The following is a 144,179-nucleotide window of genomic DNA, read 5'->3' as shown; positions in this document are numbered from 1 at the left end:
CTGTTTCTTAGCTGCAGCACGTGGGATCCTTAGTTGCGGCATGAGGGATCTAGTTCTCTGACCAAGGACCAGGCCCCTGCATCAGGAGCTCCAAGTCTCAACCACTGGACCACCAAGCAAGTCCCTCACCCTCTGCTTTAAACCTCTGTCATGTTTGCTGAATGAACCGATGAAATACCAAGTAGATGGCTGGTTGGCTGGCTAGTGGGATGGAAGTAACGTGTGTGCACATGTTGGAAGGAGCCAGGGAAAGGTCCAAGGGGAGAAGAGATGACCAAGGGCAGAGTGGAGACACTGATCTCACCTCTTAAGCAGCCGCCCGCTTACTCTGGTTCAGCCCTCAGTCTACCTTCCTGGCTCTTTGGTTGCCTGGAGACCTAGCAAATGGTCTGAAGCAAGCGTCATAAATCTCCCCAAGTGCTCTACTCCTTGAGGGCAAAAAAATCCCCTTCTCTTCAAACCCCACGGTTGCATCCCCCATTCTAGGCCACAGGATTTCCACCTCCCTAGATTTCCACTCCAGCCCTGGCGGTGTTAGGAGAACCCAGGAAGAAAGAAGGGAGGTGCAGGCTGGCTGAGACACCAGGTCAGGGTTCCCTGTGGGGCCAGAGACAAAGATGGAAGCAGAATCCACCCCTACCCAAACCACAAGGCTGGTCCTCGGATTCCCAAGGCCCCTCCATCCTGCAGTCCATGGGGTCGCAGAGTCGGACACAACTGAGCGATGAACAACCACCACTCCCTGCACGCTGGTGGGTGCCATCACGGTGACAGGTGGTGCCAAAGCTTGCTGACCATGCCACTGTCCCCCACCACCCAGGGAATCCAGGCCATCCACGCCTGCAGTGTGTGAGGCTGCTGCCTCCCCCAGCAGCTACTTTCAATGCTTTGGTCTGAATCCTGTGTCAGATCACCGATCCCCTTCCTGGGCACAGAGCCTCCAGACAGAGAAACAAGCTCCATGTGCCGGCTTAGGGGACCAAGAGATGCAAAAGAAAATGCCGCCACCTTAGTGTGGGGTCACCCCACTTGGGAAATCTGGCTTTCCAGATTCTGAGGGGGAGCCCTACTTTTGTTAGCAAAAAGACAGACAGAGGAGGGAGGGAGCCAGGGAGAACACCAGGGCCAAAGTATTCAGCAAGGTCTGCTTTTGTCCTCCTGCGAGGGGTCCAGAGGGAAGGAAACGCTTTCCCTGTGGTCTAAGAACAGGAGGTTTCTTTGCCCCGGCACTTGATCACTTGATCCCTGGACACCGTGGCACGTGAACACTTACCATCCCATAGACAGCTTCCAGCAACAGAACCTCCCTGGCTGGCTCCACTCCCACCTCTAAGGGAGGTGACTGTATCCCCACGCCATCCTGCACCTGCCCCCCAAACCACCCGGGGCCAGGACAGTCAGCCTGGCAGAACAGGAAGGGCCTGAGGCAAAGGATGCCAATGGGGGCCACTGTCTGAGGCCACCCAGGCTTCCTGTCCAGAACTGCCCTCCCTGGGGCCCCTGGGCTCCACAAATGCCCCAGACAGACCACGGTCCTCTCCTCCAGCAGGCAGATGAATTCACATGAAGACAGACCCAGGGCTGGGGGAGAACACTCTGAAGGATGCTGGTAAGCACAATAGTTAATAACAGATTTCCTAAGTCACTGTAGGCAATTTGTGATAAATAAATATAAAATACTCCCTTAAAATGGACAGGTTCTCTGAATAAGCATTTCCACTTCTAAGAATCCACCCCCTAAAGCTAAGCCAGGAACATGGCAAACAGAAAAAATGGCAAACAACCTAAGTGCCCAATCACAGGGGACTGAATGGTGTCTTGTACTTTGAGACAACAGTTACAGACCCCTAGCAAACGTAACATTTGAGTACACACTCTAATAAATGAGTATTTATTTATAATAAGTTGTATACAAGTACTATGGAACTAAACATGCTATGTGCATTTAAAAACACATAATATGGGCATTTTAAGCAGTATTTAAATTTTTTAATTTTTATTTTATTCATTAATAGCACAGCAACATTTAGGCTTCAAGAGAGTAATGTGACTTTTTGGACATGCTTGGTTATTTCTTTTTGCATTTTCATACTGTTCATGGGGTTCTCCTGAAGGAAAATAACGCTGAATATTCATTGGAAGGACTGATGCTGAAGCTGAAGCTCCAACACTTCGGCCACCTGATGCAAAGAGCTGACTCCCTGGAAAAGACCCCGATGCTGGGAAAGACTGAAGGCAGGAGGAGAAGGGGACAACAGAGGATGAGATGGTTGGATGGCATCACCGACTCGATGGACATGAGTCTGAACAAACTCCAGTAGATGGTGAAGGACAGGGAGGCCTGACATGCTGCAGTCCATGGGGTTTTGCGAAGAGTCGAACATGACTGAGTGACTGAACAACAACAAATTATTTCTTAAACTGTTGAAAATTCAATATATTTCTCTGCTTGGTTAGAAAACTGCCATAATTGAAAATAATCTTTTGTGAAGGCAGATACAAATAGGAGAAAGCCATACCTGGGCACACAATAAATCAAATTAATTTTTCATTCTCATATACATGCTTAGTATATGAGATTTGTACTGGAACTGAGCTAAGTAAATTTTCCACTTCTATGATGTCAATTAATCTGTCCTACATTTTTCTATATTTTTAACGAATGAACCCAAAATACTAAAAATTTCATGGGAAGATCTTTAAACAAGTTAGAAAACTCTTTTCCACATTTTAAAGTGAGTAAATATGACAGTGTGTATATATAACTGCACTTTTCCAGCAATGAAATAGCATAACTTTGGAAATCAAAATGTTCTCACTACTTCACTCAAAAAGCACTACTTTTCATTGTTAAAATGTCACCAAAACCTGAAGGGAAGATCCTGTGTATTTGTTTTGAAAGTTAAGTGACACAGTATGAGAAGCCACCAAATTCCTATATTTATTAGCTTTTTAAAGTAATTTGCTGCATGATACACATCCAACCTTGTGTACATAAAAGACTTTTTTTGGTCATTCCCTATGTCCTTAAAAATTATTGTAGAGATTCTGCTATATATTTAAAGCTTTGTTTTATAAATGGAACCAGGCAAGAATACTGGAGTGGGTTGCCATTTCCTGTTCCAGGAGATCTTCCAGAACCAGATATCAAACCCACATCTCCTGGGTACACTGCATTGCAGGCAGATTCTTTACCCACTGAGCCATCAGGGAAGTCCATATAAATGGAGCCACATCCCTGATATTCAGTGTAGAACTTTGCATTCCAGTTTCAAATTCCTTGCTATAATAATTTGTTCATAAATAAACTTCAAGCATGGTATAAATTATCGGCTATTTGTGGAACACTTACTAGGGGTCAGGCATAGTTTAAGCACTTTACACACATTAGCTCATTTAACTTTTGCAAGTATGTCTCATGCGGGTACAACTATTATCCTCATTTTACAGGTGAGGAACCTGAGGCCCAGAGAGGTCAAGTAACTTGCTCAAGTCACACAGAAGCACTGGAATTTGAATCATGATGGTCCAGTTGCAAGGACAATGTTCTTCCCCACTGGGTAGACCACTATCTATGTATCTATGTCTATCTACTGAAGTTCAAGAATCTTCTGGTTAAAGCATGCCTTCTATTTTCTACCTGCTCTTATACCTACATCTTGTTATTGCTGTTTTTAACCATTATTGAAAGCATTATTTAATACTCAGAATATAAATCCTTCAATTATCCTTCCTGAAGTGACTTAGGAAAACATAATTCATGTGTTTTGTTTTTGAAACAGAACTCAGCAAATGCTGTAACCAGGTGGCTCAGTGGTAAAGAATCCACCTGCCAATGCAGGAGACAAGGGTTGGATCCCAGATCCTGTATTGCCAGGGCAACTAAACCTGTGCACCACAACTATTGAGCCCACATGCCTCACCTTCTGAAGCCTCCACGCCCTAGAGCCCGTGCTCCACAAGAGAAGCCATAGCAATGAGAAGCCTGCACACTGCAGCTAAAGAGGAACCCCTGCTTGCCACAAGAGAAAAGCCCATGCGCAGCAACGAAGACCCAGTACAGCCAAAAATAAAATAAATTATTTACATCACACCAATGGCACAATATCATACAATGTTTTCTTAGACCAGTCTGCCAAGGAAATAGAAATAAAAGCAAAAATAAACAAATGAGACCTAATCAAACTTATAGGCTTTTGCACATTCAAGGAAACCACAAAGAAAGCTAAAAGACAACCTACTGACTGGGAGAAAAGACAACCTACTGACTGGGAGAAAATGATACAACCAACAAGGGTTTAGTTTTCAAAATACACAAACAGCTCATACAACTCAAAAACAAGAAAACAAACAATCCGCTCAAAAGAACCAGCAAAAGACCTAGATAGACATTTCTCCAAAGAAGACACAGAGATGGCCAAAGACCCATGAAAAGATGCTCAACATTTCTAATCATCAGAGAAATGCAAATCAAAGTCACAGTGAGGTATCACCTCACACTGGTCAAAATGGTCATCAGCAAAAAGTCTACAAACAATAAATGCCAGAGAGGGTGCTGAGAAAAGGGAATCCTCCTACACCGTCGGTGGGAATGTAAACTGGTGCAGGCACTATGGAAAGCAGTATGAAAGTTCCTTAAAAACCTAATAATAGAGCTATCATATGGTCCAGCAATCTCACTCCTGGGCATATATCCAGAAAAGGGGAAAACTCCAATTTGGAAAGCTACATGCACCCCAATGTTCATAGTAGCAGTATTTACAATAGCCAAGACATGGAAGCAACCTAAATGTTCAATGACTGATGAATGGATAAAGAAGATGCGGTGTGTATATATACAATGGAATACTACATAGCAATTAAAAAGAATAAAATAATGCCATTTACATCAACATAGATGAACCTAGAGATTATCATACTAAGTGAAGTAAGTCAGAAAGAGGAGGTCAAATACCATATGATATCACTTATATGTGGAATCTAAAATATGACACAATGAAATTATCTATGAAAGAGATTCACACAGAGAACAGACTTGTGGTTGCCAAGGGGGAGGGGGAGCAGAGAAGGACAGAGTGGGAATTTGGGGTTAGCAGATGCAAACTATTATATACGGAATGGATAAATAACAATGTCTAACCCTAGAGCACAGGGAACTATATTCAATAACCTGTAATAAACTATAATGAAAAAGACTATAAAAAAGAATCTAATATTATAAGTAAATCACTTTGCTGTACACCAGAAACAAACACAACACTCTAAATCAACTGTACTTCAATAAAATAAATTTAAAAAGAAAAAGGTGTATACATGCATGTGACACTTATTACATAAACGGCAGGGGGCAAAAGCTTCATGCCGTCATCAGCCGTGCGGACCCGCACCCTTTGGGCTAAGTGGGTGTGCGCTGCACACGTCTTCCTGGAAAGGAGAGAGTGAACACAGCAGCAGAGCTGAGCCTCTGTGCGTCGGGTGTCGATTCGGAATGGGGGTGGAGGGTGAGCCAGGAGATGCCCGAAGCCTGGTCGGTCCCAGATGCTTGGGCCAGGGGACCAAGGGGCGGCGGCCCATTTCCCAGTTTTCAGCCCTGTTCCTGGCAGAAGACTGCCTGTCAGCTTGGTCTCAGCAATGACCGGTTATTATTCTAACGCTATTTTTCCAAAGGGTCCTTACCAGACTTCAAGTCCTGGGCTCACGTGTCCAACAACGTTTGGGTCCTGGGTCCGAAGAGAGTAGTCTTCCCCAGTGACACAGACGTGAGGCATCAGAAACAGGAAGCCCGTGGTCCGAGGCTGGAGACCGCACTCCCTGCTGCCCCGGGCCTGCTCGGCCTTCGGTCTGGGTACCGCGGCCTCCACTCCAGATGGGCCTCAGCCCCCACGTCCCCCACGTCCCCCACGTCCCCCACGTCTCTCCCCGCCCCCACGCACGTCTCTCCCCGCCCCCACGCACACCTCTCGCCCCACCCCCCACACACATCTCTCCCAGCCCTCTTGCATGCCCCCCGCCAGGCAACGCGGGGGTTCCTTTGGCCTCAGGCCCAGGCTGATCTGGCACAGTTGATGGGGGCACCCAGCCTTCGCTCTGACCACTACTTTGGGAAGCCGCCCAGACCCGGCAGGAGCCCAGCGCAGATCCCTGGGGTGACCTGGGACTGACCGCCCATCCCTGGCCGGAGGGGATGAGCCGGGGGTCCTGAGTCAGCTTCACCCCGCAGGGCCTGGGCGTCCTCCCTCGCAGACACTCGTCTGAAAGATGAGGCTCCCACCAGCTCGGCTGCTCAGCCAGCCCTGGGCGCGGCAGCGTGTGGGGCCGTCAGGTGCCTCCTGTACCCGGATCTAAGCCTCAAGCCGGAGAGAGAAGTTGAAGACGAGATTTCTTGCACCTGCCGTGTACTGAGCCCCAGACCACGGACCGTTTGCACACGTGCTGTCTTTAATCCCATCAACAGCCCTGGGATGGTCGGCTCCTTCATCTTCAGCCTTACAGATGAGGAAACAGGCTCGGAGAAGTTGAATAAATAAATTGACCAACATCTCGCAGACCGAAAGCGGGAAGCTGGACCTGTGAGCCCGGGAGTGCGTCTGGGGACCCTTCAGTCCGTCCTGGGGACAGCACTGAGCAGTCTGACCAGTCAGCAGGTCCCTCGGAGCCCTGTGGTGAACCCTGTCCCAAGGTCCGCTATGGTTCCCACCTAGGACAGGGCAGACCAGCTGGCTGGCATGTGGCCCCCAAGGCAGCAGTGGGCACGAGCTCTCAGACAGCCCCTCCCACTCCTTGGAACTTCACTCCCCAGCTCCGCAAAAGTCCCTGGACCAGGCCTTCCCAAACCGTACCAGCTCTTCTCTGAGAAGTGGAGGGGACAGAACTGAGATCTGACAGAAGGGTGGCTGGGATGAGGGGCAGCCAAGGTCTGGATGGAATTACAGCTGAGTCTGCAGTGAGCCTGTATGGCAGATTATCCAGCTTCCTGGGGCCCCAGCTCAGCCCACTGAGATGCATGTGAGGGCGTGTGTGCTTGTGTGGGTGTGAGCACATGCCCAGTGTGTGTGTGCGTGCATGTGTGCATGAGTTCATGTCCACGTGTGTGTGGGTGCATGTTCAGTGTGTGTGCATGTGTGTGCATGTATGTGTGTGTGAGCACATGTCCAGGCGTGTGTTGAGGAGGACACAGATTCTCACCAGCCGGGGTCGGGGAGGTACTTTAGTTTGAGGCGCCAGAACCCACATGTGCTCCCTCTCTCACCGGCTCCGACCTCCTCCTATTTTATGGGGGGGAAGGAAAGCCCCAGGCAAGTTGAAGAGGCCACCAGGAGAGCCGATTATGATGTTTAACAGCCAATGCTACCACCCACGACTCTGTGTTTATGAAGGACCTTTGCTCACCGTCACTCTCATAAACTGTGTGCAGGGCGAGCACTTGGGGGGCAGGGCCATCAGCCCTCATCCCAGCAGAGGAGAGGGGCCCCTGCTTCTGGGTGGGTGAGAGCACAGACAGAGGCCAGGAGGCAGCCACTCTGGCCCGCTGCCTGGCCCCGGCCCAGTGGCCAACTACGGAAGGTGACAGATCCCGCTAAGGGATGCCACCTGGTACACACAGGGGGGCCATTCCCATAAATCAACAGTGGGCCCACATCTCAGGAAGGCTCCTGCAAGCCTCCTGCCTGGGAAAAGAGGAAGAAAAAAATGAAGAAGGGGTCAGTGGCTGTCCTCCATGACTGAGAACAGGGCCCTAAGGGCAGAGTTAGGGCAAGAACCTCAGGGATTCCTAAACTCCGTAATTCTCCCAGGAGAATCCCAGGGCTCTGAACCAAAACCAGATTCCCTTAAACCCAGTTCCTCTGCCGAGTTTGTGATTACTCTCTCTATCCAAAACTTTATTCCCTTTCTTGCCCTATACCCGTTCTGCTCAAGATGAAGGAGTGTCAAAGGAAAGAGGGGACTGAGACCAAGAAGGACCCTGTGGGGCCCTCCTGGTACAAAAGCCCCTGTTTCTTGTTTGTAGAAAAAGGCTTTAGTCTCCTAGGTCTTGCCTGAATTCCGAAGAGCAGACTTTGTCTCTGTGTGTGTGTGTGCTCAGTCGCGTCTGACTCTTGGTGACCCTATGGACTGTGGCCCGCCAGGCTCCTCTGTCCACAGGATTTTCCCAGCAAGAATACTGGAGTGGTTGCCATTTCCTCCTCTAGAGGATCCTCCTGACTCAGGGATTGAACCTGAGTCTCTTGTGTCTCCTGCATTGGCAGGCAGATTCTTTACCACTATGCCACCAGACCAGACTTAAGCAGTTGCTAATTTAGGGAATTTAGGGGACACAGAAACAAAGAAAATGCAGTTAAACAAGAAAAAATAATGACACTGTTTTAGGAATAAAACAGAGTCCTAGTTCAGAATTCCCTGGTAGTCCAGTGATTAACACTCCACTGCAGGGGGCTCAGATCTGATCCCTGGTTGGGAAACTAAGATTCTTCATGCCATGTGTGGTGTGGCCAAAAATAAAACACAGTGTCCTGGTTCCTCCTTCAGGGATAGGCAGAGTGATCTAATGGGTATCTCTGATGGGTATCTAATGGGTATCTTTAGGAACTAAGGACACCCTGCCCCCCAGGTGGAGGATGCTGACCACATGCTGACCACAAGCACTAGACCCAACTCGTTGGAACTGGAAGTTGATGGTTGAGATTCCTGCAACATCACCCTGTTACTGCATCATCAACCAATCAGAAGAAAGTCATGCATCCTTCAGCCCTCCCCACAAATGTGGCCTTTAAATTGCTCCCCTGAAAATCATCAGGGTCTTTTGATCATGAGTTGCCTGGTCTCCTTGTTTGGCATCTGCAATAAATGCTGTAACTTCCTCCATCACAGCCCAGGGTCAGTAAGTTGGCTTTGCTGCTCTGAGGGCAAGTGAACTTATGTTTGGTTCTGTAACAGAACCCCCAGGGTGGCTGACTTGGTCAGTGCTGCCCAGCCCAGAGCAGACAACCTTGTAGTCGCTGAGGAGATGCTGGTTCCCTTGGGAGGATTTGCTTCCACTCCTGCGTCTAACGCAGCTCCAAGGTGCTCTCCCCGAGAAACACAATGATCTCTTCTGCAAAGTGGGTGCAGGGTTAGTTCCTTCTGATCCTTCCAGCTCCTCCCATTCTGAGTCTATGACTGGGCAGAAACTCCCACTGAAGGTGGGAAGGAAGATGGTCCTAGCACCTCTGAGAGGGGAGAGATCCCAGCAGGCATGGAGCCCACCTCCTGCGCTTTGCAGATGAGGAGACCCGAGCTGCAGAGATATCACAAACAGGCCCAAGGGTAAGGGTGAAGCTGAGGGCAGGACCCATGCTCCTCAGTAGCCCGAGGCAACAAAGCTCCGCTTTGTGGCTGCTTGATTTCTGAAATGGCACTTGTGCTCAGAAACAGTGACACTGAAACAAAAGCTAACAGGTTTCTAGCTTAAAATAGTGATTGGTAAAAATAAGAAAGCCTTCTGCTCCAGCTCTTTAGTGTCCCCACCCCCCACCCCCATCACCTCCTGCAGACAAAGGCGGGAATTAATCACTACTGTTCACAGAGCAGCACTGTTCATGCAGCCTCTCAAAGATGTTGAAGCCTTGGGAGGGGGTGAACATCGACTTCCAATACTGTGCAAACAAAGAGGGGGTGGAGGAGAAGGAGAGGCAGGATGGGGTGATAGGAGTCCGGGGAGAGGCCCCGTTCTTGGTCCACAGGGCCTCTTCACCAGCCCAGGGCCAGCCTGGCCATATGGACTTGTTTGTAACTCTGTGCGAATTCAGAAGAACCACACATGCTGGGGGGCACCCACCTCCCTCAGGCAAAACCCTTTGCATTTAGAAAGGCAAAACCTCTTTTGAACACAAATCTTTCTAAAATGGGTGGGAAAGTTGCATGACACTGTGAGTGTGCTAACACCACTGAACTGACATTTATTTAATATATAGGGTTAAAATGGTAGATTGTATGTTACATGTATTTTACCATAGTTTTCTAAATGGGGACATCTCCTAATGGGAATAAAAAAAGACTGGTCCACGTTTTCAGATCTGGCCTCTAGAGAGATGGCACAAGCCCTTGTGCTCCCAGGAGCCTGGAACAGCATTGAGCCCAGAGGGCTGGCCCAGGCGAGCTCCCAGCCCCAGCAACAAGTGGTGCCTGGCACAGGCACCCTGCTACACCCTCTACCTGCACCCTTGGGAGCTAGGGCAGATCCAAGGCTGCTGTGTCCCTGAGGCCAGAGTCCGGGCAGGGCTGAGCTCAGAGCATTCAGACCAGGCTGTACCTGCACTAAGTCTAATTAATGGGGAAACAGTTCTCAGAAGCCATGTTCCAAGGTCACAGTCGCTGAAAGGGAAACAATCAAAGAGAACTGATTCAGCTTGCCAGAACCCACGACTAGTACACACAGACCTCGCCCTGCCAGATCCCCCAGGAGACGCACCTAAGTCTTGTCTGTATGGTCACAGTGCCGGGGTGGGGGTTACAGGAGCACGCAGGCAGGACGCTGTCGTAGACAGGATCGGATTTGAGGACTTTGCCGGGAGGGGCCGAGGGCATAAAGTTCATGTCACAAAAACTGACTTCAAGAAATACATGATCTGAATTCCCTGGTGCTTCAGTGGTTAGGACTCCTTGCCTTCACTGCCAAGGGCGGGGCTCAATCCATAGTCAGGGACCCAAGATCCCACAAGTCACGCAGTGCAGCCAAAAGAAAAAGAAAAAAAGAAACACATGATTCGATTCACAATAAACAAAAAAGACCTAGAAACAAACAAAATGTCCATCAACAAATGAATGAATAAAGAAGATGTAGTACATATATACAATGGAATACTACTCAGCCACAAAAAAGAATAAAATAATGCCATTTGCAGCATCATGGATGGACCTAGAGATTACCATACTAAGCAAAGTAAGTCAGACAGAGAAACACAAATATCACATGATATCATTTACATGTGGAAATCTAAAAGAATAGTACAAGTGAACTTATTTACAAAACAGACAGACTCACAGGTATAGAAAACACACTTATGGTTGCCAAAGGGGAGAAGAGAATGATAAATTGGGAGCTTGGGGTTAACAGATGCACACTACCATATATAAAATAGATAACTAATAAGGGCCTACTGTATAGCACAGGGAACTATATTCAGTATCTTGCATTATTATTTAATATGAGAATTATTTAAAAGACTATAGATATAGACATATATTAAATATATGTGTGTGTGTAACCAAGTCATTCTGCTGTGCACCTGGAATTAACACAGTATTGTAAATCAACTATACTTTAATTTTTTAATCAGCTCCTCAAAAAGTTAACATAAAATTACTTTATGACCCAGGAATTCCACTCCCAGGCATGTGTGCAAAAGAATTGAAGGCGAGGACTCAAACAGATACCTGTACACTCATGATCACAGCAGCATTACTCACAACAGTCAAAAGGAGGACACAATTCAAGTGTCTATCAATGGGAGAGTGAATGAACAACAGATGGCGTATACCCAGTGGAATATCATTCAGCCATAAAAAGGAAGTAAATTCTGACACATCCCACAACACCGATGAATCTTGAGGATGTTATGCTAAATGAAATAAGCCAGTCACAAAAGGACAAACATCATATGATTCCACTCATATGAGGCACCGAGAGCAATGACATTCATAGAGGCAGGAAGGAGATGAAGGGTTACTAGGGACTGGAGAAGGGGGAATAGGGAGTCAGTGTTTCATGGAGACAGAGTTTCTATTTGGGATTATGAAAAGTTCCAGAAATGAATAGTGGTGATGGTTGCACAACCTTGTAAATATACTTCAGTTCAGTTCAGTTGCTCAGTCATGTCCAACTCTTTGCGACCCCATGAATCGCAGCACACCAGGCCTCCCTGTCCGTCACCAACTCCCAGAGTTCACCCAAATTCATGTCCATCAAGTCGGTGATGCTATCCAACCATCTCATCCTCTGTCGTCCCCTTCTCTTCCTATCTTCAATTTTTCCCAGCACCAGGGTCTTTTCAAATGAGTCAGCTCTTCGCATCAGGCGGCCAAAGTACTGGAGTTTCAGCTTCAACATCAGTCCTTCCAGTGAAAACCCAGGACTGATCTTTAGGATGGAACTGGTTGGATCTCCTTACAGTCCAAGGGACTCTCAAGAGTCTTCTCCAACACCACAGTTCAAGAGCATCAATTCTTCTACACTCAGCTTTCTTTATAGTCCAACTCTCACATCCATACATGACCACTGGAAAAACTACAGCCTTGACTAGACGGACCTTTGTTGACAAAGTAATGTCTCTGCTTTTTAGTATGCTCTCTAGGTTGGTCATAACTTTACTTCCAAGGAGTAAGCGTCTTTTAATATCATGGCTGCAATCACCATCTGCAATGATTTTGGAGCCCCCCCCAAAATAAAGTCAGCCACTGTTTCCACTGTTTCCCCATCTATTTGCCATGAAGTGATGGGATCGGATGCCATGATCTTAGTTTTCTGAATGAATATATTTAGTGCCACTGAATTGTATACTTAAAACCATCAATTTCATGTTATGTATATTTTACTACAATCAAAAGCAATCCTTCAGTTACTTAACTCCTCAGCAGAAAAACCCACTTCATTCCAGGTTTGCCTCAGGCCGCCACAGGCTGGGAGAAGCAGCAAGCAAGAGCGTTGGATGGACTTCTGATTCCTGCAGAGGCACACCAGATTTCCAGATCACATTGTCCACTGGAGAAACAATTACATCCTGGAGACAACAGAAACACCATCAAGCTGACCAGAGAGAGAGGTAACAAAACATTTGAGCATCTCAGCTGCTCAACCGTCGTTAAAATGGGCAGACTGATGGGTTTTAGCTTTAACAGCCTCTTGAGGCAAAGAGACAGGAACAAAGGCCTGCCTCCACAACCACCACTGGCGATAGGCGCCCAACAGGAGACCCTGCCTGCAGGGATGCCCGCCCGTGGGGCCACACTCCCTCTCTGCCCGGAAGCACACACAGCACATGTGACAATGACTGTGGCGGCGGGCAGGCAGGGCAGGCGCACAGCCCAGCCTGGCCTCTGGTCCCGGACTGGACTCGCAGCCTCGACTCCCAGGGAGACAGGCCGAGCCTGTGGCGCCGGGCGGTCCCAGACGCGCCCACCTGCCCCTCGGCACAGGTAAACGGATGCCGGCAGCCACTCTCACCGCTGTGACCCCCTCCCCATCTCCCCTCCACCCCGCTGCCTCCAGTCCTGTTCCCTCCACAGCTCTGCCTCCTTCCCATTTCCTCCGCTCTCCTGCCCCAGCCCCCCATGGGCTGGACATTCTCTGTGCGACCAGCTAACCCTTCCCACCTCAGCCCCAGAGGCATTTCCTCGGGGAAGCTTGCTCTGACCCCAAATCTAACCCAGGCCCTTCTGTAATTACCCTTTTATAAACCTGGTTCCTGGCTTTCAGAGCACTTAAATTGCCGGTTTTGAATTATACATTTATTAGTGGGATGATTTGAATAATATCTCTATCCCTCACTAGACAATAAACACCCGGACAGCAGGAAACACATCTGGTAATATTCATCATAATCCCAGCATCTCATACATTGGAAGGACTCGAAATTGTTTTTGAACTAATAGCTTAGAAGACTTGGGGTTTGTCTCAATTTTGCCCCTTGTTCTGTGCCCCTTGTCAGTCACTTATCTTGCTGAAATTTAGCTTTTGTAACAAAGCAACTTGTACCCTTTTAACATTTAAAACTGAGTAGCATCTTTCCTTTCCAGTGAAACAAAAAGAAAATTGAAAAATAACCAAGAACAAAATTACAATAGAGAGTGTCAATTGCAAATAAGATCCTACAGGTCCTGCTGCTTCTCCCATCGAGTGGCTGGGCTCAAGCTATCATTAGGAGAGAATTTTATTTTAAAAGTGTCATCTGAAACTGCAAGGATGTCTGTTAAACATCACAATTCCCAGGGCTCTTAAAAGGACCAAATAAAATCAATATATGGTACTTCCCTGACAGTCCAGTGGTGAGGACTCTATGCTTCCACTGCAGGGGACACGGGTTCCATAGCTGGTGGGGGAACTAAGATCCTGTGTGCCACGAGGTGTGACCAAACATATAGATAGATAGATAGATAGATAGATTAGATAGATAGATCGATCAATCGATCGATCGATCCCCTGGAGGAGAGCATGGCAACCCCCTCCAGTATTCTTGCCTGGAGAATCCCATGGACACAGGAGCCTGGCAGGTTATAGTCCATAGAGTTGCAGAGTCGGACACAACTGAAGTGACTTAGCATGCACATACACATGCACATACACACACACACAAATGATTAGGTACTTACTGTAAACCAGGTACCACGCAAGGTGCTCCCAAGACATTCTCTCATTTAATCCTTGTCTTAGGACTGAAAAGAAGGTATAATTGTCTGAATTTTACATTTGAAGAAATTGAAGTCCTTAAAAGTTCAAGAAATTTGCTTCAACTCCAGTTGAGAAATACAAGATTGGAACTCAGGTCTCTCTGACCCCAGCGCCCATATTCTCTTGACCCCGAGACTCCAGGTCTTCCCAGGGTGCACCTCACCCAGCACTGCCCTGGAACTGACCAGCTGCTGGCCATCTAGAATCCAGGAGGGAATGTAGAGGGTCTCTGCTTTCCACGTCCTTCCCAAACTCACTAGAAGTCTGGAATGCAGAGCACCACATTCCCTAGTATAAGGGCAGCTGAGCAAGGACCCAGATCTCCTAGGGAAACCCAGTTCTGCAGAGCATCCCAACTCCGCCACTCTGCAAGCATCTCCCTGACTCCAGTGAAGGGGCCATCGCCTCATGTCACCAAGATCTGCTTCAGTTCGCATTCCCTTACCCTGCCCTCCACTCCCTGGTGTGAGGTTCAAACAGCCCTCAAGTGTCTATAAGATCACGCAGTGAGAGGTTGACACTAAAGGAAGCCCTCTTTTAATTTACAAATGGTTTTTTAAAAGTGATCTTTCAACCTAAGACAAAATCCAGCTTTGAATTTTTTGCCACTGTCTCCAGATCCAAAAGTACTGTTTCCTAAGTGTTTGAATAGAACCGCACTTCGTCCACTTTGGAATAGATGTACAGTTTCCATTCTGCTCTTTGGAAGGCCTTCCTCTGTTTATGGCAAGTTGTTTTCAATGTCAGTCACAGAAGGAGCAGGAAGACCCTCTGCGTTCAGTGCACTGTCTGGTGGTGTGTGCAGGTATGTCTTTAAAATACCTCTCGGGAGTAGCGATGAAGAGTGACAGCCAGGGGCTTCCCTGGTTGCTCAGTGGATGAAAATCCACTGAGCCAATGCAGGAGACACAGGTTCAATCCCTGGTCCAGGAAGATCCCACAGGCCTCGGAGCAGCTAACCCCATGTACTATAACTTGTAAACCGGTGCTCAAGGGCGTGTGAGCTGCAACCACTGAGCCTGTGTGCCACAACTACTGAAGCCCGTCAACAAGAGAAACCATGGCCATAAAGAAGCCCTTTGTTGTTCAGTCACTCGGTTGTGTCAGACTCTCTGCAACCCCATGGACTGCAGCATGCCAGGCTTCCCTGTCCTTCACCATCTCCCAAAGCTTGTTCAAACTCAGGTCCATTGTGTTGGTGATGCTATCCAACTATCTCATCATCTGTCATCCCATTCTCCTGTCTTCTATCTTTCCCAGCACCAGCATCTTTTCTAATGAGTCAACTCTTTGCATCAGGTGGCCAAAGTATTGGAGTTTCAGCTTCAGTACCAATCCTTCCAATGAATATTCAGGGTTGATTTCCTTTAAGACTGACTGATTTGATTTCTCTGCAGTCCAAGGGACTCTCAAGAGTCTTCTCCAATACCACAGTTCAAACAATTCTTTGGTGCTCAGCTTTATGGTCCAACTCTCACATCCATACATGACTACTGGAAAACCCACAGCTTTGACTGTAGAGACCTTTGTTGGCAAAGAGATGTCTCTGCTTTTTAATATGCTGTCTAGGTTTGTCATAGCTTTTCTTCCAAGGAGCAAGTGTCTTTTAATTTCATGGCTGCAGTCACTGTCCAAGTGATTTTGGAGTCCAAGAAGGTCTGTCACTGTTTCCACTGTTTCCCCCATCTATTTGACCTGAAGTGATGGGACTGGATGCCATGATCTTCGTTTTTTGAATGCTGAGTTTTAAGCCAGCTTTTTCACTCTCGTCTTTCACTTTCATCAAGAGGTTCTTTAGTTCCCCTTTGCTTTCTGCCATAACGGTGGTGTCATCTGCGTATCTGAGGTTACTGATATTTCTCCCGGCAGTCTTGATTCCAGCTTGTGCTTTATCCAGCCTGGCATTTCGCATGATATTCTTCGCATATAAGTTGCACTGCAATGAAGAGTAGCCCCAGCTCACCACAAACAGAGAAAGCCCACACGCAGCAATGAAGACCCAGCGCAAGCAAAAATAAATAAGATATTAATTGAAAAAAAATTGACAACCAGAAAAAAATAAAACTGAAAAACAAGTTTTTTTAAGTGACAACCAGGAGAGGTTGACAACCAGGACCCTAAGATTAATTACTCTAAACAAAAAATACCCCAAAAAAGGTCAAAATAGTAAGAGCTTGATGATTATGTTTTGAATGTCTAACCAGGTTGTGAGTGGGTAGCTATTTTAACTATACACATACTAAGTTTACTTTCTGCAAAGAGACATTTCCAACTCCTACTCCAAGCTCAAGGAAAATTAAAACACCACACACACAGACACTTGTCTCATCCGTATTTTCACCAAAGATAATGAACAGAGTAGACAAATCAAGCTGACAGGTAATTTACCATTAATGGTTTGATTTCATCAGTCTAGCCACAATGCATTATGAACCAGGAAAATTAGACAAGTCAAGAGGCTGATAGTATCAGTGTTTAATGTTTATTTTCCATTACCTGGCAGCACAATTATTCTCAGTAAAATATAACCATTCTCTAAGAGAAAAACTTTAAGCAGTTTGGTTAATAAAATAGTACTATTACAATTTCAAGCAAACTCAGCTACTTGGAGAAAGAGTCCATGTGCCTTTTATTGATGACCGTGGTGACAGCTGGAAAACCAGGCAGATTTATCACTCTGTTTAGGTGAAATGAAGGGAAACAGGACATTCTCCACACAAATAACGTCCACATCCACTAAATGAGAGCTGCTTTTCTCTTTCCCTTTTGAATGTCATGCAGAATATCATCATTTTTAAACGAGTTGACAGCTCTGTGCAGGTTATCACATCCCAAAGCAACAAAGAACAAAGTTGTTAAAAATCTTACATCAATATGTGACTTATAAAAAATGTCACACTTACTCTGGTGCCCTAAGCCCAGGTATAAACTCATCCAAAAATGATGGCAGCTTCCCCTGCCTATCCGACTTTTCAGAAATTGAGTTTTCAAGAATTGTTGAATTGTTTGAGATGAGCTTCACACACAAACATTCTTGTCATAAGGGGAAATTATTCTTCCCAATGCTCTGTTTTGAAAAAACAATGGAATGGAATACAACTTTGAAAAAAAAGGTAGATTCCTTGCTCTTCAAATGTAATGTCAATGTTCCTAATTTTACCATTGTGGCCCTTATGACCAGCTACCAAACAAAGCAGCTGAGAATCCAAGAAAAGCTTCAGTTTCAAGATAATGTCTTCTTAGAAGCAGAAAGATAATAATTTCAAGAGCATCAATGCCAAGAGAGGGAAAAGGCAGTTTCTAAGGCTTAATAAGATCCATCCTAACTCCGTTTACCACAGACATGCTGAGGGCTGATAGGAGAAGGCAGGGAGGGAGGAATAATAATAATAATAAAGCTTAGCAAGAGCTTCAGTGTACAGAAAACACAGCATCTGCAGTGTGGGGACGACTGAAACAAGAGGGAGGAACACGTGTCATTTCTCATTCGCCCTTCACTCGCTAGTTGAGCATCCACTGATTCTTACATGAAACACATCACTTCATGGTTGCTCTTGTCTTTACTCCTTTATGCATTTTTCTCCTGAATTATTGGTCTTTTCCTTCTTTCTAACAGATCTTTAAATATTAGGGAGATCAGCCCTTCATCTATAACAGATTGTGGTAATCATGAAAGAAGAGTAAAAGAATATACAGCTAATAGCTATAGTAAGAGAAGTGAAATATTGAAAACTACTAGAGACAAAAGACAAAAGAAGGAGGGGAAGAAACACCATTCCATGTTTATGGCTGTGAAGAACTTTTAGGAACTGAGGACAAGAGATCAAATGTTATGACAAAAGTTGTTGACTACTTCACCAACACGATAATTGAAAACATTAACAACTTTGGCATACTTTCTGCTCATTCTCTGTAACAGTGGCATTAAATTTTCACTTGCAGGGTGCATGTAGTCATTAAGGACTATATACCCTCCTGTTGGCCCTCGAGAGTCTTATTCCTATGAGCAATTAAATATTTAATACACAACTAGTCCTTATGCTAAGGTTTCCGAGACATTTTGGTAGCCTGAAACTGTAATCTAAACTGTAATTGATCCTAAAAGATGGGATCATGAGAAGAGTCTTGAATTCTTAAATGCAGATGACAATGTGTGCCTTTTCTACTTCAAAGCTGGATAGAAAAATCCCTTGACTTTCTTTCCTTGAGAATCTTAAATACATTGCTTCCATTTGCATCTGATATAATGCGTTACTTTGAAAATTCTGATAATCTAATAATTTCCTTTACAAGTCACATGTCATTTCAAACAGATGCCCCAAAGATTTGCTTTTCCTTATAGTCCAGTAATTCCATTCGAATGTCTTATTGATGGTTATCTTAGATTATTAGTTATATTGATATTAGTTTTATATTAGCTATATTAATATTAGTTATTTGGTGTGCTCTAATTTCTTTTCTAACTTAATTAAGTACTCCTGAAACATTTTTAATGTCTTTTACTTGCCCTTGGTTTTCGTATGAGCTCCTATTGATTCTGTATTTGACCTTTTTATCTATCTCCATTGTCACTTTTTATTTAAAATTTTTTTTACATCTTTTAAGGCATTATGTTTTATTTATCTGCTCTTATGTTTCTATTTACAATTCTGAAACATTTTAATTCTGTCCTGAATTCTGTCATCTTAGTTCCCGTAATTCTGATTTGATGTTGTTCTTTCATGTCTTATACTATTCCTTAAAAATCTTGAGTTCATTTTGAAATAAAAGATTACAGTTTTCTTTATGGGCATGTTTAAGGAATGTGTTTCTGGAATGCTCCCACTTCCATAGAGATGTTAACTATACTAATTCTTTTTTTCCTCAAATTTCATATGAGATTTGGCTTTGATGCTATTTTTTGCTCATTTTAAGGTAAAAGTAATCTTCCTGAACTTTTGGACTAAGGATTCAAGAAAGGTTCATTACCTTATCAGATTCATTCAGGTGTTGTTTCTGAGCTGTGTTAAACATTATGGCAGCTTAGAAGAGCAGGAGAGGGAGCTGTGTGCTGAATTTTGGAGGGGGCTAGGCTCCTTCAACCAGCAGCTGGCTGAGGAGCAAAAAGCTCAGCCGAATTACCTGAGTTCAGTTATCTACACCAATCAACCTACAGCCCAATGTTACCTGCAGTTCAACACCAGCAGCTGCTGAGCTCAGGATGGTCGTGTCTCCCTCCTCCACCGTCAAGCTCACAGAGGCTAAGAGTCAGAGAGGAAAAAGCTGCAGACCCCCTCCACCAATCCATGTCCTGGAGAGTGCTGAGCCAGCACCCACCTTTGACCCTAGGTAATAAAGTTATTCACTAAAGAAAAAAAAACAAAACAAAAAGCATGGCAGTTTGATTTCTGGGACTTGCTGCCCTGCCCACCCTGACCTAGACAATCTTCTTGATCCACTGTCGCTATCCTGCCCAATTTTGATTCCACTCCCAGCAACCCTTCTTCAATGAGAGGCCTTGCCCTGGAAGGGACCTCTAACAAGTTGGTTTTGAGAACTCCTAGTGGAGAGTGACTCAGCCCTCCAGTCCTGGTGGTTTTACTGTGGTTCTCCTGTCCTCTGGCCTGTCAGATGCTACCCACCCTGTGGTCTCTTTCTTGCTCCTCTCACAGACACCGTATCCTTGCAGATCTTGGAGCTGGTGGAGCTTTATCCACACTCGCTTGTCTATTGGGGGTTGTGAGGGTATGTTACCTAGTTTTGCTGTCAATGTCATCATGTTGTTGTTTTAATATGAGAACTGAAAAACTATGCTGTAACCAGCATCTTCCCAGAATCCTTTCCATGTGTCTTCACACAGGAGGGATGATGTGGATTACTTATGTGACTGCTAACAATGTTGTTAAATCCACGATTTTCCTGAAACTTTAGCTAATGTTCCACTCCACATTTTATTGCTTCCCACCACAATGATCCATCTGCTGTTTAAAACCAGGCCTCATCCACTGAAACAATGCTTCATCAAAGCTGTCAATATTTCCTGTATTTATCTGACAAACTTGCCTAACTTCAACTCGATAAGTACTCGAATTACATATGTCATTCTCAACTCAAGCTACCCAATCACATAGCAATAAATCTCAGCTCAGTCTCAGCAAGCTGGCCCGACCACAACACTAGCAGCTGACTGGAAGGCATATTCATAATTTATAATAAAACTACTGAGACTGATCATTTCAGTTCACCTACTCAGTAAGGGTTTTATGTCAGAACTAAATATACACCAGTTGTCATAATACCAATCTCAAAAACATAAACACAAAAGCAGGGACTCTTGTTTTGTTCACTACCATATCCCCAAAGGTTAAAGCTCTGCGTCATCAAAACATATTCATATTTATCAAACAAAGTCAATGAATTTGTTGAATAAATGGGATCTTAGAAGACTGTTTATATTCAAGTGCCTTCCCAACCTCCTATGCAGTGGGAGATGTTTCAGAGCTGTCTGTTATCTGAAACAATGATTTCATATCATCTGACGCTGGCTTTGTGGAACTACTGATGCCAACTGAATATGCTCCAGCTGCTTCCAAAAGTAGTTAGACGGGTTAGAAGTTTCAGCTGTTGGTACTGGCCATGCTCAGAATCAATTTAGCTAACGTAACAGGTCAGGAGGCAGAGCCATAATCAGAGGGCATCGCAAGGTGCAGCCAGGTGTCAGGAATGACATCTGATCTGGTTTCCAACGTAAGTGTTGAATTCAGGGAACCTCATAGAACTAAAAATATTGGGACCCCCCCTCTATAAAAGGGGGACCACATACTTGTGCTGGCTTCCACAGAGGGCCTTGATTCCTCTTCAAGTCTACCCCCTCCAGGAAATCTGGACACCGTGGACACAAGGGCCTCAAGAAGCCCCAACACAAGCTGTGTGAGCAGGCACTCATCTGACAGTCCAAGGCAAACAGCAACTGCTGAGAGAGGCTGTGTGCATAGTCACCAGAATGCACATACCACATAAAAAAGAAGTTTCAATATGTCCCATAAATAAAAACGAACTTAGCTTGAAAACAGATGTCCACAACAGGTAGACAAGCTGTTTCTTCATCAAACAATATGTGAACATGCCAGAATATGCTTTACTTAAATGCATCACAAAGTTTAAACAGAAATAACATAACTAATTAAGATTTTTCTTCCCTTAGACTCATCCTTCTGAGCTACTGACCAGCCATCACTCTGTAGGCATGCACACACATTCTGGGCCTCCATAACCTAAGACTGTGAATGTGAGGTCCCAGTAGGTCTGTCCTGCTTGATCCATCGATGAGACTCAGTTTTACTTACGTGTTAAGACACCCATTTCTCTTGACCAAATATATACACAATCTCTCAGAAGATCCAGGAGGCCCTTAATACCAGGCTGAGTCTCCACTAGTCATGACCCTGACCTGACAGCTGTTCTGACTTCTACTTACGCACAGGCCTTGTTGATAGTTTCCACAGCGTCACATCTCATTCTGATGTCAGTACAGATTTCATCAACATCACAGGTTCACAACAACTTGCAGGTTTCACTGCTACTTGCACTGTGAGCCACAACAATTAGAACTACCTAGGGAATTCCCCGGAGAAGGCAATGGCACCCCACTCCAGTACTCTTGCCTGGAAAATCCCACGGACAGAGGAGTCTGGTTGGCCGCAGTTCATGGGGTTGCTAAGAGTCAGACACGACTGAGCGACTTCACTTCACTTTTCATTTTCATGCATTGGAGAAGGAAATGGCAACCCACTTCAGTGTCCTTGCCTGGAGAATCCCAGGGACGGGGGAGCCTGGTGGGCTGCCGTCTATGGGGTCACACAGAGTCAAACACGACTGAAGTGACTTAGCAGCAGCAGCAGGGAATTCCCTGGTGGTCCAGAGGCTGAGATCCATACTTTCACTGCATGGAGCATGGATTCGATCCCTGGCTAGGGAACTAAGATTCCACATGCCTCAATTAAAAGTTCCCACATGCAGCAACTAAGACCCCTGCACAACCAAATAAATACATTTTTAAAAATATTAAAAGCAAAAACAAGCAAACAAAACAAAACAAAAAGAACTACCTAGAAGATCTGGCTCCCGGTTAAAATCTTTACCAAAGGCTGTTCTTCTGAAAACATTGGGAGAGGAAGTAAAATGAAGGGAAGGGCGGGTTGATGAGAAAAATTAAGAAACCAAACTTTTCTGGATTCATATTGTGGTGCTGTGTTAAACAGGTACCTTGTTCTCGATGTGCTCTGTTTATGAGTACCATGAAAGTGCTTTCTGCGTTTTTTCTTTTTTTTCCCTGAGAAGGGAAGCAATGAAGGAAATGAAAGAGTTCATTTAAGTGCCACAGTCACATAAGGCTAATCTGTAAAAGCTCAATCCAGCTGAATACACTTACAGCCACCCCTGGTCCACAAAACTTCAGTTGAGAAGCCTAATTGAGATTCTTCAGGAGAACTCCCTGCCTTCCGTAGCTACAGAAGGCCTTATTAGCATTCTGGACATCCCGTTCTCTGCAAGGCCTAGGGCTGACTTTGTCAGGCCTGGGCTCCAGGCTTGTGAATTTTCAACAGATTCTAATCACCATCATTGTAAGGCTGCTGATCTTGTTTTGCAGCCCCTTTGCCTTTTTTTTCTTTTTTGGTTTCAAACTGAAGTTGCATGTAACATGACTGTATTAGTTATACTGGAATACCGTTTAAAAACAAAAACAGAAACGATGCCCACCTCAAGGACTGTAACAAACATGCTAAACTCGCTAATTAAAACACGTTGGTCTCAAACTAGGCATGCTTTCTATAAAAGAGGACCGTTAGTGCAGACTGAGTTGAGACCAGGAAACTTAATGCCATCTTATTTTCTACCCATTTTCAACTCTATATGGTTGCAATATTGTAGTTGACTTTATGAGAGGATGACACCCATCTGACTATTCTTATTTTTTTTTTCACTAAAGACATGTTGTAGGTTCCTCTGTGTATTTCTTCTAAATGCTGAAAGATGTTGGAGAAATCAGTGTTGTGAAAAATGGCATGTTTAAACATTTAATCAGAAGCCTCTCCCATGAACTGATAAAAAAAATCTCAGGGCACAATTATGGAATAACCTTTTTTGCCCTCTCTGCTATCTTAATATTTAATATTACAAAGAACCATGGGATAAAATTAAAATAGTACAAAGGTCTCCAGGTATCTACCATTATTATTATTATTATTATTGATGAGTTTTCATTTGTATGTAAGCAATGACACATTCAGGCTTCCCTGGTGGCTCAATGGCAAAGGATCCACCTGCCAATGCATGACACATGGGTTTGATCCCTGGGTCAGGAAGATCCAAGGAGAAGGAAATGGCAACTCACTCCAGTATTCTTGCCTGGGAAATCCCATGAACACAGGAGCCTGGCGTGATGCAGTCCACTGGGTGGCAAAAAGTTGGACAGGACTTAGCAACTGAACAATATACATACACATATCTGTGTGTGTGTGCGTATATAACACAACTGTCTATGCCCAAAGTTTGGCTGAATTATTCCATTTGTGCTTTTCACATAAGAAAAAAAAAAATCTATCGGTTTGCCTCTACCTAAAAGGTAACAATGCTTTTTTTTTAAATTAACTTTTTCTAAAGTAAAAGGCAAAATTTCTTACGGCAGTAAAATTTAAATAGTGTTTTCTTGTATTGAAATAGAACAACATACTTGAATAAACTTTTTTCTTTCCATTTCCAACTTTTTTAATGACACTCTGAAGGAAAGTCTATTAGTAGATGAAATTTCACTGACAATTTATTTCAGCCTTTAATGTATTTTCTACTAAAAATCAAGCTGTCAAGACAGGAAAAATTACTGGTTTTGTTATGACAAAAGAAGTGAGAATTTTTAATTCACAGAGGATGAAAACACAAGACATTGATCTCATTGTACATACAATATTACAATAAGCTGATGAGCCATGGACTATTAAAACATTTAAGACTTCACATACACACGTGTACTTTGAAACAAGAAACACAGGAAAATTTTATTCTTTGATATGTTGTAACTACCAAGAGAAAGAACATCACTGATTTGCATCTAATTGTTTTCCTGGCATACAATCACTACACAGGCCAGGCCTAGGGCATACTGTATATGATTATGGACATCTTTAGGCAAATATAAACATTCTCATCTGGGGGATTTTTCTCCCTGCCCAAGATAATCTGCTTTCCCACTGCTGTCAAATAGCTTAGTTTGTTATCAATTTAATAAGATCACAACCACAAACAATACTTTTACCACAAAACTCAGGCGAGAGGTTTTTAGGCAGGTCATACAAAAAATATTTGTTCCCAAGAAAACGAATCTGTGAATTGTAAATGTGATCCTAAAAAAACAGTCTTGGTTGCAAATCATTCACTTTCAAATACTGATGAAGAAACAGAGTTGGAGGGGGTGGGGGCGCGGGTGGGGTGGGGAGGGCACTAGTGGAGGGGGGGCGGAGCAGAAAAGGTGTGAAATGAGGGAGACATATTTGCCACAAGAAATATCGGATTCACTTGATTTTTTTTAAATGAGGTATTATAAAAGTGTGCCAGTAAATGCAAAAACAAAACAAAATTAAAAACCAAAATGCACATTTCCAACAGAAAAAAATCTCTAAACCTCTTATAGTTTTCTTTATTCGGATTAGACATTTCATTTACAGCAGTTAATCTAGAAAAATACATTTTAAAAAAATCTTCAGCAGACCATGCTCTCTGTAACAAAACCTTCCAAACCCTGTTTTATTATACAAACCAATCTACATTAGTAATGTAAAAAGAAATTCTCAGATTTAGCAATGTCATTTCTGATCTGACCTCTATCTAATTTACATATGGGTTTCCACTATTCATACTGCAGAGTTAGAATTCTGTAATAAATTTTTTTCTAATGTATTCTGTACATATTAAATAATCTAAAAGGTTCCTCTTGTAGTGCATTTACCATTTAGCAAGTCTATTCAGCATTTTTCCAGTACCATTTGCATTACAGTGATTTGCTGTAAATGTAATTAAATCTAAAAGTGCACACAGTTAACTTCCTCAAATAACGGCCTGTTTCTGGAGGAAACCTAATATTCATGGAGAAAAATTACCAGTATCGTGATTAGAAACAAGGGGTTAGAATGTACTCTGAGACTATACAACACAATTATATACATGAGCTAAAGGACAGTCTTCAGCCTGAACTTAACATCAAAGAAAGTTGGTTTCTCCACAGGGTCATACCAAGAACTCAATATGGCACTAGAGAATTAGGATTGTTAGCTACAAGTCAGCCATAGTATAGACAGCCCCAAAATACCCTGAACTGGCTTATGCTAAATTCAACTCTAGTATATCACAGTGTTTTAAGTACTATTAGTGTGCTGCTGTGTTACACAGTGAAGACAGCCAGCCTTCATCAAGGCCTGGTGTCTGGGCTGTAATGAGTCCCAGCACTCAGACTGCCACTGCATGCAGAAACCCTGGAAAAGAAACACACAGGTTTCGAAACAGACATACTTCACTTTGTTTTAAATGCCCAGGAGCGTTTTCAAAATAACTGATTGTAAGTGTTGTTCTATCAAGTAATGAACCTATCAAATCATGAGAAGAAATTCTACGTTATCCAGTTTAAGGAGAAAAAAAAAATGTATTCTTACCAAATTATCCAGTGTATATGACTGGTTAGAATCGCAAGTTTTGATTTTTTTTTTTTAACTGAAATTCAGAGTGTGAAATGCAAACATTCAGGATAAAATTAATTCAAAGGTACACACAGGTTTATCAACTTGCAACAAAGCAGCAAATATGAGGGCCTAACACATATCTGGACTCTTCCGTTCCCTTCTGATCCCTCAGAAAAGTGCAAAATCAAAGAGTCACTGCTTGGTCCAAACATAAGATACGTCAGGTGTAAGGATCTGGAATCTGATGAAATTCAGCTTCTATTCCACAGGTTGTCTTCAGTAAGTGTCAGCGTCCAAAGATGGAATTTATCTCGAGAAGAATTAATTCTACGATCTGATTCTGGTAGACGGTATGGACCGCTATGTTACCAGTTTCCTTCTCTGGCTTGAGCAGAGTGGGACCAAAAACAATCGCTATGCTCTGATACGTCATTCGGTTTTTTTCTCCATTTTCTATAACTCTAAGAGGAAAACAAAATTGGTAAAAAAGAAAATTTAAAAATCAGGGAAATTCTTCAGCGTTATAAACAGTTTGCACTCAGCAAAGAAAAATAATGCTCGTTTCCCTAAGGTAAATACAAACTATTTAACCAAAGAGAATTCAGTCTGAATAATATGGAAAGTTTTCTTTTGGATAAACTTAGGTGACAGGTATAATTGAACACCTGCTATAATTCAGATAACAATGATTCCCCCACTAAAGTGACGGGGAAATCTCATTAGAGCACAGAGAATAAACTTGGAATTTTACTCATTTTATGCTATTTAAAAAAAAAAATCTCATGCTATGATCCCTTATTTTAATAAACTGGTGTCCTTCCTATCAGAAGTTTCACAGTAGCTATATGGTAATTTAGACCTAATTACCCTGACTTTAAGGTAACTGAATATTCCTCACTTAATAACCAGTCTCATCTCCATAACAATTAACTTGAGCAACTATTTCTGAACACTTACTATATGCTAGGCATTATATATTAATAAAAGTTTCACATATAAAATTGACCTTAATGTATTCTTTATACCAAACCATGTTACCTACGAGGAACTGGGGCTCAGAGACATTATCTTTCTTATGTTACAAAGACAGTGGAACAGCACAGCTGGGCTCTGAACCTGGGTCTGGTCGCCTGGCCCTGAGGGTCCCACACCACATATCATACCTGTGCACTTCTCTGACCTTCTTTTTCCCCCAATTACTCCTTCTCTCCTGCCGTGAGATTCTTACCTTTTGAGATGTCTGAACAGAATCTGCATTGTGTCCTGATTTGGCTTTGGCAACTGTTTGATCAGGTCCTTCACAGCAGAGACACGCTGTCGTGGTTCTTGTTCTGAAAAAAGACAACAAATGGAGAGTCTGCATGAAACTGAAAGTGGTGGCAGGGTTTTGGAAGCTGGTATTTGGTGATACACAGTGACACCTGGTGGTCTCATTTAAAATTTCTGGACTGAAGAGATTCTTTGAAAAAAACTTGTTTCAAGTAAGATCAAAAGGAATTGCAGTAGCTTAATCTGTATGAACAGAGGGTTTTCAACATCTGGGGGGGAAATTGAGTGCAACTACATTACTTACTAATTGCATTAACAAAATCATTAAAATGATTAAATGTAAAGAGAGGTTCCGGTAATTCTCGAAAAAACATTTTGAGGGCTCCAGTGATGACATGAATATCTTCCCATTTACTATCCTTCAAGTCCAATTTCTCATCTGCAAAACAGAAGGAATAGGAAATTCTTGGAAATTATCTTAAACCAATTCTAACAGTATGAGTGATTCTTCTGTATATAACAACAGGGAATATGACCTCACCGTGATTGACTGCAAACCTCAGCTTCTGGATCACTGCAAGGTTGCCACTAACTCTGTAAATCCCATCAACATCCAGCCCTAGGAGACAAATGACAATAATTCAAGATTGACGTTCTTGTGGGCCTCATCTACAGATGCTTTCATGTCTTAGAATTCTTATTTATTAACATTTAGCCTAAAATAAAATTTCTCTTTTCCTCTCAATGGCTTTTTATAGCTACTTGGCAGGGAAATGGGTGGAGATTCACTCTCAATTGTTTGGTAAACAGCAACAAATCTACTTTATCAAGCAGACTGTGTATCGCCTCACAGAAATCATCTCAACCTTGAAATACTAACAATTTATGATAAACTTCAGCAAACACTTGAGGATAAATCAAACAGTAAAGAAAACTGGTAGAAAAAATCAGCCTACCCATTTCTTTGTATGTCATTTGATTGTGTAAATGTACATATTAAGGCACCCTCTGAAAAATGTTTGTCAAATTACTGTTGTTCTTCAGTTGCTAAGTCGAGTCCAACTCTTTGTGACCCCTTGGACTGCAACACACCAGCCTTCCTTGTCCATCACTGTCTCACAGAATTTGCCCAAATTCATGTCCATTGAGTCGGTGATGCTATCTAACCACCTCATCCTCTGCTGCGTTCCTCTTCTACTGCCCTCAACCTTTCCCAGCAATTATGGTCTTTTCCAACAAGTAGCTCTTCGCATCAGGTGGCCAAAGTATTGGAGCTTCAACATTAGTCCTTCCAATGAATATTTAGGGTTGATTTCCTTTAGGACTGACTGGTTTGACCTCCTTGCAGTCCAAGGGACTCTCAACAGTCAGTGTTTATAATAAACTTAATATGAAGTGAAAGTGTTACTCGCTTAGTCGTGTCCTACTGTTTGTGACTTCCATGGACTGTAACCCACGAGGCTCCTCTGTCCATGGAATTCTCCAGGCAAGAACACTGGAGTGGGTAGCCACTCCCTTCTCCAGGGGATCTTCCCGACCCAGGAATCAAACCTGGGTCTCCTGCATTGCAGGCAGATTCTTTACCATCTGAGCCACCAAGGAAGCCCAATAAACTTAATACAAGCCAGCAACTAAAATGATGGTTGTCTAAGAAGAAGTGATAATTTGAGATAGCTATTAATTTCTTTTATTATGTGGAATAGAATCATTTGAAATTCACACAATGAAATCCCCCAAAGTTCAAATATTCAATAAATGATGATGCACATATTAACATTATCTAATGTGCTTATTAATCACTTAACTTCCAGTAAAGGTAAGGACCATGGCTTCTCTATTGTCAGGCTGATAAAGATCAGACAAGAGATCCGTAAGCAGCAGTAATTACATTTTATGCAAACATTTTCATTACACAAGATTTTTTGGATGACATACTGATGTAAGTTAATGTGACTGCAGTCAAGATACTGCTATTTTAAAAGCTAGTATAAATAACACTAATAAATAACATGCTAAAATTAACCAAAATAGAAATTAATTTAAGTCTTCTTTTACAAGAAATGATATAAAAAGGATTTGTCTACTTGGACACTTTATAGTTGACGTAGCGGTTTTGGAAGGTCATCTCATTTTTATTATAAACAGAAGAAACTTTCTCTTGGTAAGTAAACACCATCTCCAATACTGTCCAATCATTTCTTAATAAACACAGTTTCACAATCACCACTTTCATTTTAAGCAAATGTCAACTCCAAATGTCTTCAAGGAATACCATATCCTTAATCAACCCTAAGTACTGAACAATCAGCAGATGACTGCAAAGGTCTTAATTTGAAACAGTACAAAAGAGTAAGTTTTTTCTTTTTTGCAAAACAGATGCTTTTCTTGACAACTTACAACTAAAAAGAACTTCTGGTTGCAAAACTCAGAATAAAAAATCCTAGGGGTTTTAATGGCAAAACAGTGGGCTGGCGTGCTTAACATTTAAAAAAAATTTTTTTTTCTTACCATATTGCTCGACATGCTCAATGCATAACTTCACAAATTTTGGCACTGTGCTATTCTCTCTCTGACACAGATTAGAAAGATTGGCTCCAAATACCTGATCTGGAAGAGATTTTAAGAAATAACAGTTCACAAAGTGGCTAAACCACTGTGAGCACAACAGGAGGTATCCTTGCAAGTGTGCACTTCACCACGACACATGCCTGTCTGATCTGTACTTTGCTGACTGCTTCCGATTGTATTTCACAAACACAGTTTTCCTTCTTCATGAAGTCCCAGGAACACCTTCCCTCACTCCTGCCTGGCTCCTCTGCTCTTGTTTTTGGTGGCCACACCTCGCAGCTTGCAGGATCTTGGTTCCCTGACGAGGGACTGACCCTGCACTTGGCAGTTGAAAGCACAAAGTCCTAAGAACTGGACCATCAGGGAAGTCCCTGGCTCCCTTCTTACTTTCTCATCCTGTGCAGAGGACAGGATCAATCTTCCCTCCCAAATGGAGCTCCTTCTCATCACTTCTGGTCTCAGCTAATATGTCACCTCCTTAGAAGAACCTTCTTTGGGACTTTCCTGGAGATCCAGTGGCTAAGACTCTATGCTTCCAATGCAGGGGGCCCAAGTTCAATCCCTGGCTGGGGAACTAGATCCCACATACTGCAACTAAAACTTGCCATGCTGCAGCTAAGAGTTCACATGTTGCAACTGAAGATCCCGTGTGCCACAACTAAGTCCCAGTGCAGCCAAATAAATAAATGTTAGGGGAAAAAAAACCCTCTGACTATGCTACCTAAGGTAACCCAATTCTAGTCACTCTATTTTATCACTGTGTTCAATTCTTCATGGAACTCATCACTATTTTAAATTATCTTGTCTGTATCTCTTCTTTATAGAAGTTTCTTTTATTCCCCAGCAAATGCTTTGCTTTTAAACATTTTCACTGGACTGTAGTTGATTTACAAGGTTGTGTTAATTTCAGGCGTACAGCAAAATGACACAGTTACACATACATACATTCACTCTTTTTAAAATTATTTTCCCCTATAGGCCACTAGAGAGCATTGAGTAGAGTTCCCTGTGCTATACAGTAGTTTCTCTTTAGTTATCCATTTTACACACAGTAGTGTTTACTGAAACTTATTTGTATATTTTAGTTTAGATGCTTTGCAAACAGATGTCCCAACAACAGTCTTTGTTAGAATCTTCACAAAAGACAGGCATAATATACATATTATGCTACCTTTTATTATATTTTTTACTGATGAACAAATGTCTTTTGAGTTATGTATTAGAAAATTTTACCTTTGAAATGAACACACTTTTAAGAATTAAAGGTATATACACAGAACATGTAATTTTAAAGAATATTAAAAGATCTTATTAGTGAATTGTGACTCTTACACTTGAAAAAAATATAAAAATTATTTAGGAAAAAACACTTTATACTAATTTTGTAATTACCTTAAATGAGAACTGGAGGCAAACAATCAAGAATAAAATTGTTCATTATCTTTCTTCTTTTTTTCTACTGTTAGTGACTATTCAATATTTCTTCTGATCTGTGCAACTCAAAACTAAAAATCTTTATTGTCATTCTGAAAGTTTGCCACCCAACCCATCACATCTGTGTAGTTCCTCTGGTGCAGGGTTTCTAAAAACTGAATTTGGTATTTATATCTGTTCAATGCTTTAAACTCACATGCATTTAAAAATCAATTTTAATTACTCAAATTTATTGTAATCACTGAACTGATAACTTAATGAATAAGGAATGAAAACATTTTTACTGTTTTGAAATTACTCAGCCATAAATGTAAAATGTCTTATTTCTGATTCTGGCCAAAGTTCATTGCTATAAACATCACTTCTACCTACCTTTAATATAACCTTTTTCACGAACAGCTTGCAAAGTGGGGCGTCGTGTAAGAAACTTCTTCAAGTTTTTCTTGGTTTTTTTCTGTTCTGAAGAATCTATGCTAGATACTTTCGTGGCTTAAGACAGATAGATATTAAGCATTTCATAAGATAAAGGCTTTTTTGATAAAAATTTTTCCACCTAGCATTCAAAATATATTAATCTCATACATAAAAATTACAGTAAATCAATTATTCTAACTGTAATATGGTTTAAGAGTAACTCATGAAGAATTAAATTAACACAGACCCAATTTCAAAGTAATACAACACACAAAACATTCCATTTCTATCACTAAACACTGACCACAAACAGTGCCTTCTTTAGAATGTGTGCCATGACATTTGTAAGTTATTCTATTATATACTCATTATTTAATAAATGATACTATGTATAATCTTAGACTATCCCCCAGTTTTAGAGCATAAAATGAAGAGCAAAAAGTAAAGAAACCATCCTATAAAACATAAACAAAACCTCCACCCTTCCCTATCCTTACTGAACTGGGAGCTGGGGGTTGTATATGTATACATATATATTAAGATGTACTCATATGTACACACACATATGCACACATATCCATCACCAGTATTTGTGCTTCAAGCTGAACTCAGACTCATCATAAGTATCCCTACCCTGACCTAAGGATGGGATCACCTGGAAAATGGTCTACATTTCTTGTAGTCCTGATTTCTTTTTTGATTACCATAACACAAATTTGAAAAGTAAATTTCTTGAAAATAACCATATGTGAAGAAAGTTGAGAGCACAAACAATATGTGAGGAAAGAATTAAAACAATAAAATTTTCATGTGTTTACACTGTTACACAGTGACAGTGTCAGTAATAGGCCTGAACAATTAGAATGCGAGAGAACAAATGAACTGATTTTTCTACTCCTTCAGTTCCTGTGAAGACCAAAAAGTTCTGAGTTAAATGTGGATTTGTTCAAATAGATTTAACAAAGTTCAGAGTCATGGCTAATGGCCTGTTTAAACTATGCAATTTACAAGAGGCCTGCTTTAGAAAATGCAATCCCTAACACTGCTGGCTCACTCTGGCCCTGTACGTATTATGTCATCTGGAGGTTAAATTCATGCAGCTACCTGCACAGACATCTGTGAGTCAGAGGCGGCTGCCTGGTGTTCGGTTTGGAACTACGGTACATATCCCCTAACTTCTGACTTCTCAACGTGTAAGGATCTTAAACAGTAATTATCCATTTTTCAGTTCATAAAATTCAGCTTCCTAGAGACCTCAACATAACTGCATTCTGTTGTGTCCTTTTTTTCTCTTGAAAAGAATGCAATATATGGTGCCATCGGGGTGCATACGATTAGGGTGAAAAATTACAGTGAGTAAATGAAGACAGAGAACACTGAAACGCTGAGGCTGCAACTACTGAATCTTACAACTCTTGTAACAGTGGTGATTCTACTCAGCATTTACAGATTTACTTTAAAACTTTGAAGAGCTAAGAGAATAATAAGCTCACTCAAACCACTAGCAAAACTGGGAAAGAAAAACTTACAACGCAATTTCTTCGGCTCCTTCTGGTCCTTTTCTTTATCGTGCTTTTCTATTCCTGGTGAATCTGGTATCTCCTCTTCAATTGCTTCATCGGGTTCTACTGTCTGTTGGGTAGAGATTTTCCAAACACGTATTACTTTTACGATTACTTTAGATGCAATTTTCAGAATGACCAGTGATCAATTCTTCCAAATGACTTTAAGGAATGAATTAGTATACAGAAGCCATGATTTAGATATTTGATAAACATTATAAAAAATACTCTTTTTCTCCTCCATTGATGGCATTAATTCTGAATTTCAATAAAGAAAAAAATTACTGATAATTCACAAGGATAATGGGTTTGTACCAATAGTGACACTATCTTGCCTCAAGTGACAGTAATAATCGTTTGATCAAGTGACAGTAATAACTGTTAGAAGGTCAGGCTATAACCTGTGGTGACAGATTAGGATGAGGCTACATTGTTGATAACAGGACAGGCAAAGCTGACCTGCAGGGGCACCTTAACTGTTTCACAGCAACAGTCTTTTAAAACTGCACCTTGTGTCAACAGTTCATCATTACTGCCAGGCCCATGGATGTCAGGAATTGAAAGAAGTCCTAGAACTGATTTAAGCCTAACGGGGCTTCCCTGGTGGCTCAGACGGTAAAGCGTTTGCCTGCAATGTGGGAGACCCGGGTTTGATTGCTGGGTCGGGAAGATCCCCTGGAGAAGGAAATGGCAACCTACTCTAGTACTCTTGCCTGGAAAATCCCATGGACAGAGGAGCCTGGTAGGTTATGGTCCATGGGGTCGCAAAGAGTCGGACACGACTGAGTGACTTCACTCACAATGTCACTTTTACAGTTAAAAAGCAGATTGAATTCTCAAAGCTGAAAACACTGCTCTGCCTTTCACTCCACCAAGAATTTACTTTTGTGCACAGAATAAGCAAAAGCTCCGACTTCTCCTTGGACCTCCAGCTGACCCAGCACATGCCCTGTCCTGGCACACTGTCCAAATGTATGTGGGTCTGTCTCCAGGTTCTTTATTCTGTTCCACGGGTCTGTGTATCTGTCCCATTATGGACAGGTAGCTTTATCAGGGCCTGATGAACGAAACAGCAAGTCTTCTTCAAGGGTGTCTTGCATATCCTTAGCCCTTTGCATTTCTAAATGAATTTGAGAACAAGCTTGTCAAGTTCTACCAGAAAACCTACTGGGATTCTGAAGGAGATCCAAATACCTCAAACCTAAACATTTATAGATCATTTGGAAGAATATTATATCTTTATATAACTGAATCTTTTAATCCATGAACACAATATACTTCTCATTTAATTAAGATGTGTCAATGTCTCTCAGTGAAGTTTTGTATTTTTCCCTGAAGAAGTTTTGCCCATCTCTTGCCTTCAGTATCTTTTGCTACTCTGCAAACAGTATACATTTAAAATTTTTATAGTCAATAATATAGTCCTCCCTTTTCAGCTGGCTTATTCCTTGAACCTGGATGCCTTAATTTAAAAAACAGCTTTCTCTGCAAGGCCTCCCTTGATCCCTCCACCAGTGTTAGCCTCTACAAAATCGGAATCTTTATACATTCACTATATTAACTGTTCAGCTGTCTGTCTTCAGTAATCTTCTGCCTTTGACTGTAAGCTCTATGCGTCTGGCGGCATGCTGCTACATCCCAGGGTATAAGACACCCACATGTCTGGTAAATGAACAGCAGCATCCTTGCTTTCAAAGGATAGTGAATGGATTGCTGTGACTAGAGCTGAAAGCCCATTCTGGGTAGAGTAAAAGGAATATCTGGACAGATAGACTGGGCTCAGGCTGTTGAACTTTAATACGAATCATATCAGGTTTCTGAGCAGGAGAGGATTATAAAAGTGACTTAGGAAGTTTCATACTGTAGTGGATTTAAGAATGGATTGGTGTGGGATGGTGTGAGATGAAATAACGAAAACTGTTCAGGGGGTTACTCTTACTATAAACATTTAAAGACCTGTCCATGGTTTCAGAAATAAATGAAAAGGGACAAGGTTCAGAAATTTCATACAGACTGCAAAGGAAGAATTCACAGCTAGACTGGTGAATAATTTACTTGAAGAATAAAAGCTGGAGGTGGAAGAGTTAAAAAAAAAATTCAGGTTGCAAATCTGGGTGTTCTAAATTAAGTGAATCACAAAATCTGGGAGCATAAAAGGATACTTGGAGACAATCCAGTCCAATCTTTTTTTTTTTTTTTCAGTAGAAAAACTGAGACCCACAGAAAGAGAACACTTGGATATGATCACAAACCTTGTTAATAATGAAGCATTACCTACAAAGTCTCTGAGAGACATCTCAGTCTCTCCTAAAGCCAGTAATTCCCCAACTTTCTTCTGTCCCCATTTAGTTTAAAATCATTATACTCCTAAGTATCTGCTTTCCTTTCACTTCTGTCACTGACACATGATCCTTAATCAGGAGCCATGTCCCCATATGCTGAGGGGGCAGGAATACAGTCTAAGAAATTGCAGCTTCAAGTTGTTTATTACTGCTCTTACCAACTCAGCTTCAGAATATAAATATGAAGTTCTTTTGGGTATAATACATACGAGAAGAAATTTACCAGGAACACAAGGGTACTGTAAGTAGAAAAGTTTCTAGGAAAGAGAAAGTGCGAATGACCAGACGACAGCTTCATTCATCTCACCAATTTGCTCAGTACCAGTTTCCACCAAACGGTATAATTTCCAGCACATCCAGCTGATGACAAGACGACAACAGAGTGGACTAGGCATAGTGGCTGGCCCTGCCTCTGGAGCTAATTTCTTTTTGAACCAATGCCTCATGTGAGAGTTACGTGAAATCTACTGGTGGCAAACATCCTAAAAATGCGAATGTTAAATCACTCATCAGCCTCTAGTGGGCTTATGGCTCAGTCATGTCCAACTCTTTGCAACCCCATGGACTGCAGCCCGTCAGGCTCCTCTGTCCACAGGATTTCCCGCCAAGAACACTGGAGCAGGTTGCCATGCCCTCCTCCAGGGGAGCTTCCTGACCCAGCAATCGAACCCGCATCTCTTACATCTCCTGCACTGCAAACGGATTCTTTACCGCTGAGCCAACGGGGAAGCCCCATCAGGCAGTGGGAATTGCTAAACTGATCACTATCAAATATGCATTTTCAAAAAATATTTTTTCACACATAAATTGGAAACTAGATATACAATAAATAGCCAAAAAAAAGGAAGAAAGATTAAACAGCTCTAAGGTAAAAAAAAAAAACAAAAAAACCCTAAGTCAAACACATACCTGATTACTGATTGTACTACTGAGAACTTTAAACCAATCATTGATAACAGTGTCATTGTCAGACTGAATCAGCAATTCGGTTCCTTGACGGGTTTTCAGCTTTAAAGACGGAAAAAATATACATATATATATGAGTGCTTTCAATCAAGTAAATGGATTTAATTCAGTCTACTAAACCACCAGCAGAAGATGAGATGCCATATATTATATTAATGGTGATGTAAGATTACAGATTCCACAGTGATGCCATTATCCTTTTAGTATAAAATAATACTGAATTATTTTACAAAACATGATGTTTTTCCCACAATAGATTCCCAATGAAAAGCTAATAATTTAGGATACCAAACTATCATACAAACACCACAAAATCTGCTGAAATCTTATATATGTCATCATTAAAAACAAGTTCAAGTATCTAGGCTATGCATTTTAAATGAGAATTGAAATATAATTTGTAAAGAAATAAAACCTATGATAGTTTTAAATAAACTTGAGAAATTTTTTCTCTCTGGTTAAAAAAAATAGATGTAGACAGAGAATATAGAAGGGTTGGACTTTCAATATTTCCTACTTAGTATGAAAATATAATGACTTAGTACAAAGAGAGGGCACAGACAATAATTTTCACATCCCCTTTAGACAGAAACATTACTGAGCTATCATACCATGAACTAACTAAAGTAAGGATACTATGTATGATTCCATATGAATGTGATAACAAATTTACATATGACATCCTTGGTTCAACTGAAGAAGGATTTTTAATTAGCCATAGAGAGCATTCCTTCTATTTTCTGGCTGGTGAATGTTTGATTTCCTTTTTTCCCAGAGGAACATATGGTAATGCTTCTCAAACAACATTCTGAGATATATTCCTCCTGTAATAATGTTTTAAAAGGTATCCCTCAAAAAATAAGCAAAGGATTCATTATGTGATGTTAATTTAGAAAATACTGGATTGAGGAGATTTGAATAAGACTCTATCCTTTCAGACTTCTTGGAGTTTCGTTACTCCAGGGTGCACTGTGGTTTTCTAACAGAGGAATAAAATACACACTATTTCCCAAATTTATTTGGCCTCTTCATTCTGGAATGAAACAAGGCTACCCCAGGAAACAGTGACTTCCTTCCCTGAATTTCTTCCTAGAGAGCAGGCCAAGCAACCAATCAATAGTGAATATTCACCACATGCAAGATACTCTGTTCTGTTAGAGGTTCTCACTTAAAAGTAAGAATAGCATTGAAACATGTATACTACCATATGTGAAATACATCGCTAGTCCAGGTTTGATGCCTGAAACAGGGCGCTCAGGGCTGGTGCACTGGGACAACCCTGAGGGATTAGACGGGGAGGGAGGTGGCAGGGGGGTTCAGGATGGGGCACACATGCACACCCACGGCTGATTCATGTGAATGTATGGCAAAAACCACTACTGTAAAGTAATTAGCCTCCAATTAAAATAAATAATTTAATTTTTTAAAAAATGAATGAAATAAAAGTTTTTGATACATGCTAAAAAAAATAAAAATAAGAAAAAAATGTAGTCTCTGCTTGAAAAATTTTTCTTCTTTTTGGATAATCTAGTGGGGAAATAATTTACAGAAGATGTTAACTCTAGCTACATGAAAACGAGTGCTATTTTAAATGCATAAACTTGCAACATCTCTATTGTGGTTTCTCATGAGTCTTGGAAGAGAGGAAACATTTGACAAGCAGAGACTAGCAGCCCTTGATACTGAAGGTAGATTGATCAGGAGTAAAAATCAACAGGACAGAAACTTAGGTTCCACTTGGGAAATGTCAACTCTTCCAATCCCCCTGAACAACAGGAGGAAAGGCCTGAGACAGGAGGCTCTAAAGAAAGGCTATTTGCAAAGCTGGTCTGAACACCCCCTGCTCTCCACACACGCAGTGTGACCATGGCTCCTCCACCAGCAGGTGGACCCTGAATTTTTGGCCAGCCGCCTGGCTCGCTTTAAGACGCAGGACACACTGGTGTTTGACTCTTCATCCAGATCTCAAGAAGCCCTGGGGCTCCCACTCTGGCCCTCTGGGAACCCTGAACGTGAAGAAGCCCAGAGTCGCTCCACTGAACAAGGAAAGAGCCGGTGAGGAGCAGCCCGGCCAGCAGCGAGCACCGAGCCCGGACAGGGGAACTCGGCTGTTCAGCCCCACGCAAGCTGCTGGACGACTGAAGTCTGGTGACCAGACCCGGGTGAGGTCAGCACCACCATTCAGCTCCGGGCATCGGAACCACCACTCGGCTCTGTGCAGGCCTAACTGAGCAAACAACGTGCGTCTTTTCTTGGGCTACTGAGTTTGGGGTGGTCTGTTAGGCAGCAATAAGTATGTGTTACTGTGGGGAGCTTTTTGTGACACTGGGAAGGCTTTAACTTACTTTTTAATATTGGATTTTGCGGGTAAAGGGAACCACACCTTTTATTGTTGTTGGGGAAATGCAAGACCTGGAACAAAGGCTTGTAATATAAAGTCTGAGATCTAATCACTCACGCAAATGAAGCTAGATCTTTACACCAGCTTTTTTGACTTAAAAGTCAAATACAAACTGACTTAATAACTAACTCTGCCTTAACTAGTCACACTGAAAGACAATTTCCCCAATAACTCAAACAGAACATAAAATTACTAAGGTTAAGAATGAGGATTATACTTAGACAATAATTTATTACCTCAAATACATTCTTTTTGCTGGATTTATCCTTTGAAGCCATCTCAATGGTCGCTCCCTTAAGGTCCACCGTGAACTCTGGTTTGGACTGATTACTCCCAAACTTTGTTTCGGAAAAAAAGGAAAAACCTTTGTTATATTCATGTACATACATGTATCCAAGAAGAATTAAGACCAATTTTGTATTATTAACAATAAACGAAACAGAGGGTTACCTCAAATTCTTCTCTTTTTATATCATAAAATAACAATTCCTACTTGAAATTGAAAAACGTTTGTAAGACATGATTACATATAGTTCACTGAAAAGGAAACAAAATGGCTCAACCTCCATCATTATAAGGAAAATACAAAGTAAAGCCACGCTAAAATCTTTTTTCACCCATTAGTATAAAAACAACATCAAAAAGTTTGATGAAAAACTACATTGGTGAGGCTAGAGAGTAATAGGCCCTCATTTGCAAGTGGGCTATAAACCAGAATTCCTGGAGAGGAAAAATTGCTAATACTATATTTTCAAATTTATAAACTCGTGTATACTGTGGCTGAGCAATTCTATTTTTTGGAATTCATTCTAAACTATCCATAATTATGTAAAATGACATGTTCAAAAGGTCTATTCTTATATACATATAAATAACATCTGGCAGATAACCAAGTTCTTTTCCACTGAAAAAACATTCTCTAAACCTGATTCTGTACTTTCAAAGGTTATTTCCTTATCGACTCTTTATGTTGTCAACAACTAACAATAACTTGTAAAGACAAAATCCTGAGCCCCATGTTCTTTTATTCAGCCTTTGTTGGAAATAAAAGCTGGAGCCAGATGCTCTAAAGCCTCAGCAATTGAAAGAGGAACGGTGAACAGATCAGGAAGACAGTGGACATGGGTGGTTTGAGAAGAAGCAGCATTTAGTTGGCTATTATATTTTGTTAACCAGATGAGGAAAAGGTTAGTAAGCAGCAGAAAAATGTATGTTAAATATAGACCTACTCTATATATTGCCATCATTAACTTAAATTTCTGTTTCATCTATTAACTAAGAATAGAAAATAGCATTCCTATGTTACTGTAGGATTTGGGGGTTTAAAAAATCCTTACAGGCTGATGAATTGTAATCTTCAAGTTCATAAAGATTTGTTATAGAAACTCTCACTTGCTAAAATATTATCAAATTCTATTTGTCACTGGAAATGACTCTTACCCACCAATCTTGTGATAACTTACTCACTATTCGTAACGTCAATGACAACATTTGTAATTTCACTTTTAATAAATGCTTCAACTTCATCTGTTCCCTTTTACTACGTCTTTTCAGTTGGTCTTAAATACTATAGGTGACATAACTAAACAAAACTCAAGGTATTATATGGGATTTACTAGTGGAATCAAAACAAAATTCACACTATTTCATGGAAATAGTGGAACAATTGAAAAATCACAAAACAAATTTTAACAATTCCACAGAGCCTCTGCCTTCTTTATACCTTTTGTCATTCAAAAAACATTAAAATTAATTCACATTGTAATTTAAAAATCACTGCAATTAAATTACAAAGCTATGATGGGCAGAGATAACTTTCTGAGCAAATCTGATATATTTCGAAAGTTATAAAACTTAAATGGATACATTTAACAAAATGATGAAAATTAAATATAGTTTAACTTGTCATCATGACATACTTGGTAGATAATGAGTTATAAGCCAAGATATAAATAACCAACCAAATAAGTTATAGTAACCAAATACAATGACATGACAAGGAATGCTATAAAAATGATCTACTGTGAAAAAAAAATGCTCTACTGTGGTCAGCAAAATTTTATGTTTGCTATCCATTATTTCTCAAAATCCAGTCCTGCTTTTCTCTACTGTAATCATCGCCCCAATGCATTCATGGAAAAGAAAACAGAACTACTGTGGCAAGGGACATGCAACAAGAACACATACAGTGACAGCGGAAACAGGATCAGATTTTACATATGCGACAGCAGGCCGGCGGCGGACAGAGATTTTCCAGGAAGAAAGCAGCGAGAGCAGGAGCTCAGAGACTGAGCCCTGCTGGCAGAATGACTTGATGGGAAAAGGGAAGAAAATGACGATGTCATTACAGTGCACAATGGCAAAATGACATACAAGAGAAAACCATAATGGAACCAGGCAGGACAAAAATACAACTCTGCAAGCAGACACAACACAGGCAAAGCTACATCTCCAAAATATTTTCCAAAAGCCCTAGAATTTATCTCAGGGTATTTTCTGACTTTGTTCTTCTATCAATTCATGCTTATCTTTGAGATGAATGCTTTTTTACAACTTACTTTGAACAGACTTGTCCTCCCTTATATTCACAAGGGAAGACTCAGTGGGTAATAGAGAGGAGTCGCACAGCCCCTCCTCACAAAGCCTTGCGCCTCCTCCCTGGGGCCGGCGGGGTCACGTACTCTGGTTCCTGTCTAAGCTCTCTCTGAGGAGAGGCCCTGCCCTCCAGCTCGCCTCCCCTTACTCAGGGACTGTGGCTCTCCACCAGAGGCAAGGCTGTCACCCAGGGACACCTGGTGAGTTCTGGAGGCGGAGGTGTTGCCATCACCCGCTGAACAAATAAGGTGAAAGGAGGTAAGAAAAGGGCAAGTATAACTTAAGTTACTGATCTAACAACTCCGGGGACAACTAATACTTTCCAGGAAACAAGTGACGTCTACCCATTCCAAAGGAGAAGGAGAGGCTGGCTGGATTCTGGATGATGAGGCACTGGTGTAAAATTATCTTACAGACAGCATGTGCACATTTCATTTGCTCCATCTTAACTACCCATGAAATTACAAATAAATATAAAGCATGAAAGGTTTTCTTAAAAACAGAGGTTCAAATAGTATGGATGGTTTTGCTCAGCATCCCATCCATGCGTATATGCCCAGGAGTGAGTGTAAGATCTGAATTGGCTATTCCTTCCAGGGGATCTCAGTAGAGGTTTTTGCACTTAGTGTGAAACTAATCTGTAAAGAATCATGTGTTTCCAACATAGCCCTGGAACAAACCATTTGATGCCAACTGAAGGAAAAATGATGTCTTCCAACAGCAAAGGGAAAAAACTGACTCTGCCAGAGACTGACTCCTGACAGCATCTTTCTAAGTTACACTCAAAGGAAATTTTCACTGGAGGTGATTCTTGTCTTTTTGGCTTACATGCCAGCCTCAGGTAAGACGTGATTTCACTGTATAAACAGGACACATTTTACTTGTGATAGATCTAGCTGGTGACTGAGTAGAGAAACAAAGCTAGGAGTCTTTCAAATCCTTTGTGAACAATCCTAATTACAGAGTTAATTAAAAAGCATCTTGCATATTTCATCAATTTTTAATATTCATGAGTGTTATATATACCAAAATATATTACATATACTTACACTTTTTTTATTTGAATAATCTTATTTCCTTTTATTTAGGCTTAAATTAGTTTCAATTCCCTTATTATGTGTTACATATGGGAAGAAAAAGCAAGGTGGTTTGAGGTTTTTTAGTTAGCCATACAATAAAAATTAAGAATTGACTGCATAATCAAGCATTTTATCATATCCCACATGTTTAGTTTTTAAGACTATAAAACACAGTGTGATGACTATGTTTTGTCAAATTATACCAATCTGAAATGATTATCATAATGTATTACTGACAATATATTAATAAAATTTCATTTAAAGGCAAAAACTCAAATAGTGAATCTCTAAAGTTAAAACACTATTAAGAATTTCACAATTTCAAAATTGGTGAGCTCAGTGAATTTTAAGCAAGGTTTCTGCTATTACCACATGGTAATGCAGTAACCCAACTTGAGATGATGAACAGAAATACCCTATGCCCTCCGCTGGCATTAGTTTTAATTATGAGTTCTGATTTATGTAAAGTCTTCAAGAGACCTTCTTAAAATGCAACCATTAGTCTATACTAATCGTTCTGTGCTGGCGTATTCACTTAACATCCCTTAATTAGAAAAAAAATTCACTTTCTTTAAGTCACAGTGGCACCAGTGGTAAAGAAACTGCCTGCCAATGCAGGAGACATAAGAGACATGGGTTCGATCCCTGTGTAGGGAAGATCTCCTGGAGAAGGAAATGGCTACCCACTCCAATACGCTTACCTAGAGAATCCCATGGACAGAGGAGTTTGGCGGGCTACAGTCCATAGGGTTGCAAAGAGTCTGACACAACTGAAGCAACTTAGCAACATGGACATATCTGCCTACCTCAATGATGCCTCACTTACCAGTGATCTAGGTACTTGTTTTATTTGTATATACTACAACCTGCAATCTTTAAGGATTGATAACTATCAAATAAATGATCATTATCCAACTTTCTTCAGTAACTTTTTTATTACTTTAATCTCTAATTGCTTCTCCATTGCTTTCATTCACTTCCTTCACTCAATTTCAAATAAAAGTTGAGCCACAAGTAGAAAGAATAAATAACTACATCATCTTCTAGAAATGCGTGAATATAACAGAAAAGTACCACATGCTTCACCTCAGGTGACAAAGGAAAAATAATTATCAATTTACTTTAAGACAAGTCAAACAAAAATTTCAATCTTTTAATGTGGATAAGCAATCACAGATCAGTTTCACTGTACTGGCAGACCAGAGAGCAAATCAAAGCAAAAGAGAAGAAATATTGCAGACAGCTCCTATCTGCACTCAATCCAACAGTTTTGGAGGTTACTGCATCACAGTGTTTGAGGACTCGCATGCTCTGTGACACTCCTGGCTCTGAACAATGTTACATGACTGTAAAGGTATGTGACTAAAATTTGCTTTGATTTTACAAATGGATTTCTCTTTTATCAAAGGTAAGGCCAACAGGTCCTAGTCATTTTAAAGCAACTCAGTAATTTTAAGAAATACTCATTAAGGTAGAATATAAAGCAGACAAAAGACAATAGCTTAATTTCATTTTTAAATCTTTCCGGAAATACCCAGAGCATGGACTCTGGAGCCAAAATGATACCCAGATCTGCCATTCTAAGACTCTGAGCGAGTCACTGACTTAAGCTCTAAGACTTTAGCTCTAAGACTTTGAACAAGTCACTGAACTGTTTCACACCTCATTTTCTCATCTCCAACAGGGGGGAGGGGATGACAAACAGCACTCTCCCAGAGTTAAGAGAATAATACATATATTTTTATATATATATATATATATATACACATATATACACACACACACAACACACACACACCCCCCATCCTCTATACTTAGAACAGTATCTCATACATTTTCAGCATTTAAAAAATGTTAACCTATTATGATATGTCACAAATTATAATTTTTGGTATTTATATTATAAATAACTGAGAATTAACAGTAGTAAATACTCAAATATACAAACAGCTTCAAAGTCCCACAAGTAATGGTGACATTTTGTTTTCTTCTGAAAGCTGGCTCATATCATATATAGACACTGAAATCTGACTAGTATCCAAGGGTCAGGTCACAAATCAAGGTGGGGCTTGCCACCTGACTGCTTATTTTCTGACTAAATAAATACCTGAAAGAGTAAAGTCAGGATTTTAATAATATGAGTCAACTTTTCTAAGTGGCCCTTTTCTTTCTCTTATGAGTCAAAATGCATCTTTAACTAAGAAAGCCTCATTTATTTGCACAGGAGCGGTAGTTAGAAGGACTCTGAAATACCTTATGAAATTCAAGTGCAATACCGTCCATATAATTTAAATGTGTAAAGCCTCCAAAGAAAAGAAATACTTACCCAACTTGTGCTACTTCCTTGGGTTTTGGTGAAGAGTAAAGATGAACCCTGCAAAACGGCCCAGGAAGACAACCAGTTCTTTCTGCAATGAAAAGATGGCCAATAAGAACTGCATATCCTGCTTTTCCAATCAAACTTAAAAAATTAAAATCTACTTCACTGATATTACTGTGGTCCACGATTTATACTCATTACTGACATTCTTACTGTTTTTATTGAGGATATAATTCAAATGGAAACTACAATCCTTTTATATCCCCAAAGCAAATGAAGTAAATTAGAGATACAGATTATCAGAATAACTACCCATCTAATCATGTTCACATGAGAGTAATCTAGCAAGCACATCTGTGACCAAGGACACTAATCAAAATCATATGAACAGAATGCTACATTTGGCAAGAATTCTTATTCACAATCAAACAGTAGACAAACAGGATTATCTTAACCTGACTCACTGTAGATTGTTTTCTATGTCTTAGTTATCATCCTTCCCCTAATGAGGCTGCACTAGGTAAGCACTAGACAGTAAGTAGGTACATTCTAAATTCCATGCTGAATGATCATCACTAAGGTTACTAAAGTGAGACATTCAAGAACTTTTCTAAATTACAAAATCAACACACATACGCTATCAAAATTCTGAGCACAGAAATGTATAAAGGAAAGGCCTCATTTCTTCTCTTTCAATCCCTACACTAGAGGTAAAAATGTTTACCTTTTAGGCGACTTAATTGCTAGCAGGCTAAAATGAACATCAAATATATCTTCCACAGGAATTTAAGGCTTGCCTTATAGCCAAACATATGGTATGTTTTGTGAAAACGTTATAGACACTCCTAAGGAGGTTTATTCTCCATTTGCAGAATGTAGAATTTAGAATCTATCAATTAGACCTACTTTATTATTTTACAACTTTTTACATCTACCTGACCTTGAAAAGTAAAATAAAAGTTTACTCCCACAGAGTCTCTATTTTTCCTTTTCTTTCCTGTTTTGCTAATAGTCATTATGCTACTTACTTGGACTATTTCTAATTAGGTTTTCACTGTGAGTTGATCCATAGGGCTTTATCATTTTAAAGATGTTAGTGATTCCCCTTAGTTGAAACGATCTACTTTCTCTATGGAAAGGGATATTCTCATATTCCTCTGATACGCCTTTGTGCTTAATTTTCTAAACCATTTCTCAGATGTCTCTTTTAAGAATGCGCTGGATTTTGCTTTGTGCTTCACTCAGCACGTTTTTCTTTCAATGAGCAACATATTTTGGAAGGATTTATTTTCATTTCTAAATTTATTTTATACTCAATCTTATATTTCTTTAGATAGTATCTACTAACCTCTCTGAAAAATGCTAAAATATATTTCCACTTCAAATATACTTCTACTTTAAATAAGCTTTTTGAGTTAATTTTCAAAATCAGAAAAACTGTGGAATGTATCAGTTCAGTTCAGTTCAGTCGCTCAGTTGTGTCCGACGCTTTGCGACCCCATGAATCGCAGCACGCCAGGCCTCCCTGTCCATCACAAACTCCAGAAGTTTACCCAAACTCATGTCCATCGAGTCGGTGATGCCATCCAGCCATCTCATCCTCTGTTGTCCCCTTCTCCTCCGCCCCCAGTCCCTCCCAGCATGAGGGTGTTTTCCAATGAGTTAAGCCTTTGCATGTGGTGGCCAAACTATTGGAGTTTCAGCTTCAGCATCAGTCCTTCCAATGAACACCCAGGACTGATCTCCTTTAGGATGGACTGGTTGGATCTCCTTGCGGTCCAAGGGACTCTCAAGAGTCTTCTCCAACACCACAGTTCAAAAGCATCAATTCTTCGGTGCTCAGCTTTCTTCACAGTCCAACTCTCACATCCATACATGACCACTGGAAAAACCATAGCCTTGACTAGATGGACCTTTGTTGGCAAAGTAATGTCTCTGCTTTTTAATATGCTATCTAGGTTGTATATCTCAGGATAAATAATGAATATTTGAATACTGAGTGAATGATAGTTCCCTTGAGGTCTGTGTGACTGAACTGCAGGCAGAAATTAGTCATGTTTTCTTCATGGAACCAATTTTTTTCCCCTAAAAAAACAACTTTCTGTGATACACTGTGATTATTTAAACTTGACTATTTGGCAGGTAGACATTATCTCAAAAATGGATGAAGTGAGTCTGTCATTTCAAGGAAAATAAATGATAGTATATGTTGACAATAACAAATTAAAGCTGTCAAACAGAAAGCAGAATTTTGGAAAACTCAGCACTTGTGCCACGTTAACGTTGACAATATTCCAAAACGTAGTGACTTTGACAATGATAATACTGATTTGTGATTCTTTGATATCATAAAATAAAATGTGCCAACATTTGAAAAATCAGCAACCTTCATAAACTGGTATTTTCCAAATGACCTACAAGATGCTACAAAATTATGCACAGGTAAAAGATTCATGCAAAATGCAACACAGACCCATGGATTTTAACATAACTGAGTATGAAAAAGTCAGTCTCTCCCAAAAGGAAGTTTCCATAAGCCTCTGATCCTTATCCATCAGAGAGCAGACAGAATGAAAACCACAGTCACAGAAAACTAACCAAACTGACCAAATGGACCACGGCCTTGTCTAACTCAATGAAACTATGAGCCATGCCGTATAGGGCCACCCAAGACAGAAAGGTCATGGTGGAGAATTCTGACAAAACATGGTCCACTGGAGAAGGAAATGGCAAACCACTTCAGTATTCTTGCCTTGAGAACCCCATGAACAGTATGGAAAGGCAAAAAGGATACGACACTGAAAGATGAATTTCCCAGGTCGGTAGGTGCCCAATATGCTACTGGAGAAGAGTGGAGAAATAACTCCAGAAAGAATAACAGATGTAACCAAAGCAAAAACAGTGCCCAGTTCTGGATGTGACTGGTGATGGAAGTAAAGTACGAAGCTGTAAAGAATAATACTGCACAGGAACCAGGAATGTTAGGTCCATGAATCAAGGTAAATTAGAAGTGGTCAAACAGGAGATGGCAAGAGTGAACATCGACATTTTAGGAATCAGTGAACTAAAATGGACTGGAATGGACAAATTTAATTCAGATGACCATTATATCTATTACTCTGGGTAAGAATTCCTTAGAAGAGATGGAGAAGCCATCAAAGTCAACAAAAGAGTCCAAAATGCAGTATCAAGGTGCAATTTGAATAATGACAGAATGACCTCTGTTCTTTTCCAAGGCAAACAATTCAATATCACAGTAATCCGAGTCTATGCCCCAACCAGTAACGCTGAAGAAGCTGAAGTTGAATGGTTCTATGAGGACCCACAAGAACTTCTAGAACTAACTCCGAAAAAAGATGGCCTTTTCATCATAGTAGACTGGAATGCAAAAGTGGGAAGTCAAGAGATACCTGGAGTAACAGGTAAATTTGGCCTTGGAGTACAAAATGAAGCAGGGCAAAGGCTAACAGAGTTTTGCCAAGAGAATGCACTGGTAGCAAACACCCTCCTCCAACAACACAAGACTCTACACATGGACATCACCAGATGGTCAATACCGAAATCAGATTGATTATATTTGCAGCCACAGATGGAGAAGTTCTACACAGTCAGCAAAAAAAAAGACTGGGAACTGACTGTGGCTGAGATCATGAACTGCTTATTCCCAAATTCAGACTTAAATTAAAGTAGGGAAAACCACTAGACCATTCAGATATGGCCTAAATCAAATGCCTTATGATTATACAGTGGAAATGACAAATAGATTCAAGAGATTAGATCTGATAGACAGAGTGCCTGAAGAACTATGGACGGAGGTTCGTGACACCGTACAGGAGGCAGGGATCAAAACCATCTCTAAGAAAAAAAATGCAAAAAGGCAAAATGGTTGTCTGAGGAGGCCTTACAAATAGCTGGAAAAAGAAGGGAAGCTACAGGCAAAGGATAAAAGGAAAGACATACGCATTTAAATGCAGAGTTCCAAAGAATAGCAGAGAGAGATAAGAAAGCCTTCCTCAGTGATCAATGCAAAGAAATGGAGGAAAACAGTAGAATGGGAAAGACTGGAGATCTCTTCAAGAAAATCAGAGATACCAAGGGAACATTTCATGCAAAGATGGGAACAATAAAGAACAGAAACAGTATGCTGTTAAAGTGCTGCACTCAATATGCTAGCCAATTTGGAAAACTCAGCAGCGGCCACAGGACTGGAAAAGGTCAGTTTTCATTCCAATCCCAAAGAAAGACAATGCCAAAGAATGTTCAACTACCACACAGTTGCACTCATCTCACACACTAGCAAATTAATGCTCGAAATTCTCCAAGGCAGGCTTTAACAGTACACGAATCGTGAACTTCCATATGTTCAAGTTGGATTTAGAAAAGGCAGAGGAACCAGAGACCAAATTGCCAACATCCGTTGGATCATAGAAAAAGCAAGAGACTTCCGAAAAAAAAAAAAAATCTACTTCTGTTTTATTGATTATGCCAAAGCCTTTGACTGTGTAGATCACAATAAATTGTGGAAGATTCTTCAAGAGATGGGAATACCAGACCACCTGACCTGCCTCCTGAGAAATCTGTATGCAGGTCAAGAAGCAACAGTTAAAATCGAAGATGGAAAAACAGACTGGTTCCAAACTGGGAAAGGAGTACGTCAAGGCTGTATACTGTCACCCTGCTTATTTAACTTCTATGCAGAGTACATCATGCGAAATGCTGAGCTGGAGGAAGCACAAGCTGGAATCAAGATTGCTGGGAGAAATATCAATAACCTCAGATACACTGATGACACAACCTTTATGGCAGAAAGCAAAGAAGAACTAAAGAACCTCTTGATGAACATGAAAGAGGAGTGAAAAAGCTGGCTTAAAGCTCAACATTCAGAAAACAAAGATCATGGCATCCAATCCCATCATTTCATGGCAATTACATGGGGAAACAATGGAAACAGTGAGAGACGTTAATTTGGGGGGCTACAAAAGCACTGCAGATGGTCACTGCAGCCATGAAATTAAGACATTTGCTCCTTGTAAGAAAAGCTATGAGCAACCTAGACAACATATTAAAAAGCAGACACATTACTTTGCTGACAAAGATTCATCTAGTCAAAGCTATGGTTTTTCCAGGAGTCATGTACGGATGTGAGAGTTGGACTATAAAGAAAGCTGAGCACCGAAGAATTGACGCTTTTGAACTGCAGTGTTGGAGAAGACTCTTGAGAGTCCCTTGGACTGCAAGGAGATCCAACCAGTCAGTCCTAAAGGAAATCAGTTCTGAATATTCATTGGAGGGACTAATGCTGAAGCTGAAACTCTTATACTTTGGCCACCTGATGCGAAGAACTGACTCCTTGGAAAAGACCCCGATGCTGGGAAAGATTGAAGGCAGGAGGAGAAGGGGACGACAGAGGATGAGATGGTTGGATGGCATCACTGACTCAATGGACATGAGCCTGAGCAAGCTCCGGGAGTTGGTGACGGACAGGGCATGCTGCAGTCCATGGGGTCACAAAGAGTCAAGACACAACTGAACGACTGAACAACAAAATATGATTAAATTTGAATATAATGAAATAGATGTACTCTTAGGAAAAGTATTCTAAAAGAAGTAGAAAATCCAAAAGACTATCATGAGAAAAATGACAACAAAAACAGAGAAAGTGGCCAAAGACCTACTTGCACTACTTATTTCCGAAAGGAAAAAAGATCCAATTCACCAACTTCCACCAAGGAACAGCTTAAGGAATAGACAACTGCAGTACTTGTAAAAGTTATTTCAGAGTACTGAAGAAACAAACTTCCAAGTACAAAAATCTGACAAAGACAGTTCAATTAAAGCAAATCTAAAAACCCTGACTACAGTTTTTTTTTTACATGTAAATTTTAAACTCTTTCTTAAACAGACTGACACTTTGGCTATAAAACCACAGCATTTCAACAGTTTTTTTTTTAATCGGAGAAAGTGTAACTTAAAAAAAGCTAATTTCCTAAATTCATTACCCAAAAAATCAACAACCCAGACTTTCCCAGTGGTACAATAGATAAAAATCTGCCTGCCAATGCAGAGGACACAGGTTCGATCCCTGGCCTGTGAAGATTCCACAGCAGCGGAGCAACTAAGCTCATGTGCCACAACTACTGAGCCTTCGCTCCACAATTAGAGAAGCCATTGCCATGAGAAGCTTGCTCACTGCAACCAGACAGCAGTTCCCTCTTGCTGCAGCTAGAGAAAGCCTGCACAGCAACAAAGACCCAGTGCAGCCAAAATTAATTAATTAAAAAAAAAAACCAACAACCCAAGAGAAAAAGAGTCAAAGAGTATAAACTGATAATTCAACAACAAAGAAATACATATGGTTTGTGACACTCTACCCCACTAAAAGAAATGCAAATAAAAATACAATTTCTCTCTAATCTCCAGGAGCAAAGATCAAAGAGTCTGACAACATATTGAACTGGCAAAGGTGCAGAGAAAACCCAGGCTCCTGGAGTTGGGACTGACTGAGGACCTTGAGGCATAATCTGAAATTGTATCATCGTGACCACTGCATATGGCTTAGCAACTCCACTTCTATAAAATTTATTCTACAGGCATATCTACATACTCACAAAATGAGCTGTGCAAGACACTGAGTGTAATACTGTTTTTAATAGCAAAAGATGCAAAAGTCCTGTCTACCGCCATACCACCCTGAACGCCCCTGATCTTGGCTGATCTCGGAAGCTAAGCAGGGTCGGGCCTGGTTAGTACTTGGATGGGAGATGTAAAAGTCCTAAATGTTTACCAATAGACAGGCATATACTTACAAATAACAATTAAATAAACTATGATGCAGCCATATAACATGTAACTAACTATGGGCTTTCCAGGTGGCTCCGGGGAAACAAAGAATCTGCCTGCCAATGCAGGAGTTCCATCCGTGGGGCGGGAAGAGCCCCTGGAGGAAAAAAAGGCAACCCAACCCAGTATTCTTGCCTGACAAATCCATGGACAGAGGAGCCTGGCAGGCTACAGTCCACAGGGTTGCAAAAGAGTCAGAGACAACTGAGCAACTAAACATCAACATGCAGCAGTTAAGAACAACGTACCAATTGCACACACAATGAAACAGAACCATCTCCAAGATAAACTGTTAAAAGACTGTTAAAAGTAATCTATGCATATATAAATATATCTATTTTCTTTCTATGGAGGAAAACAGTACATCTCACTAGACCTAACTGGTTGCCTCTGGGAAAGGAAAACTGATGGCTGGTGACTGGCTTTTGACTATTCTGTGTATCTTTGTATTTTGCCATGTGCATTTATTACTTATTGAAAAAAAAATTTTAATAGAGCTAATGGTTGCTCAGAATCGTCTGCCTTATCACCTCTGAATTTAACCTTACCCTAAGAAACGTGTCAAGATAAAGAAAATTTTTGCTACACTTCCTAACAATCTTTTATATATATATATATATATGTATATAAAAAATTAGAAAATACATTTGAATTGCTCTGAAACTGTTAATCACTTCTACTAGAATATAATTTATATACAGTTTTTATTTATATCAGTCAGATAAAACATCATTAATGATTTGTGTACTTACCGAACCTTTTTTCCATTTTCAGTAATTTTTGTTACATTTAATAATCCATATTTCTCTTGACCCTATGGTATGGAACAGAGGTATTACTGTTTATACATCATTCATATAGGCAATGAGGTCTAAATTCTTACATACAACTGAATCAAAATGATCTGGTACTCTAATATTAGCTTAAAAGAAAAGATTAGTCAGTAGTAATATGTTTAGTTGTACAATGTGTTAAAAATACAATTTTCTAATACTTCTGTAAAGTTATTTTCAGTTAAAAAAGTTATTTTCAGTTGTTTTTATAATTAAGCACTTGGTCTTCTCAAGTAACAGCAGTCATAAGGTAAAGTCAAACTAGATCTCCATATGAACGCTACAAGTCAGCACTGGAAAAGTGATTTATGACTTTCTGTTCAAAGCAAAGGATACAATGCTATAAGGATAAATATCACAGAAAAAGAATTATTTATTTTGCTGTCACTGTACAACAGTATAGTCTAAAAATTATTTAAGATACCCACTTTGTCAGAATGTAAAAATAACCAGGTGGAACAAATGCAGTGACTATATTTAATAAATTGCTTAAAGTAACTGGTACTCTGCATAGAACCGGCCTTAATGTGGCATAAAGAATTCACTACATGCTTCATTAAACATATGGTGAACTGGGCTCGAGACTAACTACATCTATTAGTCAGCGGATGTAAAAACCAGTTACACAGCTTTACCATCACACCCTAGGAAGGCAAAAGCCGCTGTGCTCAAGTTAAATGTTATCTTAACATCCTTCCAGGTGGGACTGAAGAAGCGCTTCTCACTCCTCTAGCCGTCTATATTCAAATCATTTAACCAAAATGAGTGAATGCCTACAGCAATCATCAGCATTAGTGAGCACTGTTAAGCACAAGACAAAGCAGTCAATTTCATTTCAACTAAAACATACACACAATATACACACGCAGGGAAAAGACTCCCGATTCAGAATTTATTTCTAACTATTTAACTCACACCTCAGCTATGTTCTCAATGTACTTTATTTAGGAAAAACAACCACATTTTTCTTGTACAGGATATAAATACCGAATATTTTCTCACTAATGTCTAAAAGATAATGCCTGCCTGGTCTAATAAGAAAAACTCAAATCTATAGACAAAGCTGACAAACTGTTCTGTTATTCACTTTTGGTAACTGCGAACTTGGGAAATATCCATACTGTTGCAATTTTTTTTCACAAAGCATAAGGTTGGCTCGCCTTAGATATGCAAGTCTGATCCTTTTCCTTAAGAACTCTCTGTTGCCTCTCAATAAAAACCTCAATTACACAGTTAAAAACATGCACAGGACATTAAGAACATTCCCAATTTACTATCAAAAGCAGAGAAGAGGGGGGGAACCTTTCAATGATCCAGAAACTAAGTAACGTTTATCTGAAAGGAAGGGCCCTGGTTGTGTAAGCACAGGAGCAGGAATAAGCCTACTAAAAACACCAAAGCTGGGACAGAGTGGGAGAAAAAGCAGAGACAGGACGGAAATGCCAGCATCAATAAGGGAAGAGAAATGGAAGGGACAGCAGCAGTGACAGATGGCCAGAGCCTGAGGGATGAAAAGACACTCTGGATCAGGGATTCTCACCTGAGCTGTGAATGGACCGATACTGCACAAAACCATGCATGTACAGACATCGTTCAAGGGCAGGGCCCAGAGTACCCAGGAAATTCTCACAGGGACCAAGACCCAAGCACTAACGCTCTAAGGAGCAAGCACTCCAACGTGAACCTAAGAACAAAATCTGCCACATTCAAAGCGTAGAGGTGCAAAGCAATGACCACAGCAATGAGAAGTGCAGTGAGAAAGGCACATCTAACTCCACCTGTGAGGAAGGAAGGGCGTCAGAGTCGCTTCCTAGAGACTGAGGACCAGGAGGAGCCGGAGGGAAACAAGGGCTGGGGATGACAGACGAGTGAGCGCACTGAGGCCGAAGGAGCATCAGCTGCAAGAGCCTTAAGTTCCCTCAACATACTGAGGTGGAGAAGCAGCAGGAAACAAAGGCCATGGGGAGAATGGAGGAGAGGCAGGTGACAACGGACTCAAGTGGAACACTCCTAGTTACTACCGTAAGTGATGCTGCAGGCCTGGACCAGGGCAGTAGCTGTGAGAGAGTGAAAGTGAAAGTCGCTCAGTTGTGTCTGACTCTTTGCGACCCCATGGACTGTAGCCCATCAGGCTCCTCTGTCCATGGAATTCTCCAGGCAAGAATACTGGAGTGGGTTGCCATTCCCTTCTCCAGTGAGGGAGTGAAGAGGGGCCAAATATGAGAGTGATTCAGAAGACAGAGTTGACAGGGATAGGAAGAGGGAAGAGCTGGGAATCTCCCAAGCTTGAGCAGCTAGCTAGGTAGAGGGGGGTCCCCTCAGCGGCAAGAACACTCTTTGTTTTTTGGTATTTTTTTTCACTTTTTGGCAGCAACAAGCAGCATGTGGGATTTTAATTCCCCGACCAAGGACTGAATCTGTCCCTCCTGCACTGGATGCATGGGGTCTTAACCACCGGACCACCAGGCACTCTCTAGAGGAGCTTTCCCAACCCCTCAAGCAGGAGCACCTCCACCTTCCGACCTATGACTACGGCCCCTAGTTCGCCTACTGTGTTGCACTTACCGCAAAGCACTATTACATATAATTTCCTCACCTTCTATCAGGCTGTACGCTGGAACTAGATCGGCTGTGCTCAGCGCTGTATGACAGCACCCAGCACAGTGGCCAGCAGGAACCTGGGGCTCAATATATATTTACTGAAGTAATTAACCCACAAAGTAGCTATGTGCTGCGGCCAAAAAATAAAATTAAATTTAATAAAAGAGGGCATTAAGAAAACAAATATAAGAGAAGGTCAGTGATGGAAGGTCAGTAATTAACCAACGAAGTAGCTGTGCTATCACACTGCTAAGAAATGTAAGAGAGGGACTTCCCTGAGTCCAGCGGTTAAGAATTCGCCTGCCAACTCAGGGCACACAGGTTAGACTCCTGGTCCAGGAAGACCCCCACATGCCACAGAGCAATCAGGAAAGATCCCACATGCCGAAATGCAGATCCCACATGCCGCGACGGTAGGAGCCAGTACACCTAGAGCCTGTGCTCCGAAACAAGAGAAGCCACCACAATGGGAAGCTGGTGCACCGCAACTAGAGAAAACCCATGCAGAGCAACAAAGACCCAGGGCAGCTAAAAACAAACAAGTAATTCCCCTCTTCCACTGCAGGGGGTGTGGGTTTGATCCCTGGTCAGGAAGTTAAGATCCTGCATGCAGTGTGGTACAGCCAAAAAATAAAATTAAATAAATAAAAGAAGGCATTAAAAAAAGAAATATAAGAGAAGGTCAGTGATGGAGAAAATAAAGCTTTAGCTCTTAAACACTGAAGTTCTACATCTGACATAAAAGTGATGGGCAGGAGGATACAGGTTTGACTATTCAGGTGTGAGCTTCGGGGGAAGGAATTCAGACAGATTTTTACTTCATACTATTTGGTGTACTTTTCTCCACTTAGGATCAAAGTCCATCAATGTTTTTGTGTAGCTTACTAAAATAACTTCATAAAAACTTTGCTAAGTCCTCTAAAAACTGTCCATACTCACACACGAATATTTCTTAGTCTGAATATGCTGACACTCCAAAGGAAATTTCAAGTTGAAAATAAGCAGGAATGTTTTAATAAAAACTAGCAAAATTGGTTAAGGTTGAACTAAAAAGACTGTAATAAGATTTTCTTATCCTAATAAGGCAAGAAAACAATAAAATATTTGTTCCACTGAGTAATCCGGGAAAACTTCCACAGGTTCGTAACCACTTTGCAGGCTCCAGAATTTCTAACTGATTTTTGCATTCATTTAGTTAAGTAAGCATTTCCCAATTTTGGGTAATAACTGTTAATATCAAAATCAATACCTCCCAATAAAACTTTTATCTTCAGTTAATCATCTTATAATAATGTAATAAAAAGATTCTTTCTACACAGAGGAAGAATATAATGTCGAAAAAGAATCACTGTGATGAAACTTCCAGGACAGGTAAATTCATACAGATCTTCAAACTAGAGCTTACTGGGGGGAGGGGAGAAGGGGCAGGGAAATGTACAGTGACTGCTTGATGGGTAGGGATCTCCTGATGAAAGCGTCCTAAAACTAGGAGCATATTGTAAATACACTAAAGCCACTGAATTACAAACTTTAAAATAGCTAATGACTAATTTTATGTTAAGTAAGTTTCACCTCGATTAAAAAAATGTTTAAAGAACCAGTTTTATTAAAAAAAATTAATGTCTAAATCATGTTCAATGGAAAAAAACTAGACAATTTGTCCACTAAACACTCTTGTTAAAGAACGTGTTGAAATGTCCTTTGCTCCAAAGTGGGTAAAGCACTTTAATACCATTATTTGAAAACATAAGGTCAAAGCTCAAGTTTACAAATTATATATTTAAAATTGTATTCACTATTCAGTAACTGAAAACTTTAAAATGCATATTCTCATAGGCACATTGGGACAAATAGAGATTAGGTCCTTAGATCAGCCTACAAAATCCTACTGAATCCATGCTCTAGTCATACTGTAGAGAAACATTATCAATTTTTTAAAAGATGTATACACTACTTATTTCTAAAAAGGACTTCAAGTGACTATGAAAAATAATGTATTTGAAAACTGGAGAGAAAACAAGAAAAAAATGAACATGTTTAAAATTTATATTAAGGGATGAAATTTTAATCTGCTTTGATTAGAAGAGACTGAATGAAGACATCATATGCAAGTGAACAAAGCTTGTGAAAAAAGGCCATGTATTATATGATTCTACTCATACAAAAGGACCAGAACAGGCAAATCCAGTGAGATAGAAAGTAATTACTGGCTGCTTAGGGCTTGATGGGTGTGGAGGCAGAGGGGGTCATGACAGATGAGTGCTTCTTTTCGACATGATGAAGATATTCTAAAATGAGGGTAACAACAGTTGCATTAATACTAACCACCACCAAACTGTACAGTTTAAATGGGTGAACAGTACAGTGTATTAGTTATATTTCTTTTTTTTTATTGTAGTGGTTTTTGTCATACATTGACATGAATCAGCCAATACAGTTTTAATTTAAAAAAAAAAAAAGATCTGAGAGGTAGCTGGGCAATTTGCAGAGATTTAAAGATGGTATCGGGTAACTAATACTGATTATATTGTCAGTTTCATTTCTACATTTGTAGCTTCCTTTTTCTTACCACTAAGGCTTTTTTATGCCAACCACATTTTAACTCAAAGTACTAAGAAAATATTTGCTCATATTAACTGGGTAAGAGTGGGAAAGACAGGCAAAAGACTCAGTTCAAACAGGGCAAGTGGCTGACAGGAAGCAGAGGCTGAGGGAGGAGGAAGACATTCAGGGGACAGAAGCCTCTGGGGGCAGGGAGCTGAACTGGGGGATGGGGGGAAGGACACTCTACACTTATGAGAAAACAGAATAGCCTTAGGCAGAATTAACAGAATTATTCCTTTTTTTTTTTCCACCTGCAAGAAAACAAAGAATGAAACAGAATCCTGGTGAGGTAGTTCCCTGCCACGGCCATCAGAGGGGACCCTGAGTCCAGGACAGTCAGGGTGCTGGCAAACCCTTGAGAAAGGATAACTGCCTGGGGGAATAATCTGCAAACAGTCCTTTGTAACCTACGTGGGACATTTATAAACTCATGTTTCTAGGATTACCTAGAAATTCCCTTTTACCAAAATATAAATAATTTATAAAAGGTCTTCTTAGAAGTTATATATTACCCATACCTAAAGTAAGTTTAAAAAGGTTTCCTTCTTTTTCTAGATAGATGGATAAATTAAGCGTACTGTAGTAACAGTACTTTAGATTCATAGAATAATTCTTAACAAAACCACTAAAATCACATTCACTTTTATCTTTATTTGATGTTTATGTACCCAGGACTGTGTTAAATAATATAAAAGAAAAAAGAAGAAAGCAGCCCCTATGAGTCCCTTTGGAGTTTAAACTCTCAGCAGGGAGATGGGAGAACAACAAGGTAACTTTCACTCCACAGATGCTGTCAATGACTTGGAGCTCAGAGAAAAAGAAGATATATTGTTATGCTGAGGTTAGTGGGGGCAGGACCTAGAGAGTCCTCCTACAAATCAGCTCAGGATTAACTGTAGGTGCAGAGAAGCCAAGGAGCAGGGTAGGCAGTGAAACCCTCTGAGCAACATCAGAAGGACAGGTGGACAACATGTTAGATGAATCAAAAGACCAGACTTGCTCAGGGAAGGGAGGAAGAGCCTGTAAAAGGAAAGCACCATCTGTGAAAATCTGTGCTCTTGGGAAATTAGAAGTATCCTAATAAAGTTACTCCTTAAAATTAAGGAAATAACAATAAAAGTTTGTTTTTTAAAAAAAGTTTACAAATTTCATTTCTTTATTCAGCAAAACTCCCTGGAACAGCAAAACTCTACAGCACTGAGTACTCTGGTTCCGCTCTAAGGAAGCTTTCCTTTGTCTAGTGGGGAAGACATTAACTAAGGGTTGGAAGCTCCTACAAGAAATAAGAAATGAAAAGCGTTGCTCTATTTTATGGAATCAAATAACATATACTTAAATGCTATAAAGAAGACTACAGGGAAAGTATGAAAGTGAAAATGATAGTCGCTCTGTCGGGTCTGACTTTTTTCGACTCCATGGACTGTTGCCCACCAGGCTCCTCTGTCCATGGAATTTCCCAGGCAAGAATACTGGAGTGGGTAGCCATTCCCTTCTCCAGGAGATCTTCCCAACCCAGGGATTGAACCCAGGTCTCCTGCATTACAGGCAGATTCTTTACTGAGCCACCAGGGAAACCCACTACAGGGAAATCTGACCAAATCTAGAGGATTAGAATAAAATTCTGAGTCTGAACTGAGCTCTAAAGAATGACCTAGAAGTTGACTGGACAAAGATGTGAGAGGCACGGGTTTCAGTACATGAAGACCCTGGAGCTGAAGAGTCAGAGGGCAGTGAGAACAAGTGAGGGGGGCTGAGGGCCCAGGACAGGCACAGTCTCGAAGACCTCAACACGAAGTTTAGTCCCCCTTTCTGAAAGGAAATGGAGCCACTGAAGGGGAAGAAGAGGAGCAGCAAATTACAGGAAGACTTGGGGGAGGGGGGGTCCTACAAACATTGAGGTCAAGTAGAATTTCTCCAACATTAAGGCTGAAGAGAAGTCACTGGAGGTTTTCCAAGCTTAGGAGAAACCTGAAGTTGAGTTAGGTACGGCCAATATCACCTGGCATAGGCTGGGTGATGCATCTGACAGTTTAGAGAGGAAAAGGGCATCTAAGCTCGTTAATAAGGAGGAGGGTGCTTCTTACCTTTGGACTGCTGGCCTGAGGAAGAAAGGGTAATGTGTAAACTTGATAGTATTCTCCAGGGACTTTAACATTTATGTTCAAAAGCCAAACATAAATTCATCCCTTATAAATATGGTATACAAGTTGATCACGAAGGTACCATATTTTGCACAAAGAGGGGAATTTTTAAATCAATAAAATCTGATTTTTATTTTAAACCTATTATCTGATTATTTTTTGAGAGACCGATGAAATGTGATAGAAGCCCAAGAGATATTTAAACATTACACTTGAGAAAATTAATTTGCTGAAACTGATTGAAATAATTGGACTATATTTTCTACTTGCTGCTATCATACTAACTGTATCTTGGTGCTTTGGTGAAGAGGGAGAAGACTCATGTTCAGGATAGCAGGGTTTTGAGGCAGATGGAGATTCCTACAAAAAATAAGTAATGAAAAATGTTACTCTATTTCATATAATTGTATTTCTCCCTCTACTCATAAAGGGAGAGCTTAATAAGGGAGGTTGAGAAAAATTTTTTCCTACTTCCCTTCTATATTCAGCTATGAAACTAATATGGTACAGATGTGAAAACTATAGATGTCATAAAGTTTATAAAAGATGGCATATCTTGTACCAATTATTATAAACTTAAATATCATATAAAGGATTACGCAAAAGAAATGAGGCATGCTGCCTTAAAATCATGATGCTGCATCAGCTTAAATTAACCATATTTAAAATAAGCAAAATCTGCACACTTGTGGATAAAAATGTTAACAGTCAACATATTAATTTGCTCTTGGTGTGAATTCTGGTAGGATTCGGCACAGAACACTCACAGGAACTACTTGGCAACTGCCAGAATAAGAACTTGTATTTAATTAAATTGCTATTAGTATTTAATATAATTTATAGCTAACCTCAGTTATTAGAAACAAAGAATTTTTTTAGTATGCAAAGAAAAAACCTCAGATTTACAGATTAACAACTCACCAGAAAAAAAAAAGGAATATTTTAAAGTCTAAGCCTACAAGAATATAATAGAAGCAAGCCAATAATGTGCATTTTCAAAGAAATTCTGCTTTGTCAATATTAGAATGGTATGTGACTTCTACCTCAGGTACTTGTAACACTATTCATGGAGGATAAAACCAAAGAATCATTATATTGGTACCAACAGCCAAGTTCGATTTAAATGTTCTCTGTTCTCCTAGAAGCTTTGAATGATTTCAGGAAAAGAGAATTAGGAAAATCATATGCCAACATCTATTATTAACTTTCCTATAAAGCCAGATAATTTCTCTGGACATTCATCTTCACATCTGTATCATCTACTTTTCTATACTTATGAAACTGGATTAAAAACTGGTGACGAGCCTGGGAATTTTTATTAAATCACAATACAAAACCGTTAATTTAACATCCATTTACTTGGAAAAAAGTCTTCAGGTTCATAACCTATACAATTTATAAATACAGAAACTAGGCAGCAGTGAAATTTTACAGGAAAAATTCTTGAAGGGACAACCTTAAAAGCAAACATCCAAGGCCTACATACAAATAGAGAAAACATTAAAATCATGTCAAATATTTCTTTATAAAAAGAAATTACATTTAATGTCCAAATGTCAGTTTAGCCTCATTTAAGTAATTTTTCCGACAGCTTCAGAAGTTTTGCTTTTCCATTTCTTGACTTCTCAAAGAGTGCCTAATATTAAAACAGTGTGAGAAAAACAGGAAAGATCTGATGACCCATAAACTAGAAAATAAGTAACTGAATAAAATGAGTGGTAACTACATACCCTCACCTACCTCCTTCAAGGTTGTCTGGCAACTGAATTAGGACCTATAGCATTGTAACAACATTTGCTATACAGTATTAGGTTTCTGTGATTACTTTTCAAGTTATACAGGTTTTACCCCTTGTATGAGTCCACCAGCTTTGTTCTGGTATAGTCCCTCTTTTATAATCTTAAATCTTAAAAACATACATACTAGAAGATGATGATAAGTAAAAGAATTTATCTGATGAAATAATTATCTGTGATTCCATTTATAAAGGTAGAGGGGAAAACGCCATTTCTACAAAAATAAGCTCTAGTCTCAAGAAAATCACGTTATCACATTCTGAAACAATTAGATGAAACAGGATATGAAATAAGAATCCCACATGTTATTCTAATAATATACTGAAAATGAATCTCATGAAAGATTATAAAGAGGTAAGAAATGTTAAGTCTACATCAGCAAAATAAACATCCTTTTTATTCTAGAGTCCACTGGATGATGCAATAGACTTGGTTCAACCATAGCTTAGGCACTACAGCGTTCATCACATTTAGTACAGTTTTTTGTATACAGTGAAGTGTAATCTGGTTCTTATAGTTAAATGAATTTTTTTACTATTAATAAAATCTCTAGGACTCTTACCTACACAGGTTAACTTCAATGCTAATATATTTCCAAGCCTTCAATAGCACAGACTCCAGAATTTCATTCTTTTAATATGCCCTCTACATTCCACCACCTAATATCCTTACAAATAGAAATTAGAAGTACTTGTTTGAGCGACTGATAGAGATAATTTAAAAATGAATTTAGGACTGAAAGTATCCAAACACAGAGAAATATGCCTCTGGAGAGGGCCTCCTGCTTTCACGAACACGCCTGCAAATGCAGAAACCTATTAACTATGCCGAAAGAGAATCTTGTTGGTGAAATAGAGTCCCCAGTGACAAGTATTTCAATGTTAGGGTGTTATTGCCACTCTCACATCATCACCACCACTTTAACATCAGTATGTCTGATGTCTACAAATCTGTAGTAATTTCCTATTCTATCACCAGACTTGAGGTCACAAGGTAAAGATGTAACTCACAAGGAAGTTAAAAATTCTACCGCTTTTCCAATCTCATTGTTTGCATCAAAATCCACTCCCTAGTTCAAACAGAGAACATGACTTCTCAGGAGCACTTTGAACAGAGAGCTGTTAGGGAAACAGGAGGAGCAGGCTTTCAATCTTCCCTGGGATGGGAAAGTTAATTAAATGTCTTTACCATTAAATCTCTTAGAAACTGAAGACAAACAATAATGATTTGTGATTAAAATGGGATTATGAAAAAAACCTATCACCCACCAGGCCCAAATGTACCATGTATACATACATCATTACGCCATAGGTCAAAAACCAGAAAACTTCAAAACCAATCCCCACTCTGGGACAAACAGATACGGCATGCAATAAAACAGTCACCACCAAGGTATGAGACGTAACAAAGAAGAAAATAAAACATAAAGAACTTGCCCGAGTTCTCAACAGATTTATTTTCTCAGAAAATCCTACCTTGTCATTGGCATCCAGCACAATGGTGCTATGTCTCCACTTTGACAATACTATTGGTTCTTGCAGCCGCCTGTCCAGACTCCTACTTTTAATAATTTCTCTTTGCTGCTGAGATGAAGCATTGTACTAAAGAAAACAAATTACACCTCATAAATAATAGAAACAGAAGTGGAATCTAAACATGCTGGCTCCAAGTGACACATGGCATCAGGCAAAGCTCGCCATGTGACACTAGTAGGAGTTCACTCATCTCTGACCAGCACTTGGCACAAGTTCACACACTTGGGTGTTGGAGAGACTGAGCTCATGTTATTTTTGGCAAATCACTTAATATCCCCAAGTCTAAACTGTACTCACTGTAAAACAGATTCAACAGAAATAGGGGAATAAATAGCATATAAAAAGTGCCAAATGTTGCCCTGATAGGGTCTCAATAAATATTAGTTATTATGATTTGTAACATGAGGTCATCAGACCAATTAATTTTTTAAAGTTCCTTCTACTTTGAAAATCCACATGAATTCAGTTATCGGCTTATGTTTTTAAATGTTTTTAAAATCATGCTTTCATACACAACAGTATATTCACATTTAAAGGGCTTTTTGTTTTTACTTTTACTTTCCATTCATAGGTCAAGCACACTACTCTTTATTTCTCTGAAGTGGTAAAATGTAACCAAGTCAAACAGTAGTGCCCATACTAGTTCAGACACCAATCGTGAACATATCAGTTGTGTACAAAGGATAAGTGCTGTGCTTAGAGGCTCAGCTGCGTCCCACACTTGGCGACCCCACGACTGAAGCCCATCAGGCTCCTCTGTCCATGGGGATTCTCTGCTGCAGTGGGTTGTCACGCCCCCCTGACAAAGGGTAGTAGTAAATGCCAAGCAAAAATTACATATAAAATTAAGAACACATTATTAACAAGATACTAAGCCTTGCAATGTTTGAAATGTCAAGTAGACCACCAGGCATAAACATTTGAGAAATGTGAGGTTTAAGAGTTATGCAGCTTCATACAGGCAGTTTTAATATATTATAAATAAATTATAATAAAATGACAAAAGAAAATTCATCTATTTTTAAGGGATACATTCTTCTCCTGAAACCAAAGTATTCCTAATACCTACTTCTCAAAAAACCCCAGTAAATCTTAAATTTTAATAACTCATTGTATTTTCAGTGAAGTTAAATTATTTTATCTTATTATTAAATTTCAATAATACATTATTTATACTGTTTATATTATTTTAAAAAACCTTCCAACATTTTTGTCCACAGTATGTCATTTCTTCACTTTCCAAAATGAGTCCATACAGGCCCTCCAAACTGTTTCCCAAAGCTGTTACTTCATTTTTCACATCAGAATTTGCCAAAGCCAGGCAGTCACATGGGTGTATGTTTTTCACCCACTGTTGCCTAACAAATAGCAATCTTAAAATTTGTCACACAAGTTCACAAAAGGATCATTTATAGAATGAACAAAGATGAAGATTAAAGGCTTCCCCCCAAAAAATTCTGTGAAATAAATTTCTTAAGTGCAGAGACCCAGTAGAGTTGTATTATCACTTCAATACAATCACTGTCAGGAACAATTAAAATGTGCAATTGTGTGTAAGCTTGTGTATGAACTTTAATGGATATTTACCCTAGCTTTTGAACTTTATAATTACCACAACTGTTTAGAAATCCTTTTCGCAGGGCAACAAAAATAATGTAAAATTAAACTGGGTAATAATCACCATTTTAAAGGTGTTGACAGTTTTACTCAGCAACAGTATATTCATAAAAGCAAATAAAGCATAAATAAAATGTGATATAAAATCTAATGTAGACAGAAGACAAAAATAAAGTGTCACGTAATTACAGAAAAAAAAAATAAGAAGACACCATAGTTAAAATACACACACACAAACACAATCTAGTTGAACAAGATGGCTAAAACTTAACATTTAAAAAAACTTCTTAAAAACACCTCTTTTAAGAATTTTAATTGCATTTTTATTTGAATAATTTCAAACATACAAAAGAATAGCAATTATAGTAAAAACCCACCACTGAGCTCCAACATACCTAAGACAGGTAACTTTCTGATTTCTAAAGAAATAAAATATGAGGGTTCTCTGAGCACATCTTTTAGATTCCATTCCTCCTCCCCTCCCCAGCAAGGGCTTCCCTTGTGGCTCAGACAGTAAAGAATCTGCCTTGCAACACGGGACACCTTGGATCGATTCCGGGGTCTGGAAGATCCCCTGCAGAAGGAAACAGCAACCCACTCCAGTATTTCTACCTGGAGAATTCCACGAACAGAGGAGCCTGACAGGCTACAGTCCATAAGGTGGCAGAGTACTGGACACGACTGAGCGACTCACACACACATTAACCCCTGCCTGGCAGTACCATATAACTCAGTGCTCACCATTCTCAGAACTTTACACTTCAGTACATATATATGTATCTATAACTACATATTACCTGTGGGCTTTTAAATTTTATATAAATGGAATCATATCACACATATCAATCTTCAATTTGGTTTTTCATTCAATAATGTTTTTATTAAAAAACAGCAATTAAAAAAAACTACATCCATGTTGGTAAGTTTTCAGCTCAAACTCATTTATATTTCACTTCCTCATAATACTACCTTATATGTGGATGATAGGGGTAGAGTAGGATAATCAAATAGCTCAGAAATACCATTTGAGGACTTAGATAGGGAGGAACTTTAGAGGGCTTTGGGAGACCACAATACATTAATGATCACTGAAGAAAGCAGGCTTGCTTAACCACAAAACCAAGAAGGCTTGCTTAGCAGCAAAACCCATGCAAACAAAGCATGAGACATGCCCCCCAAACAATAAAAAATGGTGGCATGAGACCCACATCCTGCCCAGAGACTCAGTAAGTTAATGATACCTAGGACATGCTCTCTGCATGCACAAAGAAAATAGTAATTTATGGAAAGGTGACACTTCAAAGTGAAAGACCCTCATTGTACTGAGACCTGAAATAATTTTTCCATAGTGGCATGACAGCCCTGGCTTGACCAGGCAGGGATAAGAAAACTCTCCTGCCCAACCTGGAGGAGGAGCTGATGATGAAAGCGTGATGTCTACTCAAGAATGAGAAAAATGATCTTTTGCCCTTCCCTACTTTTCCTTTGATTATAAAACTGCAACCCAATAAGTTCTCAGCACTTGCCACTCTCTCACCCACCCACTTGTAAGCCCCACAACTGTCCTATTCTAATAGTCACATCTTATCTATTACTTTGCCTCTGCTGAATTCTTTTTGCGCTGAGATACAAAGGACCAGAGCTCTCTGGAGCCCAGCGAAACGCCACCTAGCAGTTTCATAGTGAAAGTGAAGTCGCGTCACTCAGTCGTGTCTGACTCTTTGCGACCCATGGACTATAGCCCACCAGGCTCCTCTGTCCATGGGATTCTCCAGGCAAGAATACTGGAGTGGGTTGCCATTTCCTTCTCCAGCAGTTCCATAGACAGCACTAAATATAATTTAACCTTCTGTTTCAGGTGGACATCCCCAAGGTGGGGTACTAACAGCACTCCAACTTGCAGAACATAATGCTCTCTACTGCCATACTTGATACTGTTGAATTTATACACATTTGTGTATAGAAAATAAATGTATATACATATGTATAATGTTACTTCACTGCTTTCATTTTCCTGGTGACTTGGAAATTCTTTTCAAATACTTATTTCATGAATTCCTTTCCTCCATATGGCTTAGTCATGTTAAGTAGTTGTAATAGGAAAAAGGAGTCCAGAATGGCAGTGGCTAAAAGACAAGGAAGGGAAAAGCCGGCGAAAATAGAACAAAGGAAGGTCCGAGGACCAGAGTGAGGACCTCAGGTAGAACAAACAGCACTCCTGGCTAGCCCAATTTACATAGGGCAGGCCCAGGGGGAGGAAAAAAACATACAAAAAGAGGAGCCAAAGGGCCCAGGGTGTCTCTCTCCTCTGCAGGTGCTCTCTGTCTCTCTTTCTTTCTCTCTCTCTCTCCCCCTCCTCTTTGTGTCTTTTGGGTCAGCATGCCCTCATGCCTGGAGGATGTATTTCCTTTATTTATTTTCTAAATAAAACTGAGCTGTAACACGGAGCTGTAACACTGCCCGAGAGCTGTGATACACCGAGGGCTTTAAGGTCCGTCGCTTCAAATTTTTTTTGTGATGAGACAGAACCAAGGAAATTACCCGCTCCCCTGACAGTCATTTTGCTTATTTTCAATTAGGTTCTCTCTCTCACTAGTGTGTACATAAAGAACCAGGAAGTTCTTTATACATTTTGGCTTCTAAGCCTTTGTAGGCTTTGCGAATTGAATGTAGCTTTTCTGAGCCCAAAGCTCATCTCTTCCCCTTTGTGTATGGTATCTTTAATATTAAAAGGTGTTCTGCTGGATTGTATGTAGTCACAACTGCCCACCTTTTCCTTTATAGTTTTTCCTTACATAGTCTTATTGAAAAAATGCTTCCTACTCTGAAGTCAAAGACATTCTCTGATCCAGCCTTCTATAGCCTTTAAAGTTTTGCTTATTACATTTAGAGCTGTCATCTACCTGGAATTAATCATTAGGTGAGATGTCAAGATCTATGTTTACTTCATCCCCCGCCCCAGAGAATAACCAATAAATCTTCGGAATATTTATTGTACAGTCTATGCTTTACCCAGGGATTTGTGATGCTACCTCTGAGGTTCCTATTCTGTTCTGCTGGTCTATTTCTCTGCACATGTGCCCACAACTTAATCACTAGAGCAGGAACCCCACCCCTCTCCTATTCTTGAGTAGACATTCTCCCTACTCAGGAATATTTTGGTTCTTCACAGACCTTTGCTGGCAAGTAAAATTTAGCATCAATTCAAAAAAACAAAAAAGGTGGAGACAAGAATAGTAAATGGAAATGCTGTGAATTTACAGATCAATGGGGACACTGTTTCAACGTTAAGCATCCCAACCCAAGATCATAATGGTATATCCCATCATTTCAGGTCATCTTTTATGTCCCTCAATTCTGCTCTGAAATTTTCTTAAGATCTTACAAACTTTCTATAGGTATAATCTTAGGATTCTTCTTGGCATTGTTGCTGCTGTTGCTAATATAAAAAATAACTTTATTCCTATCATATTTTCAAATTAACTTTTTAATTAGAAAATTGGGTAGTTTTTAGGTTGATTTTATGTCCAGCAAACTTACTGAACTATTAACAGTTCTGAGTTTGCCAAATCTCCTGATTTTCTAATAAAAGGAACAACTGCCATCTCTTAATTCTTTTTTTTTTTTAATTGTTGAATAGAAGCATTGACAGGAAAGTTATAGTCTAAGACCTAATTTTAATGGCAAAGCTTCTGCAATGGCATCATGAAGTGTGAGATTTACTATAAACTATATGATAAGTAATCTTCAGCATGAAGTAATACATCATTACATTTGAAGTGATCTTTTTGTAGAAACATATAATCGGGTCATGGTTTTTATCATTTCCAAAAATATTCAATAGCTGTGTTTAAACCATTTACATTTAATGTAATTTATTTATGTGTTAGGATTAAGTCTGCTGCTTTGTTTTATATTCTATCATGCCTGTTTCTCCTTTCCTGCCTTCCTATGGACTATCTTGAGTTTTTACTAACGTAGTTTAGTTTATCTATAGCTCTTTGAGTCTATTTCTCATTACAGTTTTTTAGTGCTTACTCTGCTGCTGCTAAGTCACTTCAGTCGTGTCCAGCTCTGTGCGACCCCATAGACGTCAGTCCACCAGGCTCCCCCATCCCTGGGATTCTCCAGGCAAGAACAATGGAGTGGCCTCCCACTTCCTTCTCCAAGTGTTTAGTCTAGGTATTACAAATTATGTATTTAATTCCTCACAGTCTATCAATATCAGCATTTTACTATTTCAAGTGAAATGTAGAAACCTTACCAACAATTATGTCACACTACTCTCCCCTCTTCACAACGTAGTTGTCCTAGATAACATCTCCACCTTCAGAAATGTTCTAATTTTTTTAAAGGTCAAACATAATTTTTTGATTTCCTCTTTGATTTCCTAAGTGATCAATTGGTTTTCTAGTAGCATATAGTTTAGTCTCCACGTGTTTGTGTTTTTTACAGTTTTTTTTCCTTGCAGGTGATTCCTAATCTCAAAGCACTGTGACTGGAAAAGATGCCTGACATGATTTCAATTTTCTTGAATTTACTGAGGCAACACTTTGTGGCTTAGCATGTGATCAATCCTGGAGAATGTTCCATGTGCATTTGAGAAGAGTGTGTACTCTGCTGCTGTTGGATGGAATGCTCTATAAATATTGATTAAATCCATCTAGCCTAAGGTGTCATTTAAAGCCTATGTTTTCTTATTCATCTTCTGTCTGTCTGTCTGCCTGTCTGTTGATCAAAGTGGGATGTTCAAGTCCCCCACTACTGTTATGTTACTGGTGATTTCTCCTTTTATGGCTGTTCACATTTGCCTTATTTATTGAGATATTCCTATGCTGGGTATGTATATATTTACGATTGTTATATCTTTTTCTTGGATTGATCCTTTGATCTTTACGTAGTGTCCTTTGTCTCTCGTAACTGTCTTTATTTTAAAGCCTATTTTGTCTGATATGAATACTGTTATTGCAGCTTTCTTTTGATTTCCATTTGCATAGAATATCTTCTTATATCCCCTTAAAACTCAAGACAAATGTCTCTTCTGATATTCACCCTTCCCGTTATACTCTGTTCATTTTTAATGTTCCAAGTTTTCTTCATTTATTTCTCTTCTGTTTTAAGGATTTCTTATAGCAATTCTTTGAGAACAAGACTGTTGGTAATAAATCTCTGGGTTTACTTTCATCTGAAAATGTCTTTATTTTACTTTCATGACTGAAGGATATTTTTGTTGGATATACAATCATGAGTTTTTTCTCTGTGCATTTGTAAAGTATAGCACCACTTCCTTCTGGCTTCATGGTTTCTAATAAGACATCCTCTGCTATTCAAATCATTATTACCCCACAAAGTACTGTGTTGTTTCACTGAGCTGCTTTCAAGATATTTCTTGAAGGGGGGGGGAGGCGAAGGGAAGTCTTTAGTTTTCAGAAATTTGATTACAATGTGTCTGGATGTGGATTTCTTTGAGTCCATACTGTTTGGTATTTACTCAGCTTCTTGAATCTGGTGGTTTGTCTTTTATCAAATCTGAGATGCTTTCAAACATTGTTTCTGCAAATATTGTTCAGCCTCACACTCTTTCTTCACTCCTTCTGGAATTCTCGAGAAATGAATGTTAGGTCTTTTGTATGGTCCCAACAGATCTCTGAGACTCTTCATTTTCTTAAAATGTATTTATTTACTCTACCTAGGACCATACATTCCTCTCACAGCAGAGGTAGAGGTGGAAAAGCAAGCCCTGATGTACAAGCCCTTTACAATACCATGTTTATGACACATTTGCTCACATCCCATCAGTAGAAGCAAGTCACATGTCTAGACTAGATTCAGTCATGGTAACAGCAGGACAATATGCCCCATCCACAGCAAGAGGTCACTACAAAGGCACACAGCAAAAAGCACTGATCTGGGAGTGGGCGAGGAACGGATCAAATGATGCAAACTGCCACCACAGGCAATCTTCCTTTTTACCCTCTGATGGCTTTTAAGATTGTCTCCCTCTACTGAAGTTCCACAGGTTCAGTAAAATTTGTCAATATGTGTATTTTTTCTCCTGTGTTCTGGTCAGTATTGAAGGCTCCAGTTGAAGACTCATGCCTTCCTTTAGTTTCAGAAAATTCCAAGAAATTATATTTCCAAAATACTATTTCTCTACCAGTTCTTCCATTTTCTTCTTCGAGAATTCCTCATTTGTGAATACAGGAAAATTTCCACCCATCTTCCATCTCCTTTAACCATGTTTTAATATTTGTTATCTTCTTGTCCCTCTGACTATAGTTTATTCTATCCATTGTACTATTTTTTTAATGATTTTTTTTCTATATCCATGTATCTCTAAACTAGTAATATTTTTCTTTAAATTGACTTACTTTGGGAAAAAGAAAAATTTCTTTATAAACTAAAGTCTATCTGATAATTGACACTACAGATACATCTGCTACTTATAGGTGTTTTCTAAAATGTTAACATAAGGTACCGATTAAAATTTAAATGTTTGCTCAGATATCATTAATATTTATATATATTTATATCTTAATACTAACAGTGGTAACTACACAACCATTTTGAAACCTACTGCTTTAGATAAACTCAGCCCTCGTGCATTTATCTTTAGAGAGCCAGTGAGACCCTGGAAGGTCTCATTACTACATGCTGCTAATGACTGACTCAACTATAATACACATCTACATACAAGAATAAACTTAAATACTGAGTTGCTTTTCTTTCTTTTAAAAATATAAGTTTAACACCAACTTCATGCAGAAAACTCAACAAATTTAAGAGAACTCTTTGCATTACTGCCACTTAAAGGGGATCTTGGATCCAGGAACAATGAAAAACTGAATCAAAGAAATTTTAAATAGGGATTATCAATATTATATAGCTATAAGATAATGTATGTCACAGAATAATTGAGACAAAGGATTCCCAATGAATTATGGAAAAACCAGTCTTGCTGCTTTTTCAGAGCTGAATAAAAATTTAAAAATAAACCTGTTGTAACCATTTTCAGGTATTATTTACTTCATCCACTATTTTTACACAGAAACTCAGTGTTAAGGTTTATTACCTTTGGCAACTCCCACTCTGAGCGAGATCCATCTGCACTGTAGTAATATTGTCTACCTTGATCGTCAACATGCTTGAGCCACTATAAAAACAAAACAGGTGTTATATTTTAAATGCAAATAAAATTGAGCTTAAGCTTATAAAATCATAGGTATTAGGTAATATTCTTAAGAATTTTATTCTGTTTGCTCAAAAACATTCCAAAAGAAATATAACAAACTTATACTAACAGACTTGCATTTTAAGTTCGATAAAAATAAGTAACTAAATATTAAATGCAAATTTCTCTCTTTCATCCAGTGTCAAGCTAGTGATCCAAGCACCATTTAACAACACAACAAGAAATGGATAACGTAAAGATACAAAGATACATATATCGACATCATATATACGTATGTATGTGGACACAAGGACACACACCCTGAAATCAGGGTTGACAAATTAACAAAAGGGAATTTTTCTTCAATCTTTAAGGGTGAAACTACTAAACGATTTAATCCCAACTTCATACAAACCCTTAGGAATTACCTGCTGTAGCCAACACAGCTTATTCATACAATTTAAGTAACACCAACAACAAAACTTCATATAATACAGGAAATATGAAGAAGTAAAGACTAAAACATGTGATCTTGATTGTGAAATGAAAATTATTGTTTTCATGTGTTCTAGTGTTAAATAATTAAAAAACACTGTGGAGTGAAAAAACCTATCTCCATTTATTCCCAAGGCTTTTATTCTTTAAACTAGCACAACTAACCATTACCTTCTCTGATGATAAACACATAAAATTACAACAAGTATTCTCACACTAATTAATTAATCATAAAGCACTAGATTCATGGTTTTTGTTTTACATAACTTGGTCATAAAAGAAAAAGCAGTGTAGGACGTGAGGTGGATTATTACGACACGTTGAGAAAACTATTACCAAAAAAACTATTTGCCAAGAAAAGCACAAAGAAATGTTTACTGAAGAGGCATAAACAGAATGACACTCAACGGGTCTACTCTTAAAAAGGTTCTGTCTTAAACAGGTTGATACCACAAAAATTATGATAACTGGAAGCAGCTTAAAACCATGAATCAGTAGTTACATTGAGTTTTCGAACTGTCAGTTGACATGACTACAGAATTACAAGAAAATATTTCCATGAGTTTTTAAAATACTACTAGAGCTTCCGTACACAATGATTTTATGAGAGGAATCTGCCAAGAAAACTAGATGAGAAAAAAAGAATGTACCTTTTCATTAGTATAGTCACTGGTATATAAGGTATGCCCACGTTCATCCAACTCTTCTGACCAACCCCTTGGAGGAGAACCACACTGACTATCTGACTGGCTGTGACAAATGCTGTGGTAGTTTTCTTCTGATGAAAGCAGCTACAAATAGTCAGAAACATAAGGATTGTTCTTCTTTGAATATACATATACAGCAGTTGAAAATCTAAGCAATTGACTTTATTTGGCTATACATACTAAGAGATCTTGAATATATTCAAATATTTAATTTTCATAACAAATTGTTTAGTCTTTTTAATGGTGTACTGTAAGTGGTGCGGGGAAATTAATAAGTTATTATATTGCATTAATGCAAGCCTAGAAATATTCACTATAAAGAAACTGAGAACAATGTTTTCAGACTGAGAGATAAAAATGCTGCCTTCTATGCTGTGCTACTTATAACTGAAATCAGGTTAAAAAATGATGGGGATAGGGCAAATGTATGTATGCACATCTATGTCTAAGCAAAGTAGGAGGTGAGGGCACATCATTAGACTGAGATTCTTGAAAATTTCACCTATTAATCGCAAGTTCCTAGCCAAACACCCAGCAAAAAAGTGCTTAATAAATATACCTTGAGCTAATTTTTTTAAAGTGTGTGGGATGGGAGAGGGGAGGAAAAGACACTAGCTCTGTAACACTATATTTTATTTTCTAATTGATAATCAAGTTTTCCTGACTCACTCAACACAAATGCTTGTTAAAAACTATTCAAAACTCTACTTTAAAAGAAGGAAAAAATAATATTGAATGAATTCAAGCATAATACAGAAAGATTAAGAAATTCAGTGTAATATTTACTGGGCTAATTCTGCAAATGACCCTTCCAGGGTCACGTTCAGGTAAAACAGTTTCTACAATTACATCTACTCAATAGATCAAATTTTCTACCACCATATTTGGTCTGAAACACTCAGATGTGTAGATTTTCAATGTTGTGTGAGTAACAAACATCCTAATGTCAGTAACATGTTCATAAAAACTGACAAAGTCAACTTTATAGAAGTCTTGAATGGAGTGAGCTGTACATGCTTTGTAATAGCAATGGTTTAAAAAAATGGAAAGCCTAACTGAAAAATCAGGATTATTTTAATCTAATTGAGATCACTTAAAACATAAGCTAATATCAGAGAGGTACAATAAGAATCTTTTAGAAACAGAATAAATGGCAATCTGTACAGAGAATATTATTCAGCCATTAAAAAAAAACAGAAATTTAGTCACTTGTGACAACATGGATAGATTTTGAGGGAAGTATGCTAAATGAAATAACTTGCAGAAGAAAGACAAATACCCAGTGATCTCACTCACATGTGGAACGTGAAAACAAACCAAACAAACAAGCTCATAGGTACAGAGAACAGACTGGTGGTTGACAGAGATGTAGGGAATGGGTGAAGAGGGTCAGAAGGTACAGACTCCTAGTGACAAAATAAATTAAGTCCTGAGGATGGAATCTACAGCATAGTTACAGAGTTAATAATACAACACTGCACATTCAAAATTTGCTAAAAGAGTAGATCTTAAAAGTTCTCATTCCCAGAAAAAAATATTCTGTATAACTATGTACGGTGACAGATATTAACTATGTTTATTGTGATCATTTTGGCAATATATACAAATGTCACATCATATTACACCACAATTTTTTATAAACCCATCAAGGAGCAAGAGGTTAAGAAATACTCAGGAATAAAACTTACTGGAAGCAAGAATCTAGATCGGTAAGGAGAATAAAAAGGCAGCTTTCTCCAAGAAGGCATTTGCCAAACCTTGAGCTAAAACATTAGTTTTCAAGACCATGCAGACGTTTTGGGGATCAGGACTCCGGACAACCTAAGACAGGGAGTCCCACAATAAAGACAGGGAACCCCAAAGAATTATACCTGCAGTTATAGGGTAAACCAGAAACAAACCTTGTCCCTCTAGTGCACACTAGGAAAATCACAAGACTAATGGGGGGAAGTTAGGGGAGAACCCAACAAGCCAGTCTTTATGCATTCACATTACTACTACCTAGGGGGCCTAGGGAAACTAAGACTGAAAATTCAGTTTCAAATGTCCACAGGATACTAGTTTCCCCAGAACCTGAGAGAAACAAGGAAAACCTCTCTGAAGGAAGAAACTTTCAACATTAGCATTAAAGATTTGTTATCTATGATCTCCAACAACTATCATCTCACATTAAAACACACACACACGACATGAAACAAACAGCATGAGTGCGAGTCAGCAGAAAAACAGCATATTCAGACTCTTAAAGACTTTATATACGGAAATTATAAAAAAGGAAGTAGAAAATAAGATCTAAGAAAAATATGACAAATAAATGCAACATATGATCATTCACTGGATCCTTTACTGCAGGAATAGAAAACATAAAGGATATTAACTGACCAGTGAGAAACACTGAATATTAATTTTGTATTAAATAACATTCAGATATTAATTTTTTTGGATGTGATAAATGCATTTTTCAATATGTTTTCAATTTGTTTTGCTGGAAAAAGTCCTTACACTTAGAGAATAAAACATTACATTGTCTGCACAAATGATTCAGAATAAAACAACTAGTGGAGATAGAAGGGTGAAAGGAGAGAGAAAGAAATGTGTGCAACTTCTGAAGTCCATGCGCCTGACAGCCCAAGCTCTGCAACAAGAGAAGCCACCGCTCTGCAGAAGAGAAGCAGTAAGAAGCCTGCGCATCGCAACTAGAGAGTAGCCCCTGCTCACCGCAACTAGAGAAAGCCCACGTGCAGCAACGAAGACCCAGTCCAGTCGAAGAATAAAGAAATAAAGAAACAAGGCAAATGTGGTGAAGTGGTAACAACTTGTACATCCAGATGAAGGGTGCCTAGCATACAGGAGCTCAATGTGCTATTCTTTCCACTTTTCTGTATGTTTCACGCTTTTCAAACTAGTAACATGGGTAGCTCCCCCAAACAAATTAAAAATAACACATTTTTTAAGTTCAAGGGTTGGTTTAATATCAAATAAACACACATGATGAAGAAACAGCAAACAGGAGCCTAACTTGAAAATGACTGAGGACAAAGCTCAGAGAGGTGCAGCAATAAAGTGTTAAGTGTAACAGGAATCAAGAAACACGGCTAATGGAGCAAGCAGAGTACACATGTACCTAATCACAGTCCCAAAGGAGAGGAAAGAGAAAATGAGACAGGAGCTGTATATAGATAATGTATGTAGATACACAGGAATTTTCCAGAACTAATCAAAGATAGAAACTCCTCAAATTTGGGATTCCCAACAAAGCCTGGGCGGGAAATAAAAAAAGATAACTTCACCTAATCACATCACAGTGAAATTACAGGCACAAGGTCCTCAAAGCCTCCTGTAAGAAGAGACCTACAGACTGAATTGTGCATATTAACAACAGAAGCCTGAAAACATGAGAGTAAGTCTCAAGGAACTGGGAAAAAACAAAAGCAAACAATCACCTTAGAACTGTGTACCAGGTAAAGATAGTCTTGAAAAATAATGAAAAATAAATTTCCAGGCAAATGAAAACCAAGACTCTATCAATAATGGAGGCTCACTAAGGAAATTTAAAGGTATGGGTATGTACTTAGGGCAGTAAAAAAATAATTCAAGATAATGTAATCTGCCTAAGAAATCTGAAAAAGAAAGTGGTAAATATGAGGACTAATTTTAAGAGTCACCATGTACAACAGTGGGGTTTCCCTGGTGGCTCAGTGGTGAAGAACCCATCTGCCAAGCAGGAGGCACAGGTTCAATCCCTGGGCTGGGAAGATCCCCTGGAGAAGGAAATGGCAACCCACTCCAGTATTCTTGCCAAGAGAAAAACCATGGACAGAGGAGCTTGGTGGGCTACTGTCCATGGGCTCACAAGAGTCGGACATGAATTAGTCACTAAACAACAAATGTACAACAGTCACAGGGGTGGGATGGGGGGCTAGAAAATAGAAATAAACAACAAAAGGCCCCATAGCACTTAAAGAGTTCTTGGAGGGTTTCAAGGAGCAAGAAGATGCTGATTAATTGTAGACTTTGACACATACGCCGGTTACAACTTCTAAGGTAGCATTTCTTAGCAGCAGCATCACGGACAGTTAGGGCCAGATTATTCCTCGTGGTGAGAGCTGTCATGTGAATCACAAGATGCGCGACAGCTTGTCTGGTCTCTACCCATGAGACGCTGGTAACCCATCCTGAGCTGTAACAACCCAAAACATCCCCAGACATTGCCTAATGTCCCCTGGAGACAAAACGGCCCTAGGCGAGAACCACTGTTCCGGGGTAAGCACTAAAATAACAAGCTTCTGAGTTAGAATGAAAGAGAAGTTTGCTCCCACTTGAACCCCAATAAGATAACAGTACTGAAATAAGCTCAAAAAGATCTGAACCCCTAAGAACAGGGAGAACACAGAAAGACACAAGAGCCACAGAACTCTGGAGGCTGAGAAGCAGACGAACAAAAACCTAAATTACCCACAAAGCAAGCAGAATCTAAACGGGTGGGGGTTGGGGCGGCACTGAAGAGGAAAGATGAAATCCAACAAGTGTACACTTGGCAACAGGTTCCTCCTGGAACCGAGGTACGAAACTGAGGACTGAGATCACCAGGATTCCCTTCTCATGCCTGGCCACCAGTGCGCACCCTCCCTTCCTGCAGCAGCAGCACAGGGGCTGACTCCCTCTCAAGAGGAATTCTGAGCTGGGAAACAACAGGCACAACTAGAACATGGCTACCAAACAGAAAGAGGGGAAACTAAGGGGCTGTGTGTGAAATAAATGCTGCTACCAACTTACTGGCCAGCGTTCTGACTTCTGCAGAGACTGGTCAGTCTGAAAGGGAAGACCTCACGGTTCCAACACTGGAGACATCCAACATGCAGCTGACCCAGATCACCATAAAGTCAAGTTCAAAATGCTTCACAATTGTGAGGAAAAATGATCTCCAACCTAGAATTCTGCACTCAGGCACACTCTCAATTAAATATGAGAGTACAGTGTCAACATTTTCACACACATGGTCTCAATTTTACCTCCATACACAACCTTTCTCAAGAAGTTACTGGAAGATGTGACCCGGCCACTCTGGAAACACCTATTTTTACACAATATGTGCAGAGAGTAGAGGTGTGAGCTCAGACTGCGATTTACAGATCACTCCCATCTAGTCTCTGAAGTGTAACAGAAACCTAAGAAAGGTTACTCAAGTTTCCGTGCGTACTTTAAATCCCTTTATTCTATAATTTAGCCCTTTCCCTAATTCTTCCAAATGATAAGACTTTACTTTATCATGGACACACAGGACAACTTACTTTCAAATCTTTTGAGACACACAAATTCAAATCGCTTCCCTAACACTTCTCTTATTATAGTAACACAGGAACAATTTCTCACTAACCCTCCACCTCATTCCCCAACTCTCAGTATTAATACAAGCTACCACCAAAGCATAGCTATAAATAACCAACTGAAAAATAGGACAGGAGGAGGGGTTATTAACCATACCAAGCTCTTAGACTCCACTAAACACAGGATGTATTACCTGATTTCTCCAGCTCCTACCTAGCTAGAGTTCTGCTGTGCAAGTCAGCTGCTCTAAGAGCAGGTGTCCTGTGTGAGTGCAGGGGCCGCTGTCTACCGAACAGCAGGCTGTAACTCCTTCCGTCCATCCTACCCAGGCTTCTCTGCACATCTGCACAGTCCCAGGGCATCTCTCCAGGCCTCAGAGATGAGTGCTTCTCAAAGCACTACTGGCCCATTCATCGCACTGCACCCCAGGGGGTGCGTGTGTCTGTGTCTGAGTGTGTGGGGGGGGGGGGGGGGCGGCACGTAGGGATGTGTCTGTGTCTGTGTGTGTGGGGGAAGGGGGGTAGGGATGTGTGTGTGTCTGTGTCTGAGTGTGGGGGGGGTAGGGATGTGTGTGTGTCTGTGGGGGGGGGGGGTAGGGATGTGTGTGTGTCTATGTCTGTGGGGGGGGGGTAGGGATGTGTGTGTCTGTGTCTGTGGGGGGGGTGGTAGGGATGTGTGTGTGTCTGTGTCTGTGTGTGTTGGGGGGGGGTAGGGATGTGTCTGTGTCTGAGTGTGGGGGGGGGGCGGCACGTAGGGATGTGTCTGTGTCTGTGTGTGTGGGGGGAGGGGGGTAGGGATGTGTGTGTGTCTGTGTCTGAGTGTGGGGGGGGTAGGGATGTGTGTGTGTCTGTGGGGGGGGGGGGTAGGGATGTGTGTGTGTCTATGTCTGTGGGGGGGGGGGTAGGGATGTGTGTGTCTGTGTCTGTGGGGGGGGTGGTAGGGATGTGTGTGTGTCTGTGTCTGTGTGTGTTGGGGGGGGGTAGGGATGTGTCTGTGTCTGAGTGTGGGGGGGGGCGGCACGTAGGGATGTGTCTGTGTCTGTGTGTGTGGGGGGAGGGGGGTAGGGATGTGTGTGTGTCTGTGTCTGACTGTGGGGGGGTAGGGATGTGTGTGTGTCTGTGTGGGGGGGGTAGGGATGTGTGTGTGTCTATGTCTGTGTGGGGGGGGGGGTAGGGATGTGTGTGTCTGTGTCTGTGTCTGTGGGGGGGTGGTAGGGGTGTGTGTGTGTGTGTCTGTGTGTGTTGGGGGGGGGGTAGGGATGTGTATGTGTCTGTGTGTGGGGGTGGGGGGGTAGGGGTGTCTGTGTCTATGTCTGTGTGTGTTGGGGGGGTAGGGATGTGTGTGTGTCTGTGTGTGTTGGGGGGGGTAGGGATGTGTGTGTGTCTGTGTCTGTGTGTGTGGGGGGGGTAGGGATGTGTGTGTGTCTGTGTCTGTGTGTGAGGGGGTAGGGATGTATGTGTGTGTATGTTGCACCACCCTCCAGGGGTGGGTGTGTGTGTCTGTGTGTGTGGGGGGGGGGGGGGGGGGTAGGGATGTGTATGTGTGTGTATGTTGCACCGCCCTCCAGGTGTGTGTGTGTGTGTTGCACAGGGTATGTGTGTCTGTTTGTGTATGTCTGTGTGTCTGTGAAACCAAGGTGAGTGGGGAAATGGTATGGACACCTGTTAGAGAAACTAATTTTAGGGACTTCCCTGGTAGTTCAGTGGTTAAGATTCACACTTCCACTGCAGGTGCACAGATTCAATCCCTGGCAGGAGAACTAAGATCCTGCAAGCTACGTGGCATGGCCAAAAAAAACAGAAGACAACCAGGCAATCAAGAAATGTTTTTAGAGTAAACTGTCAGATTTAGAGGGTGTTCGGCTTGTAGCAAAGGACTTACATTATACTTATTTCCCCTACACAGACATAAAAAGTAAACTTGTACCTCTAACAAAAACTGAGAAGTATCTTGCCAGTCCCATCAAATCATAAAGAAAAGCATCAAATAACTGGGTTTTTGTTTGGCTAAATCACATCACATATTTTCTTCCCTTCTTTTTCTAAAAAATGTAACTGCTTTGGCAATAATGATGACTGGATTAGTATCTTCTAGCATGTGAGGGAAACCATGGGCAACAGGCAACATTAATGCAGTGAACTCTAGACATGTAAGCATGCCACAGGGCTAGCTGCTGTCTACTAGTTACACACTAGGAAGCAATAAACAGTGATATGATAAAACTTGGAAAGAAGATTTAGTATCTTAGAGATTTCAAAGGTTAGAAGCAAACCTATTTACTTCTCTGAGGAACGAAGAGAGAAAAAGCTCTGTAACTCACTGGTTGACCCCCTAGCTCCTCATACCTCTTGATCCCCTGGACTCTGGGAATCTCCTTTGCTTGTGTTCGTATCTCGAGTCCAACGAGGGGGTTTCCAAGTTCTTTCCTGTGTACCTCTGTTATAGTAATAACAACGCCCTGAACTATCTTTATGAGTTTCCCATTCTCCATTAATCTGAATTGCTGGGCTTCCGGGGAGCGGGGGAAGAGCCGACTGGGATATCTTCAGTTCCTGCAGGTTAGCGTAGACGGGAGAATCAGGCCGCCCTTGATTTGGAGGTGTCGTTGCCTATGAGAGATTTGAAATATCCATGTTTACACGTGCATAACGCTTATAAATAAAAATTAAACATGAGATTTATAAACATAAATACAAATTCATTTTAAAACATATATGGAGGTGTGTATATATATTCTTTTAAAGGAAATGAGAATTTAACAGTTTTAATGTTCATAGTTTGAAAAAATAAGAATTTAACAGTTTTAATATCCATAGTTTGAAAAACAAACATAAAAGCTTTCAGAAGAACCCAGAGCACACAATCACTTCCCCTCCCGCTGAGAGCACACTCAACTAGAAGTCGGAACAGTGGACTCCAGTTTAAGATCTGGCCTGACAAGCTGCAAAACCACAGACTAGATCGCTTCATCTCTATGAAATAGAACGGTTTAATCTCTGTAAGTGAAGAAATTGGATTAAACCACTTAGGTCGCCATTGGCTCTAAAATGCCACAATTTTTAAGCAATTTTTAAAATATAAAACGTCTTCCAACAGAAGTCAGCATTACTCAGAAAACTATGAAAAAATTTTATATCCTAAGCTCTAATATTAAATCAAGAATATAAGTAAAAGATAAAGGAGATATAGTAGTACTTCAGCTCAGAATTTACCACATACTACTCCTTCTCAGTTATAATTTCTCAGTGTGTGTGTGTGCGTGTGTGTGCTCAGTCAATCAGTCGTGCCCGGCTCTTTTCGACCTTATGGATTGTAGCTTGCCAGGCTCCTCTGTCCATGGGATTTTTCAGGCAAAAATACTGGACTGGGTTGCTATTTCCTTTTTCCAACGAATGTTCCCAACTCAGGGACCCAACCTGCGTCTCTTGTGTCTCCTGCATTGGCAGGCGGATTCTTTACCACTGAGCCACCTGGGAAGCCTGTTTCTCAGTAGCCCTAAACAAATCTTTACTCTCTTCTTAGATTATTTATGTGTTAAATTCATAAGAGCAGAAAAAACAACTAGCTATAACTCTGATTTACATGCTTATTTAATTTCAACTTTCAGTTTTACATTTATTTGTTAATGTCTCACTAGATGTCAGTCAAGAGCAGAATACTCTTTACACATTTTGCATGAGGACCTTGTAAATTGTACTAAGTTAGAGTTATAGTTGCTGAAAGAATAAGCACACATCTAAGAACACATTTTTATGTTGGGTGTTTGTGCTTTTATGTTGGGTTGGGTGCTTTCCTTTTACAACAGTTTCTCAGCCTTGGCATCACTAATATTTGGGGACAGATCCTTTTTTATAGGGGGCTATCCTGTGCAGTACATTATGTCCACTAGCACCTCTGGCTTCCACCTACTCAATGGCAGTGGTTTCCTCCCACTGTGACAATTAAAGAGTCTCCAGATGCAGCCAAATGTTCTGTGGGGACATCACTGCCCCTGGCTGAGAACCACTGCTTTGCCATATTAATCTGAGAACCACTCAGATGTCCCATTACTTCTACAATATACCAGAGTTTTATGACTATCTGAAAACACTGAATTTTTTAAAAGGGGGAAATGTGAATGTATACACCAAATCGATTTTATTGAAATTAAAGCTCTTTAACTTCTAAAATATCATTTACTTATAAATTATTTATAATGACTCTAAATCACAGAATAAGCTTTAAAAAAAAGAAAATAGTAAAATAACTCAAGACATGAATACATTTATAAAATGGTTACCTTTGGTCTTTTGACACATGGTAATTATGCAAATACTCTACTGAGTGATACTAATGAGACCACTTCCCTATAAAGGTTAGCTCTGAATTTAGACTATCACCAAACAGCATCTTTCTACGAAGAAAATCTATCCATGAAGACAGATTTCCATGTATTTCATATTCAGACTAATTCCATATCCTGTTGAATTAGCCAGGGTAACAATGCTTCTCTGACTAAAACAAACTCTGTTAATATAACAAACAATTCTACATAGTAAATCATTTCCTAGGAACTTATCTAGAGAATTCAACAAGAGCTAAAGAAGCTCTTTGCCCCTGGTACTTTACTAGACTTGGGGAAATAAAGAGGCCAAGAAATAGCTATTTTTGAAATGATTTTATGACACATTCTACTAGAGCTTTAAGAAATAACTAATTAACTAATTTCTGTTGTTTAGATGATTCAGTTTTTCCAATTTAAAAAAAGTGAAATGCTTTAACAAGTTCATAATGCTAGCATAATTCTGAAATAAAAGCAGAGAACTAAGTGAAATAAAAGTATAAACCAATCTTACTTACAAATGGAAATGAAAATATACTCAATAAACCATTAGCACTCAAATCTAGCACTGTATTAAATAAATCAGGAAAAAGCAGAAATGTTGAGGATCTGTCTTCAGGAAATCTCTTACTATAATCCTTTACATTAATATATTAACTTGATCATCACCGACACCAACCAAGTTACAGATAAAATTCAATATGGATTAAGGGTAAAACTTAGCAAGAGAATAGGTGATGCTTTCTTAAAACGACTTTACAAATTATTCAAAATAAACATCATACTCAGCAAGGTACTGCTAAGAAAGCAGCATTTTCATTAAAGTCCAGAACAATTCCAGGATGCCAAATATCACTGTTTTTATTCAACAAATATCCTAAGATAGGAAATATACTAAAACACAAAAAAATAAGTGAACTAAGTAATTGAAGGAAAACAACCGTGGTATTTGTCATTGATGTAACCAATATTTGAAAACCTAAGCCTATGAAAAGTGCTAAGAAGTTTAATAAGTTGGCCAGATAAGATGATCATTTGCTCAGTTCCCAACAGATGAGCAATGACAAATTAGAAAATACAACAGAATTTTAAAAATCTCATCTACACTAAAAGAACTGTTAAAACACTTACAAGTAAGCTTTAAAAAAAACAAAGAGGAATATTTAAAAAACTTTCCTCAGGTACCCAAAACTATATAATACTTACATGTTACTCCTCCAAAAATTAATCTATAAATTCTACAAATTCAATGCAATGTTTGGCATGCATTATAGTTAGTTCACGGTCTTACAGGCAGTAGCCCTGAGGGAAATTTATTGAATGAACAAGCGAAAAAACAAATGAACAAAAGAATGCAAACACATATACCCCCAGTAAAAGCAAAACTGAAAAACTCAGAGCTGGTTACACGTGATAAAGATAGGTGACCAGGAAAACACCCACATTTTTATTTGGGAACAAGGATGGACAATTGTGTCGTCATTTAAGACAGGAACTATCTAAAAGTGAACTGACAGTCAAGCATTCAGCAGTGCAAAGGTTACAAATATGAGTTTTAAAATGTCTTGTCTTCTAGGATCTCTAATATAGTAAAAGAAAGTGAAACAAAGATCCTTTAAATGCATAACAGACATACTGTTAGACCTACACGTGGGAGAGTATGGGAACAAAAAATGAAGAGGCCTGGAAACAAGGGAATAAGCCTCAAAAATGAACATGGAAGTATTAGCCAAGTCAAAGCTGTGGATACAGGGAGCCACAAGAACAAACATTTGAAAAAAGCATGGTGTGGTCGGGGAGGATGCCGACTGAGAGGGCAGGTGATAGGAGCAGCACAAGAAAGATGTAAAGAGAAGCAAATGCCTGAACAAGGAGATCTGTGTGTCGTGTTCAAAAGCATATGTTGCCCAGCAGCATTTAAGGAAATACTGGACAAGTTAAGCCAGGAAGCACATTCTATTTAAAATTTAGAAATACTGCAGATTTTAGATGAACACAACTAGAGGCAGCGATCAGTTAGGAGGTCAATAACAGACCAAAGATGAGAGCTGCAACTAGACATGGAGAGTAGGAATGGAGAAAGCAGGGCTAGATGCAAGAAGAGATTAGAAAGTCAAATTAACATGCAGAGTGTATGTCTGTTCTTGGGAAGCTTGTTTTTTGGTGTGTGTTTAACCATGGGTTAAACAACATTGAGATGAAGAATAGGACACAGAAAGACAGAGGAGTTTCCACCTACACTGCAGTAGGTCAGTACTCCTTTTAAAAGTCCAGGTGGAAAAGCTCAGACTATCAGGTAGACAGATTGAGAGCTCAGTATAGAAATCACTGCTAAAAATACAAAAGTCATCAGCAAACAGATGGGGCCCAAAACTTGAGAATACACAGAAGGAAAGAAGGGGTAACACAGACCCCTAGAGAATACTAAACAGTTGCTTTAAGAATTAAAATGAGAAAACAGGTATCAAGTTAGCATGGGGTCTGGCAAGGGTGACTTATGGTGGTAATATTACAATTATTGATGCAATTAATAAGGTACCAAGCAAAGTAGGAGGATCCAGTAAAGGAAACAGAAAGTCAGAAGTAGGCAGCCTCACAGGAAAAGATGGTATTTAAAAAGAAAAGGAACTAACTTCCCTCTGAAGACTTCAATACAAGGGCCATGAAGCAATCACTAGATTCAGGAGTTAAGAAGCCATTAAAAGACTCCAGCTTCTAGCCAGGAGGATCCAAAATCATGTTCCTACCATGAACAACTAGAAAAGTAAATAAAATACAGGAAACGAGTATTTTCAGGCCTTATACCACAAAACAAGCAGCTCAGAACTACAATCTACAAGAGAAGAAATGAAGGGCAAGCACTAACCACCCCCCAGCACTTCCACTTGGAGGCAGTTTCCAGAACTCAGCAGCAAGGGGAAACCCAGAGTCTAGGAATCTTAGAGATACAGATTCACAACAGGCTCACAACTACCACTTAAGGTAACAAAGGAAATAATATAAGAAATGAAAACATATAAATTGGGGTCCCCTGGTAGTTCAGTGGTACTCTGCACTCCCAATGCAGGGGGTCTGGGTTCAAATCCTGGTCAGGGAACTAGATGCCACATGCAGCAACTGAAGAGTTCACACGCCACAACTAAAAGACTCCACATGCCACAATTAAGACCCAGCACAGCCAAATAAATAATAATTAAACAAAAATATTTTTTTAAAAAAAGAAATAAAATACATAAATATCAAACACTGAGGAGAAAGGAAATGGAGAAAAGAATAGACCCTAATTTTTTTAAATCAGAGAATCTTCAAAACTGATAAACCAAGAAACAGAGACAAGAGTTATGTCTGAAATCAAGAGATGTAACAGCAATCTAAGTAGATCACACAATTAGAAGAGGTTTACTGACAATGGATGAATGGTAAAACTTCAGTATTTCACACTCTAATTTACCACTAAATGTTTCGACAGATGTTCATTTGAAATGTTGTTCATTTGCTGTTACAAATAGTTTCAGCAGAAATAAGAACTTTGTTTTTCTAACAAACTAACTCCAAGCTTAGATCTGAAGAAGGAAATGGCAACCCACTCTAGTAGTCTTGCCTGCAAAATCCCACTGACAGGGGAGCCTGGTGGACTACGGCCCACAGGGTCGCAAAGTGTTGGACACGACTGAACGATTGAGTACAAACTTAAAATCAACTTAAACCCTTCAATTTCCAAAGTGTATAGAAAGAGAACAGAAGAGGGCTCAGTATTTTTAATATTCCGGTAGTGGCAAAAAGACACTGTCCCTGTTTATTACCAACTGTTTAAACAACAGAAAAATTCAAGGGAACTACCACTCATTGATCACTAATAAGTTTCCTCAAGAACTCTTGAAAATTTAAATTCTTGGTAGAAAAAATACTTAGAATGAAGTACCAAATTTATGCTTACATGTACACAAAACACGTACTGACTACAACAAGGGATGGTTCCATAATTACACACCATTTTTTCCTGGTGAACCAAAACTACGGGTTTTTAAATGAATATAATGCTGGTGAAGATGAATGTTAACTCCAGTTTATTGCTGGTGATTTTAGCCAGCTGAACCCTTTTGGAAAACACTTTGACAGTATGTTTCAAAAGCTTTTAAAAATAATTTCAGGAAAAAGGGGAGACAAAAAAATCTATACACAGAAAAAAAATTTCCTACAAAGATGTTCATTCCAATGTTATTTATAAAAATAAATGAGACACAATCTAAATGTCCAACAACAGAAGAATAGTTAAGTAAATAATGATCTAATATATGAGGCAATACTGTAAAAGCAATGAAATGTTAATGGGTTCTGAACACGATAAAAAAATTTTATGAGGTGAATGAGAAAAGCAAAATAGAAAAGTGCATTTCACTTCCAACTTAAAATTTTAAAGTATGAAGGAAAAAAAGCTCATAAACATTATGGGTCCCTGACAAGGCTTTCACTCAGATCTAATGGAGAGATAGAAAGTTTTACAGACAAGCAAAAGGTAGTTCAGTACCAAATCAGCTTTACAATAAATGTTAAAGGGACTTCTCTTAAGCAAAAAAGGTCACAACTAGAAACATGAAAATTACGAAAGGTAAAGGCAAATATACAGGAAAGGAAGTAAATCAACCTCATATAAAGCTAGCAGGAAAGTTAAAAGACAAAAGTAGTAAAATCATCTATATTCACAGTAAGTGATACAAAACAGGAAAAGGTGTAAAATATGATGTCAAAAACAGTAAACGTGGGAGAGGGGAGTAAAAATGCAGGGTTGTTAAAATGCGTTTAGAGATCAGCAACTTGAAATAATCATTTACAGACAAATAGACAGATATAAACTTCATGGTAATCACAAAACCAAAAATCTACAATAGTACACACAGAAAAGAGAAAAGAATTCAAACACAGCAATAAAGACAGTCATGAAGTCGCAAGGAAAGAAAAGATAGGAATACTGAGGCAATATGTTGTGTAACAGGACCTAATGAACTGTTGTGGGTCAATTACACTTCAAACAAACTCACTGAAAGAGGTCAGCTCTGTGGTTGCCAGAGGCAGGGGAAACTGAATGCAGGTGGTCAAAAGCTGTAAGATAAAGGAGTACTAGAAATGCAGTGTACAACATGATAAACATAATTAATAGTGCTGCATGTTATATATGAAAGTTAAGAGAGTAAATCCTAAATTCTCATCACAAAAAAACAATTTTTTTCTATTTCTTTAATTTTGTATCTGTATGAGAAGATGGATGTTCACTAAACTTACTGTGATAATCACCTCATGATGTATGTCAACCAAATCATTATAATGTATACCCTTAAACATATACAATACCATATGTCAATAAAATCTCAATAAAATCGAAGGAAAAAATTCAAAAATTACTATTTAAAAAAATCAGTTTTCTTTAGAATTCCCTGGTGGTCCAGGGGTTAAGACTCCATCCTTCCAATGCAGGGGCACGGGTTCCATCTCTGATTAGGGAACTAAAATTCCACATGCCAAGCAGCAGGGCCAAAAAAAGTTATAGTGAGTTTATACACAGACTCATCACATCAGCTCCAAACACATGGTAGTGACAGGCAAAAGAAAAATCTGAGAAGGAAGGGAAAGAAAAAAAAAGGGGGGGGGGGGGTGGGGAGAAACTGTATTTTTAAGTATACTTTGTGATTTTTATGTGAACTATTGTTCAGAAGATACTCAATCTGTCTAAATGGACTTATGGCAAACCACTTCCCTGGTCCAATATGCTTGAACTATGAAAAAAGTGAAAGTGTTAGTCGCTCTATTGTGTCCAACTCTCTGCGACCCAGTGGACTGTATGTAGCCCACCTGGATCCTCTGTCCATGGAATTCTCTGGGTAAGAATACTGAAGTGGGTTGCCATTCCCTTCTCCAGGGGATCTTCCCAACCCAGGGATCAAACCCAGGTCTCCCGCATTAGAGGCAGATTCTTTACTGTCTGGGCCATCAAAAAAAAAAAAAACTTAAAAGACAATTCTTAAGTCTATACCACCAATAACTTCTTACTCAGCAGATAATTCGAAGGAAGAAAACTTATAAGAATAAGCAATAAGAAGTACTTCCAATATATGAATCAAAATTCAGTTTTCACAAATATAACTTATTATACACTTAAACTGGACAAACATGAACTGTTCATGAATTGCCACCAACAAAAATAAGTAGATTTTTCATACAAAAAAAAAAAACCTCTTCAAAAAGAGAACAAAGAAACAAAGCTAATTTTATGGGTCATACCTGTCATTAATTAACAACTGAACTGGGACCAGTATCTCTGCACATGACCCAATTTGGTATTTAAAAAAAGATCTGGCCTGTTCCACTTTTATCCATACACAGATGAAAACAGTCTTCCCACTATCCACAGAAAGGAAAAATTGGGGAACCACACACAAAGAAGGTAACTTTAAACTTCAGTTGTACCTGAATCCTTACTTTAATACCAAAAATACTGAGAGTTATCCTCTTTATTTTGACATTAGTTCAATAATTGCTTCTAAAATAAATTTTGGACAACAACAGAATACATATTAGCTCTACCTCTTGTTTCTTAACTATTAAGAGCTAAGCTACTCTGTACTACTACTGCAGTATTAAGTATTATATCTACCTTACCATAAATGCTGAATTATATTACTGAATAATCAGTATAAGTCCCTGCAACCTATAATCATACCTTTATATTTAGATTTATGGGGGTAAAAACACATTTATCAAAGCATCAGACTCCAAAATGGAATTTTAATTACTTTTTAAATTCTGTTTAATTCATGTGGAAAAAGACATTTACTGCCTTTGGTAATTTACCTGTTTAAACTCTGCTTTACCATAATTGCTAATTATAATAACATTAGGGCCAGTTAGCAGAATGAGGACAAAAAGAAAAAAAAATTGTCAACAAGCCAATATTGAGTTAAAATAGCACTGAAATTTTAGTTTCACAACTGAAAACTGCACATCAATTTTAAACTGAAAAATCTGCTTTTCAAAAGACAATCTTCTCACTTAAAAGTCAAATTTGGGGGGGGGGGAATATATTACCCTTTAACAATTTTTAACACAAAAACTTCCAAGTTGAAGAGACGAAAGCATGTCAGCATTGAGATCTCATGCTCTAAACAGTATACTGATATTTTCTGTGACTCACTTATTTAACCATCACTTAAAAATGAATAATGAGCCAGATGGCTCAGCAGATAAAGAATCTACCTGGTAATGCAGAAGACACAAGAGATACAGGTTCAATCTCTGGGTCAGGAAGATCCCCTGGAGAAGGAAACGGCAACCCACTCCAGTATTCTCCCTTGGGAAATCCCATGGACTAGGGAGCCTGGCGGGTCACGGTCCATGAGGTTGCAAAGAGTCGGGCACGACTTAGCGACTCAACAACAACATGAGCCAGGCAGGAGGTGAACATGAGGCAGCCTTTCAGGGCCAGCAGCTGAGTGAAGAGGAGAGACCGGCAGGAAAGGCCTCCAGTGGCAGGAGGTGAGCACAGCACTGTTTAGAGAAGAGGGTAAGACATGGTGGTCAGGAAAAGGCTTCCAGCAGGCGTTAACTGCATCCTTAAGGAAAGCAGAAGGAAGCTGGGGACTCCATGAAGTGGGGAGGGACCTTAACAAGTACACAGTCTTATGTTTTTAAACTGACATAACCCAAGGAAATGAAACGCAGTCTTTCAATGACACGTAACTGGTAGCTAAGTGAGTTCAGTGCTGTGGAAAGCTTTTGCAGATGTTATTTTCATGGTAGATGATTTTTTTTTTCGTACTGGTTCTCCAGCTATTGCAACTCAAGGCCGCTCAACTTCTCTAGGACTTGCTGCCTGACACTCATCTACTGCAGGGTCTCACTTTCACCTGGCTCTGTCCTCCCCCATTCTGATCACTGTGCCAACACCCTGAAACCCCTTTCACGTATCGCAGGTCTGTCACCTCCGCCTCCTTCCGGATAGACATAAACAAGGCAGGTGCCGAGCAGGAAAGCGGGGAGGCCTGACAGATGCTGGTTTCTGGGAACCACACAAACACACTGATGGAGTCATTCCTCTGCCACCAAACCTGCAGAAACCACGGCCAACAAAAATCACTGTGACTCACAACTCTGAACCTACCAGGGGGTGAACAGGATCTGACAGATACCACAGTGAAGAGCCTGGGGTCCCAAGGACCACACATACACAGTCACGAGGGGGTGTGTGCACAGTTGGGGGGTTTATCATATGTAAGGGATTTGCCAAAAAGAAACAAATAACAAATTTCCCCTTGGAGATCAAGCCCACCCCTCTCCAACATCAGCTCCTGTTGGCCTCACGTGCGTCCTCCCTGGGCCTTACTGCTCAGCAGCTTGTTGCGGAACTCACAACACCGCACTGTCATCCCAGAGGTACGTGTGTCTTTCTCTCTGGAGCCAGATCACCTTCCAGCACAAAAGTCTGCCCAGTTTCTCTCTTCATCTTCAGCACCGAGCACAGCATCCGCATGCAGCAAGCCCTCAGGATGCGCCTGAAGGGAAATCCCTTTGACGGAACTAAAGAAGACGTCATGAAATCCATGCACTGAAGTTAATTTCCGACTCCTGTGTTTACAGCCTCCCCGGGACATCTTAACTGACAGCAATGCTTCAGTAAAACCAAACTCTTGCTCAAACACCCACCTCCTTCCCCTGGACAGCAGACATGGTGCCTGAGACCAGCATGGCTCCTCCACAGACGCCCACACTCATCACCTCCTCGGCCGCAACCTCTGCCCACAACACACTGTCCCCCTGTCTTCACAAGTCCACACGACAGTATCATGAGCGCCTCATGGGGAGATCTCAGAGTCACCCCACCTCTTCTCTCTACCTCCATGAGCTTCCACCAACTCTTTCTCCTACTCTAACTTGAATTCCTTCCCCTCTTATCCTGAGACAACCAACTCAGTCTGGGTTCTCTCCATCATTTGGCTGAATGACTACAAGTCCCATTTCTTCATCTTTTCCAAATGGTCCTCCAGTCCCACGAGTCCTTCTCCAAAAACCAATCTGATTTTATTACTCACCTACTTTAAAAACATCAAAAAGGAGCTTCCCTGGTGGTTCAGGGGTAAAGAATCCACCTGTCAATACAGGAGACATGGGTTCGAGCCCTGATTCAGGAAGATCCCATACACCAAGGAGCAACTAACCTGTGCACCACAACTTCTTAGCCTGTGCTCCAGAGCCTGGGAGCTGCAACTACAGAGCCCACCTGCCACAATTACTGAAGCCCACACACCGTGCTCTGCAACGAAAAGCCACTGCTAACAGAAACCTGTGCACCACACCTGGAGAGTAGCCCCTGCTTGCCACAACTAGAGAAAAGCCCAAGCAGCAACGAAGACCCAGTCCAGTGATAAATAAATTTATACATATATATATAATTAACAAACATTTCAATGATTGTAGAAGTTCAGATTTCACAGCAGAGAATTTAAGGTTCCTAAAAACTTTAAAACATTATCCCTCTATCTATGATAAACTGTCCCCAATCCAGGAACCACATACAAAGCAACAAGAGCTGGTTCAAGGGCATTTTCTCTTTGAGATACTCCTCTATTCATCAGGGGCAGAATTTGCAGGCTTCCTGTGCGTCTACAGCAGCACTAACACAAATACCATGTGAGCCAGATGATTTAAAATTTTCCAATGGCCACATTAAAAAGGTAAAAATAAAGAGGTGAACTGAATTCTAATAATGTATGTTTAAGCCAATATGTAAAATATTAGTATTCTACTGTATCATCAATGTCAAAAGTGAACTCTTTTTTTTAATTAAGTCTTCAAAACCAGCGTGTATTTTACAGTACTTTTCAGTTCAGATCTTAAAGCTTTCATCAAGAATACTTCATGTGTATTTGCATTTCATAAAATTTACAGCTGAAAAGTAGATTCACAGATTCAAATTATTCCAAACCATCTTAAAAGCTTTTCCAATTCATGAATCAAGTACCAGTTTTAAAATTTTAACTTGGAGTTAACTAAAGTAAGCTCAGTTCCTTGGTCTTACTGGCCACATTCAAAGTGTTCGACAACCACACTTGGCCAGTGGCTGCCAGGCTGCAGCACTTCATACTCAAAATGTACTAACTGTCCCCAGCACATCACATAGTAATTAGTTGTCATTCAGGCTCCTGGTAAACTGTAAGCCCCTGAAGAGCTCAGAGCAAGACCATATCTTAATTATCACAGGCTTTCAAGGTCTAGAACTGAAGATCCCTCAAGTCCCGACTCAACAGTCTAATGATTTCTGCTTTCCCAGTCCACAGAATGTTTAAGGTAGAAAGGTAAAGGAGATAGCCACTAGAAACTAATATTTATTGATGAAATCTCATTATTAATCTGTGTTGAAAGTACTCAGCAGAGATGCTTGCCTTTGGTGGGTTAAGCAAACAAAATTCCTCCAAAGGACATTCTGCTGAGATAATGAGACTTAGTTACTATTTTATGCTGATGAAGCCATGGTGCAACCAACAGCCTAGTCTGATGCCATTCACATTACAAATCTCCCTCCCCAGGGACATGAATGGTAACTCTACACTCAGCATCCAGGGGATGACCAAAGAATACTCTGTTGCTGAAATTTCCAGAGGGTAAAAGTTTAGGGTACAATTACAAAGGGGAAAAAAATGCATCTGCTTAATTATTGAAAGTATGCACCACATGTACAAATGTAATCTTAGAAGCCAAGGTTTCCAGCAAGAACAAAAAATATAAAAATTTCAAAAGGATACGAAATTAATCCACAGTAATATGGGACACATTTAAAGAGTTGACACACTATCTTTTCTCTCATTTTCTGAAAAGATGATTTTTTTCTTTTAATTTAATTGGTGGAAAATTGCTTTACAATGTCCCTCTTGGCAGAAGTGAAGAGGAACTAAATAGCCTCTTGATGAAAGTGAAAGAGGAGAGTGAACAAGTTGGCTTAAAACTCAACATTCAGAAAACTAAGATAATGGCATCTGGTCCCATCACTTCATGGGAAATAGATGGGGAAACAGTGGAAACAGTGTCAGACTTTATTTTTTGGGGCTCCAAAATCACTGCAGATGGTGACTGCAGCCATGAAATTAAAAGACGCTTACTCCTTGGAAGGAAAGTTATGACCTACCTAGACAGCATATTAAAAAGCAGAGACATTATTTTGCCAACAAAGGTCCATCTAGTCAAGGCTATGGTTTTTCCAGTAGTCATGTATGGATGTGAGAGTTGGACCCTAAAGAAAACTGAGTGTCGAAGAATGGATGCTTTTGAACTGTGGTGTTGGAGAAGACTCTTGAGAGTCCCTTGGACTACAAGGAGATCCAACCAGCCCATCCTAAAGGAGATCAGTCCTGGATGTTCACTGGAAGCACTGATGCTGAAGCTGAAACTACAATACTTTGGCCACCTCATGCAAAAAGTTGACTCATTGGAAAAGACCCTAATGCTGGGAAGGACTGGGGGCAGGAGGAGAAGGAGACGACAGAGAATGAGATGGCTCGATGGCATCACCGACTCGATGGACGTGAGTTTGGGTAGACTCCGGCAGTTGGTGATGGACAGAGAGGCCTGGCGTGCTGCGTGCGATTCATGGGGTCGCAAAGTCGGACACAGCTGAGCGACTGAACTAACAACTGACTGTCCCTCTTGAGCCTCCCTCCCCTCCCCAATCCTATCCCTCTAGGTCCTCAACAGAACACCAGGCTGGGCTCCCTGTGTTATATAGCAATGTCTTCCCAGCTATCATTTTACACATGTCTATGCTACTTTCTCCATTCGTCCCACTCTCTCCTTTCCCAACTGTGTCCACAAGTCTGTTCTCTATGTCTCCATTCCTTTTCTGCAAATAGGTTCATCAGTACCATTTTTCTAGACTCCATATATATGTGTTAATATATAATTATTTTTCTCTTCCTGATTTACTTCACTCTGTATAACAGGTTCTAGGTTCATTCACCTCACTAGAACTGACTCAAATTCATTCTCTTTTACGGCTGAGTAATATTCCATTGTATATATGTACCACATTTTCTCTATCCATTCATCTATTGATGCACATCTAGGTTGCTTTCATGTCCTGGCTACTGTAAACAGTGCTGCAATGAACACTGGGGTACATGTGTCTTTTTCAATTGGTCTTCTCAGGGTATATGTCCAGTAGTGGAATTACCAGGTTGTATGGGAGTTTCATTTCTAGTTTTTAAAAGAATCATCATACTGTTCTTCACAGTGGCTGTTATCAATTTACATTCCCACCAAACTATTCTCTGATGTTTTTTCAAAAAATAAAGATTCCGGAAATAAAATATTTTGAAAAATTTTCATTATCCAAGGAAAAAGATTTATAAACTGTTACTCTGAATAAATACAACTAAATAAATGTGCTTCTAACTTACCACACGTCCTAATTCATTAACAAGTCTGCATAAGAACACTGTAATACAGCTCCTTGGATAATCTATTATTATATTAATTTCAAACTGAGTGTTAGTTTCAAGCTTTGAAGCATTACCTCCTTCAAGTTATATTGAAAACCTTTTAAGTATCCAAAGTAAATAAAAAAATAGATGATTTTCCACCATTTTGATTGCCTAGCGAGAAATGCTAAAACCCTGAATTCCCTTAAAAATACTCAAAATAGGTATTTAAATACATAGTAGTATGAATCTAAATATAAAAATATGTATACTCTCACACACATATATACATGTACAAAAGAAGATCAAGAGACCATGTAAGCTTTTGCAATTTATTTCATGGAATTATGGCTGGTTTTGTTTATCTGTATTTTTTAATTTATTCTTCAAGGAGCACATTTATTTTGAAGATTAAAAATCTGTGGGGAAAAAAGGGCCATTAGTTTTAAAACCATTCTGGAATGACCTTTAAGAAGTTCTGTAGCCTAAGCTACAAAGGTAAGAACATTTATGATATCCATGAAGGTCAACAGTCAAAGCTTCAAGTTTACCCAGAAAATCTAGAGCAGGCAAGGAAGGAAGTGCTTCATTTTGATTATACGTATTCTGGGTTCATTCTAAACCAAAAGTGTAGTCACTGAACTTAGAATTATGATCCTCACCGTAAGTCACAATGAGAATACAGCTCCCTTTAGCAAGTTCTACAAGTAGCTAATGGATAAAGTTGGAGAAGGAAATGGCAACCCACTCCAGTATTCTTGCCTGGAAAATCCCATGGATGGAGGAGTCTGGTAGGCTACAGTCCACGGGGTCGCAAAGAGTTGGACACGACTGAGCAACTTCACACATCACACAATGGATAAAACAGGGCAGGTGGAATGAGACTGTCCTGTAATGACAGTGGTCAAAAGTCGAGCACTTCTTTGAGCCATTCATCCTAGTTGCACAAGTTGAGGCATGTCTAGACATTAGGTAATCATTCTGAGTCCTTCTTTCTTAGGAACCATCACCACTATCCATCTCCAGAACTTTTCATCTTGCAAAACTGAAACTCTGTACCCATTACACAATACCCTCCAGCCCCCTCTACCTCAGCCCCGGGCAACCAACATTCTACTTTCTGTCTCTATGAAGCTGACTACTCTAGGTGCTTCAGATAAGTGGAATCATATAATACATGTCCTTCTGTAACTGCAGATAAGTGGAATCATATAATACTTGTCCTTCTGTAACTGGCCTATTTCATAACAGCCTCAAGTTCCATCCATGATGTAGCATATGTCAGAATTTACTTCTTTTTAAGGCTGAATAACATCCCATTCTAGGTATGCACATCCAACATTTTGCTTATGTATGCATCTGTTGATGGAACTTAGGGTGCTTCCACCTCTTGGCTATCATGAATAATGCCATGAATATGGGCACACAAGCATCTGTTGTAGCCCCTGCTTTCAATTCCTTTGGGTCCTGTGATGACTGACTATATATGCTCATTTGACTGGGCTAAGGAGATGCTCAGATAGACAGTAAAACATTACTTTTGCGTGTGTGTCTGTAAGGGCATCGTCAGAAGAGATTAGGGATGCATCAGCAGACTGCATCAAGAAGACTGTCCTCACGAGTGGGGTCAAGCATCACCCAATAGTTCAGGATCTCAGCTGAACAGAAAGGCAGAGGGAGAGCAAATTTATTCCCAGCTTGAGCTGAGATGCCCACATCTCCTGTTCTAAGGACTTTGGCTCTCGTGGTTTCTTGGGCCTTGGACCACCACCTCCACCCTCCACCCAGGTTTCAGCATATCTGACTCAGACTGAATCACGCACTGGCTTTCCGGGATCTCCAGTTTGCAGACAGCAGTTCAGATTGTGGGACTTCTCAGTCTCTAGAACAGCATGAGCCGATTCCTATAAAACATCTGCTCTGATATGAATCTATATATATATACCCTATGGGTTTTGTCTCTTGGGAGAACCGTGACTGGTAGAGATTTATACTCAGAGCCCTTTTCTCTTGAAACTCCTTTAGACTCACTGCTACCTTCAGAGGGCATTATGAAAAAATAAGACTGATGCTTCACATGTTTTCTGCTTCCCAACATCTTACACACAAGCTAAAGAACATTAATCCAAAAGAAAGGGAAAATCAGTCAGCAGCTAAGTTTAAAAGCAATTTGTTTTTGCTCCTCTCGACCACCTCATACAGTTGCATTCCCTGGGAGAAAAACATAAGACATTCTACTTATATTTCAAAGTGCAGAAAACAATATCTACCTAACAAATGTACTCCAGGTCTACAGAGAGTTAATGCTACTCAAAGCTGCAGCTTGTTTTCCAAGATCCTTCATATCCTTTTAGGGTCCTGCTGACCTCTCTTCATCAAAACTAGCTCTCAGTTCAGAATTTTCAGAAAAGACTCCTAAATACAAGACATAGTTCCCTTAACCCCAATCGTCATGTAAAGACACACTATTGCTCTGTTCGAAGGCTCACTTGAGACATGGCAGCTCCCTATATGTCTGTTCCTTTATATTAGGTATCTGAACATTCACAGGACAAATAAAAAGGTTTCCATTCAGGATTCAGAAGTCTCTCCATATAAAAGCAGACAAATAAGAAGATTTGTGACAAAGACCTACATTCAGCTAAGATTTACCAACTTCTTGCCTAGTTTGTCATTTTGGGGCACAGTTGGCTCTTCAGAATGAGACATATTGAAAGTGGCATCAAGATGCTTGGTTCCTTTTAATAGAAGAAAAAGCTAGTCATAGGACGGAACAGTCTTCTCAGGCTCCATATTCTATTTTGGTGAATGCACTAACATAAAATCTATGGCACGTATGTTATCAGAACAAGTAACTATATTAAGAGTATGGCAGAAAGTGAAGAACTAAAGAGCCTCTTGATGAAAGTGAAAGAGGAGAGTGAACAAGTTGGCTTAAAACTTAACATTCAGAAAACTAAGATCATGGCATCTGGTCCCATCACTTCATGGGAAATAGATGGGGAAACAGTGGAAACAGTGGCTGACTTTATTTTTGGGGGCTCCAAGATCACTGCAGATGGTGACTGCAGCCATGAAATTAAAAGACGCTTACTCCTTGGAAGGAAAGTTATGACCAACCTAGACAGCATATTAAAAAGCAGAGACATTACTTTGCCAACAAAGGTCCGTCTAGTCAAGGCTATGGTTTTTCCAGTAGTCATGTATGGATGTGAGAGTTGGACTATAAAGAAAGCTTACCACAGAAGAATGGATGTTTTTGAACTGTGGTGTTGGAAAAGACTCTTGAGAGTCCCTTGGACTACAAGGAGATCCAACCAGTCCATCCTAAAGGAGATCAGTCCTGAATGTTCATTGGAAGGACTGATGTTGAAGCTGAAACTCCAATAGTTTGGCCACCTGATGCAAAGAGCTGACTCATTTGAAAAGACCCTGATGCTGGGCAAGATTGAGGGCAGGAGGAGAAGGGGACGACAGAGGATGAGATGGCTGGATGGCATCACTGACTCAATGGACATGGGTTTGGGTGGACTCCGGGAGATGGTGATGGACAGAGAGGCCTGGCATGCTGCGGTTCATGGTGTCACAGAGTCAGACACAACTGAGCGACTGAACTGAACTATACCATTTTTCTTATTACCCTACATTTTGTTTTTAGAGGAACACTGAGATTTATTAATTCCTACTTAAATATTTAAAGCTGTAGCTGAAAAGATAAAAAGACCACATTCCTCCCCACTTGATTATATCAAGAGTTCTTGAACAGCTGGTTGTTAAGTTATTGTGGGCTTCCCAGGTGGTGTAGTCTCCTGCAAGCGATTGGGATTGATTCCTGGGTCAGGAAAATCTGCTGGAGAAGGAAATGGCAACCCATTCCAGTATTCTTGCCTGGAAAATTCCATGGACAAAGGAGTCTCATGGGCTAGTCAATGGGGTCTCAAAGAGTCGGGACATGACTAAGTGACTGAGCACACACACATTAAAAGTTACTGTAATTGATGAAAAAACATTTTTCTCCATAATCTCATTTAAATTACAGTAACAAAATTGTCAATGAGAAAAATTACTTTAACTGAAACATGAAAGAGATGGTTTTTCTATAAAAAGTTTTTATCTCTACATATGTTACATTACTTGAATATTTAGCAATAACATCCACATGACACAGAAATGAGATAAAAGAAAATCAACATACTCAAGGGAAATATTCAGCACATAACTGATAAATTTATTTATTTATTTATTTATTTCTGGTCACACCACACACATGCAAGATCTTATTCCCCAACCAGGAATGGAACCCATACTCCCTACAGTGGAAGCACAGAGTCTTAACCACTGGACTGTCAGAGAAGTCCCATAACTGAAAAAATATTAAAACCACACTTTGCTGGCCAGAAAAGTATCATATTAATAAGCTGCACAAAATGTTAGATCTTAATTATAAAGAAATCTACCTCCCTTTTTTAAAAAACTGGACAATGGAGAAAATAATTAAAAAGAAAAAACCTCCAAAAAATTGATTCCTCAAGTATAACAAATTGATGTTCCCAATGAAGTTGTAACTATAATAGGTGCATGCTGTGAACTTTTGCTTAAAATGTTTAATTTTTAAACATCCTGCACTTCCATAATTTCAAAATGAAAATCCTGTTTCCTTTAATACATAAAAATATCAACTGTCTTATGCCAGCTGATGAACTTTTTCAACAATAAACAATTCTGTTTCAGAAGTCTCAAACGTTATCTGTATAGCAATGCATCTGCAGTTTTGTATTTGAATATTTTATTGTATTTTATACCTTTTAAAATGAAATATGAAAAGTGAAAAAAAATACTGCAGCTTTTCCCTATTTCCTTATAGTACGGGGACAGGCAAACTACAGAAAAAATCCAGTCTGCGGCTAGTTTTTGTAAATGAAGCTTGACTGACGCACAGCCATGCTCCTTTGTCCCCACTGTGTCTGGCTGCTTTATTTCACAACAGCAGAGCTGAATGCTTGTGACTAAGGCCATACAGCTCACAAAACCCAAAATATTTGCTATCTGGCTCTTCAGAGAAAGTCTGCCAACTCCTGTGTCAACACCCTCCCCCCACTGTAAGCTAGATTTTATTAAAACCAAGTGCACAAAACTTAGACGAATATGCACCATACTGCATTATTCCCAAGTAATTACTTCAAATAACTACAAAATTTACATTCCTTCAAGGTTGACATTCTCCTTCCATAAAAACCTCAGAAAGGATGAAGAGAAAATGCAATCTTCAACTATGTAAAAGTGTTACCTTCCTGTTAACAGTGAGCTTCAACTCATTTTTTTAATTCACACGGTAGTTTTAACACCTATTTCAAAGACAAAATTTCCCTTGTTTAACTATGAAAATAGACAGTTATCACAAAGAACTTCAGTGGTTTCCTTTAAAGAAAGGAAAATCTTATTTAAAACATTTAACTTTATTAGAACCTAGACTAAGTCAAATAGTTACAGAAATTAAGTGCAGAATCTCTAGCTTTCTTATTTATTGTTTAACTTATTTAACTTATCCTTCCCTATAAACTTTTCCTTTGACCTCCTATCTTGTAGCACCCAGTTCATTGCCTTATCCTACTAGCATCCCCACAAATCACCTAACATGCTTACATTTGGCTCCGGCTTAAAACAAAAGTCAACAGAGACTGACATGAGGCTGGCAGTTTTTGTAACAAATAATTTCCTCAACTAAAATCGCTACCACCTACACTACCAGAGTCATCTTACAGTCTCCTACATGGTTCCTTCACGTTACAGTAATGGCCCCCACACATTTCTGCAAGGTTTCAGGCAGTTCTCTTCTTTACCAATGCCTGGAGGTCAGGGAACGTCCAATTAAAATTTTCTTATGGGAGGGAAGAAGGAAGCAATAGAGATGATCTACCATTCTACACAGGTTTCCAGTATTCATTTAAAGCAGAGCTCTATTAAAAGATATGCTCTGTGCTCACCATCAAACACCCACAACCTTGTACAATTCAAGATACACAGCTGGTGCTCAACAAACATTTAAGGAATGCATGTATGACTTTATTATTCCAGTACATCTAAAGTCATGATTTCTGTTTTATTCTTTTCCATCAGTGTTTTCCTTTCCAAATTAAAAAAATGATTAAAATATTAAACAAATATGTATGAAAAAAATCTAACAGTTCTATTAAAAGTCAACTGTTCTCAGTGGGTATCAAAAAACTATTGTTTAGTGGTGATCATTCTGTACAGTATCTCTATGTTGTGCACAAGGAACTAACAGTACTGTAGGTCAATCATGCTTCAAAACACAACTCATGGGAAGAGATCAGGTTTGTGGTTACCAAAGGCAGAAGGGGAATGCTGGGGGGAAGATGAGCTGGATAAGGTGGTCAAAAGGTACAAATTTACAGTTATAAGATAAATAAGCAGTAGAAATGTAATGTACAACATGATTAATTAATATAATTAATGCTGTTGTATGTTATATATGAAAGTTAAGAGTAAATCCTAAAAGTTCTCATCAAACTCTTTTTCTTTAACCTTGAATCTACATAAGATGATGGATGTTCACTAAATTTATTGTGATCACTCATTTCATTATGTATGTAATCATTTCATACTTACAGAGTAAGTATGAAACTTACAGAGTAAGTTTACATAAGATACAGTATCTTACAGTAAGATACAGTAAGTGTCAAACTTACAGAGTACTGTATGTCAAAAATATATCTTGATAAAATTGGAAAAGAAAAAATTACTGCTTAATTTGATGTGCCCAAACTTCTCTGAATTACAGGGAAGACACTGCAGATTCTGTTTTCAATATTCTGCCTTGTTATGCTCTCAGAAAATTATTTATCTAGAAAACATAGCCTTACATCGCTTCATAGAAAATAATCAAATATAGACATACACATGTAAGTATCTACATCAAATTACCCCAGAAATTAAGTTCCACCTTTAATATTTTGATCAGATAATTGTATTTCTAAGATTTGTCTTCATCCATTCACTTGCTAAATAAATTTTATAACCTGCATAATAAAACTAGGTTTTTGTTATTTTTCTATTTTTAATTAAAAAGTCAAAAATATATAGTTCTATCTGCATGTTTGAGATCAAAGTACTAAGAGCTCACCTAAGAAAGGACTTACATAGTTTGTGGACCAGGCAGTACTCTAAGAGCTTAAATAAATTCAACTCATCTTCATAAAAACCCCATGACAGAGGTACTATGGTAAGTCCCATTTTACAGAGGGGGAAATAGTTCCAGAAAAATTCAAGTACTTGTCCAGATTTAGACAACTAAAATGTGATCAACCTGAACATTGAACGCAGGCAACCTGGCTCTTTGCCTGTCTTATACTATACTGCCGCTATCCTTCATTGATGGGTAAAAATTTTATTAAAGTTATAAATATAATAATGAATTTTTAGAAAAGGTTAACAGTTACGAGCTATAAAAAACTTGTGTACTACAAGCACACAAAAACTAGTCTTTGGAAGTATATTACAGGCTAAAACTAGAAAAACAAGAATAAGACTTTGGCCTGTGAATAAGATTTCTGTTTGACAACACATCCGTTAATTATGAAAGAGAACTGAGAAGTCATCCTTCTTCATGTCTTTTGATTTAACTAGTCTTTCATGCTCTCCTTCATTCCCTTAGTGCTAGTCGCTCAGCCGTGTCTGACTCTTGGCCACTCTACGGACTGCAGCCCGCCAGGCTCCTCTGACCGTGGATTTCTCCAGGCATGAACACTGGAGTGGGTAGCCATTCCCTTCTCCAGGGGATCTTCACTACCCAGGGATCGAACCCAGGTCTCCTGCACTGCAGGCGGATTCTTTACCATCTGAGCCACCAGGGAATGTCTTTTGATTTAACTGGTCTTTCGTGCTCGCCTTCATTTGTTTATTCATTCAAGAAATGTTCAATACATCCTGACTGACAGGACAGAAAAGAGTTCCTGACCTTGGGAAAAAAAATAAAATAAAAATGTGCCTAAGACAATCACATTATCCCTCACAGGAATAGATGTCCTGGGCCCACAGATACATGTAAGAGGCCCAATACAGTATACAAAATACACAAAGCACATTCCAAAGAGATTCTAAACCAATGTGCCAATCACGTGTTTTTTTAAAAAACTGGCATGCCTCCTTAAAAGTTAGAAAATCTTTTTTGAAGATTCTCAAATAGAAATCCAGAGTTTTGAACTGTCTTTTTTTTTTTTCAATAAAAGTTTCCTTTTGCAATAACAACAAAAAGAAAATACAGAGACATGACTATTTACTAAGCATAAACTCTGAGGCACTTGACTTACTCATCTCATTAATGTTCTCAGCACCCAGGAGTTTCATAATTGCTCCTCATGAGGAAGTTGCTGAACTAAGATTTAAAACTAGGTCTGTTTGATTTCAAAGTCCAGGCTATTACTCACTACCTGTACTGTCCCAACCAATTTCTTAAGAGCTGTGTTTAATGAATGCTTTTGTTACTACAGCGTAAAATATTTTGAAATTTAAGAACTGGCACATTCTCTCTCCCTAAAGTTACAAACAGAAAAACACTAAGAAATATTAAATGCTAAGTTATTTCACTTTAATTTCATTTTGCCTATCTTTTAGTAAAAGATTTGAGAATACTGTTTTATACTTTTTGTAAATCATAACCTAACACAGTAAAGATTGAGGGCAGGAGGAAAAGGGGACAATAGAGGATGAGATGGTTGGATGGCATCACCGACTCAAAGGACATGAGTTTGGGTAGGCTCCGGGAGTTGGGGAAGGACAGGGAGGCCTGGCGTGCTGCAGTTCATGGGGTCGCAAAGAGTCGGACACAACTGAGCAACCAAACTGAACTGAACACAGCAAAAGTAATCAATAAATATTTTAACTAATTAAATAATACTTTTCCTCTCTGTGAGCATGGCAACCGTTCAACTCAGTTCAGATTTCAAATATTACCTCCCACTCGTCCCCAGAAGCATCAATATATTCTCACTTATACTCGTCAGAACAAATGTGTCATCATGGGTGCTGCACCATGACATTATGAAAAATCCAAGTCCAAATGTTGGTAACTCTCCAGCTAAGTTTTGTGATGCAAAATAAAAGCAGGATAATTAACAGTGCGGAAGTATGCTTCACTAGGAAAGACTACATAATTCAATACTTGAGCACCTACAAATATGGGGCACTAGGTAGTTTTAAGCAAAAAGATAATTCTCAAGATTCACTTTCAAGGTTCTTCAGTATTTTGAAGTAACAAAAAAAAAATCACAATCCCTTGGAAACTATAAAATAACTGCCAAGACACACCTACCAATTTCTTTCAAATATGAGTTTCACGGGCTTCCCTGGCTGGGTGGTAAAGAATTCGCCTGCCAGTGCAGGAGACATGGGTTCGATCCCTAATCTGGGAAGACTCCCACGTGCCTCGGAGCAAGCAGGCCCGTGCACCATAACCACTAAGCCTGTGCTCTAGAGCGGGAGCCAGGACTGCTGAAGCCCCCTTGTGTAGAGCTCATGCTCTGCAGCAGGAGAAGTCACTGCAATGAGAAAGCCCACACTGCAACTAGAAATTAGCCCCTGCTCACCGCAACTTGAGAAAAGCCCACACAGCAATGAAGACCCACTCAAGCTGCAGTCAAAAATAAATAAATAAGTTTTGTAAAAAAAAAATGAGCTTCACATACTCTTCTGTCTACAGTGCTACAACCTGTCTGTTCTCCCAAGCCAGGGGTGGAACAGCCTGCCACTCAACTAGTTTCTCAAAGAGACAGGGAAGCCCAGTGTCCTCCTCTCAGGACCTTCTGCTCGATGATGCACTTGGGTACTCATGAGATCCTAACTAACACGACTATGGTCTTCACCTGTGGAAAAGTTAGTAGACAGAAAGATAAAGAAGGTCAGACATATGCTGTGGGCTCTCATTAAGAGGCCAAAAAGTAAAATTCAAAAGGTAGAGTCATGAAAATAAGTCCACATCTGTAAGATTTTAAGTGAATATCAGAATAGTGAACACAGAAATAAAGAGATCACAGAGTAGGAGGAACAAGCTTTTTTGGTTTAGATGTATTTCTTTTAATCAGACACATAGAAAAATAAACATTCACATTTTTTAAAAAATTACAGTAATCAGAGCCTATCTAATCAAAACTGTTACCTGGAATTTTTCAACATTTCCACTTTAGCAGAATTAGACAAATGACACCTGATAGTATGATTATTTTTTTTTCCTCCAAAAGTAACACTGAGTATGTCCTGGAGACACTACAAACTAATAAATATACTACTATAAAGACAACAAACAGTAATAATAATGATGCCTACAAAAGACTGATTCTTTAAAGAAAGGCTTGGTAACCTTTCATATGCTACTTTTACTTCTGTTGGAGAGTGAGCTGAAATATGCTAAGCTATGAGCTCCTCAAAAGCAGAAGCCAGACTAGACATGGCATCTATCCCAGCACGCAGAAAGCCTTTAATCAGTGACGAATGAAACATGGATGCTGGATATTCAATTAGGCAAAAATTTCTGTTCCCCAGAAAAACTGATTGAGGTTTCACTGCACTGAGAAATATATATTTATTTACTCCCTAAGACTCACATTAGTTACCTCCTTGCCCAAACTTGCTTCAAACGTTAGTTCAACAAGCTAAACAGATAGAAGAGAAATGTTGAGTTCATTCCATAGCAAAGTACGTGAAAACAGTCCCAGCACCGATCGCAGCACATCAAGCCTAACTGACACACAGGCAGACTCACCCTCCCCCTGTCTGTTTGGTAAGCTGTCCAGTTTCTAACTTCAGCACACACGGGGAAAAAAAGCTTAACAACAGTCTGACTACGGGAAATCATTCCTTCCTCTTTTTCTTCCTTATAGAGACACAAGTCTTTCACTTCTTCTCACTTCTATTTTTGCATATTCAAGGTTTTCCAATCTTGAAACTGAGAACTGTCATATTGTGCCCTCCTTGGGGAGATGGGACTCTCTTTATGTACACTGTAAGTAATTTTTTATGTACATATAAACCACTTCTAATGCAAGAAAATTTTCAACATTTTAATATTACTATAGTTCATAATACTCCATATACATTTACAACACAAAGTTAAATTTAATTCTATGTATGATTAAAACATCACTGACTATCTGGCTTACCAAACTTACTGATAATAGATTTTAACAAATAATTCATCTGTCTAACTGAGATAGTTTAGACAAAATGTCTCTAGCCTAATTGTTAAACATTTTACCAAAAAATTATCATCATCAAGTCCTGAACCATTAACATACACCCTGAACTGTACATAAAGGCATTTGATTCTAAGGAGAAGAATCCTGCAAGGCCTCCATCAAATACCGCTTTCTCTGAGCTACATACATACCCTTTCACCAAAACAGCATTCTCAAACGTTTTGGTCTGAGAGGCCCTTTACATTCTTAAAAATTACTTGGGATACAGAAGAGCTTTTGCTCATGCAGGTTATATCTACTAATGTATAGTATTTTAAGTTAAAACTAAAAGGAAGATTGGGAGAAAAAAAAATAAAAGGAAATTTAATTAGTTGTTAAATTTATTTCAAAATAATAAACCTGTCACATGCTAGTGTGAATATGTATTTAGAAAAATAATGATGGTCTCCCAAAAAATGTTAGTGAGGAAAACAGCACCATTTTACATTTACAAATCTCTTCATTATCCAGATTCTCAAATGTGCTTCCACATTAAATCTTTGCAATGTGTTGTTCCAGCTGAAGTACATGAACAAAAAAATGGTCTTATGCAGATGATAAAAGCAGAAATATTTTAATAAGCTTTTCAGGTAATTGTGGACATTCTCTGACATTCCTCCAAAACTCAATGAATAATAGTTTCTTAAAGGTTCATTGCAATGTGGAATCTAAAATCACATCAATTTGGACTTCTCTGGTGGTCCAATGGTTAAGAATACGCTCGCCAAATGCCGGGAACATGAGTTTGATCCCTGGTCCAGGAAAAGCCAACATGCCAGAGAGCAACTAACCCTGAGCATCACAACTACTGAAGCCCACGTCTGTGCTCCTCAACAGAAGACATCACCACAATGAGAAGTTCGTGTACTACGAACTAGAGAGTAGCCCCAACTTGCCACAACTAGAGAATGCCCGTGCAGCAATGAAGACAGCCAAAAAAGACATTAAAAAAAATTGTTTTAATAACTAAATAAAATCACACCAATTAACTATTAGTACTTTGTCACATTAAAATCCACTGCTCTACCTTGTCCTTGAATGATTCCTGTATCCATCATGCATTGGTCATTTGAAAATTTTTAATTCACTGAGTTAGGCTTATCTTATTTTCCAAATGTCGAAACATTTCATTACATGATATCAAAAACAAAAACTGAACACAAAATCCTTAGTATTATCACTTTCATCAGGAAAATATTAAGACTGAAAAACTATAAGCTCATGGTAGCAGATGCAAGTTCTCAAGATTCTAATTTTCATTTGAAATCTTGATTTTTATCATTTGCAACAAAAACCTTTTTTTTTCCCTAAAAGCCTTACTTTGTTCATTTTTGAGAAAATGTCTAACAAACGCCCTGCTGTGAATAAGCAGTTTGTCAGCCATTCTTTCAAGTAAAATTGATGTTCCATGAAAAAACTGACTGGTTAAACTCACACAGCTCAATCAAACAAGGTCAGGATTTTGATATAATTATTTTAAAGTATTTTAAGGGTATAAATACTCCCGTGACTTCATAAACTGAAAATATGCAATTGTTTCTTCAAAGAGATCTGTGAAGCAACCACACATGTAACCATCTATTCTAGCACTTGACACAGCAAAGATGCCCAAATAACAATGACTGGGTTCCTTCCATCATTCTCTTTCACTATAATATTAGTATCAGTGAATTCCCTCTAGCTCTTTATTTTTCTATTTCTCTTTTATAACCAACCTGTCACTCACCTACCTTCAACCACTACTGAATTCCACTCTATGAGACAGAAAAACAGACAGTATTCAACCATAGGTTATGAAAAGAAGGCTTTAGAAATGAAGCATCTCATAGACACAAATTTCTCTGGTTTAGAAGCCTAGTCCTTTCCCTCTTTATGTACCTAGTTACATTCATGATTTGCCAGAAATCTGAGCTTGAGTGTTGTTATAATATGTTTCAAAATAATTGTTGTGATAAAATTGTTTGAGGAGTCATTCTGAGTTTACACCATCTGTCTGGCATTTACTGAAGCAATTGCTAAAGATATTCTATGCATACAGATGAGATTTTTCTCAACAAAAAAGCAAAAATGTTTCCACATCTGTTGTTTTTGTTGCCATGTCACCTAGATTAACAAATTCTTTCCGAGAAAGAAAACATAGAACATTTTTAATGTACACATTTTTTTAATGACTATTAAAATTATATCAACTTTTCAACCATCTTTTTCTACTGCTTCACTATTGTCATACTAAAATTATGTCTGTGTGTGTACATACATACATACATATATCTAAAGAGAGAAATTTCTAAAATCTCAAGTCAACTGATATTGTGATTTTAATCTTTAAACAATGTCTAAGACTTTTTAAAATCGCAGGTTGGAAAATTCATGCATTAAAGACTATCAGAATCAGTCTACAGATGTGAAGAAATTTATATCCAATCAATCTTACATGGTATCCAGGAATTCTAAAACCTAAAGAATGCAATCATTCCACATTCCAAAAGATAGATATATTCCAATGTACAGCAAATAATTGTACCATATGAACATTTACTGCTTCTGACTACCGAGTAAGTCTGCAGGTCCTAGGCACCAGCACCATCCTTTCTTTAAGTATCTGCTCTCCACCAAATGATGAGATTCTGATGGAAATGCCAATTACACCACCCTGCACACCTCACACCTTCTTTGTGAAGGGGCTGATGTATAAGAGTGCTCAACCTACCAGAGCAATTGGTCTGTAGATGAGTACAAGACTAATTAAGCTAAGGGGGGACGTCCCTGCAAAGGATTTCACATATGAACTTCAGGCCTTTCTTCTGGATCTAACTGTGATGATAAATGCCTGGAGCAGTCGATGGCTATAGTCTGTGTATTAGAGTTCTCCACAGAAAGAAACACAAGATGTTAGATAGATGGATGGATGGATGGATGGATGGATGGATGGATGTAGGTAGACAGACACAGAGATTTACTTTCAGGAACTGTCTCATGAAATTGTGAAGGTTTGTCAAGTCCAAAACCTGCGAGGCAAGCTGGGAGACCAAGGTAAGAGCAGGAGTTGAGTTCAAAGGTAGTCTGCTGGTAGAATTCCTTCTTACCAAGGGGAGGTTCTGTTCTCTGTGCTATTAAAACCTTCAACTGATTGGAGGGGGCCCACCCACAAAATGGATGACAATGTGCTTTACTCAGAGTCTCCCAATTTACATGTTAATCTCATCCCAAAAGATACCTTCACAGAAACATCCAGAATAATTTTTGACCAAATATCTTGGCACCATGGTTCAGCCAAAATGACACAAAATGTAACCATCACAAGTTCATCTATTATCAATTGCAGACATATCGTATTAAGCATTTTAAGCTGCTCCCCCCACCTTTTTTTTTTTTTTTTTTGGCTGCATGACACAGTTTGACAGTCTTAGTTCCCAGACTAGGGATTGAGCCCATGCCCTCAGGAGTGAAAGCGCGGAGTCCTAACCACTAGACCACCAGGGAATTCCTCTAAGTTGCTATTAAAAAAAAAAAAAAAAATCAGTATTACCTTGGGACTTTCCTGGCAGTCCAGGAGACTCTGTGCCTCCACTGCAGCAGGCATGGGGTAGATTTCTGGTCAGGGAATTAAGATCTCGCATGCCATGCAGCATGGCCAAAACATTTTTAAAATTTCCTTTAATAAAATAAAAAAAAACAATATTGCCTTCTCCATACAGATGATTTCCTGTATTTATCTTGTCAGAAGTCTGCTGGCAGAAACATGCAGGATGCAATCTTTGGCTTTAAAGACGACAATCTGAAGAACAGGACACACACAAAGGGACTATCACGTTGCTCTTCCTGTGCCAAATGCGAGTCGGCCTGGAAACTGTGTCGTGGCCAGCTCTTCCCCTGGCCACCGCGGCACTTGATGACTGAGCTGGCACAGAATGGGCATGAAGTAGGAAGACCCGAGACTCAACCTCAGAGGAGGGTGTGGTCGCCCACTGTTATCTGCTTGCCCGGCACCTCTCCCTTATTCTGGGAACAGCATGTCTGCCACTTCTTTAGGGGAAATGCTTTTCCTCAGATTTCATCTATGCAGTTTGGGTAGGGTGGGTCCAACCATGCCCAGGTCATAAGCATAAGCATATCCCAAGCCAAGTAAATTCCTTCTCCAAGATTTTCTGAACTAGAATCATGGGAGGAAAATCAGATGCTGTGATAGAAAAACTAAGGATGTGACCCCAGTGCCCAGCAGCAACTTGTCTACAGCCATGTGGAAGACGTCTGTTTGGAAGAATGACGGCATCATGGAGAGAGAATCAGAGATGAGAGAGAGAAAGGATAAAAGGAATCCTGATAGGCATTCCCTGACACAGGTTCGATCCCTAATCCAGGCAGATCCCACGTGACATGGAGCAACTAAGCCCATGCGCCAAAACTACTGGGTCCGTGCGCCTAGAGGCCATGCTCCGCAACAAGAGAAGCCACCACAATGAGAGGCCAGCACACTGCAAAGACGACCCCTGCTCACCACAATTAGAGAAAGCCTATAACATAGTAACAAAGACCCAGCATGGCCAAAACTTAAAAAAAAAAAAAAAAAAAGAATCCTGACAGTGAAAAGGCCCTAGTTCGAATCACCCTTAACACCTACATGAATAAATCCTTCCTGCAATTTGGTTACATGAGTCAATAAATTCACTTTTGCCTAAACAGGACACAGTTGGGTTTCTACCCCTAAGCTCTGACTAACAGACAAGAATTAAAGCAGAAAAAAGGTAAAATGCATCTAGGAATCATGAGGTAGAAGGACAGGTAAAGGTTAGAAGAAAGGTAAAGAGACCAGGGAAGCCTGGCGTGCTACAGTCCACGGGGTCGCAAAGAGTCGGACACGACGGAGAGACTGAACTGAACTGAACTGAACTGAAAGAAGAGACTGACTTGTCTTAGAAAAGGAAAAGGTAAAAAAAAAAAGGTCAGGAAAAACGTGAAAGGGAGGATAATGTAAGAAGTTCTATGTGGACTGTGAGCCCAAGGGCATGATTTAATATACGTGCAGGCGTTTTATTGGAAAGATGGCCTATGGTTTTCACTAGACACTCCGAAAAGGCGCAACCAAAAAGAGAAAGGGGCCTGGTAAACAGATCAATGCTAAATTAAGCAGACTCTCTGTTCCAGAAGGAAGCTAACGACAGATAATAAAGCATTTACTTTCTAATACCAGCAGTTTCTGAGCGAAGACCCCCAACAGTTAGAAGCAGGTGCTCTTGTCCTGGAGAATAGAAGGCATGCCAAGGAGAATAAGAGCAGTCATCCTAAGAGATCTCAATTAATTTTGCCTTCAGGTTTGACCCATCTGTAATTTCAAACAGATCTAGTTTCTCTCCCAAATTTCCACGTAATTAGACATTTATGCCTAAACTTTTTTAAAGAAGATTCATCAATTTTCACTCCATAATTACTTTGTCCAAAATCTTCACTTTAATAATCTGGGTTTCTGGATACCATGAAACTAGAGCAAAATTTGGTGTAAATGTGTGTGCATTTCTTGAGAAAGGAGTTTTCACTTTCCATCAAATTCCAATAAGGTTCCTGGGACTGTATGAACATGTATGTAGTCAAGCACATAAAACCAAACAAAAAAACTTTTACTCTTTCCTGTCTTGATTTAGTAGAAAAGTTTGACAGATGATGATCCCAGGAAGCAGAAACAAAAGATGGTGTTTCCCAAACACTACTCAGAGAAGGAAAATATAAAGAAAGGAAAACCAAAAGGATATTGCAGTTGAAAAACCTCACAATTTTGCCTAAACATGGCTCTATTTACACTTGTGATCAGGTTGATTATAGAGGAAAAAGTCAAACTAACAATACCACCCAAAAAACACTAGTGATCCTGTCACTCTCAGGAACGCCACTAATTAAAATATTACTGAAAGATGATTCAATTTTAATACAAACAACTCTCCACTATGTGGAGGTGGTGATCATTTTTGCAGATTATTAAAATCCTTTTTCTTTACTTCTTACCACCCATTAGTACTATATGCTCAAAGCAAGGGACAGTCAAAGAAATGGAATGGAACGGAAATGTCAATCAAACCACATTACTACTTGCTAAGATAAGTTAACAGGATAAGAAGATTAATGGGGGGACTTTCCTGGTGGTCTAGTGGTTAAGAGCCCACCTGCCAATGCAGGGCACAACCCCTGGTCTGGGAAGATCCCACATGCCATGGAGCAACGAGCTCCTGAGCCTGTAACCTAGAGCCTGGAGCTGCAACTACTGAAGCCCAATTCTCAGCTCCATTTTCAGAGATGAGAAAACTGAGGTTCAGAACTTGCCTGTGGACATACAACTACACAGCAGCAGATTTCAAATCTCGAAAGCCACATCCATTCTAAGTTCAGACACCACATTGCCCTAAATTTAAAAACTAAAATAAACAATACCCAAAACAAGGGGTGGGGTGGGGGGGGACTTCCCTGGCAAACCAGTAGTTGGGATTCCAAGTTTCCAATGCAGCGGGCATGGGTTCAGTCCCTGGTCAAGGAACTAAGAGCCCACCTGCCCTCAAGTGCGGCCAAGAAAATATTTTAAAATAATAACAACAGTACTCAAGAGACAATTCCAACTGCTAAGTAAGACACTGAACTTCATTCACACTTGACCAAAGATAATTATCATATAAATACTGAAGATTAGGTTTTCAGACAAAGTCACCAAAACACAGTCAAGCTATTATCTAGCAGAAGTTGTCAGCCCCCAAATCTCCTAAAATTTCTAATTTCCGAACTGCTGTGAAGCAATAAACTAAACAGGAAGTTTGTGGTGAGTCTGAGCAGGTGACAAAGCAGCATTTCAGCGAATTTTAAGACAGCTAAGTCCTGGCTCCAGCAGGGGAAGGCAGGGGAAGGACTTAACAGAAAGATCTACCAATGGCAAACGAGGATTTGGATGAATGGGGACATTATTAGCTGGCGCTATACAAAGCTAATTTATATCTGTTTTTAGATTCAGCACCATCTTTGTGGAAACAGATTTAGGAAAATCTCTAACAAACACTGAAACCTTTTATACCTAATCCTGAATCAACCAAAGAATCCAATTAGCCTAAAAAATTACATCTCTCAGCATTCTTCTTTGTTTAATAAATATGCTGTTTGTATAATAGATATCTTTTAAATATTCCCTAGAGTGCAACTGCACACACAGTATGATTCTTACTTTGTAAATATACAGCTGTATGTACGCATGTATAATTAAAATCTGTATTTTTTAATACAATAAACATCGATATAAACAGTCCACATAATTTGGGAATGAAGACTAAAAGGAAATATTTAAATACTTTTCAATTAGAAACAAAGCTTAAACCTATAACAAATTAGAGAGGTGATTTTATGAGCCCAGTATACAATGGTAACATCTTAAAATGTTGATGGACTGTTCCATATATAAAATTTTCCAGATTAATATTAGACTTCAAAGGGCAGAAAAACACTGAGTTGGCACTGTCAATGAAGAAATTCTTTCTATAAATATATCTGCCAACATAAGAAACTATTATAAACATAATTTAAACATTACTAGATTTACAGTCATCATAAATATTCATATTATATTTTTAAAATAAGATAACTCTAAGCTCGACAGCACTCTGCCTTCTTCCTCAAGTCATCGTCCTCCCTCTGGCATCCTGTCAGCCTCACAGATGAACGTCCATCATCTTGACTCTCCAGCTTTAGACCTCATTTTCGAACTACAGGGAATCAGGAAACTTGACACTCAAGGCTGGTAAGACACATATTAAAGGAATATTAATGAGATCATGAGAGAAAAATAGGACATCAGGAGCAAAGTGCACACTTTTTAAGCTCTTCTAAGGTTTGAAGCACTGAACTAACACTGATTTCTCAGTTTCATCTTCAGATCAACCGTTAGTATAAACTCTGAAATGACCTAAAAACTTGTTGCTCTGGGGACTTCCTGGCAGTCCAGTGGTTAGGCCTCTGCGTTTCCAGTGCAGGGGGCACGGGTTCCATCCCTGGCCAGGGAACTAAGATCTCACATGCCACATGGCACAACAAAAAAAAATGCTGCTCTGATCAAGACACTGCATATGATGTGTCTATTTTAATGAGGGGTGGGGGGGGAGGTGAATTGAATTTTATGATTTTGTTTGACTCAAATTTTGGAATCTCTATATTGCATCACAGTTTTTTACCTCCAATTTCACCTCTCTAATAACATTCTTCATAAACCCTATGCTGTGTCATGGGTCACAGAACTTTTGGATGACTTTCAAACAGAAAATGACTTCAAACAGAAACATGCATCTTTGATGGGATATTAATCCAGGTCTCCCCCTCCATGTATCTGTAGCTAAACACTGATCATCATTACATTTGGCACATCTACTATGCGTCGTTGCTGTTGTTTAGTCACTAAGTTGAGCCCAAATCTTTTGCAACCCCATGGACTGTAGCCCACCAGGCTCCTCTGTCCATAGGATTTCCCAGGCAAGAATACCGGAGTGGGCTGCCATTTCCCTCTTCAGGGTACCCGGGTACTATACTAGGCACTGGAAATACAGAAATGAACAAGATACAGTAGATAGCTTGGCCTTAGAGACTACATACAGACTGACTCATGAGAAGAAAGAAAACAAGCAGAAGTGTGATGAGTATGCCAAAAGAAAAGGACAGGGCACAATGGAAGCTTATGTTGAGAGAACCCTCCCCCGCCACTGCTGAGTGGCAGAGAGGCCACCCTCTAACCAAGACTGTTAGGTGGTCAAGACAACGAACACTTAAAACACTTTAAAACTACCATTAAAAACTTTCCAATCACTTCCAGTTCTGGGGGAAAGAAGGAAAGGTACTTTATCCTATTCCTCACTTAGGCATAAATAAAAACATATAAAATAAACAGAAGACGACTCAAAGGCAGAGAGAAGATAAACCTCCTATCACCTCAGGACCCAATGAACCACATGCTGGTGAGCTCCCTGAGTTTACTTGTGGCTTCATCCGTCCCAGGTTTGAAGAGGGAAGTCAGCAAATCCAGAAACACCAACAGGCATTGACCAAAAAAGCCCCAACAAATCCCTGCTCCAAACGGAGCAAGAGACCCAGAAAAGGGGAAGACCAGCAAGACCGAAAGCTTTGGATATTACCACTCTAGTCCGGCCAAATGCCACAGAACAAACCAACGATTCCACCCACAGACCACCAGTGGTGACAAACACCCCAAAGCCCCACCAAGGTGGTGTCAGAGAAGGCAGGGGAAGGAACCAGGGCAGTCACTGCCGGATGGTCACAAGACCTCCCCTCACCAACCCCCCCAACACACGCACAGAGGAGGCCGAGTGAGGAATCAGAACTTCCACCACTGCCGAGTGGCAAGGAGGCCTTCCTCTGAGCAGGAGGTCAGTGGGGTCATGTGGGACAAGTAATGAGGCATTTCAGCACCCCCAGACAGCAAGGCAGCAGAGATTTACTGGGGAACCAGACACTAATGAGGAACTCTCACTAATGAGAAGGCCAATAACATGGGGACTTGAAGAAGTTAAAGCCTCTGATACCCACAAACACTAAACACAGTCCAATTCCTAGCCAGGCTTCCCAGGTGACTCAGTGGTAGAGAAGAATCTGCCTCCCAATGTAGGAGATGCGGGTTCCATCCTTGAGTCGGAAAGGTCCCCTGGAGAAGGAAATGGCAACCCGCTGCAGTATTCTTGCCTGGAGAAATCCCATGAACAGAGGAGCCTGCCGGGTACAGCCCATGGAGTCACAAGAGTTGAACACAACTCAGCAACTAAACAACAACAACAATTTTTAGCCAGGTTAACCTAACACTGCACACTAGAGGCCTATTTACTTTCACTCCTATCACCCAAAAACACACACCTGGCTCTCAGCAAAATTACAAAGCACGGCAAAAGACACTGCAAACACCATCCACACTACAGCGTCAAACTCAGGTATGGCACAAAGGTTGGAGTTATCAGACAGGGAATTTAAAATAACTACTTTCAATATCTTAAGGGCTGTAAAAGAAAAAGTAGACAACATACAAGAAGAAATGAGTAATTCAAGCAGAGAAGTGGAAAATCTCAGACAGAATAAAAAGGAAATGCTACAAATTAAAGCACTGTAACAGAGAAAATGCCTGTGAAGTGATGATCAGTAGACTGGACATGGTTGGGAAAAGAATCAGTGAGCGTGAAGATATGTCAACAGAAATTTCCTAAACTAAAAACAGGATAAATACCAAAGTGAAAGTGAGAGTGTCAGTTTCTCAGTCATGTCCCACACAAATATCAAAACACCAAAAAAAACACACAAAGCCACACCATCACAATTAAAAAACAAAACCAAAAACCATGAAGAAACACTGAATGAAAAGGATCTACTGATGGCAAATAAGCACATAAAAGAGGTTCAATGATAGGGAAATGCAAATTAAAATCACAAGCTATTACTACATACCTATCAGAATGGCTAAAATAAGACACAGGGGCTTCCCTGGTGGATCAGAGGTTAAGGATCTACCTTCCAATTCAGGGGTTACAGGTTTGGTCCCTGATGGGGGAACTAAGATCCCTCACACCCCAGGGCAACTAAGCCCACCCACAACTAGAGAGAAGTCCATGTGCCACAACAAAAATCCAGTGGAGCCAAAAAAAGAGGAAAAAAAAAAAGTGACAACACCAAATGCTGGTAAGCATGCAGAGAACCTGGATCATAAGCACTGCTATTAATGGTATAAAAGTAAAATGTATGGCCACTCTGGAAAATAGTTTGGCAGTTTCTTGAAAAATTAAACATGCACTCAGCAAGTATACTCATGGGCATTTATAGCAGAGAAATAAAAAGGTAAATTCACAGAAAAATCTGTGCAGGAAATGTTTACATGTAGCAGCTTTGTTGGCAATAGCCATAAACTGGAAACTCAGGTGCTCTTCAACAGGTGAGGTGAAGCACAGAACACCCGTACCACAGAAGACTGGTCATCAACAGAAAGGACACCGACACAGCCACAACCTGCATCAATCTCTCAAGATTTATGCTGAATGAAAGTCAATTCCGAAGGATTAAATAGGCTGTGAGCCCATTCATGTACTACTCCTGAAATGACCGTATTATAAAAACAAAGAACAGATTAGTGGCAGTGAGGGGTTAAGTAGCATTGGGGGTAGGGGGGTAGTGGGTGTGATGATAAGGGGTCCTCTAGTTGATGGAAATGGTCAGCATCTGACTGTACCAACGTCGACACTTCAACTGCGGTGTTATCCAAGATGTCCCCACTGCCAGTACTGGACAGAGGGCATGGGCGATCCTCCATGTGACTTCCTACAACTGCTTAAGAAGCTACAACCTTCTCGGAATGCAAGGTTTAATTAAAGGAGACTGATCAATGGTAGTATGTCAGAAAATCGGAAATCTCCTAGCAGAAAAATGGAGGATGGGGGGTGGCTACTGACTGGGAGGGGGTTCACACGGCTGTGCCGAAGCACAAATCCATCAAGATTAGTACAATTCACACAACTGATTACATGAGATGCCTCAATGAAAAATCACTTTACACTGCCTTTTGATTATTCATATTGTTCACTGTAGTCATGGTACTGATTATGTATAAAAATAATCTAATTGTCTATAAACTGGTCATCAATGAGACCATGGGTAGCTTTCAGTGGAAGCTGTTTACATTGAGAACAGATTAGGGAAGGAGCAGGAGACAAGCAGACGCAGAGAAGTAAACACGTGCAACTCTTCCCAGAAGGTGCCAGTAAAGAGTGGAAGGTGATCCTCGGAGGGGAAGGTATTACTGAAAAGCTTTACTAAAACAGAAAAAAATGAGCAAATTACATGCTGAAGGGACAGACTTGGTAAATAATGACTTTAAAGCCACATGAGCACACCACTACACAATGTTTGACAAAAGGTTTCTGAAAAAGAGGGAACAAACATGAGGAGACCACCCTCTGACAGGAGAGGCCACGCCCGCACTGCCTGCGCGGGGAGAGGTGGCTGCTGACTCAGACGCGCTCGTAGGCTTCACGGTGGGAACACCACCAAGAGAGACGACGACGACAGCGGTGAGGACGGCTCCGCGGTACTGACCGCTCACTGGGACAGCCGGCCCCCAACGCCCAGTATCTGATGCTCACACCCCGTGTGGTCTCCTCCACAAAGAACAGGGTGTGTGGGCAGATATGACAGTGTGCAACTTCCAACATCAGACCACAGAAAGACAACGCAGCTCCTTCTGAGGGAAAAGCTAGATGCAATATCCAAGTATCTGCCAAGAGGCCCAACCAGCCCCATGTGAGTGACCATCCTAGAGGCAGCTGTCCCAGCCGAGCCAAGCCTTCATGAGACAGCAACCTCAAGAGAGACCCTAAGCCTTTAAAACCACCAACTAAGCTGCTTCTAAATGACTGGCCTACAGAAACTGTGAGATAATAAATGTTTACTGTTTTAAGCCAGGTGATCTGGGAGTAAGTTACCAAGCAGCAGAAGAGACCTACTTACTTACTTACAGGCCAGGCACAGGGGGGGGTAAAAATAACTAACCTGTGATCCCCACATCAAGAGGAGGAAAGAGACACACAGAAGTTAAACAATTTGCCCCAATCATCACTCGGCTGGTAAGAGATATGGACCCAGATTCAAATCTAAAGTCAGCTCGATTAACTGCTGGGCATGTATTACCAAAGGGAAGCAGTTCCCATCCCAAGGCTTACATTTCTGCTGTGACATAGGAGGCAAGACTCTCTGGTAAGAGAGCAGGAAAAAGCAGGTGAATCAGAGAACTGAATAAAATGGAAAAGGTTTGAAACAACTGCCATGAAGAGTTAGGACAGGGTCTGACTAGAGAAATCTAACAGGATTTCCAAACAGTTCAGGAGAGATCAGGAGGCATGACCTTCTACACAGTGAATTTAAGATGAGCACAATGAAAAGAACAGAGGGCTGCTAGTGCGCCCACACACAAGCATAAGTCGAAGTGTGAAACAGTGGTGATGGCCAGACGGAAAAGATAACACAGGCCTTTCCCAAGTGCAACCGGTACAATAAGGAGTCACGTACAGAAAAACTCCAGAACATACTGTATATTCTACATCCAAGTATCACAAAAGGACTGAAGAAAGACGAAGACGAGTGATGATAAGCTGACAGCACTCTCCATGTAACTGCCTTGACCTCAAGCATCACAAGATTTTCTAGAGAGCCTTCCCTTTTTCCTATCTCCATTCAAGACGTCATGAGAAAAATTAAAGCCTGTAAGAGAAAAAGAACATACAAGTTTCATTACAATCAGACCACACCAAAGAGCAGCCTCACAAGTATTCACTGACTTAATTTGATGAGATCTTACAACAGAGCTTTAGGCCCAAAACTTATCGAATTCACTTAATATTAAACTTTTCTAAATACATTCAAGTTTCAATTTCATGCATGTTTTTAAAATTACTTCACTTTACTTGACAAACTGGCACAAACTAATCTCAAAATAAATAACACACACAAGAGAGGTGGGTGGATGAGAAAAATCAAACCATAGATACAAAATTTTTTCCAAGATACTTAAGACACAAAAGTGCTTGAACAGATGAACATTTGTAAGCTCTCTCTCTCTCTCTCTCTCTCTATATATATATATATATGTATGTATGTATTTTTTAAATATTCAAAGTTAACAAAACAAGTTTCAAATAACAAGAGTTAGTATTCTTATGACATTTTCCCTTACTTTCATTATTATTTGAAGACTTAGTGAAAACAAGACAGATTAAGTGCAGTCAGAAAACAAAAATTTTCTAGTAAAAGAAAAGTGTCCAAACTTGAGGCAGTTCTGGTCCTACAGAGGAACAGGAATACTTAGGGAAACCTTAAAGTGAACCTCCATCAGCCAAAAAGTTATTTCACATGTTCTCTCTCTCACTCTGAATAAACCTATGTACTCTGAAAATAAAGTAAAATAAAAAAATAAAGTAAAATTAAAAAAAAATAAAATACTCTGAAATAAAAAAAATAAAGTACTCTGAAAATAAAGTTAAAAGAAAACCCTATGTACTCTGAAAATAAACATAAAGCAAAACAATTCTTAAGTCTTACAAAGATTTTAATTAAAACAAAGACTGTATTAAAGAATGTGTAAATGACAAGGTCCTACTGTATAGCACTGGGAGCTATATTCAATATCCTGTAGTAAACAATATGAAAAAAAAAATGTATGTATGCATACATGAGTTATTCGGCTGTAGAGCAGAAATTAACCCAACCATACTTTGATAAAGTAAATTTTTTAAAATAAAAAGATAATAACACCCATGCTCAAATGGCTCTGCAGGCGGCACAAGTTTCTCGTCACCGCCGGTCGGTCTTACCCTCATCTGCTCCGTGGAGCTGCTGCTCAGCTCATCACCAGACTCCGAGTCCTGCTGGATCCGTTCCGAGCCTTCTCCCGCTGAATCACAAGACTGCTCCTGGGAGAAGCCAGCTTTCTCTACCTCCAAGAACTCAGGACCGGGAAAGTGACCAAATAAGCGTGTCCTATTCTGGCCAGAAACTTTGGGAGAATGTGAGTCACTGTTGAGTTTTCCATTATTGTGGGTCAGGTCCAGGCTGAGGCTGACGGTCTGACCTGGAATGTAACTGGGCCCAAAATTCTGATTGGCATCACGAACAAGACCTGTTCCTTGAACAGAAGACGAGGATGTCTTTCCAAAGCTTGACAGCTCGGGCAATCTGTTCACATTCTCCGAAGACCGCTGGAGGTGGAGACTCTGCGCCGTCTTCACAGAGTGGTTCGGCAGCCCCGGGGCCTGCTTCACCGGCGGCATCAGGGCTCGGCGGCCCACCTCCTTCACGTACTGGGCCGGCACGTAGAACGCTTTGGAACTCTCGTCTGGCTTGACCTGCCACCAGTCATCATTGGTCTTCTTCACCAGGAGGTACCGCTCCCCTTGCTTTATCACAATCTTTCTGTCCTTCGCTTCGTACTCGTAATCATACTCCACCTCGATGTACACCGGCCCTGGAAGAATCTTCCCGCCTCTGTCAGCCATCTTCATTCAGCAATATTCACCTCTCAGAAAGGACGCTTTGCCACATTGTGGCTTTGTGGCTTGTTGGATCAATGCAGCTATTTTTATTTAACTGGGGAAGGGAATAAAGAAAAAAGTTAACCTGGTCTGGATTTTTAATATTCATTCACAAGCATCACATAATAAAGAACAATACCTTCAAATCTCAAATCTAGAAAGTAAACCTGTGCCTAATACTGTATGTACCACCCTGCATTAAAAATGCTCTCATTCTAATGGAAATCTACATTTTTCAATCATTTATGACCAAAGCCAAACCAATGACTGGAAAGGCACATATGCTAACCAGACATACGACTATCAAAAATAAGAGGTGAGAGGAACTCTGCTTCTCCTCCTGACTGCTCACACCTCCTTCTCCCTCTTAGAAAGGCTCACTAACAATAACACATGTTAGGCACTGACCAAAGGCCAGGCATTAAGCCAGGTTCACTGTGTGTCTCACCGAAAACCCTTTCTGAAGCTGAAGCTAGAATTTCAATGATCCTGAATGCCGTTCAATTAATTTTAGAAAATTCTCTATTTTCTAAAGTGATCAAGGGCATGAGTGAGCTTTAAAAAAAAAGTGATCCAAATATGTAAGTTTAATTTCCTAGTATTAATGGGGAAAAAACAACAGTTATTTTTAGGCAAAATACACACACAAAAAGGAGAAAAGAAACTGCTAATTTACTTTTGTTTCCCCTTACAACCACCCCAGGAGGACCACAATCCTCAGTAAGCTAAATTCCACAAACTCCAACAAATATCCAATCTTTTTAGCTGTAAATGTCAAAAAATAAATTATATACACACCACTCAAAATCTACTAGAAACAGCCCTAAACTGGCTTAAGAAATCTAGGATTCACTTTTATTTCTATACCAATTCCAAATATTTTAGTACCTCATAAAACACAGCATTTAAGCTTCAAAATGATCACAGGAGCTCAATTTTGCTCAATTCAAGTCAGGCCCCAAGCACTGTGGGATGAATGTGGTTTCCCAAGAACGTATGTCTAAGTCCTAACACGGGACCTGTGAATGTGACTATACTTGGACACAGGGTCTTGGCAGATGCAGTCGATCTCAGATGAGTTGCACTGATTAGGGTGGGCCCAAAATCCAATGGGCTTCCCTGGTGGCTCAGATGGTAAAGCGTCTGCCTGCAATGCGGAAGACCCGGGCTTGATCCCTGGGTCGGGAAGATCCCCTGGAGAAGGAAATGGCAACCCACTCCAGTATTCTTGCCTGGAAAATTCCATGGACAGAGGAGCCTGGTAGGTTACGGTCCGTGGGGTCGCAAAGAATCGGACACAACTGAGCGACTTCACTTTTTTTTCTAAAATCCAATGAGTTTCTAAGGAGCGAAGACGGGAGACAAGGAGAGGAGACACACAAAGGAAGATGACCACATGCAGACAGAGGCAGAACTTGGGAGTGAAGCAGCTACAAGTTAAGGAACACCAAGGACTGCCAGCAAGTGCCAGAGGCTGGAACAGGCGAGGAAGTGTTCTCCCTGGGGTACTCAGTCCTCCGGCTCCAGAACGAGAGAACACACTCCCGTTTTTTGGTGGTGGTTTTGACCGCGCCACACAGCATGCAGGATCTCAACTCCTCGACCAGGGGTTGAACCCACACACCGTGCAGTGGGAGCACGGAGCCCTCACCACTGGACCCCTAGGAAATGACCCACGTTTCTGTAGTTTTAAGGCCCCAGTTCGCAGCGCTTTGATACAGCAGCCCCAGGAAAACACACTCAGCTCAACACTCAAGAATTCTCAGGCAAACCTGACTCTGGACTATATCAGAAATGTTTACACAAGGTCCCACAACAGCCTACCAATTTCCCTCAGCACCCAAGTAATGGGCACGGCGTCACCGGCACTGTATGTGCCATGACCACCACGCCCTGAGGACGACATCCTCCGAAACAGATAAAGCCCAGGTGATAACTAGTCACACAGTTTCTGCAACTCAAATTTACTTTGTAGAAACAAACTACTTGTAAAATGAGTTCAATATAGTAATGCTGTTTCAAACAATAGTAAAAATAAGAAACGTACCTTAGAAGAACTAAACATCCAGTATTACATTTAAACCTATAAAAAAATAAAATAAACTTCATTAACTTTAACCAGGATTGCTGAAAGAAGACTAAGGAAGGCACTGTTACTGGCAATGCATGACTTTTTTTTTTTTTACAACAGCTATAAGGAACACCAACAATTTTGCACATCAGGGCTGTGTCCAGCAACACCCTCCAAACACGTGAAAACACAAAGTATACTTTACCACTGACCCTCCTACTTCATTTACACTTTGTTTCAATTTCATTTCCACCTTAGTTATCCTGACAGAAATGATTTTTTAAAATTTTTAATAACATGAGAAACAACTTTTGTAAAAACTGTTGGGTGGGGAATAAATCCGGAATGTGAGACAGTCTATGAGAAACACACCTGAGTGCTTTAAACAATCAGTTTCATGAAATGAGAGAGTCTTCTAGATTAAAGACAAGTAGGATACATTTGCCAGATCCACTGGGTGTTCCAACAGGCACCTAAAACTTCACCACATCCAGAATCTACCCCGCCAGAAACTACCTTGCCAAATCCACCCAGTCCTTCCCGACACGGTAAATAGAAATTCTAAGCTTCCAATCATTCAGCCTTTACTTTCACGCATTGCCAGGACATTAGTCACTAGGAGTGTTAATCCTTTTACCTACAGAAAAGTTTTTCACTACAGCTTTTCAAAATTCCACACTGAAATACTTATCCTCAGGCAATTTGTTACTTTCCAGGAAGTAACAACTTAAGAAACACCTCTGAAGATACTGAACAAATAAGGGAATACACAGAAGGTTACGGGTGCCCAGGTGAACCAGAGCTGGTCAGACACTGATCTGCAGGAAAGAAGCAAAGGAAGTAAAAAGAGTAAGGAGTAAACTGCAAGGGGAGGGGCGTGGGGTGGTGAGAGGCGTCCCTGCCACCACACCTGCCCCACTGACCACACAGATAAGGAGGAGGAGGAGTCAGGGAGAATGATAAGGCAGTTTCACTGCACTCAGCATGGGACGCCCGGACTAAAGTTTTCATTACTGTAAAGGAAATGAGAACTGCAGGGCGGAGAAAGACAGAGAAACAGTTCAAAGACTGCAGACAGAACAGGTAGTTAAATACAAGGCAGGTGACAGAAGCCAGAGAGGCCACGGGGCGGGGGGCAGGAGGGGGGAATAACAGGAACCGAGACAGTAAGTAAGTAACCAAGCGTTAGTTGCTCAGTCGTGCCCGACTCTTTGCGACCCCATGGACTGCAGTCCACCAGGCTCCTCTGTCCATGAGATTTTCCAGGCAAGGATACTGGAGTGGGTTGTCATCTCCTCCTCCAGGAGATCTTCCCAACCCAGGGATAGAACCCGGGTCTCCTGCACTGCAGGCAGATTCTTTACTGACTGAGCTACAAGGGAATGGGGGTGGGGGGTGAAGTGGGAAGCCCCTGAGACAATTAAAATAATGAACTTCTAGAAAGTCATATCGCGAGAATTATGTATTACAATCCAAGGTCTAAGAAAAGTTGGACATAACAACTATGAAGAGAAAAGCCCTATTAAAAACTATACGTACAAATAAAATTGTGGGATGGCTCTAAAATACTTACCCTGGAATAGGAAATGGCAACCCACTCCAGTATTCTTGCCTGGGAAATCCCATGGACAGAGGGACCTAGCAGGCCACAGTTCATGGGGTCACAGAGAGTCAGACACAACTCTGCCACTAAACAACAGTGCGACTGAGCGGGCAGCACACACACACTCTAAAAACTGAGATCTAAGGGAAACTGATCTGCAAATACGTGGATAACTTACGCTATTTTTATTTTTTAAAGTTGTATTAAAACAGATGTTTATGGTTTTAATTTTGGTTTGCTTCTTCCTCTATTCCCCAAACTGTGGATTCTTTTTTATTATTTATTGAGTCATAGCTGATTTACAATATAGTGCAAGTTCCAGGTGTACGGCACAGAGATTCAGTTACACACACACACATTCTTTTTCAGATTCTTTTTTCCTTTAGGTTATCTGTTGCTGTTGGTTAGTCCCTAAGTTGGGTCCAACTCTTTGCAACCCATGGACTGTTGGCCGCCAGGCTCCTCTGTCCATGGGATCCCCCAGGCAAGAATACTGGAGTGGGCTGCCATTTCCTCCTCCAGGGGATCTTCCGGACCCAGGGATCGAACTCCCGCCTCCTGCACTGCAGGGAGATTCTTTACCATGGAGCCACCTGGGAAGCCCTATTACATATTACTATTTATCCTCCTATCTTAACCTCTCAAGTATTTTGGTTAGCATCTTACTCATTCAACACCACCACCCTCTGAAGACAACACTCCACTGACTGAAATATGCTCTACATCCATCACCACACTCCTCCACCCTTTTTCATCACACACATACACACACAACTACTAAGAACCCAACGACTAGGATAGAGTTCTGCACGTCTACTGTCCAGTAACAACCTATGCTTCTCTTTGAGGCATGAAGCACTTATGACCCAGGGCCTTCCCCTGGTATTTCAACAAGAACAAACACACAATTGTTTAGAGCTTTTACTTCCCTCCCCACCAAATCAGATACAGTTCTACCATGCTATTTTAAACTCTTCATGGCCTCCTCCTTTCTGTCTACAATTTTTCTCATTTCTTTCCCAGCACAAATTACACAGCTCAGCAAATGCTATCTTCCACCCCCAGGACATCTGCTTTAATCAACTACATCTCACAGAATAAGATCCTTACCTGGTACAACAGGAAGTAAACAAGTAAACAAAGTCTCAAGAGGACTGTGATAAATGTATCCATAATTAACGACCTTACAATTTAAGTTTGATACATATGTACTACATGTTTAACAATTTTAATACCATGAACAACAAAATGCTAATACAGCCTCACATATGTATCAATCCACTTAAAAATACCACAATTTAAGCACCAATTCTTGACATGGGAAGTCCTCCAGCAGCTTTACAAGTACTTGTTTAACACTCCCTGAATAGGCCTCTACTAAAGAAATCAAATAAACCTTAATGAGCACAAAAAAAGTTAAAAACAACTCCAGCATAAGTTCCAGAATAAGAAAGTATTTCACCAAATAGTTCTTTAAATCATTCACTTAACAAGAAACCATAGGCCATGACAGGGATCCTAATGTTTCTTCTGAATGCGCGATCCCTGTTTTCTAAGAATAAAAATGTACAGGATATAAGGTATTTCTTTAGGCCTAAAGAAGACAAGCAAAATATACTGATTGCTATCATAAACTATTCTGGTCATAAAGAAACAGCAAAAATAGGAACAGCAGGAAGGATACAGGAAATAATCAGTTAACTGGAAAGCAGTAGAAAACACAGTCAAGCAGAAACTGATAAAGGAAATTCAAAACCAGATTTAAATATGAAACAAAAATGAGGAAACAACAAAAGAAGTATTTCAGAGAGCAAGCATATTTTAATAAAAGTGATACTTGCATGTAGTACTTCAGAAAGATCTATGCCAGGCAGTCTTCCTTAGTCAGAAATGAGGGGGACCTAAGACATTTTTCTTGGATTGTTACAAGAGTGGGAAAATATTCCAATTTATTTTTTAAATATTTATTTATTTGGATGATTGCATTCTCAGTTGCAACACAGATCTTCGATGCATCATGCAGGACCCTGCCATTGCTGGGCATGGACTCTCTAAATTGCAGGGCTCAGGTCTAGCTGCTCTATGGTTAACTGGGATCTCAGTTCCCCAACCAGGAATTGAGCCCCTGACCCCAGCATTGCAAGGCAGATTCTTAACCACTGGAAGAGCAGGGAAGTTCCCAAAATATTCCAATTTTAAAAGGAAGTAATATGACTTTAGGGCTTCCCTGGTGGCTCAGAGGTTAAAGCGTCTGCCTGCAATGCGGGAGACCTGGGTTTGATCCCTGGATCGGGAAGATCCCCTGGTAAAGGAAATGGCAACCCACTCCAGTATTCTTGCCTGGAGAATTCCATGGACGGAGGAGCCTGGTGGGCTACAGTCCACGGGGTCGCAAAGAGTTGGACACAACTGAGCGACTTAACTAACTAACTAATATGACCTTGGGTTTGATGATGAATTTTTAAATGTACCTCCAAATGCATAATTCATGAAAGAGAAAATTAAAGAGGACCTTATTAAAATTACAAATTTCTGCTCTGTGAAAGATACAGAAAATGAAAACACGGACCACAGACAAGGAGAAAATATCTGTAAAATAGATGTCTGATGAAGGGCTTTTATCCAGAACATACACAGAACTCTTAAAACTCAACAAAAGAACCAAATTTTTTAATGGAAAACAATCTGAAAAGACACATCATGAAAGAATATAAGCACATGAAAAAATACTCAACTTTGTGTCATTAGGGAATAGCAAACTGAAACAATGAGATACCACTGGACCACTATTAGAATGGCTAACATCCAAAAAACTGACACTACCAAACGCTGATACGGATGTAGAGCAATGGGAACTTTCATTCACTGCTAGTGGGCATGCAAAAGGGTGGAGCCAGTTTCGAAGTCATTTAACAGTTTCTACACAAATGAATGTCGTCTTACCACACAATCTAGCATCAAGGTTGATGATTTGAAATCTTATTTCTACAGAAAGTCCTGCATGCAAATGTTCAGAGCAGCTGCCCAAAACTGGAAGCAATCAACATGTCTTTCAATAGGAGAAAGGATAAACCGTGAGACAACCAGACAAACAATACTTTTCAGTCAGTCAGTTCAGTCGCTCAGTCGTGTCCGACTCTTTGCGACCCCATGAAGCACAGCACGCCAGGCCTCCCTGTCCATCACCAACTCCCGGAGTTTACTCAAACCCAAGCCCATCGAGTCAGTGATGCCATTCAACCATCTCATCCTCTGTTGTCCCCTTCTCCTCCTGCCCTCAATCTTGCCCAGCATCAGGGTCTTTTCAAAAGAGTCAGCTCTTCACACCAGGTGGCCAAACTATTGGAGTTTCAGCTTCAACATCAGTCCTTCCAACGAACACCCAGGACTGATCTCCTTTAGGATGGACTGGTTGGATCTCCTTGCAGTCCAAGCGACTCTCAAGAGTTCTCCAACACCACAGTTCAAAAGCATCAATTCTTCTGCACTCAGCTTTCTTCACAGTCCCAACTCTCACATCCATACATGACTACTGGAAAAACCACAGCCTTGACTAGATGGACCTTTTATTACTATTCAGTAATAAAAAGAAAACAGCTATTGAGCTATGAAGACAGAGGTGAGTCTTAGATATATTTTCCTAAGTGAAAGAAAAATACATAGACCGAACAGGCAACATATAGAATAATTCTATCGTGTGGCATTCTGGAAAAGTCAAAACCACAGAGACGGTGATTGCTAGGGGTGGGAAGCAGGGAGGGAGGGTTCCACAGGTGAAGCACTATGGATTCTTTCAGGTCAATAAACTATTTTGTATGATGTTGTAATGGTGTACACAATACTTTATGCACTTGTCAAAACCCATTCATCTTTACAACACAAGCATGTATTCCAATGTTTGCAAATTCTAAACAGTCATTTAGGAGGTCGAGGGATCCCAGCAGGGACGCAGATGTGACTCGATGGTGGAACAGTATTACACATATATGGAATGACCTCACTGAACGGAGCAGGAATGGAGGCAGAGGCTGACATCGCTTACTGTGGAAATAAGTCAGGTTTGTAAGAACACAAAGGAACTGCATATAGCTAACACATAAACAACATTTCCTGTAGGGGTATGAATTAAAAATTCCGATACTGCTATGCGCATATGCACACTGGAATTGAGTAATTAAGTATACAGAACATAGATGGTGGGAGCCAAGTTTCCCAGTGTTGGAATATGAATTTATAGACACCCAAGGGAGAAAGCTAGAATGATTCTGTGATAACGGATTAGACCTGGAAACAGAAATGTGAACTCCCTTTGTTTACCATAGATTCAGATTACACAAATATGTATTACAGACATATGTCTACACTGCTTAGTACACCACACACAAACCCTGCTGTCAGCAGAAAGGACACCTGAGCAGCAACAAGCACACAGAGCGCTCAGACTTGGTCTCTGATACCATTCTCCAAACAAAAGGACCAAGGCTTTTTGGAGAAATAATTGATTCAAGGGCTGGGGCAGGAAATATACAAGATGAGCTTGGAGCCTGTCGTGACATTCTCCCAACCTGGCTTTTATGTGCTTGGCTTCAATGCTTCCTATCATTAGATAACTGTCTTCTTAAACTGTAACTCAAACTAAAAGTGGTATCATGCATACCTGACATTTCTATGAACGTAACTTACATTATGCTGTCCCACTTTAAATAAACTTACAATCCATCTGCTGTTTACTTTTATATATGCTTTTCTCATCAAAATACAAATTACATTTAAGAGGTACTAGGACTTCTCCATTATCAGTGGTTGTTACAGCTCCAGGTCCATTCTAAAGTGACCTCATCTTATACATGGAAATATAAATACTGACCCAAATGACAGAGCAGAAAATGAGGAGCCCACTGTATTCCCAAAAAATCTGTAAATTCAGTACTCTACTAAACAGTTCTGATCAAGCCCTTTCATACTAAAAACCATTCAACTGGCTTTTAATCCTTTCAGATTCACTCACACACAAAGAATTTTAATGAGATGACATAGGATACCATGAGGATAGTCTAAAGGTAAAAAAACTCATTAAAAAGACTAAGAAACAGAATATTTGCTTGATGCAACAGGTTAAACTTCCTTTTCCTTCACAGTCTGTGTCATCAAACGCTAACTATAGAATAGTAGCTCCCCATGAACCTTTAAAACCACTCCTCTATGACCAACCTAGTGAGTGAGTGAAGTCGCTCAGTCGTGTCCAACTCTTTGCAACCCCATGGACTACAGCCTACCAGGCTTCTCTGTCCATGGGATTTTCCAGGCAAGAGTACTGGAGTGGGTTGCCAACCTAGACAGCATATTAAAAAGCAGAAACATTACTTTACCAACAAAGGTCCGTCTAGTAAAGGCTATGTTTCTTCCAGTAGTCATGTATGGATGTGAGAGTTGGACTGTGAAGAAAGCTGAGTGCAGAAGAATTGATGCTTTTGAACTGTGGTGTTGGAGAAGACTCTTGAGAGTCCCTTGGACTACAAGGAGATCCAACCAGTCCATCCTAAAGGAGATCAGTCCTGGGTGTTCGTTGGAAGGACTGATGTTGAAGCTGAAACTCCAATAGTTTGGCCACCTGGTGTGAAGAGCTGACTCTTTTGAAAAGACCCTGATGCTGGGCAAGATTGAGGGCAGGAGGAGAAAGGGGATGACAGAGGATGAGATGGTTGGATGGCATCACCGACTCAATGGACATGAGTTTGAGTAAACTCCGGGAGTTGGTGATGGACAGGGAGGCCTGGCGTGCTGTGGTTCATGGGGTCGCAAAGAGTCAGACACAACTGAGAGACTGAACTGAACTGAACTATGATCAACATTCGGCTTCCACATTTTTCAGCTCTCACTCCCGTCTACATGCACTCCAGTCTATGGATTCTTCCTCCTAGTTCCTGAACACCTGAGTCCCACATTTTAATTTTTCACTAAGAACTTTCTAAAATAATCAGCTATGGGAGTTCCCCAGTGGCCTAGTGGTTACAATCCCAGGATTTCACTGCCATGGCCCGGGGTTCAATCTGGTCAGGGAACTGAGATTCTGCAAGCCATGATCACCGCGTAGCCAAATTAACTAACCAGCTTAAAAAAAATGATCGGTTTTACAGTTAACATAATTTTCATCTTGCCTCTCTGGCATCCCACCCACTGTGCTTGTTGTAACACCTTGATTTCCCTCTGGGGAAGCACCCATTGCCCAGGGTCTCAGTTCATGTCATTAATCATTGTTACATGTTAAAGAGAAAATCATAAACTTGGTCTTTACAAAGTTTTATGGACCTCTAATCCTCTAATAATTCACATTAGTAGAAAAACTCCACTCACTTCAGGACTCCACTGGTTACCCAAGCATTAACTGCCACCCTGCCCTGACCAACTCAGATATTCCTCTGCAACTATACACATTACCCTCCTAATCTCTGAAATGACTATTTACATTCAACCTAATTCCATGCTTAAAAAAACAAAAACATATAGCTCACAAAACAAAAACACAAATATAGTGATTATTACGGTGTGGTCATTGCAAAGGTCTAGTCAGACATCAGTAACTTACTTAAAAAAAAAGAAAAAAGTACTCATTATAAAGCTTAAATTATGTCAATCTACTTCAAATTAAATTGCAATAAGCAAAGTCAGGTAGGCAAAGGACCTGAATAGACATTTTTCCAAGGAAGATACACACATGGCCAATAAGCAAATCAAATGCAAATCCAAACCACAATGAGACACCACGCCACATCCATGAGAGTGGCTACTGTAAAAATAACAACAGAAATAACAAGTGTTGGTGAGGAGGTGGAGAAACTGGAATTCATGTGCACTGCTGGTGGGAATGTAAAATGGAGACTATAATTTAAATCAGTTTATACAAGTCTACCCCAAAACTATAAAAATCACTTCAATCCTCACACAGCTTTCACAGATCCTCTTAAAAAGTAAATACTGAAAGGCAGATAAACATTCAGTCTTTTAGAAAACTGAAAAGTAGCACTTCTGTAGCACACAGACGGTGATGAACTACTTCTGCCACCAATGCCCAGGTTGCAGACAGGAACCCGGCCGCTTCCCATGGCTCACGTTACCGCCTCAACACCACTGCCCCCACCACCCTGCTCAGGTCTGTGGAAAAACTGTCTTCCATGAAACCAACCCCTGGTGCCCAAAAGGTTGGGGACTGCTATCTTACAGGTTCCTGTCCTGTAACATAAAAACATGGAAGAAAAAATAAAAAACATGACTCTTCTCATTCATATTTAAATTGTTTTACAAAACATTAGAAAACCAATTATGCAAACTAAAATCAAAACAAGGTATTACTACCCACCAATTAGAATAAAGTTATCTTTTAAAAACAAAGACAATATCAAGGGCTGACAAAGATACCAACAACTGGACACACATTCGGTACTAGTGGGAATGCTAAATGGTACAGCTAGGTTCAGTAGTTTCTTATAAACATACATTTTCTGTTGACTATATTCTAGTCCATGAGACAAATCTTAATAAATCTGTAAGGACTGGAATAACATAAATAATGTACTCTGGCAACTCCACAACAACATACTTTTAAATAACCCATAGATCAAATGAAAAATCAAATAAGAGATTTGAATTGGATGAAAATGAAAAGGTGACATCTCGGAGTTTGTGCAATGCAGCTATAGCAGTGCTCAGGGAAAATTTATATACCAAATGCCAACAATCATAAAAGAAAAAGGTCTCAAATCAGTGATGTAAGCTTGCAAGAAACTAAAGAAGAGCAAATTAAACCCAAAGCAAGCAGAAGAAAGGACATGACAAAGATCAGAGCAAAAATCAGTAAACGAGAAAATAGAAAAATGTCAGAGGAAATCAATGAAAACCAGAAGCTGGTTCTTCAAAAAGATCAGTAATACTGACAATCCTCTAGCCAAACTGATCAAGAACTAAAAAGAAAAAACACAAATAACCAGCATTACGTATGAAACAAGGAATATAACTATACACCTTAAAGACATTAAAACGAAGATAAGAGAATATTATGAACAGCTTTATGCTGATAAATTCATCAATTTAGATGAACCAGATACATTTCTTTGTCAAATTACCAAAGCTTGCTTAAGAAGCAGATAACCTAAATCATTCTATGTGTATTAAATAAATTGAATCTGTCTATAAAAATCTTCCTACAAAGAAAACTCCTGGCCAAGATGGCTCCAGTGGTGAATTTTACCAAAGTGGAAGGAAACCAATACTAACTCTAAACAAACTTCTTACAGAAAATTGAAACAGAGGGAAAAGACATCCCAATTCATTCTATGAAGTCAGCGTGTCTTCATGCCAAAACCAGAAAAAGAAGTTATAAAAGAGAAAAACTACAGACCAATATCCCTTATGAACATAGTCACAAATATCTCAGACACAAACTTATCTCCAACAAAGAACACATAGACAGAATACACAAAAACTATAGAAGTCAATAAGACTACAAATACCCAATAAAAAGGGGGCAAAAGATAAGAATGGACAAGTATTCATATCCAAGGAGGAGGATTTATAGATTGTAAAGAAGTCTATGAAATGATGCCCAAAATCTTTAGTCCTTAGGAAAATGCAAATTAAAAACACAAATAACATCACACATCTACTGGAATGACTAAAATTAAAAGGCTGACCATACCAGTATTTCTGAGAATGTGGAGCAACCAGAATTCTGACATACTGCTGGTAGACATAATACTGTTGTAGAACAGTACAACTACTTTGGGAAAAGCTGGGCAGATTCTTAAAACCTTGAAATATACATCAACCATATGACCCAGGGATTCTACTCCTTGGTATTTACCAAAGAAGATAAAAACACATGTCCATATAAAGACCTGTCCATGAATGTATACAGTGGCTTTATTTGCAACAGCCCCTAATTGGAAGCAACCCTATGATCACCAACAGGTGACCACATAAATTGTGTAATATCCACACGATGGGATATCATTCAGCAATAAAAAGGAACAAACTACTGATATACACAACAAACTGGATGAATCTCAAGATAATTTTGTTGAGTGAAAAAAATCCAGACAAGCACATACTCTATGATTGTATCTACATAACATTCTAGAAAATGCTAAGTAATAAAAATAGTGACAGAAAGCAGATCAGAAACACACAGAAATGGTTAACAGGGAACAAGAGCAATGAATTACCTTTGGGCTTAAGGAAATTAGGAGGTGAGAGATGGGTATGTTTGCTATCCTGAAAATGGTGATGATTTTACAGGCCTACTCCTATGTCAAAACTCATCAAAATGCACACTTAAAATAAGTCCAGTTTATTTTACAGCAATTATACCTCAATAAAGCTGTTAAACAAAACTCTAATAAGGCAAATGAAAACCACCAGATATCAGGGACTTCCCTGGAGGTCAAGTAGTTAAGAATCTGCTTTCCAGTGCAGAAGACTTGGGTTCAATCCCTGGTGGGAAAACTAAGGTACAACATGCCACCAGACAACTAAGCCCGAGAGCCTCAGCTAGACAGCCAGTGCATGGCAACTACTGAGGCCAGGGCTGTGGTGCTTGCGCAATGCAATGAAGACCCTGCCTGCCGCAACTAACACTGAGGCAGCCAAAAATAAAAAGTGAAAAAAAAAAAATAAAAACAGACCAGGTATCACTACGCCCCTACCAGAATGGCTTTAAATACATATGAAGGATATTTTGCAGGGCAAGGATACCAGCAACTGGGAACTCTCATTCACTGCTGGTGGTAACGCAGAGCAGTACCGCTACTGTGGAAAGCACTTTGGCAATTTCTTAAACATACATTTAATATATGATCTAGCAATTCCTCTTCTAGGTATTTATCCAAGAAAAATGAAAGCATAAATCCTTGCAAAGGCCTTACATGAACATCCGTAACAGCTTTATTCCTAACAGCCAGAAACTGGAAATGACCCAAAGGCCTATCAACTGGTGAATGCCTAAACCAACTGTGGTACAATCCTCTGTAAAACAGGAAACAACACAAACTTCAGAAGATCCCTGTGAGAATGGGTAGAGAAAACATGAAAAAGTACTTAGTAAACTATAAAGCGTGATAAAAAAGCATTGCATTAATCACAGCTTCCTCAAGGAAACCAAATGGAGACAGAAAAGCACCAACCATATACAGTATATAACCTTCAATGTCTGGCTTGTTTTGCTTAGAATAATGCTAAGCAATGTTGCTGTTCACACTGTTTCATTGTTGACTTTTAGTGTATGTATACTGTAACTCAATAAAACTATTTTTTAAAACAAACCAGTAATATACAGCAACATACAGGCAATTTTCAGCATAACTTTTAAAGATACTGCTCTAACTCCAAAATGTATTAATAGTTTGAATTCTCCAGTGGTGAAGAAGCACAGACTCAGGGTTGAAGGACTGAAATTTAAATCAGGGCTTGCCATTTAGCAGCTCACAGGCCTGAACTGACCTGAACTATCTATAAAACAAAAGAAACAAGACACACCTCAAAAGATCCTTATGAAAATGCAAAGAGAAAAAGTACTTTGTAAACTGGAATGCATGATACAGAACATTCACATTAATTATCACTTACTTGAAGAGAACACTCACAACTGAACTGACTGCTTTTAAAATGAGCCCCTCGGGAGGGGGGATCGGGATGGGGAATACGTGTAACTCTATGGCTGATTCATATCAATGTATGACAAAACCCACTGAAATTAGCCTCCAACTAATAAAAAAAAAAATAATAAAGATACAACACTGCAATATAAAAAAAAATAAATAAATAAAATAAAATGAGCCCCTCGTCAAATGTCCGTTTCTCTTCTGCCTCTGGCTAGCCCTGTAACCTCAGACAAGGCACCTGACTTCTCTGAGCCTCAGTGTTTTTTCCATTTGTGAAAGGGAAATGATTAATAGTATATATCACATATTGGGAGAGTTAAACAAGTAAATATGCATAAAGCACTTGGTTTAATCCCTAGCACATGTTAAGTGCTTTGTAAGTGTTAGCACTTAATAGAAAAATACTATTATTACCCTAGGAGACCTAATAGTAACCTCCATCCTGCCCACCCAAGCTGTAGTAGTGCAGGTCATATTTAGTGATCCAGATCACTGCGTCTCACTTTTAGTGAAAGACGGCATCACCCAGAGAGCTTCTTAAAAAAAAAAAAAACACATTCTTGGGACTTTCCTGATGGTCCAGTGGTTAAGACTCTGAGCGTCCATTGCAGGGGGCACTGGTTCAACACTGGGTCTGGGAACTAAGATCCCACATGCCACACAGCATGGCAAAAAAAAAAAAAAAAAAACTAAAAACATGTTCTTTTAGATGAGTTTTATATTCACAGATTTACTGCAAAGATAGTACAGAGTTCCCATATACCCTGTACACTGTTCCCCCCGGCTGCAAACATCTTACGTTAGTATATTCATCACACTCCATGAACCAATACTGACAATAATGATCATATTCCTTAATTTTCCCCTAATGAACTTTTCCTGTTCTGCGATCATATCCAAAACACCACATACACATTCTGTAGTCATATGCTGCAGATTAATGAAATCCCAGATATTCCAATGAGAGTAGGTTTGAGGTGGGGCCCAAAAATGTGCATTTCTAACAGGTTCCCAAGGGTTGCTGATACAGCCAATCTGAAAGCGCACTTAGAAGAGCAGTGATTTAGACTGCAGACTCCAGAACCACCGCTGTTCAACACAGCAGCTGCTGCTAACCAATGCGCCTACTGAGCATGAAACTTGTGGCTAACCTACACTGAGGCGTGCTCTAAGTGTAAAACACACATGGGAGTCTGAAGCTGTCATATAGACAAAACGATAGTAAGATTTATTTCATGGCTTCTTTGTAACTTTCTTACTTATCATGTGAGTACTAAAAACTTGAGCATTACAAAGGTGACAGGCATCACATTTCCACGTGACAACAGTAGTCTGAGGTCCTGGCAGCACTGGTACTACATGGGGCTTAAGAAGTTCAGGTGATTCCCACGTACACTAAAATTTGAGAAGCACTAGATTATCAAGGGAGAAGGCAATGGCACCGCACTCCAGTATGCTTGCCTGGAAAATCCCATGGACGGAGGAGCCTGGTAGGCTGCAGTCCCTGGAGTCACTAAGTGTCGGACACGACTGAGCGACTTCACTTTCACTTTTCACTTTCACACATTGGAGAAGGAAATGGCAACCCACTCCAGTGTTCTTGCCTGGAGAATCCCAGGGAAGGGGGAGCCTGGTGGGCTGCCGTCTATGGGGTTACACAGAGTCGGACACGACTGATGCGACTTAGCAGCAGCAGATTATCAAGGCAAGGGGTGCTTAGAGAGGTAGTTCAGTTCAATTAAAAGACTGGTCAACTGCACACTGAAACTGCAAAATATTAAGTCAGTAAAACAGGAAAATGTCTGAATCACTGCAAAACCATCCAAAAATGAGGATGTGGCACAATTAGAACAGTTAACAATTAAAGAAACCACAAAGATAGCAGCCCAACTGGTTCCTCAAAAGAGCATGATTTTGAAGCACAATGATGCTATGTGGTACCATCCTGCCTTTTCACTTCTGATTCGTTCAACAAAACAATGCATACTTGCAAGTACAACTAAAACTATTCTATATGAGATAAAAGTTTAATCTCACTCTTCTTTCCCACTACTATAAAACTGTAATGCCCACTTTAGGCAGATTTACCTTAAACTGCTTTTTCCTAGCACTGGTTTTCTCATACACGCATAAATGAGTGTGTGAGTGTGAAAGTCAGCTCAGTCGTGTCTGACTCTTGTCAACCCTTTGGACTATATAGTCCATGGAATTCTCCAGGCCAGAATACTGGAGTGGGTAGCCGTTCCCTTCTCCAGGGGATCTTCCCAACCCAGGGATCAAACCAGGTCTCCCACATTGCAGGCGGATTCTTTACCAGCTGAGCCATCAGGGAAGCTACCCCTTAGTAATTTTACACAGCATCATATTCACTGTCTTAATTAACTTAAACTGTTTGTTACCCTTTTATTCTCAGAATTGTCAACTGCATCACTTGAAGTACTTTACATTCGTAAAACACATTTTCCGTCAACCTAGTTTAAAAAAAGCACTCAGCAGATACTTTCTCATTAATGAAAGAACCACCAAATGACTGACTACAAATAATACACTGTTTTTCTGCGGCATTTATATATTTTCACTTGTGCCTAACAGTTAGTGTAGCATGTAAAAAAAAAAAAAACTAAAGATACATAAAATATTGACTATATATGGACAACCACTCTATACAGATGGCATCACATTAAGAATCAGTGCCTTAGCAATCTTCTCCAACTTCTGTCCTCCATAAAGTAGGAACAGAAACCTACCATCCCATACTGGGGCATGCGCATGCAATATGGTACATTAGACTTCATTTAACTCATTTTTCCCCAGAGAGTCCCTTTCCAAAACAGCAGAGCTTCCTGCAACCAGGGGTCACACCGACATGCCCAGCTCCTCAGGTTCTTCCAGTTGCCCCACTCAGCATCAAGTCTTTAGAGCCTGGGTCAAGCCAAACTGTGCTCAGAAACATTTCCAAGACATTTTTTAAAACAGAGAGAAAGAGAGAAATACTGACCCCAGCAGCCAGACCACCTACTCCGACCAAAAGATAACACAAAAGACATCCTGACCTGTCACGCACCCTCCTGCGGATCAGGTAAGGAACACTGGATATAGATCCACCTCCAGGCCACCATTTCCCAGCGTTTGGGTATAAAAGAGGCGTGGCCAGGAGCTGGACGTTTTTGAGCCATCTTTCACCATAACATTCAGAGTCTTTCAAGGTCTCACCTTCAGAAGTTGAGTGGCACAATCTTAATCAGAACCCGAGTGGACTCTTCATTCAAAGTTCCTTCCTTCCTCCCCGTATTCACCTCGCGTTAGGAACACATGCCTAAATGTTCAAAAAAATCTACCTCCCGGGCTTCTGGTGGTCTGGTGGATAAGAATCCGCCTTGCAATGCAGGCGACACGGGTTGGATCCCTGGTCCCGGAAGATCCCACAGGCCGCGCGGAGCAACTAAGCCCTTGAGACACAACTGCCTGCCCCAACTACTGAAGCCCGCACCCTAGAGCCCAGAGGACACAAGAGAAGCCACAGCAAAGAGAAGACCACTCACCACAACAAACGGTTGCCCCTGCTTCCCCCAACTAGAGAAATCCTGCGCACAACAAACGAAAAGACAGCACAGCTCAAAATAACGTAAACAAATCTTTTTTAAAATTACCTCCCAAGTCCTAATTAACCATAAAGCAACACGAATGTTAACAGCCTGTCCCGACAACAAATACTTCACTTGGAGACACATCAGAACTTTCATACAACCACGCTTTGAACACGCTCGCCTTGGCAAGTGCCTGGAAAACGGTGGCTGCCGTCAGGAGGAAAACATCACCACGCCTTGAGAATGACCCTGTGGCCTTTTCGTGTCAAAGGGTCTGCGGTAACTTCAGACGCCACACGTCAAGGACAGTCATCCTTAGAAGACAATCCACACACACACACACACCCGAGAAGAGCGCAGAGGGTTCCTGCAATTAAAAACCGTGGAGAAGAATCCTCGCAGAAGGGCTAGAAAGAAGCAGATGCCCACTGAGCAGGGGCGGGGCCCCTCTAGAAGCTGCAGAAGCCCCCATGCCCAGTCTGGGTGGATCAATAATCTTCGAGGAGCCCCAGGTCGGCTCCTGGGGCTGCTGGGCGGGCGGGGGTTGCACCCCCTGCAGCAGTTGAGGAGCGGGCTCGCCGCCGGCGGGAGGCCAGAAAGGAGGGCGGCACCGCCAGCCTTTTACACACACACACACAGCCCGCCACCCTCCTTCCTGGGGGCGGGGCGGCGGGCACTGCCCTCTCACAGGAAGTCAGCAAACCCGGGGGGCAGAGGAGCCACAACTTCCAGCCATTTAAAACCCCGTCGCCCACGTCGGCCGAGCGGCCGGCAGCCGCCCAGCACCCCGCGCCCGCCCGGCGCCCGGACCCCGCCGGCCGCGCCCCCGGCCGCACCTCGCGCACCCCGACGTCGCCGCGCGCCCGCACACGCCTCCCCCGGCCCCGCAGCCCCGGCCCCGGGCGCCTTTGTGCAGCGATGCCCCGACCTGCCCTCCGCCCGCGGCTCCCCTCTCCCCACCAACCTCACCGAGGGCCCGGCGGCCTCGCGGTGGGGGGGGCGGCTCCCTCCTGGCCCGGCTCGGCGGCAGCGGGGCGCCCAGACGAACCTGAAGGGCGCTCACTCAGCGGCGGCCGCGGCCGGCGCGTCCCCGCAGGCGGCTCTCCCGGGGCGGGTGAGTTCCAGGGCACGTCGGAGCGCGCCGGCGCGGGGGAGGGACGGGGCGGGGCCACGTGACGGGGCGGGGCGCGGCGCACGTGACGGCCGGGCGGGCGCCGGGGAAGCGGGCGGCGAGGATCTGGGAGGAGGAGGGGAGAGGCGGGGGGAGGGGCCGAGGAGCGCCTCGGGCGCGCGAGCTGCTCGCCGAGGGAGGGGGGCGGTGGAGGTTTTAAACGCCAAGTGGGAAAAGTTGAGGAGACGCCGGTGGGGAAAACGAGGGAAGGGCGGAAGGAAAACGGCCCGAGCCCTGGGGTGGCAGGAGTGGGGCCCAAGGGAGGAGGGGGCGTGGGCCCGCCTGTCACCTTTCTCGTCCGGCTAGGAGCGCTGCCGGGCGAGGGTCAGCCTTTCCGGGCCCAGAAATCGGAGAAAGTCCCCTCGCGACCTCACCTGACGGAAGGGAACTCTGGAGACCCTGGTCCACAACCTGGTCCCGGACCTTCGCCGGGATCACCCGGCCGAGTGCGGAAACAGCGCGCACACTCCGCGGGCGGGCGGGCGGCTCCAGGGCGGCTTCTGCCGTGTGCAAGCCCCGTGGGGGCCACAATGTCATTGTCCAAAGTCACCCCAGCTTGCAGCGCTTGCGGGATGGCAGCACGGAATCCAGAAGTCAGAGGCATAACAGGTTTCCCTGGGGAGACTGTGGCGAGAGTTCTGCTGGACTGGGACTCGAGAGAGAGACCTGGCTTCTGCCATTGTCTCTTCGCCCTTCTCGACCTCAGCTGTGAAAGGAGCATGTTGACGAGTCCAAAGCCTCCTAAGCTCTAAGATTCAAGGACAGAAACATCACTGCTATGTACTCGGACTGCAGAAAACATTCGTAACTAACCAATTGTTGATTGTCTATTACGGTGCAGAGCTGAAATTTTAATAAAACAAGCAAAAGAAAAAAGATCAGGGTATGACTCAAGAGCCGGTCTCTGGAACTGGCTCTTTTGTATTCTTCACATCATGCTTGAAGATGCTGTTGTGTCTGACTTCCCCATCACAAGCTGAACTCCCAGTTATTCTGTAGTGACTGCAAAGAACCCAATGGGATATTGGCAAGACTTTAACAACTATAGTTTACTGACTTCTTATAACATTAAATCTAATGGGGGAGCTAAAGATTTAAGATTTTCTTTTAGGAAGAAAAGAAGGATTTCCTGGAGGTCCAGTGGTTAAGACTCGGAGCAGTCCTTGATCGGGGAACTAAGATCCCGCATGCCTGCAGCACAGCCAAGAAAGGAAAAAGAAAGAAAACATGCACAAGCCTGAGGCCATACTTTCTCAGACAATTCACTGGACAATACACCCACTTTCCTTGGCATCACTTGTCCTTTCTGTCTCCCTTACTTTCTAACAAGTAACATTTTGCATGCCCTTGTTCAGCAGACAGAGTACTGCTGGTGTATGCTTCTGACACTGTTTTCCATAAAACCCCTGGGATCTCGTTATAGAACCAAAACAGGGACAGACAGCAAAAGGGAAACTGCCCTGATGGGCATGTGCAGATAACCTTATCTTCCGTGTTTCCCAAGCCTGAGTTGGACACCCGTGGTTTCAGCTTCAGATAGAACTAAACAGTTTGCACACACTTGCTGATCTGCACGTAACTCCACTTCCTATTTCACAGCCTAATCTCAGATGCTACCACAATGCCCACAGTATGCTGATCACTACCAACAGCAGATGGAGTCAGATAAAAAGAGCTCTCGCCCAAGTGTGTTGTTTAAAAGGACCTGATGGAAAACTATGAAATCATATGCAACATTGCCTCTAGTTAGTTTTAAATAACACTGGTAGCATATGTCTGGTGCCTGTGCTCAGGATCTCAACAGATCATTTTCAGGATATTGACATTTAACTTGTGTCTTAAGAAGTAGCATAGAGTTCCAAAATGTAAGTTCCACAGAGGCAGAGATTTGAGTCTGATTTGTTTAGGTAGGTAGGTCCAGAAGCTTAAAAGCACTTGGCATGCAGTAGATGAACAGTAAATTTCTATGTATTTCTAATGTATTTTTGAGTGAAAATGTACTCTAAATTGCCAAATACATTTGTCCTTTCTTCCTTATTCTTTAATAGGTAACCCACTTTGTGCATTTCTGAATGAAATGAAAAAGGCATAAAATTATATCTGGCCCTCTGCTTTGGCTGAAATATATAGAAAGAAGAATTTGGCAGCAAGGAGATCCAACCAGTCCATCCTAAAGGAGATCAGTCCTGGGTGTTCATTGGAAGGACTAATGCTGAAGTCTCTGAAACACTAATACTTTGGCTACCTCATGTGAAGAGTTGACTCATTGGAAAAGACCCTGATGCTGGGAGGGATTGGGAGCAAGAGGAGAAGGGAACGACAGAGGATGAGATGGCTGGATGGCATCACCGACTCAATGGACATGAGTTTGAGTAAACTCCGGGAGTTGGTGATGAACAGGGAGGCCTGGCGTGCTGTGATTCATGGGGTCGCAAAGAGTCGGACACAACTGAGCGACTGAACTGAACTGACTGATCAAAATTACAAATGTATGCATACTCTGAACCTCCAATTTCACCTCTAGGGATCTAGCCCACAGATGTAGTTCAACACATGAGAAATGACAAGGTATTTCTTATCCTTGAAACAGCTTAAATATATCCATCAACAAGACACTAAATTATGATATAACCATACATTTGACCTCTATGTAGCTGTTAACAACAACAACAACAAAAAGAAACTAAGTTCTTCATGTTTTAATATTAAGATTTCTGGGGCTTCCTTGGTGGCTGCATGGTAAAGAACCTGCCTGCCAATGCAGGAGACACGGGTTTGATCCCTGTTCTGGAAAGATCCTACAGCAACTGAGCCCATGCACCACAACTATTGAGCCTGGACTCCAGACCCTGGGAACCACAACTTCTGAAGCCCCCATGACCTGGAGCCCATGCTCTGCAACAAGAGAAGCCACTGCAGTGGGAAGCCTGCACACCACAACTAGGGAGTAACCCCTGCTTGCTGCAACTAGAGAAAAGCCCACACAGGAATAAAGACCCAGCACAGCCAAAAAATAAATAATGAATTTTTTTTTAAAAATTAAGATTTCCAAGATATTTTTGTTCAATGAAAAAAGTGGAAAAATGGAACAGAATAATGTACTAGCATGTGTATGTATTAAACTAGGACAAAGTAACTGTTGAGTTATGAGAAATCTGTGGATGGAAGATATAGAAAGGACTTTTCACTGTATTCCTATGTAAACTTTAATATTCAAACCATGAAAAGGATTT

At 40.3% G+C, this 144,179-nt stretch overlaps 2 protein-coding genes across 10 annotated transcripts; one reads left to right on the top strand and one right to left on the bottom strand.

The window, feature by feature from the left end:
- Positions 1-25,074: 25,074 nt before the first annotated feature.
- ARHGAP12 (Rho GTPase activating protein 12) lies at positions 25,075-140,924 on the bottom strand. Of its 9 annotated transcripts, none has more exons than XM_043883167.1 (19): positions 140,824-140,914; positions 123,910-123,945; positions 121,146-121,917; positions 81,094-81,357; positions 73,364-73,504; positions 72,120-72,200; positions 63,371-63,496; positions 60,385-60,459; positions 52,673-52,734; positions 45,087-45,168; positions 39,323-39,424; positions 36,629-36,727; positions 33,345-33,447; positions 31,774-31,890; positions 29,908-30,006; positions 27,941-28,018; positions 27,704-27,838; positions 27,359-27,461; positions 25,075-26,591 (listed from the first exon to the last, which is right to left on the bottom strand). In XM_043883167.1, the coding sequence occupies exons 3-19, from the start codon at positions 121,830-121,832 to the stop codon at positions 26,417-26,419; spliced, it is 2,529 nt and encodes an 842-aa protein (XP_043739102.1). In that variant the 5' UTR covers positions 121,833-121,917; positions 123,910-123,945; positions 140,824-140,914; the 3' UTR covers positions 25,075-26,416. The 9 variants fall into 9 exon arrangements, with proteins under 9 accessions (XP_043739102.1, XP_043739100.1, XP_043739103.1 ...); XM_043883165.1 differs by having other exon boundaries at positions 140,745-140,880; XM_043883168.1 differs by lacking the exon at positions 123,910-123,945 and having other exon boundaries at positions 140,824-140,924.
- Positions 133,363-142,953, top strand: LOC122681066 (translation initiation factor IF-2-like). Its single transcript, XM_043882793.1, has 3 exons — positions 133,363-133,457; positions 140,279-140,889; positions 141,253-142,953. The coding sequence occupies exons 1-3, from the start codon at positions 133,363-133,365 to the stop codon at positions 141,696-141,698; spliced, it is 1,152 nt and encodes a 383-aa protein (XP_043738728.1). The 3' UTR covers positions 141,699-142,953.
- Positions 142,954-144,179: the final 1,226 nt, after the last annotated feature.

This window comes from Cervus elaphus, chromosome 23 (assembly GCF_910594005.1).
Source record: "Cervus elaphus chromosome 23, mCerEla1.1, whole genome shotgun sequence".
Classification (NCBI taxonomy): Eukaryota; Metazoa; Chordata; class Mammalia; order Artiodactyla; family Cervidae; genus Cervus; species Cervus elaphus.
Note: the sequence above shows the minus strand (reverse complement) of the source record. Positions and strands in the feature narration are given on the sequence as shown.

What these genes read in the sequence shown, in the direction of transcription:
- ARHGAP12 (XM_043883168.1), bottom strand. Translation starts at nt 121,832, where the DNA reads ATGAAGATGGCTGACAGAGGCGGGAAGATTCTTCCAGGGCCGGTGTAC. An exon ending in AGAGTCCAGGGGATCAAGAG is followed by an intron (nt 73,505 to 81,093) that starts GTATGAGGAGCT and finishes GACTATTTGTAG; the next exon opens with CTGCTTTCATCAGAAGAAAA. An exon ending in GAGGTTTGCAGTCAATCACG is followed by an intron (nt 27,839 to 27,940) that starts GTGAGGTCATAT and finishes TCTGTTTTGCAG; the next exon opens with ATGAGAAATTGGACTTGAAG.
- LOC122681066 (XM_043882793.1), top strand. Translation starts at nt 133,363, where the DNA reads ATGACAAAGATCAGAGCAAAAATCAGTAAACGAGAAAATAGAAAAATG. An exon ending in CTGGTTCTTCAAAAAGATCA is followed by an intron (nt 133,458 to 140,278) that starts GTAATACTGACA and finishes ATAATCTTCGAG; the next exon opens with GAGCCCCAGGTCGGCTCCTG. An exon ending in AGGCGGCTCTCCCGGGGCGG is followed by an intron (nt 140,890 to 141,252) that starts GTGAGTTCCAGG and finishes TCGTCCGGCTAG; the next exon opens with GAGCGCTGCCGGGCGAGGGT.